The sequence below is a fragment of the Erinaceus europaeus genome, chromosome 12, assembly GCF_950295315.1.
Source record: "Erinaceus europaeus chromosome 12, mEriEur2.1, whole genome shotgun sequence".
In the NCBI taxonomy this organism is placed as follows: domain Eukaryota; kingdom Metazoa; phylum Chordata; class Mammalia; order Eulipotyphla; family Erinaceidae; genus Erinaceus; species Erinaceus europaeus.
The window spans coordinates 88,592,855-88,704,084 of NC_080173.1; the positions used below are offsets into that span (position 1 = coordinate 88,592,855).

At 42.3% G+C, this 111,230-nt stretch overlaps 1 protein-coding gene and 1 long non-coding RNA gene across 2 annotated transcripts; one reads left to right on the plus strand and one right to left on the minus strand.

The window, feature by feature from the left end:
* Nucleotides 1-26,002: 26,002 nt before the first annotated feature.
* Nucleotides 26,003-85,010, minus strand: LOC103113957 (myosin-13). Its single transcript, XM_060204430.1, has 39 exons — nt 84,793-85,010; nt 82,588-82,731; nt 82,345-82,501; nt 78,446-78,473; nt 78,248-78,359; nt 75,843-75,935; nt 74,032-74,095; nt 73,078-73,176; nt 72,869-72,972; nt 70,599-70,737; nt 66,042-66,160; nt 65,165-65,314; nt 64,875-65,045; nt 63,235-63,544; nt 61,398-61,471; nt 61,217-61,304; nt 59,537-59,654; nt 59,246-59,369; nt 55,323-55,459; nt 54,424-54,679; nt 51,951-52,193; nt 50,993-51,169; nt 49,253-49,398; nt 49,067-49,157; nt 46,233-46,622; nt 43,752-43,878; nt 43,545-43,663; nt 41,614-41,810; nt 38,933-39,116; nt 37,926-38,091; nt 36,547-36,671; nt 34,098-34,406; nt 33,804-34,007; nt 32,291-32,416; nt 31,655-31,825; nt 28,721-28,825; nt 28,538-28,633; nt 26,551-26,685; nt 26,003-26,100 (listed from the first exon to the last, which is right to left on the minus strand). Exons 1-39 carry the CDS (start codon nt 85,006-85,008, stop codon nt 26,086-26,088), a joined length of 5,829 nt encoding a protein of 1,942 aa, XP_060060413.1. The 5' UTR covers nt 85,009-85,010; the 3' UTR covers nt 26,003-26,085.
* Nucleotides 78,175-79,482, plus strand: LOC132542065 (uncharacterized). The gene is made up of 2 exons (XR_009553211.1): nt 78,175-78,372; nt 79,113-79,482. It is a non-coding gene; the product is annotated as an uncharacterized LOC132542065 (long non-coding RNA).
* Nucleotides 85,011-111,230: the final 26,220 nt, after the last annotated feature.

Here is a 111,230-nt window from a genome sequence, read left to right on the forward strand (position 1 = left end):
CCTTTCACAGATTAAGAAATGAAGTATAGGAGGGTATTATAATTTAAAAAATTAACAAGAAGGGAGTTGGGCGGTAGCATAGTTAAGAGCAGGTGGCACAAAGTGCAAGGACCTGTGTAAGGATCCTGGTTCAAGCCACTGGCTCCCCACCTGCAGGGGAGTCGATTCACAGGCAGTGAAGCAGGTCTCCAGGTGTCTACCTTTCTCTCCCCCTCTCTGTTTTCCCCTCCTCTCTCCATTTCTCTCTATCCTATCCAACAACAATGACATCAATAACAACAGCAATAATAACTACAGCAATAAAACAACAAGGGCAACAGAAAGGAATAAATAAATATTTAAAAAGTTAAAAATAACTCCAAGCATGGTATTTGTTCTGGGGTTTAAGCAAATTAGAGGCTTATTACATTGTGGTTATGTAGGTACAGCAAAATAGACAGAGGGCCAAAGATTGGCTAGTTATGATGGTGGGAGTCATGAGACTAAACTAGTTACCTGCACTCAGCTACACATGTTCAAGTTCTGGGGAGAGCTGGCAAGAGCAACAGGAACAGAGAGTGGCTTCTGCTAGACACTCAATTAAATCACTTCCTATAAACCCACAATCCCTTGTGGGTTTGTGTAAGCCCATGATATGCTGGTCAGGCTGACCTCAGCCATATGCTAATTATGCTCACGTCCCAACAGGAGGGCTGTGGCCCTGTGTCTTGCTTGAGATCATCCAGTCATGAGTGACAGGGTCAATATCAATACTGTACTCTCTTAGTCACTCCATTATCCTTTCTCTCATGAATGAATTTGTATGGCAGATGACTTGAAACACTCAGGCTACCCCATTGGCAGATTCAACAACTCCTACAGGTGCCAGGTCATAGCACACCTGGCTAAGTGCACATATTACTGTGTGCAAGGATGCAGGTTCAAGCCCTTAGTCCTCACCTGCTGGAGGAAAGCTTCACGAGTGGTGAATCAGGACTGTCGATGTCTCTCTGTGTTTCTCCCACCTCCCCTACCCCTCTCAATTTTCTCTGTCTATATGCAGTAATAAATAAATAAATTTTAAAAAATAATAACTTCTACAACTATTTACTGAGATATAACATGTCTGGTACTGTTCCAGGCATTGGGGACACAGTACTGACCTGGGCAGGAACAGTGCCTGTCCTCACAGAGTTCACAGTACAGTCTTAGGAAGGCTAAAGTTGACAAAGAAATAAATAAATCATTTGGCCAATTACAATTACAGAAATTAGGCAAGCCTACTGTATCAGAAAGTAAGTTTCCAAATCTTTAGGGTGAGGAAAGGATGGCCCCTAGCCCAGGGTGCTACTATTAAAACACCTCAGATGAGGCAGACCAAAGAAGAAAGAATCATAGCAGGAAAGCTCACAGGAACTACTGGGCAGAGATCAATCTGAACCATGAAAGGAAAGATGAAAGAGGGATGAGTAGAGCAACAGAGAGCAACAGGGGTCTGAGGAGCTTGCCTCCAAGCCGCAGGGGGGAGAAAATGAATGGCAAAGTCTTAAAGCATTACCAGGGCAGAAAGAGGAGCTGATGGTGATGAAAGGGATTCTCAGAAGTGCCTGGAAAGAGGCTGGTTGATTGTACAGGCTAAGGCTTACAAGGGCTTTGCTCTCCTCCCAGATATGGAAGCATTGTGATCTGCAGGAAATAGGAGCATTTAGCTGTGTGTGTTTGTATATGAGACTGAGGGGCGGAGTGTAGGGTCATCCTTTAGCTCCAAATGCAGAATTATTAGTGGCTTTTTCTGGATTTTGCACAGAGGCTGAAACTGCCCCTGCATGGTGTTCTTAAAGAAGCCAGGTCTGGGGATAGTAAGGATGTCCAAGTATATAGCACATAGCTTTCAGTGAATCTGCACGATACAGATCAGTCAACCACAGGGTACTGAGCCCTTGCTTTGGGGGTCACATAACCCACCAAGTTGGGGGCTGGTGAGGGTGGTGGGAAGCTCAAGATTTGGGAGAGAGTAAGCAGACAAGATAAAATTACGGGGGTGGGGCAGTGGCGCCTTGGGTTAAGCGCACGTGGCGCAAAGCTCAATGACCGGAGTAAGGATCCAGGTTCGAGGCCCCAGCTCCCCACACGCAGGGGAGTCGCTTCACAGGCGGTGAAGCAGGTCTGCAGATGTCTGTCTTTCTCTCTCCCTCTCTGTCTTCCCCTCCTCTCTCCATTTCTCTCTCTGTCCTATCCAACAACGAACATCAACAATGGTAATAATAATAACCACAAGGAGGCTATGGCAACAAGGGCAACAAAAGGGGGGAAAAATGGCCTCCAGGAGCAGTGGATTCATGGTGCAGGCACCGAGCCCAGCAATAACCCTGGAGAGAAAAAAAAAAAAAAGATAAAATTACAAGGAGAAATACATTTATTTACTCTATTTTTTTATTAGTGATTTAATGTTGATTTACAAAATTACAAGATAACAAGGGTGCAACCAGAGTTCTGGCGGACCCCCAATCCTCCCACTGTAAGCTACAACAATTAAGAGGAATACATTTATGAGGTTTTATTCTAGTGTGTCACAGAATGAGCAAACTGAGAAAAGATTGAACCATCCACACGGTATTGGGTTGAGAGGGAATTTAGAAACAATAACCAAAGAAGAAGTAGAAGTCAAGGCATCTTGTGAGTCAACAGGCAAGTTTAGGTAAATAGGCAACAAAGGCCTCGTTTCCCACTCTTAGGGAAGGAGGGGCGCTGTGTTTCCCGGGGCAGGTAACCAGGAGGAGGAAGAAACTTGGTAGAATGGTTCATTTTAAGGGTAGGGGGTAGTTCTGCCAGTAGCTAAATGGCACTTATGAAGTGCTTTGTGATTCATGTAGGTGAAGGATGGTGTAAATGGGGCTGGTCAGGAATCGCAGAGGTTCTTGGGAAATGTAGTTCTTAGATTCATAGGTCAGTGGGGCAGGCCCCGAAGCCAAAATTATCCAAGCATGCCACAGCAATAAGGAGAAATAGAGACGGACTGGAGCACCGAGAACCTGTGCACAAGGCTCTAGTGTGACAGAACCAGTGAATGCTGCCCACAGCTGCCTTGAGAGAGTTACTCCTGAACCCACGGGAACAGTGAGTCCTTGGCTCAAGCCAAGTCTGCAAAGTGACTGAGGCTTGCAAGAAGTCTGAGCATGGAATTTTCAGCCTTCCTTAAATAAAAGGGACAGTACACTGAGTACTGAAGAGTGTGAATTTAGTAGATAAGAAAAAAAAGATAAGAAAGCAGATTAAAAGTAGAGGGGCCAGGTGGTGGCACACACACTACAGTGCACAGGGACTCAAGTGTTCAAGCCCCTTGTCCCCACCTGCAGGGAGAAAGCTTCATGAGTGGTGAAGCAGGGCTGCAGGTGACTCTGTCTTTCTCCCTCTCTCCCTCTGCTCTCAGTTTCTTTCTATATGGCTAATGCTGAAGAAATAAAATTAAAATTAAAGAGTAGATAAGAAATAGAAAACAAAGAGAATCGGAATGTATAAAAAAAAACAAGTTAGGTCAGACCACTTCGTCATATGTAGAATGAAATAATCCATCCCCTAAACAATGCCACTGCTAATTGAACGTGTCATTGATATTTATGGCGGTGGGTTAAACATTTCTTGGATTTGGAAATACGAGAGCTAACTGCTTTGAATTTTGTTTCTGTCCTCTCTGGTTTGCTTGCTTGTACTTATGGACTTGGAATAGACTATAAAAGGCAGTTTAAGTCAAGGCATGGGGCTGACCACTTTCTCTGGCTCTGGCCCACCAGTGTAGTAAATCTCTTTCCATCCATCTTGTTCTGCATCTTGTCACTGGCTATAATGTGGACCCCAGAGTTAGCACTAAATCCAGCTTTGGGCAATTTTTAACCTCTGATTCTGTATCTATAAAAGTTGTATCTCCCTCATAAGACCTGAAGGAGAGTGAAAGCATATATATATATATATATATATATATATATATATATATATATATATTCTGGATAGAGACAAAGAGATATTGAGACAGGTGGGGAAGATAGAGAAGGAAAGAGACAGAGACACTTGCAGACCTGCTTCACCATCATGAAGATTTCCCCATACAGGTGGGGATCGGGGGCTTGAATCCTGGTCTTTGTGGACTGTAATGTATGTGCTTAACCAGTTGCACCATCGCCTGGCCCCCAAAATGAAAAGTTTTAAGAAGAGTATTGGACTCACATGTATAAATATAAATGATGGCTATTTTTTAAGCCATTTTAAAAAAAATATTCTGATTAATAGAGATTTACAAGACTGTGAATATGACAGGGTATATATAGTTCCACACTGCATGCACCATCAAAGTTGATGGTTATTGTTGTAAAATATTGATTCATAAGAAAGGGAGAGAACCAGAGTACTGCTTGGGCACATGCAATGTAAGGGATCAAACTTGGGATCTCATGCTTGAGAGTCCAACACTTTATTCACCGTATCATCTCCTTGATCACTAAAATAATAGTTATTATGGAGGGCTGCTCAAGGACCTGGGCAAGGATCCTTGTTTGAGCCCTCGGCTCCCCACCTACAGCAGGATCATTTCACAAGTGGTGAAGCAGGTCTTCATGTGTCTTTCTTTTTAAATTTTTTAAAAAATTATATTTATTTATTGGATAGAGACAACCAGAAATTGAGAGAGGAAGAGGGTGACAGAGAGAGACCTACAGCACTGCTTCACCATTTGCAAAGCATTCCCCCAGCAGGTGGGGATCGGGGGCTTGAATTTAGGGCCTTGCTCATTGTACCATGTGCACTCAACCAGGTGCACCACCCCTGGCCCCCAGGTGTCTATCTTTCTCTCTCACTCTCTATCTTCCCCTCCTCTCTCAATTTCTCTCTGCCCTATACAAAAGAGAAAAAAAATTCTAAAAAAATGGCCACAGGAACAGTGGATTCGTAGTGCAGGCACTGAACCCCAGCGATAACCCTGGAGTGAAAATAATAATAATAATAATAATAAAATAATAATAGTTATTATTGCCCTTGAGGAGTTGGCAAGGGATGGGCACAACACTTTTTTCTCTCTTTCTTACTTAGTTTGAAGGGCAGCCAGGATTTTTCTGTGCAGGATACAGTCTAAGCAGAAACCTTAAGGTGAAATTCCAGAGCTCTTAGTTGTCACTTCCTTCCTTTGCCCTAAAGTGAGTCCCCCAGCCAGGGTGGTACAGTCCTACTGTATCACTACCAGGATATTAAAGAAAAAAAAATGCAACCCCTCTCCAGAAATTCTAGTGGCTGAGTGGCACTGTCTGAGTGACTGTGTCATCAGTTGTTCCCCGATGTACTTTCTTATGGAGACATTATCACAGTGTCCTGAGCCTCAAACTGCCACCTAGAACAGCACAACCAATCAGTCCTGCTTGCCTTCCCTCCTGTCCTCTGGAGAAAGGGGGTTTCAGGGGTTGATTTGCATAACATGTGAAAACAGACTGCTGGCAGCTTTTGTTAGATGTCAGGAATCTTGTGAAGGGCACCTACTAAAGAGGAAAAAACAAAAGGAAATATTCTGGGAATTCCCAATTTGTTCTTGGCGCCATAGAAATCCCACTTCATTAGGAAGTTTCTCTCTACTGTAGCATCCGCCCCTTTCCTCCTAACACTTTTCCAGCTTTTATGAGTGACCAGGGCTAATTAAAACCTGAAGCCTAGATGATTCTCTCAGCCCTACCTGAAGATGGTATTTATAAGGCAGGTGAGCTCAGACAGGTGGGTCTCAGCATGGTTGGCAGCCAGTGTCCTCTGGGCAGAAGGGCTTCAGCTGTGGGCCTGACCAGAACCATCCCATTGTTCTCACTGACATTTTTTCATTTGTCTGCTGCTACCTAGTGATGTTAAAATGGGGTAATAACAGTAATGGCTGGTGAAACTTTGTGAGTATACATACCAAATGTAGTCTAGATACGTGCCTGGCACATAATAAGCATGCAATCAATACATGTAAGTTTTTTTTCCCCTGTATCATACTATCTGTTAAAAGTAAACTGACTCATTTATTTATTTATTTATTTATTTATTTACTTACTTACTTACTTACTTACTTACTTATTACCAGAGCACTGCTCAGCTCTGGTTTATGATGGTGCAGGGAACTGAACCTGGGACTTTGGAGCCTCAGGCATGAGAGACTCTTTGCATAACTACTATACTATCTACCTCTGCCCGACTCTTTTACTTTTGTGTTTTTATAATATTTTATTTCATTTTTTTTAATGAGAGAGAGAGAGATACAAGGAGAAGGAGAGAGGGCTAAAGAAAGAGAGAGAGAGAGAGAGAGATCTGAACACTCCTAGGCTCTAGTTTATGGTGGTGCCAAGGATTGAACCTGGGAAAACTGACAAAGATAAATAGTTTATTTATAAAAAGCAAATCAGATAAAGATGAATAAGTCAGTTGTACTTGTATATACCAGCACCAAACAGCTAGACACTAGTTTTCTTTTTTTTTTTCTTTTTTTTTCTGTTTTTCTTTACCAGAGCACTGTTCAACTCTTTTTTTTTTTTATTTAAGAAAGGATTAATTAACAAAACCATAGGGTAGGAGGGGTACAACTCCACACAATTCCCACCGCCCAATCTCCATATCCCACCCCCTCCCCTGATAGCTTTCCTATTCTCTATTTCTAATTACACTGTTTATAACTGAGCTTTATAAAAAAATACATTCCTAAAAGCAAGTGAAACAACACAGACCTCTGGGCGGGGGAGGTAATATAATGGTTATGCCAAAAAAAAAAAAGACTTTCAAATCCAGGACTCCAAAATTCCATGTTCAATCCTGCATACCACTATAGTTCAGAGATGAGTAGTACTCTGGTCTCTCTCATTGTCTATCTGTATCTTTCTCTCTGTATCTCTCTCTCATTAAAATAAACCAAATAAGATATTTTTTTAAAAGAAACAATACTGACTTCTAAAAAGAAAATTCTAGAACTTTATCATTAAAGATGATTTTAAGAAACTGGGTGGTATAGACTTGGAAGAACTCACATGCTAGCATTGACAAGGACCCAGGTTAAAATCCCTCATCCTCACCACAGGGATAAACTCCACATGAGTGGTGAAGCAGTGTTGCAGGTCTCTCTTTTTCTCCTCTATTCCTTGTCTTCCTCTCAATTTCTGTCTCTATCAAAAGGAAAGGGAAAGTGATCTTTAGAAGACTAAAGCAGATAGACAGCATATTCACTGGTTAGAAGATTTGATATCAAGTTTAAAGGTTTCAATTCCTTCCTCATTGATTTAGAGATTATTAATCCAAGTTTAAAACTTGCACAGAAATTTTCCCTTTCTTACCCCTTTCCTCTCAACCTCCATCACTCAATCAATAAGTAAATTACAAATGGAATAATGAAATGTAAGCAATCAAGAAATTAAGAATTACTAATGCATACTTAAAGCAGAAAAAAAAGATGGAAAGATTTGATCTATCAAAAGTGATCCATGGAACACTGGAAAGAATGTAACTTTGTATTTGGGATTAATTTTGAATTTATACAACATGGAGAAAGACAATAAAGTTTGTATGTGTCACTCACTAAGCTTCCCTGACCATTCACATCTCATATAAACCTGTCAGATCTACTATGGGCTCAGTCACCCCAAAAGGGCTTTAAAAAAAGTTTAATTATCTTTCTATATTGGATAGGAACAGCCAGAAATCAAGAGGGTAAGGGGAGATAGAGAGGGAAAGAGAGAGACACCTGCAGTACTGCTTCACCACTTGTAAAGCTTTCTCCCTGCAGGTGGGGAACCAGAGGTTCAAACCTGGGTTCTTATGCATTGTAATATGTGCACTCAATCAGATGCACCACCACCTGCCCCCCAAGGGTTTTTCTAAATATTCCCCAATAGACCTCTTCCAATAAGTGTCACCTCAGTTGCGTTGGTTGTATAGTGGTGAGCATAGTTGCCTTCCAATAAGTGTCACCTTGAAATGCAGAACTAAGGGCTCTTATGGACTTCCAGAGATACTCAACCAATTCTTAGGACTGCGGATTCTTCTAAATGAAGAGCAATGAAAGGTCCAGACGCCCAGACACTGAGGACTTGCTCAGTTCTTGGCCCCTTTTCCTAATTAAGAAGCGGTCACATCCCCCTCCTCCTCCCCACTTCACCTCTACCCACCTCCACACCCCCACACACTTACATAGCTAAAAAAAAAATGCAGTGCAATTTTGTAGAAGTCATCCAGATATAAGTTGATCATTTGCTTTCTATCTACAATTTTTTTCACTCTGAGAGTAAAGATGAAAGAGGGCCCCTTCTCTTTATGTGAAATCTTCCCCTCTTCTTGACACCCGGATTCCCTTAATATAGAATAAATAGTCCAGGTTCATCTTGATTTTCCTTAGGCTTTACCATCATGTAAATTCTCCATATGCCTTTTATTCATTTGTCTGATGTTGTTTTCATTATTTATCCAGTTCAAGAAGAACCCAGAGGGAGTGAGAAATTTTCCCCAGTACTCCAGTACTTTCAAAACAAAGATGTAAACATGGCTATGTTATAACAAAATAAACTCCAGATTTTATTTGAATTTCACCAATTTTTCCAATATGTTTTTTTTCTTTGTTAGTTCTAGAACTCAATCCAAGATACTTCACTGTATTTAATATATTTTGATTTTTGAAAAAAGCTACCTTGCTAAAACCTCTTAGGAATTCTAATACTTGCACACTGATTTCTTGGAACTTTTTATGAATATATGTAACAGGAGGTTTGACTCTCAAGAGTGCCTCTTCACCTTTAAGTGAAAGGTTTTACTTTATGAATCAATCCAATTGCATATAATTACTGTATAACTTTTTTTTCTTTGCCACCATAGTTATGGTTGGGACTTCATGCCTGTGCAACAATTCCTATTTCCTGTAGTCAATTTTTTTTTCTTTTCCTGATAGAGATGTAGAGAAATACAGAGGGAGAGAGAAATAGAGACTTGCAACACTGCACTACCACTCATGAAGCTTTCCCCCCATACGGGTAGGGAACAGGGTCTTGAACCTGAGTTCGAATGCATGGTAATATGTGTACTCTACCGTGTGTGCCACCACCCAGCCCTGACAATATAATCTTACTGGTGGGAATCCACATAACAACAATTCAAACACATCATTCAATGATCAGTCAGGACTCAACACAGGGTTAAAATATTCAATAGGTAGGTTAACTGGCCAACAACAGGGGAAGTCTGGAGATTTCTTTGTAGTGGTCTTTTCGCTGGAAGTTGGGGATGTTTTCTCTTTATTCGGGATCCTTGTGATCATCCCTAGAGAAAGCCTAGGTCGTTGAATGTGGAGTCCAGAAGTCTTATCAATTCTGGTCCATCAATTAGATGTTTAAATGTATACTATATTTCAATAGTTGATCAAAGCCAACTGCTTAGTTTAAGCGAGGCCTCTCACACAGTCCTAGCTTTGTCCTTGCCTTCCCCAGGTCTGCTTACATCAATAGCATCAGCTGCTCTCTCTATTGCTCCTACCTTTTCACCCATGGGTGATGCCCCACCTGAATGACCTTTTCGTCAGCTGGTGTTATCAGAGTGTCCATGCACATGTTATTTTGAGCTGTCAGGATCATTACAATATTTCCCTGTATACTATAATGAGCAAATGATGATGACTCTGTTTCTTCCTTCCTAGACTTTGTATTTTTTGTTTCTTTTTCCTGCTGCATTATGTTTGGTAGGGTTGCAGTATTCTGGTTAATAAAAATCAGACAGTAAGTGTATGCCTTCTTGATCTCAGAGGAAAAGCTTTTAACATTTTCCCATTAACTCCAAAGTTTTTGTAAGCCCCCTTTATTTTTTTTTTAGAGACAGTAAGATCATGGAAGCTCCTTTTTATTCTTAGCTTAAGAAACTGTATGGAGGGATCTGGGTGGTAGCACAGTGGGTTAAGCAAACATGGCGCAAAGCGCAAGGGCCGGCATAAGGATCCCAGTTCGAGCCCCCGGCTCCCCACCTGTAGGGGAGTTGCTTCACAAGAAGTGAAGCAGGTCTGCAGGTGTCTTTCTCTCCCCCTCTCTGTCTTGCCCTCCTCTCTCCATTTCTCTCTGTCTTATCCAACAATAACAACTACAACAAGCACAACAACAAGGGCAACAAAATGGGAAAAATAGCCTCCAGGAGCAGTGGATTCATAGTGCAGGCATCAAGCCTCGGCAATAACACTAGAGGCAAAAAAAAGAAGAAACTGTTTGGAATTGTACTCCTGTTATTTTACGATCTTGTCAATCATTATTAAATCACTAATAAAAATTAAAAAGGAAGAAATATTTTATAAACCTCTATTATGATTAACTAATTTTTCTGCAAGCATTGAAACAATGAAATGCTTGTTCTCTAATTTGAGGATTATATAAAGTGTTAACACTGAGTGACTTTCTAGTATTGAACCAAATCTACAATCCTGAATAAACTTGACCTCTCCCTAAGTTATACTAGCTTTCTTGTATATGGCTAATTCAGTTTTCTAATACATTTTTCTGATTTTTTAAGTCTTTATAGACATGATTGAAGTTGATTTCAATGTTTGTTTTGATGTTAAATATTATTTCACTGGGAGTCAAGCGGTGCACAGCGGGTTAAGTGCACATGGTGCAAAGCGCAAGGACCAGCAGAAGGATCCCAGTTCGAACCCCCGGCTCCCCACCTGCAGGGGAGTCACTTCACAAGCGGTGAAGCAGGTCTGCAGGTGTCTATCTTTCTCTCCCCCTCTCTGTCTTTCCCTCCTCTCTCCATTTCTCTCTGTCCTATCCAACAACAATGACATCAATAACTACAACCATGTTAAACAACAAGGGCAACAAAAGGGAAAATAAATAAATAAATATAAAAAAATTTTTAAAAATATTTCACTGACCTCATAAAGTGAGCTAGGGTATGTATTTTCTTATTGTCGTGCTCTGGAAGAGTTGAGGTGAGTATGGCATTATTTCTTTCTTAAATGCTTCACTCCCTGGAATATCTAAAGTCATGAAATATGGGGGATTTGTTTTGCTTTCCTCACACTATCTTTATGTCATTTTCCCAGAGCTTCAGAGAATCCCTGTGGGTTGTTATGAACCATTCACGGTATGCCCTTCAGGGTTCTGGACTGCTGGAAGCAGTGGACAAGCCAGAGACCATTTGCACCAGGTTCACAAGCCGGCTAATACAATACCCAGTGGAAGGGTAGAAAGCCCACAGAGGGCTTTCCCATAGAGAACAACACCCTATTCAAAATGGTTTCCAGAGGTGAACTGGTCTTATCTTTTGCTGACGAAGTTGCTTCCTGTGATACACAGGAAGGTGTGGTATTATAGCAAACCAAAATATGGAGTAGCAGCTGAATCTACATCCATCCCCAAAGCCAGTCATTGGTGTGTCCATTAGCAGGACAGTTAGCATAGTAGTTTGAGTGACATAGTAGTTTGTTCTCTTTCCATTCTGCATTGCTGAGACATCCCAGCATGCAGCCATGGGGAGATCTCTGATGCCATTTTAGGGGAAGGTTAAGATGTGTCATTCACGGAGAGACTGGTCAGAAGCACGTTTCAGGAAAGGAAGTGCTCGGTTTCTTTGTCTTTTTCCTTTAGTGTACTTCTAGTGGTCTTTGCCTTGTAGAGGGGAAAGCTGAGCTTGCTTGTCCCAGAGAGGGGTAGAAGGGATTCTACTCACATTGTTTTCTAAAAAGCTAGCAACAATAAACTCCTAATAAAATTTAACTAGGCAGTTGGTAAATAACATAATGGTTATGCAAAGAGACCCTCATGCCAGAGGCTACTAAGTCCCAGGCTCATTCAGCTGCACCACCATAAATCAAAGCTGAGTAGTGCTGTGGTTAAAAAAAAAGAAAGAAAGGGGGTCAGGCGGTGGTGCAGTGGGTTAAGCGCATGTGGCGCAAAGCGCAGGGACAGGCGTTAAGGATCCCGGTTCGAGCCCCTGGCTCCCCACCTGCAGGGGAGTCACTTCACAGGTGGTGAAGCAGGTCTGCAGGTGTCTGTCTTTCTTTCCCCCTCTCTGTCTTCCCCTCCTCTCTCCGTTTCTCTCTGTCCTATCCAACAATGAACAACATCAACAATGGCAATAATAATAACCACAACGAGGCTACAACAACAAGGGCAACAAAAAGGGGGGGGGGGGGGGAATGGCCTCCAGGAGCGGTGAATTCATGGTGCAGGCACCGAGCCCGGCAATAACCCTGGAGGATAAAAAGAAAGAAAGAAAGAAAGAAAGAAAGAAAGAAAGAAAGAAAGAAAGAAAGAAAGAAATATATACATATATATATATATATATATATTAAGTTTAGCTAATGTCCTGTTTTTTTAAATTTTACTTATTTATTGGATAGAGAGAGAAAATAAGAGGAAATGAGGAAATAAAGAGAGACACCTAAAGTGCTGCTTTGCCATTCAAGAATCTTTCCCCTTGCAGGTGGGGACAGAGTCTTGAGCCCACAGGTCCCTGAGCACTGTGACATGTGCACTTTACTTGGGGGTCCACCACTGTACTCCAGCTAATATTCTGTTAATGGTTCTCTGATGGCTTGTTATTTAGACACTGGCTGAGGGACTGAGGAGACAGTATAATGATTATGCGAAAGACTTTCTTGCTTGAGATTCTGAGGTGGTAGATTCAGTCCCAGGAACCACCATAAACCAGAGCTGAACAGTGATCTGGTCTTTCTCTAAATCTCTCTCTCTCTCTCTCTCATTAAAATAATATATATGTTTTAAAAAAATAATGGTTGCGGGGCCAGGTAGTGGCACATCTGGTTGAGTGTATACACTATAGTGCGCAAGGTCCAAGGTTCAAGCCCCTGGTCCTCACCTGCAGGAGGAAAGCTTCACAAATGGTGATGCAGTGCTGCAGGTCTCGGTCTCGGTCTCTCTCTTTCTCTCTCTCTCTCTCTCCCTCTCTATCTCCCCTTCCCTCTCGATTTCTGGCTGCCTCTATCCAGTAAATAAAGATAATTTCAAAAATTTTATGTAAAATAATAATAATGGCTGAGAGTCCCAAAGAACTTTTGTGTATCTGGATTCTCTCTATTAATATCTATTTACTAGAGAATAGAACTGAGAAATTTAAAAATATTTAGTTCACTAGAATAATAATTAGTCCATTATAATGAACATAAACAGTAGACCTAGTAAAAACTACTGTATTTTCCAAAACAAAAATAATTAGAAAAAATGGCATTGTTTTAGATTTTTGCAAATCTCAAATTTCAGGCTTATTATCAGATAACTGATTCTCATGTTTACTTGTGTGTTCAGTCAGCCTATTGCAATACATTCCACACACAGACTCATAATCATCTTGTCAGAGAATGTGAAGAAAATTCAGGGTTACACAGATATGTAGTTGGAAAAGTAAGAACATTTTAATAGCTTTTCAGTTAATTATGGATTTTTTTTTGGTCATTAAAATTTGACAATTGTCTGTTTCCTAGAAGTTAATTGTAGCAGGAATTCTACAACTATGCCCTTAAACTGTTCATTCTCCGCTGCATCAAAATCATTTCTTCCTCTTTTTTTCTCCTCCCTTCTCTTCATCCTCTTCTTCCTCTTCCTCCTTCCTTTTTTTTTTTTCCCCCTTCCAAAGCACTACTACCTTTTCCACATTTGTTTTTAATCAGAGCACTACGGACTTCTAGTGGTGCCGAAGACTGAACCTGGGATCTTGAAACCTTAGGCATGAAAGTCTACAGCATGACCACTGTGCTGTCATCTCCATGGCCCTTTACTTTGCACTTTGAATAGCTATTTTACCCATGTATGACTTCATCTTTTCTTTAAATTTTTACATCATGCATTTATCATTGAAGGGATCTATTTAGATATTGCAAACAGGTGACAGTTAGACAGTATAAACATGATGTTGATTAATATCATTAGGAAAAACATCAAACTCAGTGGCAGACAGTTTTCAAAAATTTGAATTTTTCTTCTCTTTTTCTTTCTCTTTCTTGTTTTTCTTTTTCTTTTGTCATTTCTGGGGTTTCACTGCTCTAAATCGACTTTTTCAGATAGAAAGAGAGAAACAGAGGAGGGAAAAAGCTTCTTCTAGTATGGTGGGGGTCAGACTTGAGCCTGAGACATGTGCCCAAAACTCAAATTTTCATTCAAAACTCATTTATCACAGATATTGTCATTTGACATTATGCAAATCATAGGCACATTTCACATGTTTTCAAGACACTATTTGCCAGACACAGTACCACAGTTTGTGAAAATCCAACCTCACATGTGAAATAACAAAGGGGTTTCATGGAAAAAAAAAAAGAAAGAAAGGTTGCTAATGTAACTTTGAATTCAATTATACTATGCCGCCATCATACTTTGGTTGGTGGCAAAAGCATTCCTTCCGTCTCTCAGCTTCAAAGAATATGAAAAAGTGCATTCAAAAGTTGTATCTTAATAAATTAATGATTTGTCCTACTTTACTGAGGACAAGTCAAAACTGAATTTATGCATTGTTTCTTCTTTTTCCCTTTCTTTCCTCCTCCACCTCATTATTATTACTATCATCATCATCATTATTATTATTTTGCCACCAGGGTATTCATTGGGGCTCAGAGCCCACGCTATGACTCCATGGCTCCTAGTGCTCTTAGCTCCACCCCTTTCTTTCTTTACTGGTAGATGCAGAGAGAAGTACAAAGAGAAACACACACTCACTCACTCACTCGGTCTAACCCTAGAAACTTTTGACTTCTTGTTCCTCAGCCCATGCCTTCTCTTCTCTCATCACCCTTGTAACCCCCTTTTTGGCACTCCAACTTAGTTCCTTTCATGTTTTCTAGACTAGCTCCAGCTCTGGGGGGATTTTCAGACCGCTTACGCTTCTAGGAAGCTCTTTGAACTGGAGGAATAGAATCATACCAGAAATTGGACAGTACACAGTACATCTGTTCAACCTGGACTCATGCCCTGGTGAGCTTCCCTTCTCCAAGGATTCCTGACTGCTCTGTCTGGAGTCACCTCAAGTCAACACCAGTAACCCAGGTTTTTCTGTCTCCATTGTCCCTTAAAGTACATTGGGACATTTGTGGCCTAGGAGGACCAAGCCAAATAAAGTACTTTTTGTGACACAACTATGCTACACTTTAAATACACCCTTCATAAGGATTTCCAATACCCACCACCTAGAGTCTATTCTATCTTTCAAAACTCCTGACAACCAGTTCCTCTTCCGAAAAGTTAGTCTTCAGTCTAGGTTGTGTTTCAGGAGATGCAGGCCAAATACATTTGCTGGGGAGATGCAGAATTGAGTCTGTCTCATGACTTGACAGTCTCAGATTCATCTATCAAATTAGTGGATACCTTCAGTGAAAGGCATAAAGCTTAAGAGTTAGACAATATTTAAAAAATTAAAAAATTTCCATGGCTTTGCAGAGACATGAAGATCCAAGTGGATTGGAAACTCCACTCCATTACCCTGATCATGGGCTTGCCTGACACATGCATATATATCTTCTCATGGCTATGATCAGGATGTCTCTATTAGCCCAGGTTCCTTTCATTTAACTGTATTTAGTATATTCATTCACATATCCTGTTGTAGTCAAATGTTGTAGTCAAATTGTGCTTTTGTCTTTTATTTATATATGTATTATTGGACAGAAACAGACAGAAATTGAGAGGGAAGGGAGAGGGAGAGACAGAGAGACACCTGCAGCCCTGCTTCACTGCTCATCAAGCTTTCCTCCTGCAAGTGGGTACCAGGGGATTGAACTTGGAATCTTTGCACATTGTAACGTGTGCTTAGCCAGGTATGCCACTGCTTGGCCTCTTTTGTCTTTTAAAATAAACAGTCTTCTAAGTAAATAAACTTGTCATAATCATGTCTTCACTGTGGTGCTTGCAAGCTCAGGCTCCACCTTGCTAGCTATGAGACACTGGGAAAATCCTAAGCTCTCTGAATACACACAGCAGCCCATGAGATCAGCAGCAGTTAGGCATGCAAGCACGGGGTCCTAAGTTCCATCTCCAGCATCACATATGCTAGAGTGACGTTCTGATTCTCTTTGTGTTTTTCACTCTTCTCCTCTCTCTTTCATTAATTAATTTCATTAATTCATAATTAAAACCAAATTAATGAAAAAAATAAAATAAGAAGTATACCATAGGAATCTTGTAATCATGAAGGAAAGCCATGCATGTAGCATTCTTTTTTTTTTAACATTTTTTTAATTAAAAAAAAAGTTCCCCCTTTTGTTGACCTTCTTGTTATAGTTATTATTATTTTATTGTTATTGATGCTGTCATTATTGGATAGGACAGAGAGAAATGGAGAAAGGAGGAGAAGACAGAGAGGGGGAGAGAAAGACACCTGCAGACCTGCTTCACCTCCTGTGAAGTGACTCCCCTGGAGGTGAGGAACCAGGGACTGGAACCGGGTTCCTTAGGCCAGTTCCTGTGCTTAACTCACTGAGCTACTGCCGGACCCCCGTATGTAGCATTCTTAAAATAGCACCTATCACATACACAGTGCTCAGTGAATGTTAGCTACTATTATTCTAACTATTACACAGAATATTCACACAGTCCTCTAATGTTAAGCTGTTTCAGTGATTAGCAATTATTTTATTACCATAAAGATGCTGTTACAAACATTCATCCTTTCCAGCAATCTTTCTGGACACCAACATGATAAAGAGCGTATTGGGCCTTGGTGGAGCTGACAGTTTCGTGGTGAGGAGAAACCTTGGAATCAGTGCTTATAATAATCAAAGCGCTTAGTTGGGAAGTGTTGTATGTTCACTGAGGAATGGGAGACATCAAGAGACAAGTAAGAATCTGGATCCATTCAGCAGAGTGGTTGATATTTGACATGGATTTGAGACGAGAAAGCCACTTTTGATATTTATTTTGCTCCATGTTGCCTTTCTTCAAAACAGCTTCTGGCACATCACAAGCCCTCAGTCAATTCAATGCTGAACAAATGAGTTGTCCATTTGCTTTCTTAAAAGATCAATGTCTCACAGCCCCATGAGCCTGCTGTGGGAGGCTTTGGGTTCAGATCCCAGGCCAGTCCTGATTTGGGTCCAGATGTTTTGTCTGGTCCCACCCAGACTGCTCCTTCCTGACTCATGGGACAGGAAGCTGCTGGCTGCAGGACATCTCCGAGCAAGGGTTTCTTCCTCCTCCTGTCATCAGTGAGAGGCCCTGCATGGAATCTGGATCACCAGCAAGAGAGGAAATGATGCTATGTGATAGGAAATGAGAGTCTTTGCAGGACTGTCAAAGCACAAAGTAAAGGGTTTTGCACTGTGTCTGAGGGCCAGCTGATTCAACAGGGATTGAAGAAAGAGACAGATCTTGTGTCTTAGGATCTTATATCAACAGAGGTGTCTCTTTTGTGGGAAAAGAGCAAGTGAGGATAAGTAAGAGAGAGAGGGAGATACAATCTGGAATTCCCAGATGAGCAACTTTGTGCCATTGCCATTATATTGAATGGTTTTGTCCATACTGTGACCTCAAGGGAATCAACCCAATTCTAAAAGTAAGAAGTAATCCCCAAGACCCAAAGGCACATGCTAGTGTGAGCTTTCATAATGAACAGTTGGTGCCTTTCTTGGACACTGCTTCTTCTGGGATAGGAGATTGACCTACTAGGAGGAGTAGGAAACATCCTTCTTTATTTATGGTTCATAGGGCTTGGAGGGGACTGGTCCCACCGCACATTTTGGCAATGGACAAATAATCAATATGACGAATCAAATCTCCACATCCTCCACTTTCTCACCAGAGGTCTGACCATCCCTGGCACTTAGAGCCACCAAGAACCAGACCTGTCATCTATGCTATCATCATTAAGTAAGTGTAGCTGTTTCCTTTAGGCTGATTATCTACAAATAAGTCTGGTCATTTTGTAATCACAAAGGGACAGGTTTCCTGGGAGTAAAGTTAATTTAGAGAAAGGAAAAACTGAGAGAAGAAAGAGAGAGAGAGAGAGAGAGAGAGAGAGTAATCATCTGAAAACTCACATCCAGCCACACATCCCTGGGTTCAGTCAGTCTGAAGATTGATCACCCTTGAAATTTCCATTTAGAAGAAGCAATAAATCCTTTTTTTTTTTTCTTTGTGTCTAGATATTTGAAGCTGACCTTCTCTTTCAGTTGAATGACTGGGTAATGGCTGTGGAACTGGGAATAGAACATCATGGTTCTTCTCAGTGTTCTTTCCCCTAGGATGTAAATCCTTAACCCAAAGAAGTCCTTTACATGACTATGGGATGATCTCACTCATAGACAGAAGTTGAAAAACAAGATCATAAGAGAAAACACCAAGCAGAACTTGGACTGGGGTTGGTGTATTGCACCAAATAAACAACTCTGGGGTGGAGGGGGAGGGTTCAGGTCCTGGAAAGTGATGGCAGAGGAGGACCCAGTAGTGGTTGTATTGTTATGTAGAAATGTTATACATGTGCAAACTATTGTATTTTACTGCTGACTATAAGCTATTAATTCTCCAATAAAGCAATTAAAAAAAAAGTCCTTTACAATTGTGCCTTGATTAAACTAAGCTAGTAGAACCAGAGAGTGGTTTGGTCTACAAAGTACAATATCTCTCTATACAAAATTGCACATTTGTTTTTACTTGGGGTTTGCTGGCTCTGTTTAGTGATGGTCTAGTAAAAGTTTCACAAGTAAGCAAATGAAAAAAAAAAGTCCTGCTTTGTACTGTTTGCCAGTTTCTGTGGTGTAAATATTTCTATTGTGGCCTACTTGGGGTTATCATCATGACAGCACTGAATGCAGAGATAGAGATATGACTAACACATCTTTAGTGATAGCTTTTCCATTACACAGGATTTAATAGTCACAAAAAGAACATCAGGCACATAGACAGGAACAAAATGTAGTAAATACTTCTGTAGCTATAAATTAAATGTTTTATTATCTTTGCCTTGAATATAATGGATCTTACCATACATTCATGAAATTTCACTAGAATAATGACTATTCAGGTATTAGAGAGAGAGTTCACCAGGTAGGCTATATTCCTCGGCCTGTCCATTGTCCAGGTTTGAGCCTGGCACCGTGTGGGGGATGTTACGGTACCAGAAGAAACTCCCATGTTACGATGCTGCTGCTTCTTTCTCTCTCTCCATCTCTCTACTTGAGCAAAAAGCAGTGGTTTCATACATACCTGAGGCCTTAAGTCCATTAAAATAATAATAATAAATGACGATATTGATCATCATAGCAACAATAATGTGTGTGCTTAAGAAATGCATCACAAAATTCCTGGAAATTTTATAACTGGCTCATGTGAGCTGCTGTACTGTAGGAGACAGATCATACTAACTTAAAGAGAGAAATGGTGGTAAACTTTTTCTGAGGCAAACCTCATAGTAGAACCTGTGAATCAGCCTTCAGAGGCAGAACCTCCGTGTGCTACGTGCCATGCTGACATGTACTGCTGAAATAGTTTTCTGAGGAAATTCCCAGTGTGCTACATGCTGAAACTCACAGATCCCTGAAGGTCTGTGCAGAAGAGTCCATCACCATTTGTCTCTGATCTTCTTCCAAACTGGATTAGAGAATGAGAAGACGTCTCCAACCCATAAGACAAATAATTACACAATTGGGTGAAGGATCCAAATTCAAAGGGAAGTGTGCCAAAAATTGATATATATTATATATGTCCCAATAAGCATGCTCAGTGTTCTATTCCCTGAATGGTTCTGAAGTTCCTTACCTCTGAGTGTTTCATTTCCCTCCCCTCCTTCGGACCCTTGTAGGAGCTAGACTCCTGCACTGTGGAGTCAGCCACCAGCACTATCCTACTATTCCCATGGAACGTAACTGCTTCAGGGAAAGACGACCAGAGGGCTCTGAACTCACATTTCATCAGGACCTGCAGAGAGAAAAGGAAAAAAAAAAGATGCACCCCATAATGACCTTGGGTCCATACTCCTAGAGGGATAAAGAATAGGAAATCTATCAGTTGAGGGGATGGGATACGGAGTTCTGGTGGGGAAAATTTTGTGAAGTTGTACCCCTTTTATCCTATGGTTTTTGTCAGTGTTTCCTTTTTATAAATAAAAATTTTTTAAAAAAAGAAAGACATACATAAGTAGTAATAGATGCAGGTTCGACTTAGGAAGGAAGAGAAGGGAGGGCCATAGGGAAAAAAAAATGGGAAAAAAACAAAACAGATGGGGTCATTTGCTTTCTTGTTGCTGAGTTTGGTGAGCTCTTTATATATATTGGTTATTAGCATTGGATCGACCTTCTCGTGCTGCATCCCGTGAGTACCCATTCATTGGGGAAACTGACAATCCTTCCTAGCCGACTGAATCCACATGGATCCCAGTCACTTTCAAAGCCAGCAACAAGCAGCTCCTGACAGCTTTCAACCTGACGCTGTTGACTGGCTATGGAAGAAGGGCAAATGCTAGAAGAAGAAGAACTGCCCCTTGTCTGATGTATGGCATGTAAAGATCTTATCCCAGTCTATGGAAGTTCCCTTTGGGTAGTGGTTTCTTTTGCTGTACAGAAGCTTTTTAATTTAATGTAGTCCCATTGGTTTATTTTTGTTTTAGTCTTCTTCATAATTGGACTTATATCATTAAAGATGCCTTTAAAATGTAGACAGAAAAGAGTTCTGACAGTATTTTTTCTAAGTATTTGATAGTTTCTGGTCTAACATTCAAGTCCTTGATCCACTTGGAATTTTCTTTTGTGTTTGGTGAAATACAGTGAGTGGTTCAGTTTCATTCCTCTGAATGTTTCAACCCATTTTTTCCAACACCATTTGTTGAGGAGACTCCCCTTCCACATTTAATAGTCTGGGTGTCTTTGTCAATGATTAGATGCACATAGGTATGGGGGCTTACTTTTGGACTCTCAATTCTATTCCACTGGCCAGTGTGCCAATTTATGTCCCAGTACCAAGCAGTTTTGATTACAATGGCCCTATAATACATTTGTAAATATAGATAGCTGTAGAAACAGTAGTCAACCCATATCTGTGTCATTGGGAGAACTACTGTAGTTTTAGTGGAGGGAATGGGGACACAGGACTCTAGTGATATGAAAGGTGTGGAATTATACCCCTGCTATCTGCATAATTTTGTAAATCAATATTAAGTTAGAAGTAAAGAAAAATAAAGAAATTTGTTTCTTCTTTGTAGGCTCAAGAGTTATGAGCGTGAACATTGGTTTAAAATGGCAGGGGTGTGAAAAGGGGTAGGAGGCTGTTAGAAGCAATCCTGGGAGTTGGTTGGTAGCACAGCTGGTTAAGTGCATGTGGCACAAAGTGCAAGGACCGGCGTAAGGATCCTTGTTCGAGCCCCCTGGCTCTCCACCTGCAGGGGAGTCGCTTCACAGGCAGTGAAGCAGGTCTGCAGGTATGTATCTTTTTCTCCCCCTCTCAGTCTTCCCCTTCTCTCTCTCCATTTCTCTCTGTCTTATCCAACGACAGCAATAACAACAACAATAATAATAGCCACAACAGTGATTAAAAAAAAAAAAAAAAGGTAACAAAAGGGGAAAAAGTGGTCTCCAGGAGCAGTGGATTCGTGGTGCAGGCACCGAGCCCCGGCAATAACCCTGGAGGCAAATAAAAAAAATTTTAAAAAAGAAGCAATCCTAAAAAAAAAAATTCTTCATTTGGGTGAAGCCTGCGCCCAGTTGAAATGCAGTCAGATGGAATGTGTGATTACCTATCTGAATGGGATTTATGACCCAGAGATGTAGATAGTTATCTTAATTTGCATGGTCAGCTGGCTCTGAGGCCTGGAAACAGTGACATAAATTTCAGCACAGGACACTGTTAATCAGCACTCCAACAGGAAATGGAGACCACACCCAGATTAGCATAATGTGAGAAGTGTTTGAGCAAGAGACTATTACAAAGGTGAGAGGACAAGCCTAGGGGAATGATAGGGAGAGGGCAGAACTCCAGCTCCAGGAACTCAGGGTTCCATTATCTTTCCTAGATTGAAAGGTGTAAACAGTAGATTGAGAGGCCCGATTATTGAGGATGGAGAAAGAAAAGGTACAGCTTGAAAGAGGGAGTGGGATGGGAAAGGGGACCTTAGCCTACTGGGAGAGATACAGGGAATATGGACCCTTGACTTCACTCTCCTCTTTCTCTCTGTTCTTGTATCCTACCTCCTTACTAGCTGGATCGACCCAAAATCCAGAGACAAAGAGACTCATTCTAGTCTCTTGGAAACAGAGTTGGCAGTCAGCTGAGGTAAAGAACAAACACCTCATCACAGACCCCTGCAAGCGTCAACCCGGCTTTGACCTAGCACGTTATGATTGGGCCCTCCTCAATCGCTATTGAACAGGCCATGGCAGGTGCGCCGCCATGTTCCATCGCTGGGGAGCCAGAGACGACCCGAACTGCCCCTGCGGCTACAGACAGACTATGACCCTCATAGTCAACGACTGTCACCTCTCCAGATTCAAAGGAGGTCTCGAAACTTTACATCAGGCTCAACCTGACGCTGTTGACTGGCTACGGAAGAAGGGCAAACACTAGAAGAAGATTGCTGTAAACTTCTTGGGCAGGAAGGCTAGAACAGGATAGAAGGGGTCTGAAGAGTCCAGTGACACAGATCCTGACAGTAGGCATTTAACTGAGAAAGAGACACCCTGGCTCTCTGTCTTGGACTTAGACAAAAGCCAAGAACCCTTACTTTTGGAGTGACAACATTTATATCAGAGATATTCAGAGCAGTCTAAGGGCAGTAGGCTGTTTGTGGAGGTGCACTGCCTTCTACTTTGGTACTAACATTTGCTTTCTTCCAGCCTGGCAGAGATGCCTGGGATGAGGAAAATGAGGACTGGGAAGTAGAGCCTTGTCATCCCTGAGTCAATTACCAGGACCATCTTCCATTCCTAGATTCTGCAGGCCCCATTCTATGGACATTTGGTGAGAGCAATGTCGGTTTTGGAATCGGGTTTTCTGGCCCTGACACTCTAACTAGAAGAGTTTCCAGATCTCGTGACTAATCTGAATGTTCTCACGTGTTAAACCAGGGCCTGCACCAGATGATCGTGATTCTCATGGGTGCCTCGAAATCAAGATTGGAGGTGTGTCATCTTCAGGTCATTTGCACGATGAGAAGTATGTCTTTCCACAGCCAGGAGATGGCAGCAAAGCTCTGTTTTGAAGGGGTCTGTTGGTCCTGGTCAGCACTGCTCTCCTGGACCCGAGAGCTCAAAGCCTAGTCTTGGCATCCAGGTTTCACGGCTGAACACTACTGCTACTACCACTACTGTTAGTAAAACATGATGCCACTTTCACTTTGTACTACATAGCTGAGGAAAGTTCTGACACAATTTCACCTAAGCAATCGTTGGACAAATCTTTCAGGAACCAGGACTTTCAGCCACACTGAAGCTGACTGAAGAGACAGGTGTTATACAAATGTAATGGACCTAAACTTTAGTTCCACGTACTCTCTCTATCACCATGGGGAGACCAGAAACAAATACCTCTCTGACTCCTTTGTTCCTCAAGAGTTAGAGGAACCAGGATACATGAAAAGCCTGAGAGTATGACAGCTAGAATTTGATATATAGATGCTGGGCAAAAAATAAATAAATAAATAAATAAATAAATAAAACTCAGTGAACAAATATTACCTTTAGTCCCTTTGCTTTCTTCTAGGTCTCAGAAAGTAATATTTATTACATATTACAAGCAATACATGCGACTTATATGTATGCTGTATCTATTTCTGGCATACTTCGTGTCTAAGTTTGAAAGATGTCCATTCATCTACTTATTCCTGTGATTGTCATGATTATGAAATGATGTAAGGCCCTATTGTGAGAGCCAGCAAAACAACCCACCTGGGCAGTGTCCACCTTGACTGTGTACATGACACAGGTTCAAGCTTGGCCCCTGCTCCACTGGAGAAGATTTCAATGCTGTGGTATATTTCCTTCTCTCTTTCTCTGTCTCTCTTTGCCTAAAAAAGTTGACTTAGGGCTGGGTGGTGGTGCACCTGGTTGAGTACATATATTATAGTGCTCATAAGACCCAGGTTCAAGCCCTCTGGTCCCCACCTGCAGGGGGGAACTTCATGAGTGGTGAAGTATGGTTGCAGGTGTCTCTCTGTCTTTCTCCCTCTATATCTTCCCTCCCCCTCTCAATTTCTCTGTCTCTAACCAATAATAAATAAATAAAATATATTTTTTAAATTGACTGGTAGAAAGAAGTAATGTCTTGACAATGACAAGCAACAGTAGACACGATTATGTACTATGAAGCATACCAGAATGTTCTCCACCAACCTTGTGAGATTCATGTGTCCCCTGCCCCCGTGCTCAACCCCTCTTTAGAGAGAGAGAGACTTACCTGGAGGGACTCATCTCATAGGTTAAGCTCTGCCAGGCTCCACCATCTCTTCACAATTTTTCTATATCTTTCCCTATCTTTCTATCTAGTCATCGCATTAAGATGGGTCAATGTCTGTAAAAGACTATCTGTGACAGAGGAATAGTAGTGTAGGGGTGAGCAGAAACATTTTGGGCATAAACCTGAATGGTATAACAAAACAGGAAGGGACAAGTAGGGGAGCAGTAAGAGACAGTGTGATGCCAAGGGGAGGCTTGGTGCGCAAAGGGGTGTTTCTTGTCTCTGGTTGCGTCCCCTGCCTCTGGGGCAGAGCTTACTAATGAAGTGGGGGGTTCTGCCTCTGGGAGCATCTCCTGCCTCTGGGAGCAACTTTTGCCTCTGGGGGCGTTTCATGCCTCAAAGGGTGTTTCCTGCCTCTGTGGGCAGGACCTAGTGGGGGGGGTTGCTGTCTCTGAGGACAGAGCCTGCAGGCGAGGGGTCATGGCCTATAGAGTCCCAAGGCTCTGGCTACAAAGTCCATGGACTGCTGCAGTCAGTCTTTGAGAAACCCAGCAGCATAAAGGAAGCTGCTGTGAAGTTGTGTAAAGTGTCCAAGAGGTATATCAGTAAGTCTGATAGAAGTCTCAGTCCAAAGTAGATGACTAGTGGGAGAAATGCTAGGGGATGAAATGCTGACATCTATCTCCATGGGGAAGGCCAGCCACTAGAATTCCGCTTTTCTGTAGAAAGTGGGCTGGAATGCATACATACTCAACTATTTCAGGGAATTGTGGGGTGCCTGAGAGGAGTGTGGATGCAGCCCCTAAAAGGCATAGGATGGAAAAACACAGCTGTTTAATGGAAAGAGCCATGCCTGGGAGTCGGGGCCTTGGGGCTGGGTGAGAGCTTTTGTCTCTACCCTTCCCTGGACAATCACAGTCAGAGCACTTGATTCATCTGGGTACAATTTCCATAGCTGGACATTTAGTCAGAAAATGGAGGGCTACATTTCAAACAATTATGAGATGCTGGGAGGAAAATCTGCTGTAATGATCTAAAATAGAATCAATGAACTATTTAGATAGGGACAGAGAGGCAGGGATGAGGATGGGGGAAGAACCCACAGCACTGAAGCTGCCTTCAATGCAGTGTGTTGGCGGGGAAGGGTCAAATTTAGGCACTGCATATAACAAAGCAGCACACTATCCAAGTGAGCTATTTTGCCTGCCTAAGGATCTTGATTATTATTAGTTATTTTTAAACAACAGGAGTAGGTGATTTACCTCAAATGGGTTGGAGTCACACCTCCCCTACTTGAACTAGGAGGCTTCACTTTCATAATCTTTGTGAAGCTTTGATGACATGCAACATAGATTAAGCCAGTGGCCAGGCGGTGGTGCACCTGGTTGAGCGCACATGCTACAATGCACAAGAACTAAGGTTCAAGGCCCTGGTCCCTTCCTGTAGGGGGAAAGCTTCACAAGTGGTGAAGCAGGGCTGCAGGTGTCTCTCTGTCTCTCTCCCTATCTCTCCACTTCCTTCTCAATTTCTCTCTGTCTCTACCCAAATAAATAAATAAACTATTAAAACAAACAACAACAAAAACCAAAGTAGATCAGGCAAGAATGTAAAACCCGTCCAAGGAATTGGGTAAACCACCCCAACGAACACAGCAGAACCAGGGATCTGAACACTTTTATTTCTCAGGAGAATGGATTTCTCGCAATAAGTCGCCTCTGCTCTCTGGAGGTGCTCCATGGCAACAGGCATCAGGAGGGCCTCACTCTTCCATCTTCTGTGGGAGGAAACAAAACAAACATACAGGACACAGGAAGTGAGTCAAATCAAAGGTGAAGCCAAGGACCAGCTTCACACAGAGCAGCTGGAGAGCTTGAACTGTGGAGCCTAGAAAAAAGGCATGGTGCTTTCTCCCTTTGCTATCATGAAAACAAACCATTCCAGGCCCTGGGGATGAACAAGTCCCTGAAAACCAGGGCTTCCTGGGGGAACTCCTTTTGCAACAGGGAGGAAAGTCAAGGGTGATAAGGTGTTTGTCCCTTCAGCCCTCACTGCTTATTCTCTCAGGGACTCTGAACTGTTAAGAATCTTGGCTAAAATACTAGCCTCTGACAGTGCATGACCAGTAAAGAAAACAGGTGCTATTGGACTCCCTCTGAGTTCAGCCTGGGTGCCTCACTGGTCTTGGGATTTCTAGGGAAGAAGCCAAGCCTATGTCTGCACTCACCTGGCCCCCAGCATCTCGACTCTTGGCCCGCAGCTTGTTGACCTGGGACTCAGCAATGTCCGCCCTCTCTTCTGCCTCCTCCAGCTCATGCTGGACCCTCCGGCACCTGGACAGCTGTGTATTGGCCTGCTCCTCCTGATTGGAAAGGGGGTAATGGCTGAAGAGTCACCCTACTCTGCCTATGAGTCTCCCAGTCCCTGAAGGCCCCTGAGCAACTGAGAAATGAGCACTCAGCCAGGTTGAGGGGGAAAGCAAGTGGGACTCTCCAGGTCCTGCCCAGATCACTCAGTGCTCCCTCCTGTCCTCCACACCCTCCTCTATGGAACTCTCCCACTAGAGGAAACCCAAGTCCAGAGTCCTCCCAAGGGACCTGGAGGCAGCAAAGACCTTCCCACCCCTTCACTGCCTGGGTCTTTCTGAGGGTGACCCAGGGGCTCCCAGTGAACTTGGCTCCCTGGATATGCTCCAGCCTGGCCAGTCCTGCTGCCACTATACTAACATTGCAGCTATCAATCTCCCCTTCTCCTCCCCTGTGATTGACAAGATCAGGACAAGAAACAAAAAGAGCAGGGAGCAAAGCCATATACTGAGCTGTTTAACTAAGGCAGGGTTCCCCCCCCACACACACACACACATACACACCATTGCCACCACCGCCACCACCCTCTTTTCCTAATTTTGTTCCTTGGAAGGCATGATCTGTGGAATGCTCTGGGTATCATAAAAGGATTTCCAGGTCCACTGAGAATGGGAAATGCTATCTTCTAGAATGCTTCCCCACCCACCCACACCACTTTGAATGATATTATCTACAAGATCTGGTGAAATCTTTTAACGCAACTAGTTCAATATAGCTTCTCCCACAATGTATCAACTTTTATTATTGTTATTTTAAAAAATTTTTTTACTTATTTTACTGAGAAAAATACAGGGAGAAAGACCAGAGCACCACTCATCACTGGCTTATGATGGTGCTGGGGATTGAACCTAGGGCCTTTAGGGCCTCAGGCTGAGTCATTCTGCATAACCTTTATGAAAAAACACCCCAGCCCTACCTGTTTGTTTTATGAAAGAGAAAATCCAGAACACTAATGAGTTCTGACATATGTTGTACCAGGAATCAAACCTGGGAACACTAGCACATGAGTCGTAGGCTAATCCCCTTCACCCTTGAACTATTTATTTTATCTATCTTTTTAAAAATATGTTTATTTATTTATTTGTTAGTGGATAGAGACTGAGAAATTGAGAGGAATGGAGGTAGAGAGGGAAAGAGACAGAGAGACACTTGCAGCCCTGCTTCACCACTTGTGAAGCTTTCCCCTGCAGATGGGGACCAGGGGCTTGAACCTGGGTCCTTGCACACTGTGATGTGTGTGCTTAACTAGATGCACCACTATCTGGCCCCAGACTATTTATTTTCTATAATAGAGCCACCACGTCCCCTTAGAAGATATTTTGGGAAATACTGGTTTCAACCCATTCTATTCCCTAGTTGGTTTTGCTTATTTGATCCAGGACTGATGGGAAAGGAGGGCTGGTGTGGTGGGAGTTAGGAGAGCCTCAGAAGCGATGATGGAGGTGGTGGGGTCCAGGTTGAGGGAGCCTGGGGCAAGGGGGTGGTGTGAATAAGGCTTAGCTCCCTCAGGTCAGGACAAAGGACAGGCAGTGTGAGGAGGTGGGGCTGCAAGCAGTGAGGAAGTGTGTAAAGCCAGGCTGGCAGGGCTAGAATGCTTCGGAGTGGGTGGAATGAGTGAAGATGAAGTACAATGAAGTGAAATGGGCTGAGGCAGCAGCAAAGGATGGAGCGTGAGGTGAGCCAACAGGCACAGAAGGGGCAGCCATGAGTGGCCTGCAAATAAAACTCGGGTGGTAGCCATGTGGATTCAGTGAGATAGGACAGCACTCTGTCTCAAGGCCAGGACTCACCCCCCCCAACCCTCTGGCCAGTGAGCCCAGGCTGCCCCTGGAGACCTTCCATACTCACAGCCTCCTCAGCCTGCCTCTTGTAAGACTTCACTTTGGCCTGCAGCTTTTCCACCAGGTCCTGGAGTCTGAGGATATTCTTGCGGTCCTCTTCAGCCTGAAAATAGAGGGTCCACATCAGTGCCCTCCCCAGCTCATCCCTGCTTCTGAGGGCAGTACACGCGAATGTGTCCGAGACGCCTACCTGATAAGTCATTTCCTTGACCTTGCGTTCGTATTTGTGGGCCCCCTTCAGAGCCTCAGCACCCTTCTTCTGCTCAGCATCCAGCTCGTTTTCTAGCTCTCGCACCTGGGTGTGTGATGCAGAGAAGACGATTCAGTGAGATTTCCCAGGCTTGCCTCCTAGATTCATGTGTCAATCATTTTAGGGTAAACTCAAGATCCTTGAGTTCTGTTTTGCAGTAGTGTCTCTCCTCTCAGGCTTCCACATTTTATTCACGAGGCCAACACTAGTCCATGTGGTACTTTGTGTAAATTAGATCCAGATGGCCCTTTGGACAGAGATAGCCCCACTGCACACAGATTTTTATAACAGGTACCCCTTCCTCCAAGGCTATGTAGCTTCAAAAAGGTTAGACATCTCGAATCCTGCACTGATCTGCTGCCCCAGTGAGGCATTAGGGGTCACGGTACAAACAGCTCCAGGTCCAGCTGCATACTTAGGATGGACATTATAATTTTACCTTTCATGTCTTAAACATGGAGACAAAATTAGATAAGAATACACAAAATATACACATGTATTATTAATACTACTACAACAAAATTGTGAACTTCATAGCTGCTTGTCTTTTTTTTTAATTATCTTTATTTATTGGATATAGACAGCCAGAAATCAAGAGGGAAAGGGAGGGGAGAAGGAGAGGGAGAGAGAGAAAGAGAGAGAGGCGCAACTCTGCTTCACCACTCATGAAGCTTTCCCCTTGCAGGTGGGGATGCGGAGCTTGAACCTGGATAGTTGTGCATTGTAATGTGTACTCAATCAAGTGCACCACCACCCAGCCCTTCTTAGCTGCTTGTCTTTATGGCAAAAACTTGCTGGGAAAGGACAAGAAACCACCAAGGACGTAGGGCATTAATTATGACCTGGACCTCACAGTCTAGAGAGAGCTAAGATTCCAGCAGTGCAGTCACTGAGAACCCTAACCTCCACAGGCAGGTGTGATTCTGGGCTTACAGACTCACTAAATTAGCTAGAAACCAACCAGAGGAACAGGTTAACCCTGGCTGCTACCCATCACCCCAGGAGCCCTGGGAAGCTATCCTCAACAAATTTTACAGCGCATTTGTTTTCCTGGAAATACTTTCTCATTCTGCAGGGACCCCCCAAACACACACACCCTCATCTCTCTCTCTCCCACCTCTCCTACATGCAAGGCACCCACCAGTTGCCCTGTTATTCTAGTCCCAATAAACCTGAGAGAAGCCCAGAGAACATTCCCAGGGATACAGCTATGCAGAGCTCATGAGTGTTGGTGGTAGTGCTCAGTGTTAGCTTGCTGTTTTTGTAGAGTTCTGGGTTGACCCTGTGAGTCAACCCCTGTCTGGGATGCTGGGAGTTTCCTACCAACCTAGGAATCACAGAATTAAAGAGGATGGCATGGGATGTGACTGATTCCTCCTTAGAGGGAGGACTGGGATGCATTGGATCGACCTTCTCGTGGTGCATCCCGTGAGTACCCACTCATTGGGGAAACTGACGATCCTTCCTAGCTGACTGAATCCACATGGATCCCAGTCACTTTCAAAGCCAGCAACAAGCAGCTCCTGACAGCTTTCAACCTGACGCTGTTGACTGGCTACGGAAGAAGGGCAAACGCTAGAAGAAGAAGAAGAAGAGGGAGGATTCATGAGAAGAATAGACTTCTAAGTTCATTTTAATGGAAGAGGTCTGGGAATAATTTAAAAGATAAATTTAAAGAATTTGGGGGTGGGTGGGAGAAGTTCTAACTTCCTTGGTATTCACTTTTGTTTCTTCAATATCTATGGAGCTGTAGTTTTTTGTTTTAGTCAAGAAACTGCTTTCACATTTAAAGTCTACAAGTGTTGATGACCACATCTTTGGAGGCTTGTATAAAGAATAACTGAATTTAGGGGTTTTCCTGCTGGGAGAAGTTGTTTTCTTTCTTTGCTTCCTTCATTTCTTCTTTGGAGGTAGGGGGAGGAGGACAGGAGACATTCTAACAACTTCCTCTACATAGCTGTCATCCTGCTCCAGATGGCACCTGCTGATGGAAGCCATTGACAAAGCAAATGCAAAGTGTTATCTCCGGCCAAAAGGGAGAAGGCAAGGGGTATGAAAAAGAAAGGAGAACAATCAGCAAAGAAGTCAGCTACGAAACATGCTTCCAGATCAAGCAGAAGCAGACAGGCTGGTGGGTTTTGGACTCATCTGGTGGATTAACGCAGAAGACACTCCATTTGGGGAGAGAGTGAGAAATACGGCAGAACTGCAGATTGAGCTAAGTGACAAGGAAGTCTGGGAAGAGAAAGAGACCCAGGAGTGGGAGATGAAGGGAGACTGCCACTTTTATATAGGCTGGACCACTGTGTATCAAAAACGGAACGTATCCAAAAAAGTAAATTAAACTGAAATACACAATTTTATGATCCTAGTGTGTATTACCCCCCCATCCACTTAGATAAGAATCTATAAAAAAAAAGGGGGGATGTGAATATTTTTAAATGCCACCACACAACAGTTACTGAGGTATGCACAGCCTGGGGTCAATGTAGAGAAATAGGTCATAACTACGGCTCTCTGAGAGTTTTTCATTCTTGAGCAATGACCAGGTTAAGAGTATTGCTGCCCTTCTACCAAGAATAAAATAAAAAAAAAACAACTCAGTATAACTTGTAGTCAACTTTGAGGATACAGGTGACAGCATTGATTTTTCTGATTCTGCATATGAGGAACCAAACAGAAAAGCATGTTTAAGTGGACCTTCAAATTCAGACCTGTTGAATTTTGAACTGTGCAATCCTCAAACTAAGTTTGCAGTCGACTCTGTCAATGGTCACTTTCTCACAACCTCAATGTCTGGACTGTGGTCCATTCTGACTGAGGAGGCTGAACTGGGATCATCTGGAGAGCAGAAGTATCCTCAAGCCACTATACCCGGTGCTCCAGTTTCTGGATCTGCTTCTTCCCGCCCTTCAGGGCCAGCTGCTCGGCCTCGTCCAGACGGAGCTGCAGGTCCTTCACTGTCTGCTCCAGGTTCTTCTTCATCCGCTCCAGGTGGGCACTGGTGTCCTGCTCCTTCTTCAGCTCCTCAGCCATCATGGCTGCCTGGTTAAGTTCACAAGGACTATCAGTATGTCATCTGTCCATCCCACCCCCAGAGAATATAGAAAAAGTTGCTGAGTTTAGTAGTGTGGGTCATGACTCCCTCTTACTCCACCCTCAGTTACCACTGTTTTAGGGTTTTTTCTTTTAAATAATAATAATAATTGATATCTGCAAAGACTTAGTTGTGAAACAATATTTCTCATAGTAAAAAAAAAATTTATGAGGAATGATCTATTCAAGCACACAGGAGTGATTAAATAAAAGTGCCATAGGATTTGTTTTTTAAGATTTCTTTTTATAGCTTTTCCTCTCATTTGCTTCTGCTGAGGCCCTACCTCACCGCATTTCCCCCAGAAAATCACTACTGTAAGCCAGAAGGAAACAAAACCTTCTAGGCATGTTTTGTCACAGAAGCCCCTGTCTTAGCTCCAAACATCTTCTCTGAAAATAAAATGTGAAGCTCACATCTGTAATGGCTTTCTTGGCCTTCTCCTCTGCATTTCTGGACTCCTGGACAGAGTCCTCCACCTCCACTTGGCAGTGGGCTATGTCCGCTTCCAATTTTTTCTTGGTATTGATCAGAATTATGTTCTACAAGAAAAAAAAATGTGTTGTCAGGAGCATAGTTTGCATTCAGACACATAAAACCATTGGAATGATTGATAGACACCACCATCTAAAATATAAAATAATTCTATATGCCCCAATTAGATGTTGTTTATTGTGTAGACTTCACAATAAAAATCAGGGAGTATTAAAATATAATTGGTAGGGTCTTTGATAAATTATAGAAAAGAGCTTTCACATAAATTGGGGACAGCCTTATGAAAGATTAATTTATAGTATATTACAAATGTCTTTACTGTTCTGATCATGAAAGTTTATTGCTAGAAATTTATTTAATGGTAGAAATATTCAAAACAATAATAATTGATATCTTCAAAGACTTAGTTGTGAAGCAACACTTCTCATAGTAAAGAAAATTTATTAGGGACAATCTAAAGTATTCAAGCACAGAGGAGTGATTAAATAAAAGTACCATAGTATGCAATTAATAAGAAACTCATTTTTTGCTACAAAAGACTATATTATAGGTGGTCCAGGTAGTGGCACAGTGGATAAAATATTGGACTCTCAGCCTAAGGATCCCAGTTTGAGCCCCCAGGTCCCCACCTTCAAGGGAGTTGCTTCATAGGCAGTGAAGCAGGTCTGCAGGTGCCTATCTTTCTCTCCCACTCTCTGTCTTCCCCTCCTCTCTCCATTTCTCTCTGTCCTATCCAACAACAATGACAATAAGAATAACTACAATAAAACAAGGGCAGCAAAATAGAATAAAGAAATAAATATTTTTTTAAAATGTTGGACTCTAGCATGTACTTGAGTGATGTCTGGTTCTTTCTCTTCCTATCCCTCAAATAAATAAATAAATAAATACTATATCACAGAAGACTAAATATACAGAAATACGTTCATGACACATTGTTAAATGAAAATAACAAGTTTCAAAGAGACTGATCACATTTTTACAAAAAAAAAATCAATATTTATGAACACAGGTAAGGGTCTAGAATAAAAGCCCTCTAAGTGCTAACCATATGCTTGATATTTTTCTTTCTGTTTGTTTTCATTTTCTATTTTCCTATCACAAGAAATTAACCACTCTTCTGTGAAAATTAAAATAATCATTCCAAAAGGTAATCTTAACTTCCTGAGATGGTGACTTGAATGCTTTTTTTTCCCCCTCCGTGAAGCCTCCCCCAGTCCCTCATCCTTTCTTGCTCTTATTTCCCCATAATGTGTAGGGCTTTTTATCTGGAGATACAAAATCCGCTCACCTCCTGTCAGAATCATTCTAAGAACTAAGCTTAATGAACCAGGTTCTTGACCACTCGTTTGAAGTGAATGCACAGCACGTGCGTCTTTTCACTATGTGGGGCCTGCCTGGCCCAGGGTGAAGCCTGAGTGGGACTGGACACACCTGGGAGTGCAGAAGCTCCACCCTGTCACTGGCATCCAGCAGCTCCTGCTCTGACAGCCTGCGCGTCCGCTCTGTCTGCTCCAAGGCCGCCTTCATCTCCTCCAGCTCTTCCAGCAAGAGGCCGTTCCTGCGCTCCAGGATGGCCAGCTGCTCCTTGAGGTCCTCATTGTTCCTCAGGGTGTCATCCAGGTGCAGCTGGGTGTCCTTTAGGGGAAGCCACGAGTGAGGCCACGCCCCAAGGCAGGTGGGGTGCCTCCCCTGCAGCCAGGTCCCAGAGGGGGGCATTGTGCTCACCTTGAGCTGCCCTTGGACTGTGCGCAAGTGCTTCTGAGTCTCGGCCACCTGGCGGTTGGTATGGCCCAGTTGGATCTCCATCTCATTGAGGTCTCCTTCCATCTTCTTCTTTAACCTCAGGGCGTCGTTGCGGCTCCTGATCTCAGCGTCCAGCGCGCTCTGGGTGGCCTCCGCTGCTCTCTGGCTGTTTCTTTTCAGCTGCTCAATTTCCTCATCCTTTTCAGTGACTTTGTGATCTAGCTCAGATTTTACCTGGCTTAACTCTAGCTGGACACGCAGAATTTTGCTCTCTTCATGCTCTAGGGAACCCTGAGGGGGAAATGAAAATTTAAAAAAATTAAAGAGGGAGGGTGGGGGCAGGGGTAGATAGCATAATGGTTATGCAAAGAGACTCTCATGTCTGAGGCTCCAAAGTCCCAGGTTCAGTCCCCTGCACCACCATAAGCCAGAGCTGAGCAATGCTCTGGCAAATAATAATAATAATAATAATAATAATAATAATAATAATAATAATAATAACTTCCTTTTAAGCAACCCAGGTGTTCATCCAACAACAGATGAGCAAGTTGTGGTATATATATACAATGGAATACTACTCAGCTATAAAAAATGGTGACTTCACCGTTTCCAGCTGATCTTGGATGGACCTTGAAAAATTCATGTTAAGTGAAATAAGTCAGAAACAGAAGGATAAATATGGGATGATCTCACTCTCAGGCAGAAGTTGAAAAACAAGGTCAGAAGAGCAAGCACAAGTAGAACCTGAACTTGAATTGGTGTATTGCACCAAAGTAAAAGACTCTGGGGTGGGTGGAGGAGGAGAATACAGGTCCAAGAAGGATGACAAAGGACCTAGTGGGGGTTGTATTGTTATATGGAAAACTTGGAAATGTTATGCATGTACAAACTATTGTATTTACTGTCGAATGTAGAACATTAATTCCCCAATAAAGAAATTTTTTTTTAAAAAGCTTCCTTTTAAAAAGAAGGGGGTGGGGTGGGCGGTGGCACATTGGGTTCAGTGCCTTTAGTATGAAGCACAAGCATCTGCTCAGGAGTCCCAGTTCGAGTCCCCTGCTCTCCACCTGTAAGAAGGACACTTCACAAGCAGAGAAGCACGTCTGTAGGTGTCTATCTTTCTCTTTCCCTCTATATCTGGCCCCTCCTCTCTCACTTACTCTCTGTCCTATCTAGCAGTGGATTCACAGTGTAGGCACTGAGCCCCAGTGATAACCCTGGAGGCAAAATAATAATAATAATAACAATAACAATAACAGTAATAATAATAAATTAAATACATTAAAAATATAAAATGAAGGATTAGGAGTTCCACTCTCTTGAATGGTTCTTTTCATGTTCATATGATCAAATGAATTTTCTTATCCCCATTTTTCTCAAAGAGGTCAAACACAACATTCCTACCACTATGAACTTGAATTAAAACTGTATCTGTTGTCAATAAATTTTTGATACTTAAAGGGGACATAGGATCTTCTTTAGTAAAAAATTCTCTTCTTATTTGATAGTGACTATAAGTCAGGAGCCAACTAGCTTCTACAATGATAGGGTGATTGCTTTTTTCATTATTTTGCAATAGGGATATTTTCCTAGAAAAAAAGCTTAGTCCTTGGGGCTGGGTGATGGTGTTACAATGCTCAAGGACCTGGATTCAATCCCCTGATCTCCACCTGCAGGAGGAAAGCTTTGTGAGTGCTGCAGCAGGGCTGCAGGCATCTCTCTGTCTCTCTGTCTGTCTGTCTCTATCAATAAATCAATAATTTTTTTTTAAAAAAAGCTCAGTCCTCTGTCCTGCATTGATCATTACTGATGATAGCTTTGAAATGCTTTGAAATTTTGATTATACAAAATTCCCAGTGGGGTCAGGCAGTGGTGCACCTGGTTAAGTGCTCACACTACAGTGCACAAAGGCCCAGGTTCAAGTCCCTGGTCCCCATATGCAGAGGAAAGCTTCACAAATGGCGAAGCAGAGCTGCAGGTGTCTCTTTGTCTCTCTCCCTCTCTATCTTCCCCAACCCCTTTCAATTTCTCTTGGTCTTTAGCCAATAATAATAAATAAACAAAAATATTTAGAAAATATTCCCAGTAGCCAAAGATGATCATATGTGACTCTCTTAAATGTGACGGACTCAGCACCAACTCTTAAATCTGACAGACTCAGCACCAACTCTCAGGATATTTGATGACTGATTTCTTGCTTCCTGAGAGGAAGACATTGAGGAGATAAAAATGAATTTCTTTTCAAATAGGGGAAACATGGTGGATATCAGGAGATGAAACAGTAATTACAGCTGCTTCCCTGGAAGTGGATTTTCATTCCTATGGAAACTTTGCTTGTCTCCCAGCAGGAAGGAGCACCCCTGCCCCCAGGGTGTGGACCGCCACCTCCTTCCACCACCACTGCACTGCATGTGACCTTCTGGACACTTGCCTCCACCTCTTCTAGGGCAGCCTGAAGATCTGACTTCTCTTGCTCCACCTGCTTCTTGGTCTTTTCCACTTCCTGAAGATTCTTGCCAGTTTCTGCAATCTGTTCAGTTAAGTCAGAAATCTCTTCTGTAAAGGACAGGCTCGAATTAGGCTGTTTGAATAGGCTTGAGTTGACAGCATAGACATTTGCCAGACAGTTGAAGGACTGGTAATTCATTTGTGACATTTACATAGGCGAGAATACGGTAAAGTCCTTTGAGTGAGTTGTTGGCAAACCACAGGTGTATTGCCTCACCTGAACTATGCAGAAAGAGGAGCCACAGGAACACTGGGTTAACACTGAAATGACTCAAATGCTTGAAGACCCCTAGAGAGAACTAAAGAAGGAAACTGTTCCTGTGTGTGTGTGGGGGGGGGGGAGAGTGCATAGAATGGTAGTTTTCTGATGCCTGATGGAGCTTAGGAAGAGGGTGAGTTTGGTCTGATTTTTATGACAGAAGTTGACGTCCAGGGGGATTTAGTGACCTGCTCAATGTTACACAAGCATGTAGAGAAAGAATCCTTGGAGAGACACATTCTCTAAGAACACAGGGATGCTGGCAAGCCATTATGTCTTCTGCTAACAGGACCTGGGTTAACAGTGCTACAGTGCCTCTCTGTCTCTTTCCCTTTCTATCACTCCCTTACCTCTGAGTTTCTGGTTGTTTCTATTCAATAAATACATAAAGATAATAGTTTTTCTTAAAATATTTTTATTGGGACTCGGGTGGTAGCACAGCAGGTTAAGAGCACATGGCTCATAGCACAGGGACCGGCTTAAGGATCCCGGTTCGAGCCCCCAGCTCCCCACCTGCAGGGGAGTTGCTTCACAGGCAGTGAAGCAGGTCTGCAGGTGTCTATCTTTCTCTCCCCCCCTTTGTCTTCCCCTCCTCTCTCCACTTCTCTCTGTCCTATCCAACAACAATGACAAAAATAATAACTACAACAATAAAACAACAAGGGCAACAAAAGGGAATAAATAAATATTTTTTAAAATTTTATTATCTTTACTTGTTTTGGATAAAGACAGCCAGAAATTGAGAGTGAAAGGGGGTGATCAAGAGGGAGAGAGATAGAGAGACACCTGCTGCACTGCTTCACCACTCAACAAAGCGTTCCCCTTGCAGGTGGGGACTGGGGGCTCAAACTCAGTTCCTTGTGTGCTATAGCATGTGCGCTCAACCAGTGCACCACCACCCAGCCCCATGATAGATATGATGACTTTGCAGGGTAGTGGGAAGGAAGGGCCAGGATGTGGCTGCATCCAAACGTGGAAAGGGTGGCTGAGGATGTTATATAGCCCTAGGGGTGGGGTGGGGGTGGCAGGGAGAGAGATCTCACCTTGAAGATTTTTATTCTCCCGCTTCAGCGTCTCCAGTTGCTCCATGACCTCCTCATAGGCATTGCGCATCTTGAAGATTTCAGTACTGAGCGATCTGGACTCTTTCTGAGCAGCTTCCAACTCAGCCTGACTCTCGTCCAGGTTTTGTTTCCACTCTGCAAGGACCTGGGAGATGATGACGAAGTGTCATGTGAGAAGCAGCAATGACCGGGGTTGGGGGTGGGGAGATAGGGGTCATCAATGATACCCAGGTTTGCCCTTCTCTCCTTCGAGATCAAAGAAAGAAGGTGGGTCCCATTCTAGATTAGGAGTTCAGGTGCAGCTGGTCAAGCACACATAGTACTAAGCACAAGGACCGGCATAAGGATCCAGGTGCAAGCGCCCGGCTCCCTCCTGCAAGGGGGATGCTTTGTCATCAAATGTCCTTTACAATATAAAGTCACCTACAGGGAAACCAGAGTTTTCTGTGTTTCTCTCTCTATCTATATCTCTTTCTTTCTCCCTCTGTCTATATCTCCCCTTCCTTTCTCAATTTCTCTCGGTCCTATCCAATAAAGTGGAAAAAAAAAAAAATGGCTGTGGATTCTTAGTTTCGGCACCAAGCCCCAGCGATAATCTCAAAGGAAAAAAAAAATTAGGAGTTCAAAACTCTGGTTTCCAGTAGGTGACTTTATATTCTAAAGGACATTTTGACTACAAAGTAATCTAAAGTAGCAGTACCTAAAACAGAATTCCCTTTGGAGGGACCCTCACAAAAGTAAAGAGATACTTCACACACCCCTGATGATTGCTTTGAAATGCTTTGAAATTTTGATTATACAAAATTCCTTCCCCCACGCCCTGAACATGATGCCCTGAGAGTTAGGATGTGTGTGTGTGTGTGTGTGTGTGTGTGTGTGTGTGTGTGTGTGTGTGTGTGTGTGGTGTGTCTCACACACTTAGACATGAGAACATCTTAGACTGTCCCTTTCATCTCCATGCTGGGAAACAACACTCGGAGAAGCACCTTATCGAAGTTCCTCTGCTTCTTGTCCAGGCTGGCACAGGCTGCATTGGCCCGCTCCAAGTCCAGCATCAGATCATCTACTTCTCCCTGGAGCCTCTGCTTGGTTTTCTCCAAGGAAGCGCACTTGGAACTCACTGCCTCTGTGCTTTCCTCTGCTTCCTGGAGCCTCTGGGCCAGTTTTTTCCTAAAGGAATCAATCAGAAGACACGTGAACAATATACGGGATTGGAATTGGGCAACTCTTCAGAGTTTAATGAATGAAGGTGGTACAAGCATTAGCTGAAGAATCCTTAAATGCTTGGTGGCAGAGCAGATTAACAAGGGGGTAACCTAGTCGGGGAGTCCTGAGAGTTCCATACAGACATGATGGGCCTACACCTCGAATAGATCCCTCTCTCCATTGTCACAGGTCATCTCCATCAGGAACAACACAATAGACCCCTTTGTGGGCCCCCATAGGACCTTGTCCTCAATGTGGATCAACAACAGTAGAGAATGTTCCATCCTCCAAAGGGAGGTTCTATCTATGACCTGAGGAAGATGGGTCCTGAAACTGGGACAGCTTGGAACGTTCCTACTCATGACCACAGAATGTGAGCTCAGATCTACAGGGATGCAGAGGTTACACAGGCTCCTAAGCTGAATATGAGGCCCAGATAAAATCAATGGGGTCTACAGTCAACAATATTTGTACACCTTTCCCATATTTGGGAACTACTCTTGTCCCTGATCCAGCTTTCTAACCCTTTTCAGCCATGATGTCATCTCCCCAGACAATAACTTGGGTCCACCAGCCTATCAGGTGTCAGGCTCAGGAAAAAACTAGTATAGTCATGGGCCCTATGGAATATACTTAAAATAGACCTACTAGCTTTCTCTAAAACGGGGATCTCAAATCTTTATCTGCAATATTCCAGCCTTTACGTTCATGATTAGTCAACAATTTGGCTTTATATGTTAACTCTTTTTTCATCCACCAGGTTCTATATGCTACCATGATGCCGACTGGATCTCCCTAGGCAGACAACCCTACCAATGTGTCCTGGATCCCCACCTCCCCAGATCCCTACCCCACTATGGAAAGAGAGAGACAGGCTGGGTGTATGGATTGACCTGCCAATACCCATGTTCAGCGGGGAAGCAATTTCAGAAGCCAGACCACCCACCTTCTACACCCCATAATGATCCTGGGTCCATACTCCCAGAGGGATAAAGAATAGGAAAGCTATCAAGGGAGGGGATGGGATATGGAGTTCTGGTGCTGGGAACTGTGTGAAATTGTATTCCTCTTATCCAATGGTTTTTGTCAGTGTTTCCTTTTTATAAATAAAAATTTAAAAAAGAGGGGATATAACCAAAGCAGGTTAGCAAGGGGACTGAGTGGAATGAACTCTTGCCCAGGATAAGCAAGGGAGTCCCTACTTCATTGCTTAAAACTGAATGCCTGATTTATCCAAAGGACATACAAACAATTCAAAGGGCCATTTTCACTCCTACGTTCATAGCTGCATTATTCACAACAGCCAAAGAGAGGAAGCAACCTAAATACCCATTGACAGAAGACTAGATAAAGAAGTTATGGGATATATATATAAATATTCAATGAAATAGTACTCTGCAGTAAAAAAATAATAATGAGTGGGAGTTGGGCGGTAGCGCAGCGGGTTAAGCGCAGGTGGCACAGAGTGCAAGAACCAGCGGAAGGATCCCGGTTCGAGCCCCCAGCTCCCCACCTGCAGGGGAGTCGCTTCACAGGCAGTGAAGCAGGCCTGCAGGTGTCTGTCTTTCTCTCCCCCCTCTGTCTTCCCCTCCTCTCTCCATTTCTCTCTGTCCTATCCAACAATGGCGACATCAAGAACAACAACAACAATCTCTACAACAATAAAACAACAAGGGCAACAAAAGGGAATAAATAAATATTTAAAAATAATAAAAAATTGGGAGTCGGGCTGTAGGGCAGCGGGTTAAGCGCAGGTGGCGCAAAGCACAAGGAGCGGCATAAGGATCCCGGTTCGAACCCCGGCTCCCCACCTGCAGGGGAGTCGCTTCACAGGCGGTGAAGCAGGTCTGCAGGTGTCTATCTTTCTCTCCTCCTCTGTCTTCCCCTCCCTCTCTCCATTTCTCTCTGTCCTATCCAACAATGACAACAACAATAATAACTACAACAATAAAAACAACAAGGGCAACAAAAGGGAATAAATAAAATAAATATTAAAAAATAATAATAATAAATTAAATGTTTTTTAAAATAATAATAACGTGTCCTTTGGAACAAAGTGAATGGAACTGGATGTGATTGTGCTTAGAACAATAAGTAAAAAGATGAAAGGCAACTACTGGATGGCTTCACTCACGTGAGATCTAGAGAATTGATACACATGAATTTGCAAAAACAGACAGACAGACCCATTGTCTCTCAGACTTTGTGAGGACTATGGAGGTTACCTTGAGAGGGTGAGGACACAGAATGTTGATGGTGAATTAGTGCAGAACTATACCTTCCAGTCTTGTAAGCCACTATTACTCACAAATTTAAAAAAAAAATGATTGGGAAAAATAATAATCCACATAAAACTGAGTGTGTAAAGAGGAGGAAAGGTTCTTTCACGCTGGGAAGAATCCTCTGACCCTTCACTTGAGCCTGAGGATCTCCTCTCCCACCATCATCCCGGAGCTCGTACTTGGCCTCCTCCAGCTCCTCTGTGCGCTGGATGGCATCCGTCTCGTACTTGGTCCTCCACTCGGCCACCTCGCTGTTGGCCTTGGACAGCGCCCTCTGCAGCTCAGCTTTGCCCTCCTGCTCCTCCTCATACTGTTCCCTCAGCAGGTCACAGTCATGGCGGGAGGACTGCAGGGCGTGGGCCAGGGCGTTCTTGGCCTGCAGAATTATAGTGGTAACAGAATGAAGAAACATCTGGTGTTTTCCAAGCTAAGCCCTTTCATTCAAACTAGCATTTCTCAGCTAGAATTGTTCCCATGCTGCCTTCACAAAATTAGTCATATCAGACTATCACTTGTTTTATTTACTTAATTTTTTTAAAACATTTTTTTTGGTCATCTCTAGGGAGGACTTCATTCCTCCGGATTAACTTTTTCAGATAGAAAGAGAAAGACTCACACACACACACACACACACACACACACACACACACACACACAGAGAGAAGGAGGGATGGAAGGAGGGAGAAAGCAGCAATGAAGATTCCTTTAGCGCACTGGAGGTAAGGTTCGAACCTAGGCTGAACACATATAAAAGTGAGCTATTTCGTCGGCTCTTAACTACTAAATTTAAAACATACTTTTACATTAGTCTTTAAGCAATCATTTACATTAATTTTATTTGCTCATTTATTTGTTGATGGGAGATAAGATGGAAAGAGAACCACAGCACTGCTCTAGCATATGTGACGCCAGGAACTGAATTTGGGGCCTCATTGCTCCCATGTTCAGTATTCTAACCACTATCAAACCGCCGGGTCATAATATTTATTTAATTTTTTAAAACAAGTTGTTTTACTATATTTAAAAGTAAATACTTTTATCAAAGTAAATAGGAGACCATTGATATTTCCCACAAATAAAAACGTAACCGTAAGAAAAAATACAACAAAGAAAAATGTGGGTGAGAGTGTTTTGCAGACACCTACCCGGGTGAGATGAGGAATCTTACCTATGTGTCAACAACTATACTGACGACCATTAATACTCAATAGTATTATATTTTTTAAAAAATAAAGAGCACAAAGGAAATAAAGCAAATGGTATCACTGTATAGTTAGGTGTTATAACTCTGTGCCTGTGACCTACTCTCTGTCTTAATAAGAAAAAACAAGAAGGTGCTACAGGGGCCAGGCAGTGGCACATCTGGTTAAGCACACACATTACAGTGTGCCAGGACCAAGGTTGAAGCCCCTGGTCCGCACCTGCCAAGGGAATGCTCCACCCCATGTAGACAGGGATCATCACTAATGCCCAGGTTTACCCTTCTCTGCTTAGAGAGAATTACAATGCACAAGGACCAGAGTGGTGAAGTAGGGGCTGCAGGTGTCTCTCTGTCTCTCCCACTTCTAGATCCCCTTTCCTCTCAGTTGCTGTCTGTCTCTATCTAATAAATAAATAAATAAATAAATAAATGTTATAAAAAGGTGTTAAAGGAATGGTGTCTAGATGGAAATATCTTAATCTCCTCAGGGGAAAAGAAAAAAAGGAAACTGAATGTGATGGCAAAGAAAGAAGGAGTCTTCTCAAGGGGCTGGATGAATTTCTGGGCAGAGTGAAAGCCTACCCAGAGGCAGAGATGGACAAGCTACTGCAAGGATTGGAAATGGATGCAGCTGGCTGGAGAGGGAGTGTCTGTTAGGACACTCTGCAAAGAGAAGAGGATTAAGTACCCTGGTAGATAGAATTCCCTAGCTCTAACAAAGGAGATTCAATGCCAAGGTCCTCCAACATCAAAGAACAGAGCCCTGACATACTACAGTACAAAAAAAAAAAAAAAAAGAGAGAGAGAGAAGAGACTCAGACATCCCCAGGCAGCACTGCCTCCAAACTGCTTGTTGACTTCTGTCTAGGGTCTATCTGCTTCTGCCAAATCAAAGCAAAGTATCTTTACCTTGGTTTCTTCTTCCAGTTGTCTTTTGAGCTCCTCCAGCTGTTGGGTAAGGGCCTGCTTGCTTTTGGTTAGCTGTGAGACCAGAGCCTCCTTCTCTTCCACTTGGTGGCTCAGCTCCCCTGGTAAACAAAGGTGGGCCCCAGGTCAGTGTTGCTAGCTGCCCTTTCCCACAGCCCAACCAGACCTCAGTGCTCTGACCGCCCTCACCATTTTGGGTCTGCAGCCGTGCCTTCTGCATGTTCAGATCATGGATCAGCTGTGTCTGTTGGTCATCCTTGGCTTTGATTTCATTAAATTGATCTTCCACAGTTCGGCACATTCTTTCTATATTACTCTTTTTTTTTTTTTTTTTCAAAACAAAACCAACAGGAATGAGGAAGATAGGTTTCTGGTGCCCAGTATTGAACAAGAGAGTCTGATAGTCTAATTTCTTGTCAGTAAAACGAAAACAAAAGCAGTGAACCCGTAAAGGTCAGTTTAATAAGCATAATAACTTCAGATTTGTTTTGTTTCTCTTTGTGATTGCTGTTTAATTGCCAACTGATCGGAACTTCAGCTTTTGGTAGATGACTCAGTAATTTCTAAACAAGTCTGAGAGAGAATGAAACACAAAGGAGCTCTCAGGGCCGGGTGGAGGCGCACACATTACAGCACACAAGGACCAGGGTTCAAGTCTTTGGTCCTCGCCATTCGGGGAAAAGCCTCTTGACCGTTTCATTAACTTTACATACGATTCCCTGTAATGGAGTTAACATGGAGGAATTTACCACCACCTTCAGCCTCTAGCCTGAATTTTATGAGGTTTGTTAAAAAAATCTTGTCTAGAGAGTCGGGTGGTAGCTCAGCAGGTTCAGCGCAGATGGCGCAAAGCGCAAGGACTGGAGTAAGGATACTGGTTCGAGCCCCCAGCTCCCAACCTGCAGGGGAGTTGCTTCACGAGCAGTGAGGCCAGTCTGCAGGTGTCTGTCTTTCTCTCTCCGTCTCTGTCTTCCCCTCCTCTCTTCATTTCTCTCTGTCCTATCCAACAACGACAGCATCAAACAACAACAACAATAATAACTACAACAATAAAACAAGGGCAACAAAAGGGAATAAATTAATATTTTTTAAAAAATTAAAAAGAAATCGTGTTTATATTGTAGACTCTTCCCTTCCTCCTCTTCATATAACACAACAAATAGCTTGAGCAGATATTTTCTTCTTTTAAATCTTTTGCATTTTTGTTCCACACGCCCCCCCCAATTTCCACCCTGTTTCTTCATAGTTTTCTGTAGACTATGAAGTATGAGGTTGGGTTGGCTCAGGGCGGCCCTAGTAACCCACCACTCCCAGCAGCCATTCTTCCCTTTTTTCATTATTTTATAATATAAAAATTATGACCCCCTCCCTTACAAATTGAATAGTAATCTGTGAGACTGTAAGTTAATAGGAGTGTATATTAACGCTACTCCCACCACCAGAAGTCTGTGTCCCATTCCCCCCGCCACCCCCTTACCCCCAGTGAAGCTGACCATCTACCTTCACCCTCTACCCAGAGATTTTTGCTTTGGTGCCCTACTCCAGACTCAGTCAGATTCAGATTCTGCTTTGAGTTTCCCTTTCTGTTCTTTTTTCTCACCTTCTGTTTATGAGTGGGATCATCCCATACTCATCTTTTATTATTTTTTTTCTTTCAATTTTGTGGATTTTTTCAGAGAGAAATTGAGAGTGAATGTGGGGATAAAGAGAGAAAAAGGGGGCCAGATGATGGTGCACCTAGTTAAGTGCACATAATACTTAGTACAAGGACCTGTGTACGGATCCAGGGTCAAGTCCTCAGCTCCCCACCTGCAGGACGGACACCCCACAAGTGGTGAAGCAGGTCTGCCAGTATCTATCTTTCTCTCTCCTTCTCTACTTCCCCCTTCTCTCTCATATCCAATAAGATGGGAAAAATGGACTCCAGGAGCAGTGAATTCATAGTGCTGGCTCCGAGTCCCAGTGATAACCCTAGAAGCAAAAGAAGAAGAAAAAAACAAAAGAGAGGGAAAAATAAGATAGACACTTGCAGACCTGCTTCACCACAGGAATTTGACATCAGGTCTTGTGCATGGTAATGTGTGAGCTTAACCTGGGGCACTACCACCTGTCCCCTAACTCCCAGCTCTAGTTTTCTATACCTTAAGTGTCCTGGATTCACTCCTGCTCCCATGAAAATGGTGTAGTCCTCTGGTGCAATTGAACCACCCACAGATTTTCTTACATTAAAAAAAAAAATGGGGTGGGAGTAGATAGCATAATATTTATGCAAAGAGACTCTCATGCCTGAGGCTCCGAAACCCAGGTTCAATTCCCCCTGCACCACCATAAGCCAGAGCTGGGCAGTGCTCTGGTGTTTGTCTCTCTCTCTCCCTCTCTCTCTCTCTCTGTATCTCTCTCAAAAATAAATAGATAAATAAATAAATAAATAAATAAATAAATAAAATGTCAGATGCATTAGAAGCTTTCTGAAAGACTCTATAAGGAAGATGAAAACTGACATCACAGCAGATCACTGGACTAAGCTCAAATGACACAAATCAATTTAGGAAACTGGGGGGGCAGGCAGGAAAGACTTTGGAACAGTAAGCAGTGAATTTTTGGGATATGGATTCCACAGGCCCAGTGGGCAGGTGGATGCGTCTGCCCTGTGTTTGCTAAGTCAGATACCTTCGACTTGGAGACACTCTCAATGTTAGTGACCATGTCATCGATCTCCATCTTCAGCTCACTCTTCTCCTTCTCCAGCTTCTGCTTGACCCTCTGCAGGCTGTCAATCTGCTCCCCCAGCTCAGCCACACTGTCCGCGTGCTTCTTCCGAAGAGCTGCTGCTGTGGCTTCGTGCTGCAGGGTGGCCTCCTCCAGGTCCCTGCGCAGTTTCTGGAACTCGGCTTCCCGCTTCTTGTTCATCTCAATCTGGGCCGAAGTCGCCCCACCGGCTTCTTCCAGCCTCTCACTGATCTCCTCCAGTTCCCGGGAGAGGTCGGAGCGCTGCTTCTCTGCTTTGGCCCTGGAGGCCCTCTCTGCTTCAATCTCTTCCTCCAGCTCTTCTGTGCGTGCCTAGAAAGGTGAATGTGAGATGATGAGGGGCAGCAGCCCACTCTGAGGAGGTACAGAATATGCCATAGGAGGTATGACGGTCTAGTCCAAGAATAGGGTCAAGTACAGAATACGTCCTAACACTCCACTGATGGAAAAACAAACTCGGCAACAATCTCGACATCCACCAGCAGGGGAATGGTCAAATCGCCAGTGATAGAACCTTTCCCAAAAGTCCGGGAGGCCGTTAGATTTAGAGCCATGTCTACTAAGAACTGCTCTGCAGAGTGTAACGCTACGTCAGAGTAAGGTGCTGAATGGTCACCTTGGTATAATGTCCAGACTAAACAATATAAAGAACATTAAGATTCCCCTGCACTACCATAAACCAGAGTTGAGCAATGCTCTGGTGGAAAAACAAAAAAGTTAAGGTACAATTTGGTACAGTGGATAAAGCACTGGACTCTCAAGCTGGAAGTCCGGAGTCTAATTCCAAGCAGCACATGTACCAAAGTGATATCTGGTTCTTTCTTTCCTCCTATCTTTCTTTTTTTTTTAATTTTTTAAAAATTTATTTAATTATTATTATCTTTATTTATTGGATAAAGACAGTCAGAAATCAAGAGGGAGGAGGGTGATAGAGAGAGACAGAGAGACACCTGCAGCCCTGCTTCACCACTTGTAAAGCTTTCCTTCTGTAGGTGGGAACCGAGGGCTCGAACCCAGATCCTTGCACATTGTAATACATGCGCTCAACCAGGTGTGCCACCATCCAGGTCCCTAAAAAGGTTTTATCTTTATTTATATTTTGGATAGAAACAGCCAGAAATCAAGAAGGGGTGATAAAGAGGGTCCTTGTGATCGTACTATGTGCACTTAATCCCGTGCCCCACTACCTGGCCCCCTTAATATGGATTTATATACATACTTAAGGCTCTAAAATATTCAAGACAGAATATATAAGGTAAATATAGACAGATCTAAATGTAGCTGTAGATGCAGCCACACGTGAATTTGTGGATATACATCCAATGAAGAAGCAAGACAACAGAACATACTCATAAAATGGACATCACGCAAGCATATCACATGAAAACTGACACAAAGCCAACTTGGGTGGTAACACAAATCCATATGTGGATGTGAAATTATACTGCTAAAATATTATAATGCTATAAATCAGTGTCAAATAAATTTTAAAAAGGAAACAACTGTAGATCAGAAAAATTAAGCTCTAAGTCAAAGAGCCTATTTTGAATAATAGTTTAGCTACAGAGCTGAGTAACAAATAAAAATGATTCAAGGGCCTAGGAAATAGCTCAATGGTAGTAAAGCATTCAAGGATTTCAAAGTCTAAGGTTCTACAGGTCTCCGATTCAGTCCCTGGCACCATTATAAGCCAAAGCTGAGCAGTGGTCTGGTTTCTCTTTGCAATCAATTAATTAATCTTCAACATGATTCAACACCTCAAAATAAGAAATAAAAAATAATATGATTAACAACTTAATGTTCTTTTAAAAATGACTTATTTAGTTATTAATGAGAAAGCTAGGAGGATAAGGGGCTGGGTGATGGTGCAGCTGGTTGAGGGCACATGCTATAGTGTGCAAGGACCTGGGTTCAAGCCCCAGACTCCCCACCTGCAGGAGGCTAGCTTCACAAGCCGTGAAGCAGGGCTGCAGGTATCTGTCTTTCTCTTCCCCTCTCTGTCTTCGCCTACCCTCAGTTTTTCTCTGTCCTATTCAAAAAACTGAAAACAAAGAGCCACCAGGAGCAGTGGACTCCTAGTGTTAGCACCAAGTCACACCCATAACCCTGGAGGTAATAAAATAAAATAAAATAAAGTATCCATTGTAAAAGACCCAGAAAAGTACACATCAATGAAACTGATATTAGTCCCTAGGGAGGATAATGAGGGTATAACATTTGGGAATGGTGATCAAAACACTTTTAATTAATAAGAACTGGATACACACAAATTTGGTTATTTTTAAGGATATCTACTAATGTAATGCTTAGAAAACATGAAATATTAGTTTCACAAATAAAAAGAACAGGCCATTCTCTTTTGCTCCAAAGAGAGGGAGAGAGATGCAAGTAAGGAGACATTGGAGGAGGGGGTCGGGCAGTAGCACAGCAGGTTAAGCGCACGTGGCGCAAAGTGCAGGGACCGGCATAAGGATCCCGGTTCGAGCCCCCGGCTCCCCACCTGCAGGGGAGTCGCTTCACAGGCGGTGAAGCAGGTCTGCAGGTGTCTATCTTTCTCTCCCCCTCTCTGTCTTCCCTTCCTCTCTCCATTTCTCTCTGTCCTATCCAACAATGACAGCAATAACAACAATAATAATAACAATAGCAATGATAAACAACAAGGGCAACAAAAGGAAAAGAAAAGAAACAGTAGAGGAAAGAGGAGGCTGGGAGCCTGTGAAGGGGGTTGTAGGACCAGGAAGGTCTCACGCCTGTACCTGGAGCTCTTTGACCTTCTTCTGTAGCTGCAGACTGTGCACCTGCTCATCTTCGATTTTTGTTTGTAACTGGCTGATTTCAAACTCCTTCCTACAAAGAGACACACAGATACACCATGAACACAAGGGAGGCGGGAGAAGCTGACTCTCAGGCTCGGACACAGAGGGCAAGAACACAGCACTGACTTGTTCAGTTTCTCTTCCACCTGTTGCTTGTCATTTTCTAGATCCACGACGGATTCCTGGGCCATCTTCAGATCTCCTTCCAGCTTCCTCTTCAGTCTTTCCAGGTCGGCCCGCAATTTCTTCTCCTGCTCCAGGCTGCCCTCAAGCTGCGGAGATGTGGAGAAAAAACTGAGACCCTACTGTGAACATAAACCAGCCACCTTCAACCAGTGCAGCACACGCATGCTCATGGCTTCCTGGGGCTCCCTTCCTTGGATGGCAAGTGTGTGCCTCTAGTGTCTGGAAGGATTGAGAGGAACACCCCTTCCCACATACACACTCCTTTCTCTCATCCCCTGTATTAAAAAGCAACCCCTGAGGGCCTCCTGGAGGCTCCTTCAGCTGATACCCTCTTAGTCTGTTCTGAGCAATGATTTCTGGAGAAACATGGAAGGTTCATGTTCTTGTCCACTGGGGCTTCTGCAGATGGGCATGGCACCAGCTGTGCCTGTGAGAGTCTGGATGGCATAGTGTCAGTCTTCCAACTGCAACGTGCAAATGTGTGTGTGTGTGTGTGTGTGTGTGTGTGTGTGTGTGTGTGTGTATTTGTGTATGAGGGAAGCACACCTGCTCTGGCCTTGGGACAATGAATATGATTTTTGTCTTTTTTTTTTTTTTGCCTCCAGAGTTATCGCTGGGGCTCAGTGCCTGCACTACAAATCCACTGCTCCTGGAGGCCATTTTTTCCATAGTTGTTGTTATTATTGGTGTTTTTGTTGCTGCTGTTATTGTTGTTGTTGGATAGGGCAGAGAGAAATTGAGAAAAGAGAAATAGCTAGAGAGGGGGAGAGAAAGATAGACAGCTGCAAACCTGCTTCACTGTTTGTGAAATGACTCTTCTGCAGGTGGGGAGCAGGGGGCTCGAACCCAGATCCTTGTGCTTGTCCTTGCGCTTAACCCGCTGTGCTACCGCCTGACCTCCATTTTTTAAGCAAAGTTGTAGACACAAGGGTGAAGAGGGACCTGTAAAACTTGAACCTGACTCTTACCCTAGAACACAAATCTAATATGATGGGGGGGGGTATAGGAGGGTAGTAATTTCATTATCACAAATGGAACTCGCTAGCACACTGACGCTTTGGAAGGCTTAGGCCACGGCTGCTGGTGCTTATGTTTCACTGAGCAGCCTCCATGCACTGAGCTTTCAGGAAACCCCCCTCTGCAGTAGAAGTAGTTGTACCCTGTTTTGCAGGGAGAAACTGAGTCTTGGTGTGACTAAGCAGCACACTCAGTAACCCAGAGACATTTGCAGGGGGCTGAGACCTCAACTTGGGATTCTGATTCCAGTGTTTAAACCCTCAGCATCTGTAGACCCTCTCTTGGCTTGTGTATCTGGAAGCAACCAACGTCAAAGCATATTGGGCAGTACGCCAGCTCCCCCCTGCTTAAGCTGTGGTCTATGTACATAATTACTGTTTTCCCTGAGACCCGCCCTGCCTGCAGGGCACTGGTTTAATCCCCAGTGGTTCGCACTCTTTTCACTCTCCGCCCCCTCTCCTAGTCACACCCTGTTTTTACACCCTACCATTTCCTTCCTGGAGAGTATAAATGCAGATGAATAAAGCCAGCATTGCACTGCTTCCCAGCTCAGCCATGAGTCCCTGGTTGTCTGTCTTCTGCCTGGGAAGCTAGCCCGGCATCTGGCGCCCAAACAAGGACCGAATAGGGACTGGCAAAAGCATATTGGGAAAGTGCCCTCACATCGTCAGCCTGCTGTTCCAGCTTGATGTTGATTTTGATGAGACCATTGACTTTGTCTTCTTCAACCTGCAGATCATCCAGCGTCTGCTGGTGAGCTTCCTGCAGTGATTGCTTCTCTTTGGTCATCTTAGAAATGTTTTCTTCGAGGGCTGTCATTTCTTCAGACAAATTCTTTATCTAGGAGAGTATCAGTGCTTAAATTAATATTCAGATTCTATTAATCCAGAAGCGGAAGCTGGGCTTGAACCTGGGTTGTGCACAAGACGGAGCAGTGAATTATCTGAGTAAGCTATTGCACCAGGCCTTGAAGTGATGCTCTAATTCTCTCTCTCTCTCTCTTCCTTCCTCCTTTATAAATAAATAAATGAATGAATTTTTTTTGCCTCCTGGGTTATCGCTGGGGCTTGGTGCCTGCTCCTGGAGGTCACCCCCCCCCCAATTTTGTTGCCCTTGTTGTTGTTATTGTTGTTTTTGGATAGGACAGAAAGAAATCAAGAGAGGAGGGGAAGACAGAGAGGAGGAGATAGAGACAGACACCTGTAGACCTGCTTCACTGCTTGTGAAGCGACTCCCCTGCAGTGGGGACCCGGGGGCTCAAACCAGCATCCTTATGCTGGTCCTTGCACTTAACCTGCTACCATGTGTGCTTAACCTGCTGCATTACCACCCAGCCCCCATTTCTTTTTTTCTTTTTCTTTTTCTTCTTCTTCTTCTTCTTCTTCTTCTTCTTCTTCTTCTTCTTCTTCTTCTTCTTCTTCTTCTTCTTCTTCTTCTTCTTTTTTTTTTTTTTTGAGAGTAGGCTAGAGGAAGAGAGTATGGCAAAAGACTGTTTGGTGAGATCTACGTACCAATCTACTGACCTCTCAACAACCGACAGTGTAGGATAAATGTCTCCTTACAGGGAGAGAGTAGCGAGAGCTGCTCAGGCCCCAGTGAAACTCCGTTTTCCGCTGCCTACCTTGTTCTCTGCGGCACGCTTCTCCTTTTCCTCTTTAGTCAAGGTCAGTTCCAGGTCATCGATGTCTCTTTTGAGAGAGGAGCATTTGTCTTCCAGGCTCCTCTTCTTGACAACCAGTTCCGAGTTCATCTCTTCCTCCTCTCGCAGTCTCTCAGTCAGCTCCTGCACTTTGGCTTCCAACTGAATCTTGCTTTTGATGAGCCCTTCACACCGCTCCTCGGCATCCATCAGGTTTTCTGTTTCCTGAGAGAAGAAAGCCAGGAGTGTTTTGATCAACCCTTTGAGAAACCCTAGAAGGAAAGGGCTTGGCCATCCAAAGGTTTTTTTTTTTTTTTTTTTTTTTTTGCCTCCAGGGCTATTGCTGGGGCTTCATGCCTGCACTATGAATCCACTGCTCCTGGAGGTTATTTTTTTCCCTTTTGTTGCCCTTGTTGTTTATCACTGTTGTTGTTATTGTTGTTATTGCTATCATTGTTGTTGGATAGGATAGAGAGACATCGAGAGGGGAGGGGAAGCCAGAGGGGGAGAAAAAAAGATAGACACCTGTTTCACCATTTGTGAAGCGACTCCTGCAGAGGGGGAGCCAGGGGCTCAAACCAGGATCCTTACACTGGTCCTTACACTTCATGCGGTGTGTGCTTTAATCCACTGTGCTACTACTGCCTGACCCCCTCCAAAGGTATATTATGAGGACCTGAGCCAAGGCATTGCGCACACACACACACCTCTATATATGCATACATGTGCACATACAAATACTTCCACACTTATTTATCTTTATCTATATATATTGCTCTTTCTTTACCAGAGCACTACTAAACTCCAGAGTCTTGTGGTTCTTGGGATTGAACTTGAGACCTTTGATGTCTCAGGCATGAAAGTCTTACTGTATAACTATTATGTTATCTCCCTGTTCCATATACATTTTTTTAAATTTAACTAGAGCACTGCTCAGCTCTGGCTTATGGTAGTGTGGGGGACTGAACCTGGGACTTTGGAACCTTAGGCATGAGAGTCTTTTTGCATAACCACTATGCTATCCCCCCACCTCCATAGACATTTTTTTAAACCACTAAATGTATCATTCTTTTAATAGAAAGTCACCTAAAATAATACTGAATAGAGAAGGTTGTGGCATTCAAAGTCAGCCAAATTTAAATGTCTGACCATCATACTCTTCTTTCTACTACCAGATAAGACAGAAGAATTCTGCTAACATCTCTGTGGCCCCATCTACTTAAACCATAAAGCAGAAAACTCAAAACAGACAGAAGTAAGTGCTTAAACAACCACATCCCAGAAGATGGTACAGTCAGAGTATCCTGTGCATGCCAAGACCAGATAATTGTGCTATTAAACTTAAAGAGCTATATTTCCTCATGCAAATGCATTATGAAAAAAATAGACAGGCATTTTAAGGGAATTATGAAAAGAGACTGGTGAGAATGAACATTTATGTTTATTGAATGTAGGCTGTGTGCTGGGCATTTTCCATGCATGAACTCAACTGATATTCCCAGAAGTCTTATGACATGGATACTCTCATGGGTGTGAAAAACCAAGGCGCAGAGAGGTCCAGTATTTTCCCCGAAGCCACACAGCTCTCAAGCAGAGGTTCTGGAATGCAAACTCAGTGACCTGGCCCCTAAACTTGTTCTCTTGGCTTGGGAAAGTAAGCCTAGTGGTGTTCACTGTGCTGACTAGGAAAGCAGAAAAGGGAAGAGAAAAAATAAGCACCTAAAGCAACAGGTGTAAGTACTTGGGCTGTTTAGTAAAATGGCAAATGGCATTTTACTCTCAAATAAGAGGTTTACATACAGTGTAAGTACATACGTTTTAATTTTCCCATGTTCTTTAATAAAAGTGTTTGTTTTTCGTGCACATTTTGAATATAATCATTTGATTGTCAACCAAGCATAGGAAGTTGCTTCTCTAAGTTATTTACTATTAGTAATTTCCTTTTGCCTTAATTTATATGCTTAAAAAAAAAAAAACTCGGGTATTCCCGACAATTATACTGACAGACACATACCTTCCCATGCAAAAATTAACATCTAGGGGAGCCCATGGTGGTTGACCTGGTTGAGTGCATATATTACAATGCATAAGGACCTGGGTTCAAACCCCCAGTTCCCACCCACAGAGGAAAAGCTTTGTAAGTGGTAAAGCAGGACTTCTGGTCTCTTTCTCTCTCTCTTCCTTTGTTCTCAGTATCTGGCTGTTTCTATACAGTAAATGACAAAGATAATTAAAAAGGGACATCTGTCTATTTCTACTATGGAAGACAGAGAGAACAAAAAAAATCCATCTGCAGGCATCTGTTCCGGCATGAACCAGGGCCAGGCACTTTCAAGGGAAAACTCATTGCTGCAATACTCAACTTGACCACTAGGTGACACCACTGCCCCTCAAATAGATAACCTGTTAGGGATTCAAGGTTGCTCCCCTCTTTGGTTCTCAGGAGGATACTTACAGATTGGACCTGCAACTGGAGGTCAGTCTTTTCTTGCAGCAGGCTCACCATTCTCTCCTCCAGCTCCTTCCGGCGAGCCTCAGATTTGGCCAGTTCTTCTTTGGCCCTTTCAAAGTCTTCCTTCATGGTGGCTATCTCCTTCTCAGCCTCTGCGCTCTTGAGTAGGGGTTTGATTTTAAAGAACAGATTCATCCAGGGCCAGTGCTTGACATTCATAAAGCAGCGGATGTTGTATTGGATGCAGAAGATGGAGTCCCTGTGTAGCATCCAAGCTGGAATTAGTGAGCCGCACGAGGCCCTCCGCTACCATCTGCCTACCGGCCCCAACATATAGAGTCTGTGGGAACCGGAATAGGTTCAAACAAGAAACAGGAGAAACACATGTATATATTGGGAGGCTAGAGAGGGCATGGGGCCATTCGGGGGTCTTCTGTTTACGAGGCTTCTATTTCTCTCATCTTCACAACGCAGAGTACTAACCACTATATGATCACAGCACATTTCTCCTGTCTTCAGAGCCTTTCAAGTACGTTTCCGTCAGTCTTCTGGACACTTCCAGAATGTATTGAGTTACCTAATTTTAACTAATTGTTTGTGTACCCTATGACAGGGCACTCCGCCCTATTTTTTTAAAAATAATTTTATTAGTGATTTAACATACTAAATTTTGCTATGCACGTGCTATTTCCCACAAGTTCTCTTCATGAACTTCTGTAGAACAAGGTTCAAATCTGTAACCCTGATGGGTACTAAACTGAGTCCCCAGCACAGAATTGCCGCTTAGTGAGTGTTGATTGAGTGATTAGGTGGAGGAGTGAATGATTGTTCTAAAACTCCAGTCAGGAAGTGATATCAGCTGCTATTGTGTGGTAGGGAAGGGAAGCAAACACATGCATCACCTTCTTTCTGTCATCTTCTTGAACTCCACCCGCATTAGGTACCCCCTGCAAACAGCCTGCGTGCGTGTCATCAGGATCACCAGCTTCTCATCCCTCATCTCCTCCAGAAGTCCCAGGAGCCCAGCTTTGAAAAACACCTGCATTCAAAGAGAGATCACCCTCATCAAGCTTCCTCCTCTGCATGACACCAACCCTTCAAACCCCAGAGTTGAGACCAGCAGAAATCCGGCTGCCAGAACTTGAGTTTTTAGAGGCCCTGGGCTCTCTAGAGGTCTTTCTTCTGTCCTGTTTCAAAATATGTTCCGGGGAGTCTGGCGGTAGTGTAGTGGATTAAGCACAGGTGGCGCGAAGCGCAAGGACCAGCTTAAGGACCCGGGTTCGAGGAGGAGCCGGGGGCGTGGCAGGGGTAGGGGTCGCTTCACAGGCCTTTTGAAGCAGGTCTGCAGGTGTCTGTCTTTCTCTCCCGTTCTCTGTCTTCCCCTCCTCTCTCCATTTCTCTCTGTCCTATCCAGCAACAATGACATCAACAACAACAACACTACAACAACAATAAAAAAAAAAAAGATCAGTAGGGCACCAAAGTAAAATCCCTGTGGTGAGGGGTAGACATGCAGCTTCCTGGGCCAGTGGGGGGTGGGAGTGAGCAGGAGGGATGGGTCACAGTCTTTTGGTGGTGGGAATGGTGTTTATGTACACTCCTAGTAAAATGTAGTCATATAAATCACTAGTTAATTAATATAAGAGGGGGAAAATTAATTGTATGTCTCGAAGTTTTTCAAAACACAAACTAAATCTTTTTAATATATACGCTGTGTAATTGATATGCGGACTCTCTCAAAAGCCTAGACCAAGTAGATTAGAAGCATCCAATAGCACAGCTATATACAAGATACTGGGTACTGTACAGCAAACCCTAACAAAAGGGCTTTTCAAAGTTAACCCAATTACCAAATAATGTGATGATAACATTAACTATCGATTGTCTTTTTGAACCCTAAGACAGCAGGAACCTCACATCTCCACTATAGAGCCTCTACTTCCCCCAGTCCTGGAACGCTTGGATAGGGCCCACTTTCCCGTATGCCTCTCCCAATCCATATCAAATAATATTGCATCTGCCGATCACAACCTAACCAACACAACGATTGCCACCTCAACATGCTTCACTTCAGACTGTGTCCAGAGACTTCACGTGTGGAATGACAACCCTTCAGCTTCATTACTCGGGTGAGACCTTTCATTTCATAGTATACTCTAATTCCATCTCAGGTGGTTCACTTTCTAACAAAGTCCCAAAACCTAGATATACACCAGTTTCTGTGAGAGAGAGCATATGTTCACACGTATCTGTAAACTACTGCAAAATATATACCTGAAAGCAGAAGTACACTAGAGTTTGCAGTGAGTATCCCCCTAATACTTCCTCTCCACTATTCCAAGCTTTGGGTCCATGATTGCTCAACAATTTGTTTGGCTTTGTATGTTAACTCTCTTTTCAGTCACCAGGTTCCAGATGTCATCAGGATGCTGGCCAGGCTTCCCTGGATTGAAGACCCCACCAATGTGTCCTGGAGCTCCACTTCCCCAGAGACCCACCCTACTAGGGAAAGAGAGAGGCAGACTGGGAGAATGGACCGACCAGTCAACGCCCGTGTTCAGTGGGGAAGCAATTACAGAAGTCAGACCTTCCACCTTCTACAACCCACAATGACCCTGGGTCCATGCTCCCAGAGGGATAGAGAATGGGAAAGCTATCAGGGGAGGGGGTGGGATATGGAGATTGGGTGGTGGGAATTGTGTGGAGTTGTACCCCTCCTACCCTATGGTTTTGTTAATTAATCCTTTCTTAAATAAAAAAGAAAAAAAAGATCAATAAAAGGGAACAAATAAATAAAATATTTAAAAATATATGTTCCAAGTCCAATCAGTCCACAGGGAATCCTTTTGATGGAGCTCACAGACAGGGGGCAAAGATAAATCCAGATTTCTAGTGCAGGGTGTATGTATGCAATCGACCCCAGATTAAGAGCAATTTCGACTTCCTATTCCCTTGACCTCCTTCCTGTTTCTGCCCATCTGAGAATATGGTCCCATCTTAGCCCTCTGTACCCAATGGCCAGTCCTGTGAAGTTCCAAGGAAATAGGACCCCACTGGGTGAGGCAGGCTCTTCCCTGTAGGGAATGGATATTTACTAGCTTTCCTGGTCCTTTCTGGTACACAGAGCTTTGGATCCCAGCTAGGGTGGAAGCCAACCTTTGCCATTCACCATACATTTGGTCTCCAGCTGGCTTCTGGCCCTCTAAGAGCCTCCATTTCCCCTTCCCACTTAGTGGACAATCCCATGAGGTGGTTACCATTTTTATCAGTCATGGATTATTAGGAGAACTCAGTGGGCACATTCTGTATAGAAGGCATGCCACTGGGATACCGTACTTGCCACTTTTCATATATTTGATTAGTGATTTATAAGATTATAAGATAATAGGGTTATGATGTCATACCACTTGCTCTGTGACCCTCCCCCTCCCCCAATAGCAATCACCATAGTGCCCCTGTGGTCGTGGTCACAGATATCAGGTAACTATATGTGTGTGTGTGTGTGTATTTGTGTGTGTGTGTGTGTGTGTTTCTTTTTTCAAGTTCACATGTTTCAATTCCCTATATTCACATAAGTGAAATCATCCAAAATCTGTCCTTCACTTCCTTCCTTATTTTACTAAGTAAAATCACTGCCAATCACATTCATTTGGTCCCAAAGGACATATTGTAATATTTTTTTCTTTACAGTTGTTTTCTTTATTATATTAATTTATTGAATAGAGACAGCTAAATATTGAAAGGGGAGGGGGAGATAGAGAGGAAGAGAGACAGAGAGATACCTGCAGACCTGCTACATCAAGTGTGAAGCTTTCCCCCTGCAGGTGGGACTGGGGGCTCGAACCCAGGTCCTTGTTCATTGTAACAAGTTCTCAACACCTGTCCCCATCTTTTTTTTTTTTAACTGATGAGTAGCATTCTAAATGGTAGCTGCACTTACTAACTCTTCTCCTCTTTTCTTCCCTTTATCCCTTCTTTTCTTTCCTTCTCTTTCTGGCAATACGAATCCACCACCTCCATTTTTCTTATGTATATGTATATGTGTATGTATATGTATATATATGTGAAATAAATTGAGAAAGAAAGGAGATAGAAATGGAGAGATAAAGATAGACACCTGCAGACCTGCTTCAGGGAGTATCCCCTTGCAGTTGGGGAGTGGGGGCTCAAAAGTGATTATGGGAAGTTGGGCGGTAGCTTAGTGGGTTAAGCGCAGGTGGCACAAAGTGCAAGGACCGGCGTAAGGATCCTGGTTCCAGCCCCCAGCTCCCCACCTGCAGGGGAGTTGCTTCATAAGCAGTGAAGCAGGTCTGCAGGTGTCTCTCTTTCTCTCCCCCTCTCTGTCTTCCCCTCCTCTCTCCATCTCTCTGTCCTATCCAACAACGATGACAACAATAACTACAACAATAAGACAACTAAGGCAACAAAAAGGAATAAATAAGTAAACAAACATTTAAAAAAAGAAAGTGATTATGATTATTTTTTCAAGTCCCCCCACCCCTGTTTCCAGGATTCTGTGTTCCCTCCTTAGCTCGTTCTTCTCCTTCGGAATGACTTTTCTCTCCTCCTTCCAGGACACTAGAGTGTCCCATGGTTTCCTTTTTCTGCTGCTGGAGCTCAGACTTCCACCTAAAACCGGCACAGAGAGAGAGTTTCTCACACCTAGACACACAGCTCCGGATACCCATGGTCCTGAACAATGGAGTTTTAGGTTGACCACAAGGAGAAACAGACTCTGTTCTTGCAATCAGCTCAGAAGCAGCTCAGGGTTGGGGGGAGGGGGTTTGTACTAGCTGAGCAGAGTCCCAGCTTCACTTCATGTCACCTTGGTGTGGCCAAACTTGTACTGCTCCCGGTCCACATCGATGGAGCTCAGAAGCTTCTCAGAAGCATTTTTGCTATCAATGAACTGCCCTTCAGGGATGGCACTGGCATTGAGGATCCGGTACCTGAGGATGTGGGCAGGGAGGCAACTCAGTGCCCTTGGAAGCTTGGGGAGGCCTGTGAGTTCACCAAATATCCAGCTCAAAATATATATATATGCATTTGGGAAATGCAAAAAGAGATGAGAGAGAGAAAGAGAGAGAGAGAGAGAGCTCACGAGGGGAGAACCTACCTCTGTTTGAAGTCAGCATAGAGGATCCGGCTGGGGAATCCTTTCCTGCAGATCCGGATGCCCTCCAGGACCCCATTACAGCGCAGCTGGTGCATGACCAGGTAGTGGTCCATCACGCCTACGGAGAGAATGGCCACAGGTAGCTTCATCAATTCCTCTGATGGTCTGGACATCAGGAGACAGTCTAAGACAGCCATATTTAAGTGGAAAAGCTTAGCGCGAGCTCTAAGATGGACTCTTTTGACGGGCGGGTGTCTGGAACTTGGCCTACAACAATCTGGGAGAGACTCTAGCACCCCAAAAGCATGGGAATGAAAGTCCATATATTGATGTGTATTCATGGTTCCTGTCTCTGAAGCTAAGCTTAATGGGTGTGGGGTTTCCTTATATTTCCCCTTTGGGGAACTTGAGATGCCCTCCTATCTCTACTCAAAGATAAAGATGTCAGATTTGCATCCTGTGTCTTTAGTGGGCATTGGGGGTGGGGAGAACAGGGGGGGCTGTGGTGGAGGTGGAAGGCTGCTTATGGTTGAACACTTGCTCTAAGGAGCAAGGGGGAGAACCAAAGCTGGGGACAGGAGGCCCAGGAGCTACAGGGACAAGTCCCCATGTGTGGTTTTTTAAAAAAATATTTTACTTATTGGATAGAGACAGAGAGAAATTGAGAGGGAAGGGGAGCACAGAGAGGGAGAGAGATGGGGGCCTGGTGGTGGCACACCTGGCTAAGCTCACACATCACAGTGTGCAAGGACCCAGGTTCAAGCCCCAGGTCCCCACTTGCAGGGAGAAATCTTCACAAATGGTGAAGCAGGGCTGCGAGTGTCTCTTTGTCTCTTCCCTTTCTATCTCCCCTCCCCCCTCTCAAATTCTCTCTGTCTCTCTCCAACAATAAAAATAAAACTATTTTTAAAAAGAGAGAGTGAGAGAGACAGAGAGACACCTGCAGCACTGCTCTACCCTTTTTGTAAGGCTTTCCTTCTGCAGGTGGGGACTGGAGGCTTGAACCAGGCTCTTTACACACTAACATATGTCCTCAACCAGGTATTACCACTACAGGACCCGTAAGTGTTTATATATGTATCAATGCTATTTGGTATATGATTTCATCATAAGGGCACCATATCAAATACAGGAAATCAAATTAAACAATAAGAAAGTAGTTTCTCAACATATATATATCACATATGACTTGGGTCACACTTTATAGTGAGGCATTTTTTACTGTTTATCTGTAATTCAAATCTAACTGGGTATGTGTTATATCTATGTGCCACATCTGATGACCCAATTTTATAGAATAATTTTCAGAAATGGGCAGGACATAATGGCAGACAACATAATGGTTACGCAAAAAAAAAAAAAAAAAAAACAACTCATGCCTGAGGCTCGAGATGCCAGGTTCAATTCCCAGCACCACCATAAACCACAGCGGAATAGTGCTCTGGAAAGCGCGCGCGCGCACACACACACATGCACGCACACATGCACACGCACGCACGCACGCACGCACACACCAAAAACAAAACAAAGAAACAACTTTCCCACAACCGTCTGAGAGGTGATGAAGCCTATGACCCTTTCCTCAGGGAAACACATGTGAACTTGCAGACAGACACATAGCCACAGCTACCGAATTTTGCAGCTGTAACAGAAAGTCCTGTTCTTTGGATTCTTACTCACCGGGAGTCTTGGTCTCGTTGGGAATTAGACATCGCACAAAGTGAGGGTGAGTGCTCCTTAAATTGGTCATTAATTTATTTAAGTTTTCCTGGGCACAAAACACAACAGTACAGTTTTCTTTAGCAAGGGCCATTTTCTTGGCAGAAAAACAAGTAAATGTGAAATCTACTAAAATACGAACCCTGAACACAGCTGACACGGTCTGGAAAGAGGAACCCTTCTTCTTCCCACCCTTCTTGGTTCCCCCAGAATCACCTGGAGATGGACACAGAGGGGTATCAGATGCAGCCCAGGGAGGAGGTGTTTCCTCCTCCACCACTCCTGGATTAACTGAAGCATAATTGGCATATCGTGTCGTATAAGCTTAAGGTGTACAATATAGTATATATAATGTGGAATGATTGCCACAGTAAGCCCAGTTAACATTCATCTCACATACATACAATTCTTTTCCTTGTGATGATAACATGTAACATGCAATGGCACACCTGGTTAAACACATTACCAAGCACAAGGACTGGGGTTCAAGCCCCTGCTTCCCACTTGTGGGGAGGGGAGTGCAGAGACTTCACAAGCAGTGAAGTAATGGTGCAGGTGTCCCTCTGTCTCTCTCCCTCTCTCTCCCTCCTCCTCCATTCTCAATTTCCTTTCATCCTGTCAAATGAAAATGGAAAGAACAAAGGAAATGAAGGGAGGAAGAAAGGAAGAAAGAAGGAAGGAGGGAAGGAAGGAAGGAAATTAAAAATGGCCACCAGTAGTTGTGGACTCTTCTACCAGGCACATTAACATTAACCCTGGTGGCAGTAAAATTAATTAATAAATTAATTAGTAATTCTCCTAGTAACGTTCAAATGTACAATACAATATCATAATTTATTTCATTTTTAAAGATTTATTTTTAATTAGAGAAAGAAAATAAGAATATTACTCAGGTAGATGCTACTCTGGGGATCAAACTCAGAAACTTGTGCTTGTAAGTTTGGCACTCAGCCCCCTGTACCACCATAAACTTAACAATTCTACAGCTAGGTTTATGCCTAAGAGCACTGATATCATATGTCCCCATAGAAATCTGTATACAAATATTCAGAGCAGTATTATTCAGAGTATTCTAAAAATAGTCTAAATTTCCATTAATTAATCAGATAGACAAAATTTGAAAAATAGAATATTATGAAAAGGAATGATGTACTGATATATAGGGCAACATGCACAAATCCTTCATGCTAAATACGAGAAGCCAAGCAAAAAGCTCTGTATAATTTATGATTCCACTTCTATGATATTCTCAAGATAGGCAAGTCCATAAAAAGTAGATGAGAAACTTCTAGAAGCTGGGGAAGTGGGAATGTGTGGTGATTGCTAGTGGACTTCAGGGAAACACTCTCAAATTAGATAGTTCTAATGGATGAAAAACTCTATAAATGTACTAAAAATCACTAGAATTTTAAAGGGTAAATCTATGATAAATGAACTATATTTCAAAACTTCTTTTAAAGAGGAAGTGTTGGCTGTCTTCTTCACTCCTTCCACCTCTTAAGAAAGACATAGAATGGGATAAAAAGGGAGTCAGTCGGGTGGTAGCACAGTGAGTTAAGTGCATGGGGTGCAACCCGTGTAAGGATCCTGGTTTGAGCCCCCAGCTCCCCACATGCAGGGGAGTCCCTTCACAGGTGGTGAAGCAGGTCTGCAGGTGTCTTTCTTTCTCTCCCCCTCTCTGTCTTCCCTTCCTCTCTCCATTTCTCTCTGTCCTATCTAACAATGATGACATTAATAACAACAATAACTACAACAACAATAAAAAAGGGCAACAAAAAAAGGAAAATAAATAAATAAATATAAAAAATTTAAAAAAATAATGGGAGAAAGAAGAAATCACAAAGACACCAATCAATCTCAACTTGAAATTCCTGTTTGACTACTGATTTCTTCAGGAGCAACTTTGTTTGGGTTATGTGTGATGACACAAAACTTTCCATGGGGGCAGGATGGTGGGGAGAGGAAAAAGGGAATTTCACCTGCTTCAGCACCAGCATAGTTGGAGAAAAGAAAGGACAGCAGCTTCAGTGCAGACTTCTGGTAGAGCCCCACCACAGTCTCATTCAGGGGGTCCTTGTTCTTGTCCAGCCAGCCAGCAATGTTGTAGTCCACGGTGCCAGCGTAATGAACCAGCGAGAAGTGGGCCTCAGCCTTGCCTTTGGCAGGCTTGGGTTTCTGAAAGTTGTTGGATTTTCCCAGGTGCTGGTCATAGAGTTTGTTCTTGAAGGAGGTGTCTGTGGCCTTAGGGAACATGCACTCCTCCTCCAGGATGGAGAAGATGCCCATGGGCTGAAAGGAGAAAAACAAATTAAGCCTTAGTATTTAATAGTAACTTCTAATGACTCAACTGATGTAGGAAGCAAAGGCAATCTCTTTGGTGCCATTGTTCTGTCACTAGGACTCTAGACCATCTCTGAGTGCTCTGAGACCAACACTCTTAGTCTCTTTGACAGAAGAGTTGTAGACGTAGAGTATATACTTCATACTTACTGAACAAAAGAACCTGGAATGAAAATATGAGTATGGAAATGTAGCTCACTCTTAGCAATGGATTATTAAAGACAAGTACATTTACACACATAACCATTATATATATATATACATATATATATATATATATTATTTTAAACAATGTTGTCTAAACTTTTCATTAGCCAGCTCAGGAAGATAATACTCACTGAAACATGACTGTGCTGACTGAAAATTCTATTAACAACAACAAAAAAAAGAGGTGATGTTGGATGTTGGGGCCAGAGAGACAGCTTAGTGGGGAGGGCATCTGCTTTGAGATGATGACGGTCCAGAGCTGAGCCTAGGCACCACACGGAGTGCTGTAACACTGAAGGAAGCTTGGACGCTGTGGTGTCTTTCCCTCTCCTTGTGTGTGTCTGTCTTTCTCTTTCTAAATCAGGATGGCATAGCACGTATCGGGTTTCAGTTCTATGAAATAAAATGAAGGGATACCTCTGAAATCTTAATATTTTGTGACATTCTATTAAATCATTAATTAAAGGGGACCAAAAATTAAAAATAAAAAAGGAAATAGGTAACATGAATGTGGGGAAAAAACTAACAGTAAGAGTTAACAAGTGCTTTTTTCATAGTGGCATTACTCCAAGAGCACCACTACTCCTTGTTGCCTTTTCTTTGGGCCTTTGGAAAAATCAGGTAGGATATAAAGTTGTATGCTACCACCTGTACTAGACTTCAATCATATTCTTTATTTTTTAATATTTTTACTTTGGATAGAGACAGAAATCTAGAGGGAAGGGAGAGAGAGAAAGAGAGTGAGAGCTGCAGGTAGGGATTGGGGCTTGAACCCAGGTCCTTGTATACTGTAACATGTGCACTCAACCAGGTACACCACCACCCGACCCCTTCATTCACATTCTTGAACATAGCTGAGCTCTCAGATCTTACTTAACCCATTCAGATCTTCCAGTGTCTGACGGGATTCCCCGTGGATACCCTTTATCCTGAGGGGATTAAGTTATCTAAAGGTGTACACTATCAAGGAGTGGGGTTTGAATGGACAGCCTTCTAATTTATTACCATAGAAAGGTTGGAGAAAAGTAGAAATAGCCCCAACCAAGAAGGCTGGGGAGAAGCCCTTCTTTACCTTCTCAATGAGCTCGATGCAGGCAGCCAGGTCCATCCCGAAGTCTATGAAGGTCCACTCGATGCCTTCCCTCTTGTACTCCTCCTGCTCCAGCACAAACATGTGGTGGTTGAAGAACTGTTGCAGCTTCTCATTGGTGAAGTTGATGCACAGCTGCTCCAGGCTGTTGAACTGAGTGTTTCAAATACCAAAGAAGATGGAATGAGTTTGGAAAATCCAAATTCTGTAACACAGATACACAAGGCAGAAGGGATTGTTTAGATCACTGGGTTATCCAACTATAAACTCACATCAAAGATCTCAAAGCCAGCGATGTCCAGCACCCCGATGAAATACTGCCTGGGCTGCTTGGTGTCCAGCTGCTGGTTGATGCGGGCCACCATCCACAGGAACATCTTCTCATAGACGGCTTTGGCCAGAGCTCCTACCGCATTGGTCACCTTGAGGAAGAATCATCCATGCAATACTTCAGTTTGTGTTTCTACAACATATAAACATGTGAATCTGATGTTTTGAAGATCACAGGCATTTTTGAAGATTATCAACTTTATATTATATAATATTAAATATTCCCTGGGGCTTTTAGCCAGCTCATGATGTCTCCTTTCTTTGAGATCGATCCCATTGTAGCAGGATAGTTTCATCAACCCTGGAAGCAGTGCATGACTTTGCATGATGTGTGCTTGGCCTCACATCATTGACCCTGAGGTGGTTATTAATTCCAAGCTGGGTTAATAGAGTGCCTCTCTTAAGATTCTGGAATTTGAATGAAAAAAAAAAAAAACTGGTTTCATTCTCAGGATAAGGTTAGAACCATGAAAGCATAGACTAGGGAACTATGAGGTGGCCTTGGGCAGAAAAGAAGGGTAAAGTTTATATACTTATGAACAAACAACAGACAAGGAGAGACACTATAGTCCGTGGACTCCCAGAAAAGGAACAGAAGAGAGACTGTCTCACTGCAGAGAGCTCTCCAGATCCTGGCTTTGGACCCTCCTAGCACTCACTTTGATTCAAAGTTCTGGAGTCACCTCTGAGGTCTAAAATGAATTCTCCTTTCATGCTGAAACCATATGTATTTCTGATACTTGCAACTGAAAAAAGCTTCAAAAAATAGTCAACATAGCAAAATACATTGATCAACTAGATTCAGAGTATTTGCATTACCTGCTGGACATTTTGGCCTTTAGTGACATACTCATTCCCAACCTTCACTCTGGGACAGCACAGGCCTTTCAGCATTTCTGCAGAATTCAGGCCCATCAGATATCCAGCTTTGTCAGCCACTGAAGGAGGAGAAACAGTATCATACAAAATCAGCAGCTACCACGGTACCTGCTCAGGCTCTGGAGTTCTCAACAGTATTCTCCCAGATCCCTTTGGATGTTTTATGTTCTCCACTATTTTTAAAAATAATTTATTTATTTATTCATGAGAAAGACAGGCAGAGAGAGAAAGAACCAGACATCACTCTGGTATATGTGCTCCCTGGGATTGAACTCAGGACCTCATGGTTGAGAATCCAGTGCTTTATCCACTGCACCACCTCCTGGAACACTATGTTCTCCACTATTCACCAAGGCTGTATTTGCTAATGAAACCTCAGTCAATGACCCTGGGTCCATGCTCCCAGGGGGATAGAGAATGGGAAAACTATCAGGGGAGGGGGTGGGTTATGGAGATTGGGTGGTGGGAATTGTGTGGAGTTATACCCCTCCTACCTTATGGTTATGTTAATTAATCCTTTCTTAAATAAAATTGAAAAGAAAAGAAACCTCAGTCCCATAGTCCAGTGCACCAGATATTCAGAAACTCTTAATTTGCCTTCCAGATACAATGCAATCTTGATAACCAGTGAATATCTGACCTATTGATAATGAAGCTTAATTTTAAAACAGAGTTACCTACTGAAGTTGGAGCCTGATAATGCAACACAAAGGTATTTAAGTAAAAGAGTCATCATTTAGACATTCAGTATGTGCTAAGTCATCTTTGATAGTTGTACTGTAAAAAACCACAAACATTCTCACCGCGTAACTAATGGAATAAAAAGTTTTCTTGTAGCAAAAGAGTAAACAATGACCTGATTTGACAATTTGGTTTTATTTCCTCATTGACAGAATGAGAAACCAACTCTCTGAAAACCTGTGCAATCACTATCTAGTATGGCAGTATGATACCTGGTTTTACACTTTGATTTCACATTTCCACGAAGTTTGATCACCCGGTCATATAAAAATATATAATACTATGAATGAGTGAAAGACCTGGAAGGAAAATGATTACATACAATTCATCAAAGAAAACCAGCTCAGGACTGGGGAGATATCTTAGTGTCAGAGCACAGGACTTATATACTTGGGACCTCAGAGACCTCAGGTCCAGTCCCTAGCACTGATGTTTGCCAGAGCTGAATAGTGAGTGCACTGGTCGCTCCCATAATAATAAAAAAATTAAACTTCGGGCTGGGGAAATAGTATAGTGGTTATGCAAGTGACTTTCATGCCTGAGGTTGTGAGCAACTAGGTTCAATCCCCAGTACCACCATAAGCCAAAGCTGAGCAGTGTTCTGGTTTAAATAAATATTAAAAGTAAGCCTTGTTTCAAATGTTACAACCCTTAACAAAGAAAAATCGGCTCTCTGTGCAGTGTTACCATGAATCTGCATGTCTTTTGAAACATATTCTAGGACTTTGTGATTTTTGCAGTACATTTGTACCAAAATATTTTGTATTTTTTCCTGTCTTGTGATGTCCTTTTGAATACCTCTCATTTATTTATTTAGTTAGTTAGTTCTTTTCTCTTTTGTGGCAAAACTTCCTTATAGCCACGAGTCAACCAGATTGAGAGCATTTCCATTGCTTGCTGGATATTTTGACCTTTAGTGACATGCTCACTGCCGACCTTCACTCTGGGACAGTGTAGGCCTTTCCGCATCTGTACAGCATGTCACTTTCTGGGGAAAGTGTTGCTGGCAAAATGCTTGCTCCAAAGATGCTCAGCTACATTACCTACAACTCTGCTCAGCACCTAAGATGTAAGATACTGTCTGACCGGCTGTGAGAGATTGTGTACAGAGTCTTGACCTGTCCTTCAAGTCTTTGGAGATGGCCTAAAGCTGTTCAGTACAGGCAATTTCTTGCAGCTCATTGGGAGTTTATTTGACTTTGAATGGATCTGGCCACCTGCATTGTGATCATGGAGAAAGTGGGAAATGGCTCCTCCTTGGGTGAGAATGTCCATTGCATTTGCTGGCTAGAGTCTGGCTAATACACGCTCAAACTCAGTACATGGTCAAGGGTGAGCTTTACTTTGGCTCACACTTTGTCTTTTCCAAGAATGAAAGGATAGTAGAGGGGAGGGGGCAGAAAGCCTGGGCATGAGAGTCACACTGTCTGGGTTCAGAATTTGCTTCTTTATGGATTGAACGGCTCCATGTAGTTAAGCACTGACTGGAGGACATGCTAGTATCCTCATTATTGACTGCTGCGAAGCATGCTTGATGTATATGCTTCACAGGTGTGTATGTGAAGACGATTCAGTACGTGATAACTTGGTTTGGTATATTTGTCAGAGAAATTCAGTCCCCAATGGCGTCTTTCCACAATCCCACATATGACCAAGGCTGGGCTAGGGACTGGGGCTCCACCATGACAAGGTCTTATACTTTTGATCATTGTGACTACTGACAGATCCATTCCAAGTTATCCCAAATACTCCCATGATACTAGAGTATAAGTGGCTTCCTATGCCTATGATAGAAATTATAAATATCCTGGGGTGGGTGGCAACCCAGTTGAGTGCACATATTAACATGCACAAGGACCAGAGTTCAAGCCCCTGGTCTCCACCTGCATGGGGGGAGGGGTGGATTTTATGAGCAGTGACACAGGTCTACAGATATCTCTCTCTTTCTCTCTATCTACCCCTTTCCTCTCAAGTTTTTTCTGTCCAAAATCAAGTAAGAAAAAGGGAGGGGGGGGCAGACAGTGGCGCACCTGGTTAAGTGCACACATTACAATGTACGGGGTCCCAGGTTCAAGCCCCTGCAGTGGCACACCTGGTTAACTGCACACATTACAATATTTAGGGTCCCAGGTTCAAGCCCCCAGTCCCCACCCGCAAGGCGAAAGCTTCACAAGTGGTGAAGTAGAACTGTAGGTGTCTCTCTGTCTCTTTCCCTCTCTATCTCGCCCCTCTCAATTTCTCTGTCTCTATCCAATAATAAATAAATAAAAATAAATATTTTTTTTTAAAAAGGAGGAAGGGGGAGGCAAAAATGGCCACTAGGAGTGGTAGATTCATTGTGGAAACACCAAGGCCCAGTGATAACCCTGGTGGTAATAAATAAATAAATAAATAAATAAATATTCTGGTACTCAGCGTCTTTCCAAATAATGTCATGATAATAACTTTGCTATTCCCTTATTTTACAAGTCCACTATGCAGATGCTTTACTGTAGTTAACAAGAATCACTCTCTGCTCCTCAGTCCTCCCTCATTCCTTCTTTGCTCGAATTATTTTCCTAAGACTGCCTTCCCCCATCTTTCAGAAAACTGCACATCCTCTGAAGTTCAGATCAGTGCTCCCACACCTTCAGGGAGTCTTCCCTAATGACACTAATCAGAAACGCTTTCCGATCTGACACTTGGAGCTCATCTCCCATTACTTCATATGCTCCCAAGGTGATGCAGAATTCCAAGATGGTTCCCAAGATATGTGTCTCCTGATGTTCCCTGTATAACCAACCCCTTCTGCCTGTGTGTGGGTTGAACCTGCATGATGAGGTGTCACTCGCAAAATGAAATTACTAATAATAAGTTGGCTATGAGTCATCTGAGGAAGAGATATTTTCAGTTGTTTTGAAAAAAATAAATGAACAAATGATTATCTTGGGCAAACCTTACCTCATCAGGTGAGCCTTTATGGATAGTGGTAAAGACATGCATACTTTCCTGGATTTTAATTTGCAGTTATCATTCCCTTTTATCTTCTGGAGCTCAAAACAGAGTGCTCCATGCAGTGTGGGGAATGTTATCAACAGGTAGAATCATTAGAAATGAGTCAGTCTTCTCAGGATACTTGCAGGGTGCAGTGCAAGAAGTATGAGGTCTTCAAAAAGGGGATAGAGGCATACAGTAGGTGGGAGCCGCCATAGTTCAGTCCCTGCCACTGCCCTCTGCTCTAATTCCAGGACTTTCATGGATGAAGCAGAGAGAAATGGTGGGTATACTTAAGAGGGTGTCATGGATGGAGGATTGCTTGATTCAACATCAAGTTCAACAGATGCAAGATGAAAGAGAAGTGATGGGCCACTGTACCAAAGGCTTTGTTTGGGATCTGTGGTTGGGACAGCATTGTGGATACTAATAATGATATGCACAGAAAGGTAGAAAAGTTCACTCAATCATAACCTTTCCCAAATGTCTCCCTTAAAATAACAAGCAAACTCAGAAGGTGAAATATAGTGAGATAGAGTGTGATTACTCACTTACAGAGATGGCGCTGTTGGCTTTTCAAGGATTCAAGCACGTAAGTCTTCTTAAAAAGGGAGAAACTTTTCTCAACACATACTCAGTGAGTTTTGGACAAGACAAGTCAACCATAGTTTGTCCAATTGTTGAAGAACAACTCTTGAGATAAACACCAAGTCATACTATTTATCCCAACTCAGACAGTACAGTGGGGAGTCAAATCTCAGCCCCCTTTAACAAGGGTTATACCTTCAGTGCCATCAGGCTCTGCCTGCTCCTCACGCTGCTTCTGCTTGAACTTCATGTTTCCATAGTGCATCACAGCCCCTGTGAGCTTGTAGATCCCAACTTTCTCCTCTGCACTGAAGCCCAGGATATCGATAGCATTCTGACAATTTAAAAGGGGCAGACAGAACCATAGGATTCAGTGACCCAGAGGCAGTTTTGTTTCTTTTTGAGTTTTACCAGAAAACATCTTACCCTTTCTTTCTTTCTTTCTTTCTTTCTTTCTTTCTTTCTTTCTTTCTTTCTTTCTTTCTTCCTTTGTTTCTTTCTCTCTCTCTCTCTTTCTTTCTTTCTTCTTCTTCTTTTTAAGGGCACTACTTAACTCTGGTTTATGGTGGTGTGAGTGATTGAACCTGACACTTTACTTTGGAGCCTCAGGCTTGAGAGTCTCTTTGCATAACCATTATGCTTCTTCTTCTAGTGTTTGTCCTTCTTCCATAGCCAGTCAACAGCATCAGGTTGAGCCTGATGTAAAGTTTCCAGACCATTATGCTAACAACCCCCCTCCCAACCTGAAGCAGCATTTTCTAAGTAGATAGTAGGTGGGATATGCAAATTTTGGGGTTAAAAACCATTTCTTTGACTTTTCTGTTTGGGTAGTGGAGACTGTGGGGGTCATGTAGATAATGTACTTCCTCCCCCTTAATAAGGGTTGACTACTGTCTTTTCTCACTAAACAGAGATGTGCGTTCTGGTTTCTGGGTGAAGTCATTGGACACCACTGTGAATACCAGGAGAAGGAAGACTCTTGGGTGGCAGTTGAGAAATAGTATCAACAACTTGAGACTTTGGAATTTTAGCCTAGGAATTCCACTATAAGTATTCCTCTTTATTTTCCCCTCCCCTCTCAATTCTCTCTGTGTCTATCCAATAATAAATAATTAATTAATAAAAAAGGGGAAAATGAATATAGGATGATCCCACTCATAGACAGATGCTGAAAAACAAGACAGGGGCAGGGATAGACAGCATAATGGTTATGCAAAGAGACTCTCATGCTTGAGGCTTCAAAGTCCCAGGTTCAATCCCCTGCACCACCATAAGCTAGAGCTGATCAGTGCTTTGGTAAAAAACAAAACAAAACCCACAAGAACATAAGGGAAAACATTAAGCATAACTTGGACTGGAGTTGGTGTATTGCACCAAAGTAAAAGATGGGGGTGGGGGCTCAGGTCCTGAAACATGATGGCAGAGGAGGACCTAGTGGGGATTGAGTAGATATGTGGAAAAATGGGAAATGGTGTGCATGTACAAACTAAACTTTTACTGTCAACTATAAACCATTAATCCCCCAATAAAGAAAAAAAATTAAAAAAAAATCCAAGTCCTGGACTGGGGGAGATAATACAGGACTTGCATGTGTACTGGGTTTGATACCTGGCACCAGAAATAGTCAGAGATGAGTTTTCTGGTGGATAGATAGATAGATGATAGATGATTAGATATATGGATGATTGGATGATCAGATAGATAGATAGATAGATAGATAGATAGATAGATAGATAGATAGACAGACAGATAGGACAAGCCAAGTTCTGAAGTTGGGCATACCTGGGTTCAAACAATCTCTGTGTCATTTATAAACAGTATTTTCAAGCAAATTATATCTGTATTTTCCAAGACTCAGCTTTCGCACTCATAAATTTGGAACCACAGTGGTGCCTATCCCACCCCAAGAGTTTTTATGAGTTATAAATTAAATAATTCAAACAAAGTCACTTATCTCAGTTCCTAGCCTATGTAATGTGCTTAATACTACACTTTGATGTTATTTTTTTGTTACCACTATAAATCCTGCAGCTATTCCTCAAAAGTTCAAGGCCAGAGGCCTAGCAGGGGTATTAGAAATTGGTGTCTGCCATGAGCCCAAGGTGGTAGTTAAAGAGATATGGAGTGACTGCTACAGAGTGGAATTATTTTATCTTGCTCTATATTTTTCTGCCATCTTCTAAAATGTTTTTAAATGAAATGTTTTTGTAATTGGATTAATTGCCAGCAAAACCTTTTTAAAACCACATATATACAAAAACCTGTTTAAAGTGCTAGTGAGTGGAACTGGAGGCCTACTTTGGAAACCTTCCTTCTCACCATCTTCAGCAGTGAAGCTGAGTAGGGCCCTTCCAGTCTACACTCATTGTCTTAGCTCTGTAGTCTAATCACCCAACATCCCTGGATTCCCCCCAAGCAAAGGAACTCAATAATTCTCTGCTTAACCAAGCCAACAAAATGCTTACATCAGTCGCCAGTAGCTCTTCACTGTCATCAATGCTGGCCACAGTGACCTCTCCTTGGCTCACAAACGGGAAGTCAAAGGGGTTGGTTGAAATCAGAAGCAGGTCTGTGAAGCATAATGATCCGTTAACATCACATGTACAACTTACTTTGAAGTTTCCTTTCCATTATGACTGATTTGAAAGATGGGAATGCTATCCCAGTTACTTACCAATGAGTTCTGGCTTCTTGTTTGACATGACTTGGTAAAAAATATGATAGCTTCTCTCACTGGATAATTGAAATGTCACTCTGGATTTTTCCAAGAGATCTAAGGTAACAAAAAATATAATGTGAATAAAGATAATAATGAGATACCACTTCACTCCTATGAGAATGTCATACATCAGAAAAAGTAGCAGCAACAATTGCTGGAGAGGTTGTGGGGACAAAGGAACCCTCCTGCACTGCTGGTGGGAATGTCAACTGGTTCAACCCCTGTGGAGAGCAGTCTGGAGAACTCTCAGAAGGCTAGAAGTGGACCCACCTTATGACCCTGCAATTCCTCTCCTGGGGATATATCCTAAGGAAACAAACACACCTATCCAACAAGTATTTGTGTATACCTATGTTCATAGCAGCACAATTTTTAATAGCACAAACCTGGAAGCAACCCAAATATCCCAACAACACATGAGTTTCTGAGTAAATTGTGGTCTATAGACACAATGGAATACTACTCAGCTATTAAAAATGGTGAATTCACCTTCTTCACCCCATCTTGAATGGAGCTTAAAGAAATCATGTTAAGTGAGATGTTAGACACAAAAGGATGAGTATGGGATGATCTCATTCACAGACAGAAAGTTGAAAAACAAGATCAGAAGGGAAAACACTAAGCAGAACTTGGACTGGAGTTGGTGTATTGCACCAAAATAAGACTCTGGGTTAGGTGGGGAGAGGTTCTGGAACATGATGGCAGAGGAGGACCTGGAGGGGGTTGAATTGTTATGTGGAAAACTAAGAAATGTTATGCATGTACAAACTATTGTATTTTACTGTCAACTGTAAACCATGAATCCCTCAATAAAGAAATTAAAAAAAAAAAACCCATATAATGTGATTTCAGATTCCTGGGAGATGCTTCTGAGGCCAGATTCTGAGGTGTCAGATAGAGTGCACTTACAGGTCTCAATGTCAGCTGACGCAAGCTTTCCAGTGGCTCCAAAATGAATCCGAATGAACTTCCCCTGTTCAACAGCAGATTAAAAAATGTTATGGCACTGTGGCTGGCCCCTGGAAGGTGATGAGTGAGAAGTGTAGGGGCAGCAAGGAAGTGATACCAGATGCATGAGAAAAAAAAAAAAAAAAAAACCTGCCATTTTGTTTCCAAGCTGAGGCAGACAAGACTGGTTCTTTCTAAACACCTGGCCGGCCAGTTCTCCGCTTTGAACCATCTCATTCCTGGATTGTCTCTCTGGGATTTACCTTTTTTTCTTTCTTGTTAAAAAATTTTATTAGTGATTTAATACTGATTTACAAAATTACATGTCAAAAAGGGGTATAATTCCATATCCTTCCCTATCCTACTTCTTAAATTTATAATGTCAAATTATCTGTAATGCTTGAATGGCAAACTTGATTTAAACTATTTCCTGGTTTTGTTTTTTTTAAACCTCTGCATATTACTTCTGAGACTTCTTGCCTCCTTTCTTGCCTTACTGAGAACTACAAGCAAACCCTGATCCCACATCACTCAGCCTCCCTGGTCCCCAACCCCCCCCCCCCCCACTACTCAGGGCTTGGGGTCCTTCCCTTTTTTGGAGGAATATAAATGAGGTTGTTGGGATGTCTGCAAATGTGCTCTCCTTCCATTATCTGCTTCAGGAATTTGTACCATACCATGAGCTGATCTGACAGCAAAAGTGATGCCTAGCTGCTCACCTGCAGAGTCAATCATTCAACAATGTGCTTAATTTCTCCAAGTGGAATGTGGACAGAATAAGCAGACTGGTTGTGACTATTGAGTTGGCACCAAGAGGAAAAGTCTCTGAACTACATCTGTCAGAGTGAGAGTAGGAAGTCCCTGAGGGAACTGTCTTCTGCTTTAAACTGGTGGCTGATTAATGCAATAACTTGGTCCAAATATATGTTGTGTATATCTGCTGTACAGGATGCTGCCACATTCCCTACTCGGAGTTTAGTCATTTAGCAACTGGGAAAGGAGATGTGCAAATGTCCATGCAGAAGACCAAAGTAAAGAATGAAAGGTCAGGGTTCAGGGTTCAGGGTTCAGTGACACTTCCTGCATTTACCTCCTAATGAATGACTTAAAAAAAAAAAAACTTAGAGAAACCAATTTTAACATAAGGAATTTCTCTCTATTTGCAAAATTCTAGCTATTGTGATTCAGGACACACTGGGGAGGCAATTCTTTCCTTAAATCTTGTTGATCATTATTAAATCACTAATAAAATTTAAAAACTAAATATTTATTTCAGTGAGAAATAAATGTACAGCTTGCCAGACTTGAGAGCATATGGAAATGCAAAGACAAATTTTTTTTTTAACTCATCAGATCACATAACCTGTTTCTGAAGTCAAAATGTTCTCTTTCTGAGCTGTTCAGAACAACAACAAAAAAAGGTGTTTTTTTTTTTTTTGGCTCTGTGTGTATGTTGTAAGTTACACTTACAACCCAGAGTCGTTCCCCTATACGTCTTGATTTTCTTCATTGTGATAAAAGTAGTTGCTTCTTAATTAAGAGAAGGAGGAGGAGGAAGAGGAAGAGGAAAAGGAGGGAGACAAGTAAACCTCCCTGTCTTTGGAACAAACCAGAAGTTTGGAATAGCCTAGTTGAGTAGACTGGCCTGCCTGCAATCACTTGGAGGAAAAAAGTCAGATATATTCTAGTTTATGTCGTAATCTTTTCACATTTGAGATGTGAGGGGTGTTTGTTTGTTTGTTTGTTTAGTTGAATATTGGACTGGCTCTTACAAATCTTGAGGAGTTGTCATTCCTCACAGTCTTGGCGTTTCCAAAGGCCTCCAGCAGCGGGTTGGCCTGGATGATCTGATCTTCCAGGGTTCCCTGATAATAAACGTGAGGGAAAAAGATTTAGGAATGTTTTCTGAAACAGCCTCTTAGTGACTGAAAAGTATAGGTGCTCTGGGCAGGGTCCAGGAAGAGATGTAAGCCAGCCCAATGGTGGCCAGTTTGTAAGTGTGGAGATACCCACAAACCTATCCTCATCCCACCTGAGGAGGCCTCAGAGGCTACAGGCTCAATTCCAATATAACTAGAACTGAGATGTGCCCTGGTCTCTCTCTCTCTCTCTCTGGCTTTCTTTCTCTCAAATGAGTCGATAAGTCTTTTTAAAGAAAGCATCAAAACTGCTTATTAAAAAAAGCTAAACAAATTAAAAAAAGAAAGTGGCTTTTAGTTATGATAGTTTCCAGCCTGAAGTATTCTCTATCTCACTTGGATATCCTTTTTTTTTTTTATTTTCCCTTTTGTTGCCCTTGTTGTTTAACATTGTTGTGGTTATTGATGTCATTGTTGTTGGATAGGACAGAGAGAAATGGAGAAAGGAGGGAAAGACAGAGATGGGGAGAGAAAGATAGACACATGTAGACCTGCTTTCACCATTTGTGAAGTGACTCCCCTGTGGGTGGGGAGCCGGGGGCTTGAACCCAGATCCTTATACAGGTTCTTGTGCTTTGCACCATGTGTGCTTAACACGCTGCGCCACCACCCAACTCCCTACCTCACTTGGATATCCTAAAGCGTTTCTTCTCTGGTAATGTCTTGTCATAAGCCATGAATTTTTGGAATACATTCTTTGGTTACTCTATTTACTATGACAAACCATAGGCATTTGGATTCAAAAGTAGAAATAGAATGAGAATAATTGAGTAAACCAAGAGATTACACAATATAAATAGTATCTTTTTTTTTTTTTTTTTCCCCACAGTTACGGCAGGAGCTCGGTGCCCACAATATGAATCCACTGCTCATGGTGGCCTTTTTTTTTTTTTTTTTCCATTTTATTGGATAGGACAGAGAGAAATAGAGAGCAGATGGGGGAAATAGAAGGGGTAGAGACAGACACCTGTAGACCTGCTTCGCTGCTTGTGAAGTGTCTCTCCTGCAGGTGGGGAGTTGGGGGCTTGAACCCAGATCCTTGCATGGGTCCTTGTGCTTTAGTACTAACCAGGTATGCCACCACCCAGCCCCCATAAATAGTACTTTTAAAAAATATTTTTGAGGGAGTCGGGCAGTAGCACAACGGGTTAAGCGCAGGTGGCGCAAAGTGCAAGGACCAGAGTAAGGATCCCGGTTCAAGCCCCCGGCTCCCTACCTGCAGGGGAGTCGCTTTACAGGCAGTGAAGCAGGTCTGCAGGTGTCTGTCTTTCTCTCCCCCTCTCTGTCTTCCTCTCCTCTCTCTATTTCTCTCTGTCCTATCTAACCATGATGACATCAATGGCTACAACAATAATAAAAAGACAACAAGGGCAACAAAAGAGAAATTAATAATAAATAAAAAGTTTTTAAAAGTTTAAAAAAATATTTTTGAAGGAGCCAGGGAGATGACTTAGTGACTAGAGCACCTGCCTTCCAAACATAAGACTTGATTGGACTCCCAGCAAAACATAAGAGCACAAATGACAGAAAAAGACAGAAACCCATGGAGGTAGACAAGAGCTTAAGTGTCTTTTCCTTTCTAAGGAAACTACATAATAGAAAAATGGGGCCCTACTGATTTAGCAATAGATCAGTTATAGGAGACCCTTAGTTCATTCACTGGAAATACATAATTTTTTTTAAACTAGTACAAACATTTCACAAGAATAATTTTTACTCAGAATTCTACTTACAGAAAGTTTTCACCTTATTCCCATGACTGCATAGTCTCTGAATCAGACTGGTTTAGAAACAAATGATCATTTAATTCAGTTTTCCTTATCGTATGGACCCTGAACCAGTAGCATGAACCAGTAGGTGCATGTTAAAAATGACAATCATCAGGATTAAAAATGTGAGAAAGGAATTTCAATCAGAAATTCTGAGTCCAGGAACCAACGATTAATTGGCTGCTGACAAACACTTCTAGTATTTGATGTGTGTTTTAGTTTGAAACCTCTGGCCTGTATCATTGCTACCCCAGAAGAGGATGTGGAATTGCTCAAAGCTACTCAGCTGTTACTGATGATAGAACTTGAACCCCCAGAAGCAGAACCCACTTGGTGGAATAACCACTTCCTGTTTTGTTCCAAAAGAACCCCTGGGGCAAGACCTCAAGGAAGTTCATTTCTGCTGAGCACAGAGTCCTGCCTACAAACCTGACACCCACTAAATTATGATTTATGCCAGTCAGCCTCTGGGTGCAGAGAGCTCCTCACCTGCATTTTGCTTGGTGGCTGTTCCTTCTTCTTGTCCCCAGTTACTGCGATCGTGGCAAAATACTGGATGACACGCTTGGTGTTTACTGTCTTCCCAGCCCCGGATTCTCCACTGCCATTTAAAAGTAAGTGAGAGAAAGGGAATTGAAGGGGGTGGGCCTGGCATCCAAGTCGTCTTGTGAAAACGTGGTTACTTACGTGATGAGGATAGACTGGTTGTCTCGATCTAGAAATATAAAGGAAAGCAAAAAAGAACTAAATAGGAGATGAAATCAGGCAACATTGGACTCCATTAGAATATATGAGCTCTGCTCCATCAGTAACAACATAAAGGACCCCTTTGTGGGTCCTCCATGTAGGACCTTGCCCACAATGTGGATCAACAATGGTAGGGACTATTCCATTCTCCGAAGGGAGGTTGAATAACATACTTTACATATCACCTGAGGAAGATGGGTCCTGGAATGTTCCTAGCCATGACTACAGAATAGAAGCTCAGACCCACAGCAATGCAGAGGTTACATAGGCTCCTGTCCTGAACATGGGCCCCAAATCGGATAGATGGGTTTACAGTTAACAATAATCATATACTTTCCCCATATTTGGGAGCTACTCTCTTCCCTGATCCAACCTTCTAGTTTTTCCAACTGTGACACCATCTCCCCAGACAATGACTTGGGTCCATCTGCATGTTGGCTCAGGCAAAAACTAGAAAAATCATGGGCCTCTTAGAATAAAATTAAAATAGACCTACGAGCTTTTTCCAAAATGGAGACCCCCAAATCCTCATCTGTAATATTCTTGCCTTTAGGTTCATGATTAGTCAGCAGTTTGTTTGGCTTTATATGTTAATTCTCTTTTTCAGCCACCAGGTTCCAGATGCTACCATGATAACAACCGGACTTCCCTGGGCAGACCCCACCAATGTGTCCTGGAGAGCCTCACTATCCCAGTGCCCTTCCCCACTAGGGAAAGAGAGAGACAGGCTGGGAGTATGGATTGACCTGTCAATGCCCATGTTCAGAGGAGAAGCAATTACAGAAGCCAGACCTTCCACCTTCTGCATCCCATAATGACCCCCTGGGTCCATACTACCAGAGGGATAAAGAATAAGAAGCTATCAAGGGAGGGGATGGGATATGGAATTCAGGTGGTGGCCAATGTTTGGAAATGTACCCCTCTTATCTTATGGTCTTGTTAATATTTCCATTTTATAAGTAAAAATTAATATATATATACATATATATATATATATATATATATATATATATATATGAGCTCTGGTTCTGACTTTGATGCAAACTTGTAGTGTGGTGATCTTGCCATGCCTCAACTTCTTGGGAGACAGTTCAGATTTCCCAAAAGAGGAATATGTGTTACAAGCATGTTGAAAAGTAAACAGTTATCCCATAGTATGAAAATCTACTCACATCTATACATCATGAACATTTCATTAGTGTTTTATCATCTCTTCACCCCTCACCTTTTTTTAAGTTTCTATTATCTTTATTTATTGGATAGAGACAGAAATTGAGAGGGGTAGGGGAGACAGAGACAGAGAGACAGAGAGACACCTGCAGCCATGCTTTGCCACTCGCAAAGTTTTCCCCCTGCAGGTGAGGAATGGGTGCTCATACCTGAGTCCTTGTGCATTGTAACATGTGTGTTCAGTCACCACCCCCCCAGCCCCCTTATTTAAACCAGTAGAGGAAGTCTCAGACTCAGAATCAGTTGGAAAACTGTTTACAAATGGAAGTTTTGGACACTGAGGAGTTGTCACTGAAGTTTTCTCTTCCATTTACCTTCTTGTTTAAAATGATAGCCTTTTGTTTTTCATTTGCAGCAGCCTCATGGGTTGTTATGCCCTCCCACAAAATTTATATGTTAGTCTTAATTCTTGTATCTTGGAATATATTAGATTTTGGAATGAGGCATTGCAGATGGAATTAATGAAGATGGGGGTATACTAGATTAGATGGCTTCTAATCTGACATCACTGGTGTCCTAAAAATGGGACATTTGAAAATAGATGCACATAAGGAAGGCCAAAGTAGAGCTGGGCCAACACCCATGTGCAGTGGAGAAGCAATGACCCCATAAAAATTTTGGTCCACACTCCCAGAGGGATAAAGAATAGGGATGTTTCCGGAGGGGAGGGGACACAGGACTCTGGTTGTGAGAACTGTGTGGAATTGTAGCCCTGTTATCTTACAATCTTGTTTATCATTATTAAATCACTATGAAAGATAAAAATACATTTTTCTAAAAAATAGAGATGAGATTGATGCTTCTATAAGTCAAGAAGTTCCAGAGATTGTCAATTGTTGGCATTCTTCGTGTTGGTTTGGCACCCTTCCCCCCGACCTCTGGGAGAAATGGTTTGGTCCTTGCTAGTTTTGTACCCCTCTTTTCCCCCTGCCCTGTATGCTAAGGACGCCCAGAGTCCCAGCAGCAGTGGCAGAAGGAAAAACATGGAGAAGCACATGGTGTGGTGATTTGCCCGTTCGTGAATAAAGATTAAACTGCAGCTTCTCAGCCCAGCTGTGTATCCCCGAGTCTCTGTCTCTGTTCACCACCGCGAAGCTAGCCCGGCCTGCTGGAGCCCCCGAAACGTTAACAACAGTCAATAAATTACCAGACGATAAAAGGAAGACACAAAATAGATTGTTGTTCCTGTTCCTTAAGAGAAACCAATTTTGGACTCCTGACCTCCAGAAACATGAAGCAGTAAATTTCTGTAATTTAAGTCACCCAGTTTGTGGGTCTCCATAGTGACAGCCCTAAGAAATGAATACAGATGGAAATAATAACATTTCTGTTATTTGTCTTATTTTATGAGGGAAGTAGAAACAGTCAGAGCACTGCTTCAGCATCTTCAATGCTAGTAGGGATTGACCCTGGGGTCTCACACATGCAAATCCTGAACTCTAGCCAACTCCCTGGTTCCTAACTTTTCTTTTAAAAATTTATGTAAATGTAGTCAACTTAAAGGAAAATATGACATATGTAGAGATGGTTAAGACTATGAATGTGAGGTGAATAGAAGAGAAAGAAGTTTAAGCAGCATTGTATTGTATTATATAAGATGACCTCTGAGTGTCTTCAGGTCTCAGATGCCTGCTTCTACTATTTTTATTTGCCTCGGTACCTGCACTACGAATCCACCCTCCCTTCAGCCATTCCCCCCCCTTTTTTTTTCTTTATATTTTTCTTTGATAGGACAGAGAGAAATTAAGAGGGGAGGGCGAAGAGATAGGGAGAGAGAAAGATAAACACCTGCAGACCTGCTTCACCATTCATGAAGTGTTCCCCCTGAAGGTGGGGGCAGGGGCTTGAACCCAGGTTTTTGTGCATGCTTATATGTTCACTTAACCAGGTGAGTCATCATCTGCTCCCCTGCCATTCTGTAAATTTAGGGAGTAAAGTGGAGGCTGAGTTTGTGAAAGGAAATAAGTGAAGGAACATTATCTTCCTATTTCAACAATGCACTCCTTAATGGCTACTATACAGTGTCTACTTCAAGCATGCTCATGTTAGGGGGGTTCTTTGGATTGGGGGTTGTATAACTTGTAATACTTTACCTCCCCTCAAATAAACATGTGCTTGGTGTGACAGCATACATGAGCACTGACCTATGAACCATGAGTGGCAATGGAAGAGATTACAATCCTGCTTTCTATCAGGATACCATGTGAAACTCCAAGGCCACTTTGATTTCTGACAGAGTTGGTGAAGGTCTCATTTAACTAAGTACAAGTCTGGGGAGTAAGCGGTAGCACAGTGGATTAGCACACATGTCGCAAAGCACAAGGACCGTGGTAAGGATCCAGGTTCAAGCTCCTGCCTCCCCACCTGCAGGGGTGTCGCATTTACAAGCAATGAAGCAGGTCTTCAGGTGTCTATCTTTCTCTCCCCCTCTCAGTCTTCCCCTCCTCTCTTTATTTCTCTCTGTCCTATGCAACAACAGTGACATCAATAGCAACAATAAAAAGGGGGAATAAATAAATGAATATATTTTTTAAAAATCTTAAAAAAGAACCAGTGCATGTCAAGGGCTTGAATAAGTCACTAACATATGGGGTGAGGAAATGACTTACCGGTCAGCATGAACTGATAGGCATTGTCAGAGATGGAGAAGATGTGGGGTGGGGCCTCCTGGCGCTTTTTGCCTCTGTAGGCACCCACCACCTCAGGGTTATACACTGGCAGCCACTTGTAGGGGTTGACGGTGACGCAGAAGAGGCCTGAGTAGGTCTGAGAAAAATCATAAGGTGTAACAGGTGCATCTTGTATTTAGTCAGAGAACTAAAGGAACTAAAAAGATATTGAAAGAGACTCACGTAGATCATCCAGGCTGCGTAACGCTCTTTGAGGTTGTACAGCACAGCGGGCTCATGTAGATGGGTCATCATGGCCATGTCCTCGATCTTGTCAAATTTGGGAGGGTTCATAGGGAACACCTGGTCACTATTCAGAGTGAGTGTCTGAGTATGGAGAGGAAAAACACATCAGGAGGACATCAGGGGACAGGGGGCGGGTGGTGGCACCCCTGCTTAGCACACATTACAGTATGCAAGGATCCAGGTTCAAGCTCCTGGTCCCCACCTGTAGGATAAAAGCTTTCCAACGGGTGAATTAGGGCTGCAGGTGTCTCTCTGTCTCTTTCCCTCTCTGTTTTCCCCTCCCCTCTCAATTTCTCCCTCTCTATCCAGCAATAAATAAATAAAATATTTTTTAAAAAGAGATTAAAAACACATTGTTGGGGTCTGCTTGGCCCCGATCTAGGCCCAGCAGGCATTCCGTAAGCCTGGCTCGAGTGTCGCTGATGGTCACTAACTTCCTCAGAGTGACACAGCATTTCCTGTAGGCCGTACCTAAATTCACCTCTGCCCTCCAGCTGATGATGCGTAAAGAGCATAGTCCCCCACTGATGGTGACGCCACCTCACACCACCTCTAACGTCATCTCACCCTACCTTTCCATCCCTGCCTCTACCCCCTGCCTATAAAAAATGGTCTTTTTCTCAGTAAAGCGAGTCACTGCCTTGACAGTACTCCCGACTTGGTGTGGTGTCTTGTCTCAAGTCATCGACACTCTCCCTCCCGCTCAGCCCCAGAAAGGGAGGTCCGGCTGGTCCAGATCTCCCCTCCTCGTGACTACCTATCGGGGAGAACCCCGACACACATCATGGTGGGGAGAATCAATGGACATCCCCCATCTAACTGGAGTGGTAGAAATAGGAAAATATTCACAAATAACTATCTTTTAAAATATGTATTTATTTATTTCCTTTTGTTGCCCTTGTTTTATTGTTGCAGTTATTATTGATGCCATTGTTGTTGGATAGGACAGAGAGAAACGGAGAGAGAAGGGAAAGATGGAGAGGAGGAGAGAAAGACACACCTGCTTCACAGCTTGTGAAGCGACTCCCCTTCCTGCAGGTGGGGAGCCAGGGCCTTGAACTGGGATCCTTAAGCTGGTCCTTGCGCTTTGCACCACTGCGCTACTGCCCGACTCCCCCACAAATAACTATCTTTGACTAGTCTAATTCTGGTCAAACTGCTTGCTCAGTTCTGGTCTCATGTCTTCACCCTCCCACCCTACCCTGCCCCACCCAGAGTCAATGTGCTGTACTGTGTATTAGGAGTGGGTTCTGGGTGTGTAGGGCTAGCGAGCTCTTTAGTCCTTGAAGAATTCAGCATGGTGGGCTGTGTTTATCTCTTTTCCTATAACTGTGACAATGAAAAAAAGCTGGAAGTTTGAAAAGAGTTACTTAGATGTATCCTGTGCATCTCCAGCTCAGGTTCTCTGCTTGTGTAGGTTTCTTTGTTTGTCATACCATCATTGGACTTATGTCTAGAAACCCTCAAAGTTCTTCCTAAGTGTTACCTTTCTCATTATCTGCCCCCCATGTTCTCTCTTTTTAAAAATACATTTCTCTCACAATACACATAAGCACAGTGAGAAAGAGTACCAGAGAATCATTCTAGTATATTGATTATGAGAATTGAACCCAGGACCAGAATTCTATCACTGTAACACTTTCCTAGTTACCCTTTCATATTTCCAAGGCTTCCATAATTCTTTGTACCTGTGCTCTGAGAGTTAAAACATTTGAACTCACAGTATAGTCCATGGATGAACAATATTCTGAGACTATCACCTAATTTTTCCCCTCTGTTTTTCCCTCCTTTCTCACTCACTCAAGCAAACAGTTAATTCTGTCCTTCATTACTCAGGAGAAAGAAAAAAATTTAAACCACCCAGCATCAGTCTCATTAGTATGCCAACTGCTTCACACCCTCCCTCATTCTTCCCCTTCCTGTAAAACAAACATTACAAAAACCCAAGTCCTTAGAGGTAGAGAAAGTCACCAACAGATGTGCTATGACACTTTCCCCCTGCCACTTATAACAAGATAGCTAAGTGTAAATTTTGCTTTATCTTCAGATTCCTAAGGGACTGCCAGCAATTTCCAGTATTACATTGCCAAAGAAAAAAAAAAGAAGATGCTCTTAATAAAGACATTTGAAACCAACACTTACCCGGTCATCCAGGGTCTTGACTGTGACCATGTCATTCTCCCTGCTCTGGATCATACCTTTCACATACATTTCCTTATCATCCACTGCAAAGCAAGCCTTCTTAGAGTCAAAGGGACGATTCTGGGCCTCGATTCTCTCCTTTTCAGGTTTCCGTAGGTAGGGAGCTGCTTCTCCAAAAATGGCCATATCTGCGTCAGAACTCATGGCCGCTGGCATCTGGGAAGACCAGGGAGAACTTTTAAGTCTGGAATCTGGTGACCTGAATCTGGCAACCCCCATCCTCTTAATTCTTGTCAGACAAGGAGCCAGATCCAAAGTTTCTTGGAATCTGCCTCTGCCCTGAAGAAACAAAAACCAACCCATAGGCTTAAAGAAGGCCTGTGTTTAAATGGGGATGAGCTGAAGGGAAAATTTTACTCTGAGTAAAATGTTTGCTCATTCCTGAGTGCTGAGTCTGGAAATATGTCTTAGTTCAGTCCCAGTGCATGAAAGTTTGAACCGATCATCGAAAGGCAAGGTGAGCCAACTAATGCAGCCTTGAGAAGTACCTCCTAAATCATTTATCCAAACAATGTATCTGCAATGTCATCCACACATGTTAAAGGTGTCTGAAAATAATTACTAGAATGTTGATAATTCTTAATTTAAAAAAAGAATCTCAGACAGCCCATTGGAAAGCAAATGGTTTGAATGTAAATACTTGCCACATTCCTTTAGAAAACAAGGTGATGGGAGATTGTGGAACCTTGTGCAAAGGTTCCAAACATTCACCAGAGTGACCCAGAGAAGTGATGAAAATACAAATCTCTACACCTGAAAACCCTGGAGTTTTTGATTCTGTAGGTCTGGGTTGTTTGGTGACCTGAGAATCTGCATCTCTAGCACAGGCCTAGGTGATGCTAATGCCATTGTTTCAGGGACCACATTGAGAACTGCTCCATCTATGGTACTTGGGCCTGCTTTAATAGCATCACTCGGAGACTCTTAGGTGTGCAGAATCTCAGTTGTGTTCCTGGCTACAGAATTAGAACAACAGTTCCTTCTCCTCCTCCTCCTCCTCCTCCTCCTCCTCTTCCTCCTCCTCCTCCTCCTCCTCCTCCTCCTCCTCCTCCTCTTCCTCCTCCTTCTTCTTCTTGGCCTCCAGTGTTATTACTGGGGGTCGTTGACGACACTACGAATCCACTGCTCCTGGCAGCCATTTTTTCCCATTTTATTGGACAGGACAGAGAGAAACAGAGAGGGAAGGGGAGATAGCAAGGGAGAGAGAAAGATAGACACCTGCAGACCGCTTCACCATTTGGTGGCAAGCTGAGGGCTCGAACCAGGACCCTTGAGCAGGTCTTTGTGCTACATACTGTGTGAGCTTAACCTGCTGTGCTACCACCAAACCCCCAATATTTTAACATAGTTTAAAGTCTTTTTTTTTCTCTCTACTAAAAGTAGAAAGCTGAACATCTTAGAGTTCCCACATGAAAATCACTCTTTCCCATCTCAGTCTTTAGTAGATCATTCTTCTCTGGTTTCTAGCTATTATTTTAAAACCCCTTAATCTGTGTCTGCAAACTCTGCTCCTACAGAAAAGAAGTGCATCTGTTTCCCTCTGCATCTTATTTAGATAGATTGCATTTTAATTTTATTTTGACTGGTGACTTTGTCGAATCATCAGTGAATTTATGGTGAAGTTTTCATAGGAAGAAGCTGAAAGTGGGAGACAGGAAATAGCTTCCCTGGTATACACTTTGCCATGAACCAGGAACAGACTCAAGTCCCTAGCACTCCATGGTAGCACTATGCACAGCAGGTGCTGTAGTGTGTCTCCCTCTTTTTGCTCTAATTTAAATTAAAGGGGGGGGGGCAGTAGCATAGCAGGTTAAGCACACATGGCGCAAAGCACAAGGACCAGTATAAAGATCCTGGTTCAAGCCCCCAGCTCTCCACCTGCAAGGGGGATTGCTTCACAGGAGATGAAGCAGGTCTGCAGGTGTTTATCTTTCCTCCTCTCTGTTTTCCCTCACTCTCTCGATTTCTCTCTGTCCTATCCAACAATGACAGCAATAACAACAACAACAATAACAACTATAAACAACACAGGCAATAAAAGGGAAAAGGTGGCCTCCAAAGCAGTGGATTCATAGTGCAGGCACTGAGCCCCAGCAATAACTCTGGAGGCAAAAAAAAAAAAAAATTAAATAAGGGTGAAATTGACTGCTAGGAGCAGTGGAACTGCACACGCTGGAAATAGTGGTGTATATAATAAAACACGAGGGGATTGGGCAGTGGCGCACTGGGTTATGTACCCATAGGACAAAGTGCAAGGACCCGCACAAGGATCGTAGTTAGAGGCCCCAGCTCCCCACTTGCAGGGGAGTTGCTTTGCAAGCAGTGAAGCAGGTCTCCGGGTGTCTTTCTCTTCCTTTCTCTATCTTCCCATCCCCTCCTGATTTCTCTCTGTCTTATCCAATTAAAAAAAAAAAAGAAAGAAAGAAAAAATGACCACAAGGAGCAGTGGATTTGTAGGGCAGGCACTGAGCCCCAGAGATAACCCTGAAGGCAAAATAAATAAATAAATCCAGTACAATTGAAACAATACTGGAATGCCTGGTTTATGCCCACTCTGCTGATTTAGATGTCTTTGGTTACCACATGGGGGCAGGCCAAAGGAATCTGTCTGTACTGCTTTCCCTTTTCTGAAGGTAGTTGCTACTGCTATAATTTACGTGGGTTCTACTCCAGCAGTGGGTGAAGGCTTTGTTGTCTCAGAGGCCCTTCATGCCAAACTCCAGTGAGTGAGCTTTGGTGTATGCAGTTCACATCAACTGGTTTATCTTAATATTAGAAATTAAAGTGGAGAAAAATGTAGAACAGTTCATTCATTGAATATGACCATTGCATATATTACATAGGAATGTAAATAACACATTTTAATGGAAAGAATAATTTCCAAAATTAAAATGTTAGGGAGGGGAGTATCATTCCTTTATTTTTCACAAATTTCTGTATAATGTCTGCTGATGAGAAAACAGTTGGATTTGATTCTGTCATTTATGTGTTTCGATATTTTTTGTTGGTTTGAGAAAAATCTAACCTTACACAGTTATGTAATTTGGGGGTTGGGGGAAGGCATTTTAATAGACTTTTCAAATAACTGTGGATGTTTTCAGATTAGTAGATCCAAAATTGGTATGTAATTACTTAATTTTTAAATTATCTTTATTTACTGGACAGAGACAACCAGAAATCAAGAGAGAAGGTTGTATAGAGAGGGAGAGAGACATCTGCAGCAATGCTTCACCATTTGCATAGCTTTCCCCCTGAAGGTAGGGACCAGGGGCTTGAACCTGGGTACTTGCACGTTGTAATATGTGCACTCAACCAGGTGCGCTACCACTCAGCCTTATACGTAGTTTCTTCTAGACTAATTGCAACATGGATTCTGAAATCACATCAGCAAACTCTTTTAAGTTCAGCTGCATTATAATCTATAACTGTCTGACCTTTGAGTGAATTGTTTGAAAAGCACCCACTAGTTACTTGTAAAACATTGGTTCACAGAGTTATGAGAAATTTTTATGTTGCTATGACTTGTGAAACAACACTGAATTACAATGATTAATGTCATCACAAGTTTCATTAGAAAAATGTTTATTGGGAAATTGTCAAGATAAATCATGAGAGCTACATGTTTTCCCAAATTCTGATTTTTCCTTAAAGCACAAATGTATCATGAGTAACACAGACTTTTGGTTGTTATTGGAGAAATAGTTAACATACTTCATTCCCTTTTTTTTTTTTTTTTTTTTGCCTCCATGGCTATCGCTGGGGCTCAGTGCCTGTGCTATGAAATCCACAGCTCCTGGAAGCCATTTTTTCATTGGATAGGACAGAGAGAAATTGTGAGGGGAGGGGAAAGATAGACACCTGCAGACCTGCTTTACTGCTTGTGAAGTGACCCCCCTTGCAGTTGGGGAGCTGGGGCCTTGAACCCGGATCTTTGTGCAGGTCCTTGGGCTTCATACTATGTGCACTTAACCTGGTGCACCACCGCCTGGACCCCCTTCATTCCTTTTCAAAAAAATACTAGAGAGCTAATTTTGAATATCCAATTTGTGAAAAATGTGGATAGTCAGCATCAATAAAACTAGGGTCATGGGGAGTCAGGCGGTAGTGCAGCAGGTTAAGCGCAGGTGATGCAAAGCACAAGGACCGGCAGAAGGATCCCGGTTCAAGCCCCCGGCTCCCCACCTGCAGGGGAGTCGCTTCACAGGCAATGAAGCAAGTCTGCAGGTGTTTGTCTTTCTCTCCCCCTCTCTGTCTTCCCCTCCTCTCTCCATTTCTCTCTGTCCTATCCAACAATGATGACATCAATAACAGCAACATTAATAATTACAACAAAGGGCAACAAAAGGGGAAAATAAATAAATAAATATAAAAAATTATTTAAAAAAAGCTTGAACCTGGGTTCTTGTACATTGTAACATGTGTCCCCCCCCCTTCTATCTCCCCTTACTGTCTTGATATCTCTGTCCTAGAAAGCAAACTAAAATACTAAGGAGAGGAGAGAGAGATACAGGAAGGAAGGAAGGAAGGAAAGAAGGAAGGAAGGAAGGAAGGAGTAAATATTTAATTTACACCAAAAGCAAAGAGTTAAACTATCATTCACGCATTTGCTCAGCCTTTCTGGGGGCGAGACCATCCTGAACAGTGAAATTGAAACTGGTCAGAATCCTTCCCTGTGCCTTTATCATAGCGTTCCAGCTTCTACTATGTATTGGTCTCATGTCAGTCTTCTGAGTGAGAACTACAATAATTGAGTAGGCTATTTTTTGGGTGTAGCCACACTCAAAAATGTCTTTTCCATATAAACGAATGATTACTTTTTTGCTCTACAGCGTTTCAATTTATAGAATGTTTTGTAAGAAAGCTGTAGTTTTGCAAAATGGAGGGAGGTAGTATGAACTTCCTACCAAGAAAGCATGCTTTATTTGAACATAGGATCGATACAAGCAGTGTTTTTTCAAACTTTTGTTTGCATATTAATCTAGTTAAGAGTCTTGCTAAAAATGTATATTTTGGGGAGTGAGAAGGTAGCATGCTGGGTTAAGTGCACAAGGGACCCTCAGCACAAGGGTCCCAGTTGAGCCCCGGGCTCCCCACCTGCATTATGGGGGGCGGGAGGATGGCTTCACAGGCAGTGGAGAGGGTCTGAAGGTGTCTGTCTGTTTATCTGTCTGCCTGTCTGTCTATCTATCTATCATCTATCTATCTATCTATCTATCTATCTATCTACCTCCCCCTCCTTTCTCAATTTCAGTCTTGTCTTATCAAAAAAAAGATGGCCTCCAGGAGCAGTGGATTTGTAGCGCAGGCTCAGAGCCCCAGCACTGTGTCTTGTCAACAACAGTGTGGTGATCACTCAGTTTTACTTGGGTTTTCTTGGTCTTCATGCATTTAGAACTACCATTAACAAATAGAAGATGAAATGGGGAGGGGTTTTATTACCACACGGTGAATAGGTTCAAAGTCAATCTTTTGTTTATTCTCTGGGCGCTTTGAGTAAAGTCACAACCCAATGGACTTAGCGCGTGCTGACTCCACTCAAGGAGCAGCAGAATTAGCTTATATGTAGACTGAATTTTGATCTTGTGAACATCATGTTCTGGACCAACTAAATACATGAACTGTGGCTTGCATATCAAAGTTCTATACTGAATTTTTTTACCTATTGGTATAACGAACAAATTAGAGGAACCACTCTTTTGATAAAAGCTTGATATTTTGTATTCTTCCTTTAGAAGCACTTAATTGGTGACAATTTATTTATTTAGTTGGGTTTTTGTTTGTTTGTTTGTTTTTACCAGACCATTTATTAACTCTGGCTTCTGGTAGAGCAGGGAATTGAACCCAAGACTTTGGAGCCTCCAGCATGAGAGTCTCTGCATAACCATTATGCTGTCTACCACTCACCATCCACCCCCGCACCCCCGGTCCCAAAATTTCATCTTCATATGAGTGTACCAAGAGTGAGAATCTGTAGAACAATGACTGTTTATTCAAAATACAGCATTGCTAATAAAACTGAAAGTCATTCTTACCTATGGATCCCCAAAGTGATGGTCTGTGTCCTCCAGAAATGGAGTGTTTACTGAAGAGGTGATTTCAGAAAACAAAACTGAACAAATGAACTGCAAAGAGTTTGAAAAACTTAGAAACTGTTTGCTGTGAGTTACACATAAATAAATGCACAGTGGATGGTGTGATGGAAACAAATTTGTCCCTCCCCCCCTTTTAGCTAAATCATTGGGATTTGTTTTTGTTTTGCCTTCAGGGTTATCTCTGGGGCTCAGCCCCTACCCTAGGAATCCACTGCACCTGACAGCCATTTATTTTCATTTTCATTGAACAGGACAGAGAGAAACTGGGAGAGGAGGGGAAGATATAAAGGGAGAGAGAAAGATAGGCACCTGCAGACCTGCCTCACCATTTGTGAAGCAACCCCCCCTGCAAGTTGGGAGCTGGGGGCTCGAACCCAGATCTTGCTGTGGTCCATGCACTTCATATTATGTAGCTTAACCTGGTCCCCTCATTGTTCTTTAAACAACTGTTTGAACAACACTACTTGATTAACACTTTGAAGAGCACCTACTGTATATGTGACATACCATGTCAGCTCTTTAGGGAGTAGAAAGAAGGGGGGGAGAGGAGGGGGAGAATGTGATCTTTGTTCTATGGGGCTACAAATTTTACTAAAGACTAAGATAGATACTAAACCTTTGAAGAGGGAAGACCAAGCCAGATTCTGTAAGAGTCTAAACAAAGTGCTTTGGAAGCTTAGAAAGATGATCTTTAGTCTGAGGACAAAGAATTGTACTTGAGGGGAACTTTTCAGATCATAACCTCTATTCTTACAGTTACTGAATTTGTTTTCGTGTCTTTACCCGAGGGCTCATGGTTCCATGCTGACTTTTTTTTTTTTCAGATAGAGAGATACAGTGATAGAGAGACAGAGAGGGGAAAATAAATTCTCCATAGCAACAAAAATTTCCTTCAGTGCTGTGAGGGCTGGGTTTAACCAATTATTATAAAACTCAGGGAAAAATTATGTATTGCAAATAAGACTGCTTTAAGTTGTCTAGAACGTTTTCTGGGCTCGGAACACAGCATGTGAAAGACTTTCGTGCCTTAGGCTCTGCAATCCCAGGTTCAGTCTCCAGCACCACCATAAGCCAGGGCTGATTATTACTCTGGTCTCTCTCTCCCTCATAAAAAATAAAATAAAACAAATATTTAAAAAAGAAACAAATAGGGAGTCGGGAGGTAGCGTAGCAGTTAAAGTGCAGGTGGCACAAAGCTCAAGGACGGGTGTAAGGATCCCGGTTCGAGCCTCCGGCTCCCCACCTGCAGGGAAGTCGCTTCACAAGCGGTGAAGCAGGTCTGCAGGTGTCTATCTTTCTCTCCCCCTCTGTCTTCCCCTCCTCTTTCTGTTTCTCTGTGTCCTATCCAACAACGATGACATCAATCATAACTACAACAATAAAACTACAAGGGCAACAAAAGGAAATAAATAATAAATTTAAAAAATTTAAAAAAGACAGAAAGAACATTTTCTGAAACATTCTGTATCCTCAGGGTAAATAAATGTTGAAGAGTGGAAACTCATCTAGGACTAAGGAATCTGAGGTTAGGAATTTATAGCCCATGTGATAACCTTAAGGACCCATGAGAGTCAGAATCATTTTCAATAACAAAATTCCTATTTACCATGTAGTGGTTTTATGGAACCCAGGAACATGGCCAGAAAATCCTTTTAGGTAGGAAGACAGATTTTAGCAGCTACCTCACTACTGTCATCCCTTTCCCTTTCTTCCGCTTATGGCTGTCCAGTAGTCTCAAGTTACACTTTATTTACAATTTTCATATATTTCTCAGGAACCAGAATTAATCACTACCAGGGCTGGGTGGTGGTGCATCTGATCGGGCACACATGTTACAGTGCACAAGGACCCAGGTTTGAGCTCCCTGGTCCCCAGCTGCAGGAGGAAAGCTTTGTGAGTGGTGACACAGTGCTGCAGGTAGGTGTCTCTCTTCCTCTCTTTATTTATATTTGCCTTCACAGTTTTTGCTGGGGCTCAGTGCCTGCACTAGGAATCCACTGCTCCTGGGGGCCATCCTTTTTCTGTTGTTGCTGCTGCTGTTGTTGTTGCATAGGATAGAGAAAAATTGAGAGAGGAGGGGAAGACTGAGGGGGAAAGCAAAATAGACAACTGCAAATCTACTTCACTGCTTGTGAAGCCACCTCCTTGCAGGTGGGGAGCTGGGGTCTCCAACCAGGATCCTTAAGTAGGTCCTTGTGCTTTGTGCCATGTGTGCTTAACCCGATGTGCTACCACTCAGCCCCCAGAAAATTTTTTAAAATTATCTTTATTTATTTATTGGATAGACATAGCCAGAAATCAAGAGGGCAGGGGCAGGTAGGGAGAGAGACAGAGGAACACCACCTACAAAGCTTTACCCCTGCAGGTGGGCACTGGAGACTCAAAACTGGGTCGTTGTGCATTGTAACCTATGTGCTCATCTAGGTATACCTCCTCCAGTTCCTTCTCTCTCTCTCTTCCTCTCCATCTTCCCCTTCCCTCTTGATTTCTGACTCTCTCTATCGAATAAATAAATATAATAAAATATTTAAAGAGTTAATCACCACACATTGTAGTCTAAATCGTTAATGTGAAATAATAAGTCTTGAAACTTTGAAATAGCTCACTTGGATAGTATGCTACTTTGCCATGTACATGACCCAGATTTGAGCCCAGCCTCTACTCCATGGAGGGAAGCATCAATGCTGTGGTCTTTTTCTATGTATCTCTCTCTCTCTCTATATATATATTTTTTTCCCTCTTTCTCCTTTTTCCTCTCCTTCTCCTCCTCTTTCTCTCTATATCTCTTTTTGCCTCTGTTTCTTTGTCTCTATCAAGTAAATAAATAAGACTTTGAGATAGAACCTCAGTTTTCTAATACTGATTCTGTCGAGTGATTATTGGAATTTATTATTTCTTTAATTTCTTTATTGGGGAATTAATGTTTTGCATTTGACAGTAAATACAATAGTTTGTACATGCATAACACTTCCCGGTTTTCCATATAGCAATACATCCCCCACTAGGTCCTCTGTCATCCTTTTTAATTGTTGGAATTTCTTTATGCTTCATTTTCCTTCTGGAAAATGAGACATTTCAGAAAATCTCCAAAGTTTCTCTTAACTGTGGAAGTCTATGACATAAAAGTTCTTCAGTGGAGATAGTGATCTAAAACCCAAGTGTCATAAGTATTGCAAAGGTGGAATTCTTCTGAGAGCTACCACCAACATTAAACTTTCCCCAGACCAGATCTATAAGACATGGACTGTATATGAGACAAGTCTGGGAACCAGTCAACAATAACTAGACAATATTGCATCAAGATAAATAAAATGCTTAGGAGAATTTGTCCTCACAATTATTTCCTAGAATCTTGCCTTAAGAAAAATATATCAAATAAGGAAGTCGGGCTGTAGCGCAGGGGGTTAAGCGCAGGTGGCGCAAAGCACAGGGACCGGCATAAGGATCCCGGTTCGAGCCCTGGCTCCCCACCTGCAGGGGAGTCGCTTCACAGGTGGTGAAGCAGGTCTGCAGGTGTCTATCTTTCTCTCCTCCTCTCTGTCTTCCCCTCCTCTCTCCATTTCTCTCTGTCCTATCCAACAACGACAACAGCAATAATAACTACAACAATAAAAAGAAAAAAAAATATATCAAATAGCCACACAAAGTTTCAACTAAGAGTTCAAGGCCAAAACAAACAAACAAACAAAAAAACAAAACAACTCAAGGCCTTCAGAAGAGACAGTATAAACAGATAAATATATTTGCTAACCGTGTGATATGGCATCAACCTAAACAAGTGGGAAAAAGGCGACATATATTATTGCTTCTTATTCTTTAGCTTAATTTACAAATTCTAACCACTGCTTATATTCTTCTCTTTTTATTTGTTTGATTAGGTCTTGTAAAGGTATGTCCGGAGGCAATTATCTGGTTTGCTGTCTTGTCTCCATTTTACTTTTATACAAGACCTAACCCTTAGCAGACCTTCATGAAGGGTTACTGTGTTACCTTTCCGCCTCCACGGGTAGCCAGATCAGGTATAATCAAAGCTACATGTTGTCAAAAATATGTGGACTTGAGAGCACTTACCTTGAGATGCTGTGGTCAGAGCAGTTCAAGAGTGAGGTCCCCTGCTCTCTTTATACTTTCAAATCTGCTAACCTAGCACTCTAACTTGGCTCTATTGTGGGGATCACCTTTTACTTATTAGACGTAAATGCGTAGTAGCCCTGATCTCTCACTCTTGTTAAATTACTTGGATAAATGACCAGCGGAGGCAGCATAGTGCCAAGTCAGCTGCATGGGGATTTTGACTCTGGACACAGATCTTTTGAGACTTAGAGAGTCCTAGAGGCTGAGTAGAACTAGAGCAGAGAGTGCTAAGAAGGTCAGCGAAGGGTAGAACCACAGGATGAACTGTCAAGCAGTGAACCATCAATAGTATGAACACTGACTACCTGTCCCTCAACCAATGCTGTTATGATATGATGTGTGCCTTTTCTCAGAAGTTTCCAGAAAATTTAAGACCAACCACTTAACCCATTCATTGTTATCAATTTATTTGCAGTAAAAATGTCCACCTAAGAAAGAAGCTTTCCCTCTGCAGGTAGGGACCACAGGCTTGAACCTGGGTCCTTGTGCACTGCAACATGTGCACTTAACCAGGTGCGTCACCAACTGGTCCCATGAATTGCTGATTTGCCATCTAGATATGACTGTCTTTGCATGGAGTTAATTTCTACCTTATGCCAAACAGTGTGCCAATCTATATCGAACTTGACACTAATAGTTCACCCACACCAAAATGCAAGTGAGTAATGTGGACTGTACTAAAGATTTTGCAAGGGAGACATAGAAAATAACCATATTATACATCGATGAGTAAAGCTCCCGTCAGTAATGTCAGATTGTGGTCTGGGAGATGGTGCAGTGGATAAAGCACTGGACTCTCAAGCATGAGGTTTGACGTTCGATCCCCAGTAGCACATATACCAGAGTTCTCTCTCTCTTCCTATATTTCTCATAAATAAATAAATAAATAAAATCTTTAAAAAATTAAAAAGAAAAAAAGAAATGTCAGATTTGCAAAGTCCATTTCACCCACATTGATACTGGAGCTTCATATCCTTTTCTCCCCTGAAAAGTATCTTCTATTTCTTTAAAAAATTTTTTTTAATTATTTATATTTATTTATTTATTTTACCTTTTGTTGACCTTTTTGTTTATTGTTGTAGTTATTATTGCTGTTGTTGTTGTCATTGTTGGATAGGACAGAGAGAGGAGGGGAAGACAGAGAGGAAGAGAGAAAGACACCTGCACACCTGCTTCACCACCTGTGAAGCAACTCCCCTGCAGGTGGGGAGCCGGGGGCTAGAACCAGGATCCTTACACTGGTCCTTGGGCTTTGTGGCATATGCGCTTAACCCACTACACTGTCACCCAACTCCTGTATCTTCTATTTCTACGGGTACTCAGCTGTTCCTGTTACAAGGAGTCATTTAACTCTGCTGTTAACCTGCAAACCCGTTTATTTGGTTATTCAGCATAATAAAAGTCCTCAAGTTTAAAAAAGAAAAAGAGAGAGAATTTTTATTCTTTGAACATTTGGTGACCATCTATTTTCACTCACCTATATCCTTGGGGGTGGGGTTTAATCCTCCTCACTGCCATTCTATCTTTCCATAACCAGAAAAAAGCTCTTTCAACTAGGGGTCTTTTCTAGCCTTATCACAAAGCCATTTTGTCAACTCTAAATCAAAGTGGGCTTTGTTATTTGTGTCCAAATGAGTCAAGGGAGGTGATATTTTCAAGAGACCTAGTGGGGGTTGTATTGCTATATGGAAAACTGGGAAATGTTATGCATATACAAACTATTGCATTTACTGTCAAATGTAAAACATTAATTCCCCAATAAAGAAATAAAAAAAAAAAGACAAATACAATAAGGAGGAGCCTGACAGAGACATTAGAAAATAAAAATGACCATGAAAAGGACATTGGGTTTGGTCGTGGGGGTGATCTTGACATTAATATCAACAGGAGAGTGGAAACTTTGAAGCTCAGGGATCAAGGAGTTAGCAGGTGCTAAGGTGAAGGAAAAAGATTTCCTGATATTCCTAGGAGCAAATCTCTCCACCAATCACTTTAAGACACATTTAGTGTGAATGTGTCTTTGAATGTCACAGAAAGGAGAAGGCGGCAGCAGAGCCCAGAAGAGAGGGTTAAGAAACAAGTGTGATCAAGGTCACTCCTTAGATGGCTACCTGAGAAGAAAGAGCAATTAGTCGTGATGATGGTAGTTCATACCTTCCCCTTCACACCCACTTAAGAGCTTGTGCACCCCGTGAAAAGTTGAAAAAGCAACAGGAAGTTCTCTAGACTGGGGAAGAAATTTCTGAGTGAAATCCATAAACCAAAAATACCGGCAATAATATAAATTTGTATTTGAATGACCAAATTAAAGGTTTGAGAATACTGGATTTCAAAATTCTAGGGGACATTGAAGACTATCTAATCTGACCCCAACCTTACAGAAGTTAAGATTCTAGTTAATGTAGTGTCAGTAGTACCAATAGACCTTGTTTCCTATTCTGATCTTAAACTGAAGAGTTGATATAGTTAGGAAGATAGATCAGTTCATATCACAGGATGCCTGAGGTTTCAGCTTAAATCCTTGTCATTGCATGTACTGGTGCCGGGCTAGTGCTGCGGGTGTTTCTTCCCGGGCATATGCTCTCTGGGTTGGAGAGAACTCATCCAGAGCCAACCTGGGCTGCTGCTTACTCAGCGATGCGGGAGAGGAACCAGGAACTCATGGTGGAGCTGAACACAATGCAATGCCTTTATTGATCAGAGACAAAGTCTTTATATATATCTTTAAGTGGCAAGTGGGAAAAGGAAATGGCTAGGAGAGGGGGTGGAGAAAAGAGTGGGGAGGTAGAAAGCTTCCATAGCAGCTGTTGTGAAGGATCTAACCAGTGGGATTAACCAATATCCTGCAGGCAGGGCAGGTCTCAGGCAAAACAACGATTATGTAAACAGACCATAGTATCAGCTATGCAGGGGAGCTGGCGTAATGCCCAACATACCAGAGTGCTCTGGCTTCTCTCAGAGATAAAACTCATTCTCTTGTATGAGATAAAAAAAACAAATCTTGTAAAACAAAAGCTTTAAGAACTCTTTCAGGGAGTTGGGCGGTATCCCAGCGGGTTAAGCACAGGTGGCACAAAGCACAAGGACTGGCTGAAGGATCCCGTTTTGAGGCCCGCTCCCGCCTGCAGGGGAGTCACTTCACAGGTGGTGAAGCAAGTCTGCAGGTGTCTATCTTTCTCTCCCTCTCATTGTCTTCTCCCTCCTCTCTCCATTTCTCTCTGTCCTATCCAATAATGATGACATCAATAACAACAATAATAATTACTACAACAATAAAACAACAAGGGCATCAAAAGGGAATAAATAAATATTTAATAAATAAATATTTTAAAAAAGAACTCTTTCAGATGTGACACAGTCACATCTGAAACTCTTGGTATTTATTACAATTTAGCAAAGCTAAAAACCATTTATATATGCTATCCATATTGTGGATCATACTGGTATTGTTAAACATCAGTTATTTAAATTGATTTGTCTTAACTTCCGATGAGGAGCTAGATTCACCTTTACACTGAAGCTTGAAAGCTGAGAAGGCAAAGGACTAATAAGTCACACAAATAATAAATGAAAGAGTGGGAGCAAGAACAAACATCTCTGAAGTCCAAGTCTGTTTTGTCTTTTCACTATAAGATAGCTGCTTCTGGTTTTGCAAGATCCGGTAAGACATTGATGCCCTCAGAATTCTACAAGCTTCTCAGAATTACACATAAACCAAGTCTCCTTCTCTGAAAACAACATGGAGAGACTGTGTTGGATGATCTGGTAATATTATCTTCACAGAAATCCTATCAGCTAGGTCTGCTCCATACTCCATAACTGTCTGACCTCAAAACCGTGATTAGTGTCTGAGAGTTAAGATTGAAATAGAATGAAGAAAATATATTTTCCAGAAAAATCAACACCACACAAAATGTGTGAGGGAAACAAATTCAAACTTTATTTAAAGATCAATTGGCCAATGGGTATGTGTGGGTGTGTGTGGGGCGGGGGGCGGTTGAGGAGGTGAGCTATGTCTCTCAAATCATCCTTTCCTCATTACTGTCCTCCTTTTTTTTTTTTTTTCTTCCAGGGTTATTGCTGCTCCCGGTGGTCACCTTTTTATCCCCTTTGTGTTGTTGTTCTTGAATAGGACAGAGAGAAATTGAGAGAAGAGAGGAAGAGAGGAGGAGAGAAAAGCAGACCTGCTTCACCACTAGCAAAGTGACCCCCCCCCCAACAAACACACACACAGGTGAGGAACCAGAGGCTTGAACTGGGATCCTTGCACTTCGTACTTTGTGGTTTTTTGGTCTGCTTGTTGGTTTGTTTTATCAGAGCTCTGTTTAGCTCTGGCTTATGGTGGTGTGGGGGATTGAACCCGGAACTTTGGAGCCTCAGGCATGAGAGTCTGTATGCATAACCATTATGCTATCTACCCTCCACCCTGTACTATGTACTCTTAACCTGGTGCACTACAGCCCAACTCTGTCCTTTTCTGTCATATATAGTTGTGAGTACTAGCTCGGAGCCAATCATATGCTAAAAGTCCATCCCTAAAGCTGAGTGTTTCTTTTCAGTTGCAAGACATGCGAAAAGGATCAAGTTAGAATTTCCTTAACAGATAGATGCAAACTAAAGTTTTTTTTTTCTTAAAGATAAGTACTTAAAGGCAAAGTCATCTCTCTCTCTCTCTCTCTCTCTCTCTCTCTATATATATATATATATATACACACACATATATATATACACATACATATATATATTAAACTTTAATAGATGTAAACTAAAGTTCTTTTTGAGGGAATAATAGATGTTAAAGAGTGTTTCTAAATGATCATTTTTCATCTTTTCTGACTCAGTTATAAGACCTGCAATTATTGGCCTTTTTTGATCTATTGTTTGAGGTTTGGTTACTTCAGCTGCATGTAGCCTCATTAGAACTAAAATAGATTTCCTCTGGAAATCTGAGGAAAACATTTTCCACACTGCTTCTCTTTTGCACATTTGCATTTCTATTTATTAATTTGTTTATTTGTTTATTTTTTATGTGTGACACTGTTGCAGAAATTATTTCCAAACACGAGACCAGAGTCTGGAATCGTGATAAAAGAAGAATCTTTAATATGCCGGTGTGTATATGAGACTCCGTGTCACTCTGGGAAGTTCTCCCGAACCTTGAAAAAGCACACAGTTTTATTCTGGTTACATTGCTGTCCTCAAAAAGGGGAGAAGGAACAGACCAGAAGGACTTACCTCATTACTTCAAAGTAAGCCGGAAACAGACAAAGGCAATCTTTTACATAGTTACTAAACATGCACCTGCTCCTTGGCTTTGGTGCACGCAGAGATAGGGAGGTCTAGCTTGGGCCGCCGACATCCCTCTACGCAAGGGGAGAGGGGGAGAGTCTGTGACCCTGATCATTTTTGATCCCACCTTTTTCTAGTTATCACAGGGTGGGTACAGATGGAAATATTTACACGAAACAAGGAACAGTTGGTTTCGGGCTAACGGCTGTTCTCAATATTCAGGGCTTTTCTCTAACCTCCACAATGAAGTGTTAAATGATACAAGTTAAATGATATATAACTCCCTTGTATAAACCTATACAAGGGAGTTACATGCATGAATGTGTAGATTTAGTCAGACACTTTCTTGTGGCCTGGGAGGTGATGCGATGGCTAGCAAGCTGGACTTGGTGAGTCCTGAGTTTGGTCCCTGCCATTACAGATGGTGCTCTTTCATAAATAAATAAACTTTTTAAAAAATTGTCTTTATTTAATTATTTAAGAGAGACAACCAGAAATCAAGAGGGAAGGGGGAGATAGAGAGGGAGAGAGACAGAGAGACACCTGTACCACTGTTTCACCGCTTGCAAAGCTTTCTCCCTGAAGGTGGGGAGCAGGGGCTCAAACTCAAGTCCTTGCACATTATAATGTGCACTCAGCCAAGTGCACCACCACATAGCCCTGGAATAAATAAATCTTTAAAAGTATATAAACAAAGAACTAAGAAAAGCATGACTTTTAATGACTATTATTAGATTCTTAAACAATGTATCCTAAGAAAAGGAGATATAACTTTGGCTAAACACTGCCAAAATATGTATTTATTCTGTTTAAATCTGTATGATAATGTAGTAATTAAGAACAGACCTTGGGAGTCAGTCTGGTGGTAGCACAGCAGGTTAAGTGCAGATGGTGCAAAGCTCAAGGGCCAGCATAAGGATCCGGATTGAAGCCTCTGGGGGGTGGGTGGCGGTGGGGGAGGGGTGAAGCAGATCTGCCAGTGTCTTTCTCTCCCCCTCTCTGTCTTCCCTTCCACTCTCCATTTCTCTCTGTCCTATCCAACAACAACGATGTCAATAATAACTACAACAATAAAACAAGGGCAACAAAAGGGAATAAATAAATAAATATTTTTTAAAAAAGAATAGACTTTGAGGGCTAGGGAGATAGCATAATAGTTATGCAAAAGATTTTCATGCCTGAGGCTCTGAGGTCACAGCACCAGGAAAAGCCAGAGCACTGCTACTTTCTGTATCTTTCTCTCATTAAAATAAATAAAATATTAAAAAATAATAATAAAAAGTGTAGACCTTGAGAGTTAATGTGCTGGGCTTTGAATATGCCTTCCCTTAAACTAGGTGAATTCGGGAAGTTATTTAACTTTGCTTAGCCTCAGTGCTGTTACTCTGCAAAATAATTACAATATTGATTACTATTTCCTGGGAGTTGGAGAACAAGTGTAATAATGATGGATCCACTGGCTGGGTGGGCGGAGTCACATGCACAGGTGAGATGGAGATTAGAAACTAGATTAGGAGTTTTCTCTTGAGAGAACTGCTGACTTCTGCTAGAGCTATCGATCTCTGAAAGTCAGAGAAAGGACATTTTAGTTTGGTTTAGTTCATTTTATTTTATTCAGTAGAGACAGGGTGAGATCAGAGTGAGGGGAAGACAGAGAGGGAGAGAGAAAGGGAGACACTTGCCCCACTGCTTCACCACTCTGGAAACTTTGCTCTTGCAGGTTAGAAAGAGGGTCTTGAACCTGGGTCCTTGCACACTATAACATGTGTGCCACCACCCAGCACCCCAGGGAAATAATTTATATGTTGTTATTTCATATCTTTCATGTTGCTGTTTGTAAGATTTATCTGCTGATCTGGTCACTGTCTATCCAGCCCTCTCATTTTAGCTATTTCTGGATAGGAGGTATTCTTAACCCTCATCCTCTCACCACATAGCACCAATGAAAGAAGCCAAGATAATGGAGCCTGGATATGTAAAGGTAGGACAATTGACCACATTCACTTATCAGGGTATGAAACTGTTCCTCAGACTCTGAGCTTTGAATTTAGGACAATTCTGGCCAAAGCTAGGCAAATTCATCACTCTGTCTGAAAGGTTACTGGGGGTATGATGGAAAAAAATCCTCAAACTTGAACAAGATAGGGCTAGGTGGATCCAATTTAATATCTTCTACTGAGAATGGTGAAGATATTTATACCTTGCATCATTTTTTTTTTCTTTTCCTTTTTCTCTTTTCTTTTTTTTTTTGCCTCCAGGATTAATGCTGGGGCTTGGCTCCTGCATTGCTAATCCACTACTCCTGTGGTTATTTTTTTCCGATAGGACAAAGAGAAACTGACAGGGTAAGGGAAGATAGTGAGGGAGAAAGATGAATACCTGCAGACCTGCTTGTGAAGCAAGTGCCCTGTAGGTGGGGAGTCAGGGCTTGAACCGGGATTCTAGTGCTTCTTATTATGTGCACTTAACCCGGTGTGCCACCTTCTGAGCTCTGCATCATAATTTTTGAAGTTGTAGTTTATAGTCAGTAACATAGTAAGCACACACTCATCCAGTGATTTCATTCATCCAACATCCATTAAGGGGATACTAGGTGCTGGGGAGAGTTTTTAAGTGCTGTTGAACAAAATAGCAAAATATCTGGCCTCATGGAAATTTTATTTTTTCATGGAGGTAGACTACAAGCAGACCCCTAGTGTCCATTAGTGAAAGTACTCAAAGGGAAAAGGAAAATCAGAATAAGAAATGGGTAGTCTTGGGCAGGCTGTAGATAGCATAATGGTTATGCAAAGAGACTCTCATGCCTGAGGCTCCAAAGTCCCAGGTTCACTCCCCCATACCACCTTAAGCCAGAGTTGATCAGTGTTTTGGTTAATAATAATAATAAATACATAAAAAGAAATAAGTAGTCTTTAAGTTGATCCATTAGAGAAAATTTCTTTAAAGAGGAATTACTTTAGCTGACAGTGAAAAAGGCATGAGAATATGGGGTGTGGGGTGGGGCACCATATAGCAGGCACAGGCTCTGATTAAGTGACCTTGCTTAAAACACAACAAAATGGGGGGAGGGGCTGTGATGCTATTGGAGGTAGCATAATGGTTATGCAAAAAAGACTTTCATGCCTGAGGCACCAAAGGTCTCAGGTTCAATTGCCTGCATCACCATAAACAAGAGCTGAGCAGTACTCTTACTTAAAAAAAAAAAAATCATCAGGGTAGAAGTGAGGTATTCAGGGAAACAAAAGTAGGGAATGGAATGGTGGAGGTAGGCAAGGACTTAGATGGCTCAGAACCTTGTGAACCAAGGTAAGAACTTTTTTAAAGGTGTTATTTTTTTTTCTTATTCTATGCTAAACGTTGATCATATTAGCTTTTGTTTGTTTTTTCCTACTCAGCATTGCTTCTGTCCAGTAAAAAAGAATTCACTGAATGTGGAACCACTGTTCTAGCTACTGGAAATAAAAATTTGGTTCACAGAACAGTTTTGACCTAATTGGCTGGGGTGGGGGATGGAGATCACAGAACTGGTAATGCAAGAAACAGAGGAATCAGTCTAAGGGACTTGCCCAGGACTGCTACAGAGTGACAAGCTTTCCATTTCAGAGAGGGGAGGAGACACTTCCGCTGTGCCCCAGGGCATTTTGGGAGAAGTCATCTGTGGGAAGTTTAAGGCCCGAAGTGGACATGCCTTGGCTGTGACTATCCTAAGAAGGTAGGACCTGGCCCATAAGTATAGACATTTGAGAGCTCATGTGTGCGAAGCTTGCCAATCCCCATGACGGATTCAGACGCTGTGATTTTAGAGGCTGGAAGTGTCTCCGAGTTGATGGTAATGCATCCACTGGGTCTCTGGAAGCTGGGGAAGCAGCTACTAGCCGCGTGGGTTTCAGTCTTTAGCACCGCCAGCAGCATCCAGGTTAGTAGCGGTGACAGTGCTTCATTCAGTTGGTTTCTGAGCCTCTGTTTATACTACTGGCCTCTGGTGTTCAAGGTTACATCACCATTGGCCAATCAGGTTCGGGCTGACATTAGAGTATTTCTTATCCTACTTATGCATATGTTTCCGTCTTATCACACTATGCAGGTGCACTATGGTTACTATGATTACATGTTCACTACAATTACGTATGGCCTGTTGCAGCGAGGCCAAAACCTGGGAGATGGAAAATGGGGGTAGGATGTTGAGTAGTCACTGGGGACCTAGTCTATTCTAAGAAGAGGACTTAAGTTGGTTTTGGAATTGGTGTGCAGATAGATACCTATCACAGAAAGATGACGAATTGTACCTATGTGACAACAACTGTCATGCAAATTATCTTTTAACCTAATACATTAATATTAAAAAATAAAAAAGAGTAAAACATAGCACAGTAACGAAGTAGGATATCAAACATCAGCGGCAAGATACAGTTATTGTTACACTGCACAATGTACACTTTACAAAGTTGGCTGGGGAGATAGCTTGGAAGTTTATGTAGCAGACTTTCATGCCTGAGGTTCAGATTTCCTAAATTCATTATCTGGCATGACCATAAGCTAGAGGTGAGCAGAGCTCTGCACAAAACAAACAAACAAACAAAACTTGACGAACAACAACAAAAAAATCCATGTACAAAAAAGGGGACATGTCTATCTGAATAAGTTAAAAGAAAAGAAATGTACTATGCTAGAGGTCAAGACCAGTTGGGGGGGGGTAGTAACTAGAATAGGGCATACCTAGGATTTCTAGGGTATCTGAAGTATTTATTTTAATTTCTTAATCTAAGAATTAAGTCTTGAAAAAAAAAGAATCAAATCTTGATTCTGGGGTGCTGAGGAAATAGACCACTTGAAAAAGTCAAACTTCTGTGTCTAAGAAAAACTCTGGAGGGGGCCAGGTGGTGGCGCACCTGGTTAAGCACACACATTACAGTGTGCAAGGACCAAGGTTCAAGCCTCTGGTCCTCTCCTATAGGGGGAAAGCTTTTCGAGCCATGGAACAGAGCTGCAGGTGTCCTTCTCCCTCTTTCCCTCTCTATCTCCCCTCCCAATTTCTCTCTGTCTCTATCCAATAATAATTAAGTAAAATATATAAAAGATTTAACAACAACAACAAAACCGAGTACAATCCCCAAGGGTTTTTTTGTTTTTGTTTGTTTTATAGTGTTTTTTTTTTCTCCCTTTATCATCCAAGAAATTTCCTTTTTCTCTGTCACCCTTCAAGGCAGGGTGACAGTGTAGAAATCAGACTGCTAAATTCCATCCTTAAGTAAGATTCTTTCCATCTGCCCACAGCTGATTCTCTTGCTGTCCTTTTAAGAAAATGTGACCAATAAAGCTTGCAGTGAAGGTGTCTGGGGACACTGATATGTGTAACTTGTACCCAAACCCTTGCCACAGCCAAGAGGCAGAATTTACTGTCAGCTGCTCTGTTAACCCAGGAATGTTAATCCTTACTTGGATTAATTTGGATGAAAGGCAAGGGTTTTTGGCAGCTGTGCCAATGTTTTCTTCTGTGAAATGAGATGATCTTCTCCTTTCTGTTTCAGTTATGTCCAATATTTGAGAAGAAGAATATGAAATCTTTTGAATTAGGCTATTTTTTAAATATATGTAGCAAAACTGAGCCTTTAAAAATTCCTAAAATAACATACACGTAATAGAAAAATTGAAATATAGAAAGTGTAGTGAGAGGACTTTTTAAATCACTAAAAATTTTAGCATAGAGATACTTTCTAGGTAAATTTTTGTTGAAATCCTTTTTGTATTTTTTTTCCCATGCCTGCATGTAAATACACAGTTGAAATGTCATAGGTTGTAAGCAAAGTTTTGTATTCTGTCTTTCAAATTTAGCAATTATGACAATTTTCTCACAGTATTAAATATTCTTCTACATCTTCATTTTTACTAGTTTTCTACCCTATGGATGTGCATACTTTTCTTGACTAAGTTTCTATTGTTAGGCATTTAAAGTGGTCTCATTTTTGTTTTTAAAAATACTATAGTAGAGACATATGAATATAAATGGCTATAAATGTCCTTAACTATTAACATTTTAGAATATACTTTCAGGGTAAAACTATGGATAGATGTTTTAAATTTTGGAATGCCCATTGTTTGAATCTTCATAGCTATGAATGCCATAGAAGAAGATTTTACTAATGATGTTGCTGACTACTGTAATATTCACATTTAATCATAAATGCAACATGACAACAAAGTGCAAGGACAAATCTTGCAAAAGTTGACGAATTTAGTAAAGTTGGTAGGAGTGATAATAGAAACCAGATTGAATTTCAGTCATGGACTAGTGTGTTCTTAAAACACCAGCATCAACAAGGGCAACAAAAGGGAAAATAAATAAATAAATATTAAAAAAAAAAAAAAAACACCAGCAGAATATATATATATCACATAATAAAGATCTTAACTAATAACACTACTACAGTAATCATATTATAATATATAAACAAATGTATCAAGTCAACCTGCTGTACCCCCACACTTTAATAATATCATATATCAGCTATATCTTAATAAAGTCAAATAAAGACTTAGGTGTAAATCTGATTAAACTAGGTACAGAAATGCATGCTGAAAATGTGAATCCGTGATGAAAGAAATTAGAGAAGATCTAAATGAAATGGAGAACCAAAAAGAATTAGTGAATTGGGAGACTCAACACAGTATGTTCTCCACAAACTGATAGCATTGCTATGATTTCTATAAAACATTAAAACTCTAAAAAGTAAATAAGAAAAAAACCATGAAAAACCTGGTTTTAAACTTTGACACACAATATTCTAGTCATTATTTTTTCCAAAGCCCTGTGATTACAGCATTTACCCTAGAAAAAATTTTAAGCATTTTTTAAGGTGTAACTGACATTTAATGATAAACTGAATTTGCTTAAAATATATTGATATATGTGTACTGGGCCACCATCATCTTGAACAAAATAATGCACATACCTATCATCTCCAAAAGTTTCTATCTGTTCTTAGGAATATTCCCTCCTGACTCTCTGTGGTATCTACAGATTATCTTCCCATCTGCAGACACACACTGATGGGTCTCCTTTCTGTCATTACAGAATAATAATTATTTTTTATTTTTATTTTTAAATTAAATTAATTTATTTATTCCCTTTTGTTATTCTTGTTGTTTTGTTGTTGTAGTTATTATTGATGTCGTCGTTGTTGGATAGGACAGAGAGAAATGGAGAGAGGAGGGGAAGACAGAGAGGGGGAGAGAAAGACAGACACCTTCAGACCTGCTTCACCGCCTGTGAAGTGACTCCCCTGCAGGTGGGGAGCCTGGGGTTGGAACCGGGATCCTTAGGCTGGTCTTTGTGCTTTGTGCCAAGTGCGCTTAACCCGCTGCACTACCGCCGACTCCCATAATTGTTATTTTCTAGAATTACGTAGAGATAGAAAAGTAATGCACACTTTTGTTTTTTGATCTGGCTGTTTTTCTTTTTCGCGATATAATTATGTTAAACTTTATCCATGTTTATGTGAATAGCTTTATTGTTTTTGTTGAGTAGTATTCGGTTGTATGGATTTCTCACAAAATCTGTATCTGTGTTCTTGCTGATGGACATTTGAATTGTTTTCCATTTAGTCTGCCATGAACAACTGCTGCGGAGATTTGCGGACAAGTCTTTATGTTAGATTGTTTGCATTTCTCTTGGGAAAATATCTAGCAGTGGGATGACTAGACCAAATTTGAATCTTTTTTTTTTTTTAATGCCTCCAGGGTTATCGCTGGGACTTGGTGCCTGTACTACGAATCCGCTCCTGCAGGCCATTGTTCCCAGTTTCGTTGCTCTTGTTATTGTTATTGCTGTTGTTGTTGTTGGATAGGACAGAGAGAAATTGAGGAAGGAGGGGAAGACAGAGAGGGTAGAGAAAGACACCTGCAGACCTGCTTCACTGCTTGAGAAGCGACCCCCCTGATGGTGGGGAGCCGCAGGTTCGAAATGGGATTCTTGCGCGGGGTGTGAACTTAACCCGGTGTGTTACTGCCTGACCCCCTGGTCATATCATTCATTTTCTGTTATCATGAGGAGATATTAGATGTCTAGTTGCTCTACTTTTTAAAAAAAATATTTATGTATTTATTCCCTTTTTTGCCCTTGTTGTTTTATTGTTGTAGTTATTATTGTCGTTGTTGTTGGATAGGACAGAGAGAAATGGAGAGAGAAGGGGAAGGCAGAAGGGGAGAGGAAGATAGACACCTGCAGATCTGCTGAACCGCCTGTGAAGCCACTCCCCTGCAGGTGAGGAGCCAGGGACTCAAACCATGATCCTCACTCGGATCCTTGTAATTTGCACCATCTGCGCTCAACCCGCTGTACTACCGCAGGACTCCCAGTCGTTTTACTTCTTGGTCAACAGTTGGCCGTTTAATCTTTGTGCTTCTAGCCATTATAATATGTGGTTGTGTCTCACTTTCTTTTCATTGTTTGTTTTTATCTAATGACTTACGTTGCTGGGCATTTTTCCATGATTGCTTTTCTTAAATATTTGTTGAAATCTTTTGCCCTGTTAGCACTCAGTGATTTATTTTCTCTTTATTGAATTTCTGGATTACTGATTTCTATGTTCTGGCTACTGGTCCTTTATCTGGAATGAAACTTGTATGTACTTACCCTCTCAGTCTGTGGCTTATCGTTTTTAAAAAATATTTTTATTTATTATTGGGTAGAGACAGAAAAATTGAGAGGAGAGGAGGAGATAGAGAGAGAGACAGAGAGACACTGGAACCTCTGCTTCACCACTCATGAAGCTTTCTCTCTGCAGGCCTTGATCTCAGGTCCTTGTGCACTGTAATGTGTGTACTTAACCAGGTGTGCCACCACCTGGCTTATCTTTTTTTAAAGACAGACAGAGAGGCACAGCGTGAGAGCGTTAACAGTGAGGACATGAGCGAGAAGGAGACCATAGTAATGAAGCTTCCTTCAATGAGATGAAAGCCAGGCTTAACCCTGGATCTATTACATGGCAAATCAGCACACTATCCAAATGAGCTGTTTCTCTGACCTACTCTGTGGCTTATGCTGTTATTCTCATCAGTATTTTTCTAGGAGCAGAAGCTTTTAAATACTGAAGTTTATTTTAATTTATTTTAAATTTTTTAATATTTTATTTACTCGCTCTTTTGTTGCCCTTGTTTTTTTTAATTGTTGTAGTAGTTGTTATTGTTGCTGCTATTGATGTCGTTGTTGTTAGATAGGACAGAGAGAAATGGAGAGAGAAGGGGAAGACAGAGACCTGCTTCACCACTTGAGGAGCTTTCCCTTCCTGCAGGTGGGGAGCCAGGGGCTGGAACCGGGACCCTTAAGCCAGGTCCTTGCGCTTTGCACCAAGTGCGCTTAACCCGCTGCGCTACCACCTGACTCCTAATATTGAAGTTTAATTTATTGATTTTCTTTTTTTTTTATGGCTTGTGCTTTGGTGTTGTATATGTGATATTATTGCTTAAGCCAGAGGTCGAAGAATCACTTATGTTTATTTCCAAAAGCTTTGTTATTATGGTTTTAGTTTCTCACTAAAGGTAGAAGGTTTTGTTCAGGATAATATTTTGAATTGAAAGACTTTTTATTATTACCTTTAGAAATATTTGGGATTGTGTGGTTTTTATAATTTATACTGTAAATGTTTGAGACTGGTAGAAGTTTGGAGAGTTGGGGAGAGGAAATGTTAGAACGTCAAAGACAGGAATGCCTAGAATACAAACTTCTGTAGATTATATTTTTGCTTCTTCACCTTCCTTTTATTTGTTTATTTTTGTTATCATTATTTAGTGGATAGAGACAGCCAGAAATCAAGAGGGAAGAGGGAGACAGAGGGAGAAAGAGGGGCCAGGAGAGAGAGGAGCCGGGTGGTGTTGCACCCAGTTAAGCACTCACAGTACAGTGCACAAGGACCTGGGTTCAAGTCCCCACTCCCCACCTGCAGGGAGGGAAATCTTCTCAAGTGGTGAAGCAGGTCTGCAGGTGCCTATCTTTCTTTCCCCCTCTCCTCTGTTTCTCACTGTCCTATCCAATGACAATGACAGCAATAATAACAATAATAATAACAACAAACAAGGGCAACAAAAGGGAAAAAATAGCCTCCAGGAGCAGTGGATTCATAGTGCAGGAACTGAGCCCCAGTGATAACCCTAGAGAAAAGGAGAGACAGAGAGACACCTGCAGCCCTGTTTCACCACTTGCAAAGCTTTCCCCCTGCAGGTGGAGACAAGGGGCTCGAACCTGGGTCCTTGCACATTGTAACATGAGCGCTCAACCAGGTGCGCCACCACTCAACCCCTCTGCCTCCTTTTTCTTCAGACCAAGCTCATGTTTATCTTCTACCAAGTTTTTCTTAACTTTCCTATCCAATTTTATAAGTTTTTTCTTTCACGTTGAGTTAATTATTTTATGAGAAAGCCCTATGCTATTTTAGTAATGCATCTAGAATATATGATTTCTCTTCATCTCCCAGTGCTACTCTTATTTAAAAAATATTCATTTATTTATTTGTTGTAGTTATTACTGATGTTGTCATTGTTGGATAGGACAGAGAGAAATGGAGAGAGGAGGGGAAGATGGGGCGGGGGGGGGGGAGAAGAAAGATAGACACTTGCTTCACCACTTGTGAAGTGCCTCCCCTGCAGGTGGGGAGCCAGGGACTGGAACCGGGATCCTTAAGCTGGTCCTTGTTCTTTGTGCTATATGCACTTAACCTGCTGCGCTACAGCCCGACTCTTTCATCTCATTTTTTAATCTCTCATTTTACTGCTCCTAATTAGTCTCCAAGTTTCTACCTGTGCTTTCTTCACTCTGTTTTCAATATGGCATTTAGAATGACTCTTTTAAAGTGTGTATTAATACTGCTA

Excerpts from the sequence above, each read along its gene's own strand:
- LOC103113957 (XM_060204430.1), bottom strand. The coding sequence starts at position 85,008 with ATGCCAGCGGCCATGAGTTCTGACGCAGATATGGCCATTTTTGGAGAA. Across the intron at positions 49,399-50,992 it reads TGGAACAGCAGGCTGACGAT|CTTGAGGGCAGCCTGGAGCA; the intron begins GTGAGGGCACTT and ends ACATCTCCGCAG. Across the intron at positions 28,826-31,654 it reads TCCAGAAACTGGAGCACCGG|GTGCGAGAGCTAGAAAACGA; the intron begins GTATAGTGGCTT and ends TCACACACCCAG.